This window comes from Mesoplodon bidens, assembly GCF_964165515.1.
Source record: "Mesoplodon bidens genome assembly, chromosome: 9".
Lineage (NCBI taxonomy): Eukaryota > Metazoa > Chordata > Mammalia > Artiodactyla > Ziphiidae > Mesoplodon > Mesoplodon bidens.
This window is the reverse complement of record NC_138166.1, coordinates 94,519,791-94,663,969: the sequence shown is the minus strand read 5'-3', so window position 1 is coordinate 94,663,969 and position 144,179 is coordinate 94,519,791. Positions and strand designations below refer to the sequence as shown.

Here is a 144,179-nt window from a genome sequence, read left to right as displayed (position 1 = left end):
TCAGTTGCAACCATGCTACTCATGAATAACAATACAGAACTCAATTGAGAAACTGAGAAAACTCAATTTCTTTCATTCCTTCCTCTTCTGCAGCCTGGGGTCCATCCCTTCTTTCTTGCTTTTTCTGGTTTCTTCTGGGGTGCTGACTGTCTCCCTGGGGAGGCACATGAGGACAAGGAGGGCCAAAACCAGAGACTCTCGGGACCCCAGCCTGGAGGCCCATATCAAAGCACTCAGGTCTCGTCTCTTTCTTCTGCCTGTATGTGGTGTCCTTCTGCGCTGCCTTCATCTCGGTGCCTTTGCTGATGCTGTGGCACAACAAGATCGGGGTCATGGTCTGTGCAGGGATACTGGCAGCCTGCCCCTCAGGGCACACAGTCATCCTGATCTCAGGCAATGCCAAGCTGAAGAGAGCTGTGGAGACCATTCTGCTCCGGGCTCAGAGCAGCCTAAAGGTAAGGGCGGACCGCAGGATGCCAGATCTATGTTGAGAGTGGACATGAAACGGGCTCTTCATAACTATGCCTCTGATTGTTCATAAAGCCTTCAGAAACCTATTCCAATTTCTTTTCTAAGGTATAACTCCAAGTCTCTCTACTTTACATCCATGATCCCACCCACAGTAGAATAAAATAATAAAGCTCTACGCATGGCCTAGGCAAGTAGAATGGCATTGGTTGTCTAGGTTTGTCTTGATAAAATGAACAAAATAGAGAAGTGAAGTACTCAGTGTAAATTCTTTGTATACTATAGCTTACTAGTGTTTGGTATGAGCCAAACCATGAGAAATCACCTCTTATGAAATGATATCTAAATCCCAAGATACCATGGTTGGTTTTTCACATGACTGCTATTTCTTTTTTTCTTTTTTTTTTTTTTTTTTGCGGTACGCAGGCCTCTCACTGTTGTGGCCTCTCCCATTGCAAAGCACAGGCTCCGGATGCGCAGGCTCAGTGGCCATGGCTCACGGGCCCAGCCGCTCCACGGCATGTGGGATCTTCCCGGACCGGGGCACGAACCCATGTCCCCTGCATCGGCAGGAGGACTCTCAACCACTGCGCCACCAGGGAAGCCCATGACTACTATTTCTTAACATGAGTGCTAGTGGGACTTCCCCGGTGGTCCAGTGGTTAAGACTCCGCGCTCCCAATGCAGGGGCCCTGGATTCGATCCCTGGTCAGGGAACTAGATCCCGCATGCCGCAACTAAGATCTGGCACAGCCAAATAAATAAATATTTTTTTAAAAAAATAGGTGCTAGCATATAATATTTAAACATATTCACTACTATGGCAATTATATTATCCTCCTCAACCTCCACAATATTCATGGAAACATAGATATGAAAAGACAAACTTGGAAGAACAATGATGTCATCACTTGAGCTTCAAGAGGTACTACATTAAAACGCCTACAGGAACCAGAGGATGGGTCATTTTGTCTGAAAATGCACTGATTCAGAGATGTACATTCACCTGCTTCAGAGTGGGAGAAAAAGAGAGGTAGATGCTTGCTCAGTGGGTGCCCTGGATGTCAGAGCCTGTGGGGGTGTCTCCTGGTTCTACTTCACTTGCTCACGAGGACAGTGCTTTCTTTGCCTGGTACCAAGCACCGGTCAGTCTAGTTGGGGAACCTGCCAAAATAGCCTCGCTAAAAGGCCTACTCGTGGAGACCGGCATTCTCTGCCTGCCTGCACAGGAATCTAGCCAGGAAGGCTTTCCTCAAATCACATCCTAAATGGCTCAACAGAGAGAAAGGTATACCAGACCTAGATCTTTATGGGCTTCAAAGCACAGCCCATGACCCCAGTGGCTCCTGGTTCTGCCGGCTGCGGGTGCTGCTGAGTACTGCTTCCTCCTCCCAGGACCTGTTCTTGATAACTCCCATCCCTCCTCTCTATGAGAATGGCTGAGGGCTCAGAGCAGTGAATTAATAGACATGTGCTAGTTTCCTATAGCTGTTTTTAAGATGCTTAATTTAGTTTACAGAAATTTGACATTATGTGCCTAGGTGTGAGTTTCTTTTTATAAAATCTGTCTGGAGTTTGCTGATTTTGTTCAGTCTGTAAGTTGATATTTTTCATTAGAGAAATTATGAGCCATATTTCTCCATATGACTCCTCTGGATAGTGCCCTCAAGAAACTTTTTTATCTCTTTGCTCTCTCAAACAACAAAAATTTTTTTCTCTTTTCTCTTTTTAAAATTTTTTAATGAAATATAGTTGATTTACAATGTTGTGTTAGTTTCAGTGTACAGTAAAGTGATTCAAAGTGATATATATATATAATTGAATATATATATTATATTCAATATATATATATTCTTTTTCAGATTATTTTCCCTTATAGGTTATTACAGAATATTGAGTAGGGTTCCCTGTGCTATACAGTAGATGCTTGCTGGTTATCTATTTTATATATATATAGTGTGTATATGTTAATCTCAAACTCCTAATTTAATAAGTGGAGTGTCAGACCTTTCCCAAAAGTAGTCTCACACACCCCTATGATCCTAGACCACCACTAAGCACCATGTCCAGAAGTGTGCTACTCTCTTCTCCTAGGAAAAAGGACCTGCAGGGCATACTCGCCATACTTAAAGTGTTCCTAATAAAAAATTTATCAATGTGTTTCTCCCTTGAACTTTATTATCCTCATGCATTTTGCAAGAAATACCTTGCAAAAGGTAGAGAAGGAGAGATGCAGAATAGCAGGGGAACTGCAATTGAATAAACTTAGAAATTTCAACGTTAAGATCTGAGGGTGATGCAAAGAATAATAAAACATGTTCTGTTTAGTGTAGAATCTTCCATTTACTTGGGGGAATACACACCATCATATAGGGAACATTTAAGTGGTGACAAGAGGCTGTATGTAATTCAGCGTCAAAATTTTTGGCATAAACAAAATGTGTGACCAGAGTTCAGATCACAATTTAAGTGAAATGACATAAACAAAGGGGTAGAAGTGAGAATAAGTGTAGTATATTCTGTACAGGTAGGTCAAGGTCAGATTGTAGAGCCAAGCTCAAGAGCTGAGGCTTCTTCATGTTAATGGTCATAACAAAACCTTAAATAGGGAAGAGACATGATCATAGCAGTGATTTTATAAAGTTTTGTCTGATAGTGTTTTCTAATATTGATTTGAAGGGGAGGAGGTGAAGGTTTTGGGCTATTTGCACTCCAACTGCAGTGACAGATTTGAGAGTAGGATGGGGGCAGTAGGAATGGAGAAACTGAAATAGATATAACAGAGCTTTCAAAAAACACCATCAACTAGTGTCTTGATATGGTGTTTGACAGAGAAGGAAGAATCAAGGAGGCTTTCAGTGTGTGAGTGTGTTGTAATATAATGACTAACAAAAATAAAGAAGTTGAAGAAGGAAGTTGGATTGAGTTTGTGGAAAATGGTAAATGTGGTTTGGAACTTATTGCAACTGGACTGACATCATGTCACCTAGTTGAAATACACCAGTAGAGCCTTGGAAATGAAGAACTAAAATTCAGATTTGAGGACAGAACTAGAAATAGACATATGGTCATCAGAAGAGCAGCTAGTCTGGAAAATATAGATTTTTAATTGGGTTATAAAGGTAGAGGGAAAATGTTGGCAAGGTTGGAGGCCATAAATTCCTGGCAGCAGTAATTGGGCAAGAAGTAATGAGAATCGTTGGAATAGGCCAGATGTGCGTGCACGTGCATGCGTGCTTGTGTGTGTGTGTGTGTGTGTGTGTGCCTTCCCAGCACCTTCTTTCTTCTGAGAACAACCACATCCACCTAGGGGTAACTGCTCCTCATGTCCCAGTTAGGATGTTTACCATGATCCTGCCTCTGACTAAATTTGCTGGGTCTTTTCTAGTCCCACCAATGTCTACCTTCGGGATTTTTCTAACTCGATCCAAGAAAAATTTCTAAGATATGAAATACAGCAGCTTTTCCTGGCTATGCTTCCTGCCATATTTCCTATCACAAGAGGAAACGAGCAGAGACAAGAGGTAGATATGGCAAGACCTAGTTTTATTTGGTTCTTGATGTTCCAGAGGTTCAGCTATATCCTTTGCCTGCTTTGGTTTCACTGTACAACCCTTTATTATATGCGATGAGCCAACACATACCACTTTTGCTTAAATTAGTTTGAATTGAATTTTTCACTTGCAACTAAAAGATTCATGATACAATGATAATACATAACCCATGAATGGAAGAGGGGGATGTGACTGGTGAGTAGTACAAAGAGTTTCAGTTATACTGTAATGTTTCATTTCTTGGATTAGGAGATGGGTGTTTATTATATTATTCTTTATCCTTTTTTGTACACCTGAAATATTACATGATATAGTTTTTAAAATACTGCATCAGAGACTTGACATTACATGTCGTCTAAGTACTTTGAATATGTTGTTGCTGGGGCATTTACATGGAGGCACACCACTGTATAATTAGATTCACTCTGTCCTACAAAAAGTCTGATTTGGGAAAATTTACTTAGCACTAAATAATCTAGTTCACTTTCTGTGCCAAAATTAGTTTTCAGAAATGAAACAGATGACATGAAATGAATTTCTGAGCCTATAAAAAATTAATTTTCGGGCTTCCCTGGTGGCGCAGTGGTTGGGAATCTGCCTGCTGGTGCAGGGGACACGGGGTCGAGCCCTGGTCTGGGAGGATCCCGCATGCCGCGGAGCGGCTGGGCCCGTGAGCCACAGGTACTGAGCCTGTGCGCCTGGAGCCTGTGCCCCTCAACAAGAGAGACCGCGATGGTGAGAGGCCTGCGCACCGTGATGAAGAGTGGCCCCCGCTTGCCACGGCTAGAGAGAGCCCTCGCACAGAAACGAGGACCCAAAACAGCAAAGATAAATTAATTAATTAATAAACTCCTACCCCCAACATCTTCTTTAAAAAAAAAAAAAATTAATTTTCAATATATGTTCTCCAATTTCAAAATTGTTGGGCAAATGTTCTATTCATATTTAGAAGAACCTATACTTTAAAAGAACTACTTTCCATTTATGAAGCAGAATGCAGTTAAATATGGCTCCCTGTTAACAGGATTCAAGGATAAAGTCTGTACTTTACATCTCAATGCACAATATTAACCTGAAATGGCAATCCACAAAAGAAGTTTTTAGTTCCAAATCAAAGACAGGTAACAATTAAACATTTCTAACTTTCAATTTGTATTTTTTCAATGAATTTAAAATATTGTCTCCAAAATCATACATTTGTGTTATGTGTTCAGTTGAGTAAAAATAAAAAGTTTCATATAGTTCTGGCAAGTGTTTGTCTTATGCTTGGTTAACTTCATTCAGTATATTCATTGTCAAGTACCTATAGGCATTTGAGTTTGTAAACCACTGGTTTATAAGCCACATTACTATAAAAACGTATAAAGGAAAGGTGTATTTCTTCACTCAGAAGGAGGGGGAAAGATCTCTGAGGTTTAACTTTGGCAGAATTACACACAATATCCATCACCAAATAAAATGATGAAATTTGTGGCTTAATGTACCTCCACTGAAGTTAATTCGCTGTTTACACCAGCCATCACCACAAAATCCGCAGGTCTTACCTTTATAATTGTGTATCTGGCCAATTCAAGAAGCCAAGGAATAGTGTTCCTCAAAAATGATTTCACAGAAATCATTAACACCGAAATTGCCACGTTTAAAAAACATTTTCTTGCAGTTTTGCTTTACAATTTCCAAAATCTTAAGGCCATCTGTTAGCAAAGACACTTCAAGTTTTCTTCTCACGAGTCCATTTTGATAAGTTATATTTGTGTAGTGATTTATCTAGTTTATCAAAGTTTAAAACTTTAGTGGCTTAAATTTACGGTACTTTCTTACCATCATATTTCATAGAATCTAAAATAGCATCAATTGTAAGATACATCCTTATTTTACACACTACAAAAGAAGAAAAATTCAAAGCTCAATTAAACAATGATTTCTTATCAGTAACTATGATATATCCTAAATCCAGAGATGTCATAATGAGAAAAAAAATGTGTTTCTCAGAGTCAGTGAAATATGGTATATTTTAAATCTCAGTGTATATGTTCCTTTGTTAATTTCTAATGTTGCTTAGTAGATGCATGGAGTACAACAGACTATCATGCAGTGAATCCTATTCACACAAAGCCCTGTTTTTTTCTGTAGTTCCAGACCTTTCAAGTGTGTCTGGTACACAGCTTTAATTACCACATCCATGAATATTTTAGCACAGTGGGTTTCTTGACGAATGATGCAGTGAGCAGGTTTCAGTTCTTTGCCATTGCAAAATGTTGCCACCGTGGTTTAAATTCAGTAATAAGTCTGACTTTAACACCTACCATCACAGAATTTCCCCCAGTCACGCTTACTAATTTGAACTTTCTATAGTAAAATATCAAAGCTTTTCTTAGTACACAGATATAGATCATTTCTTGAAGTTGTAGATATCATGGGTACCATTTTAATAAATGCATTGGTTGCATAACCTTTTCAATCAATACCACAAGTAAATATAGCTAGCTACTTGTAATTATTATTTATACCCTTGCTTTCATCTGCTGCAATTATAAAACACCACAGATTAATTCCTCTCCAGCAAGTGCTCAGGCAATATTCTAAGCGACAGTACTTCTGGCTATAATATATTCATGAATGTTTGATTCTGCTGAATTCATATAATTTCTCCTTCACTTCGCAGACAATCTTTAAGAAATTCATTGTCTGTAAAGGATTTTACGGCCACTTTTCCACAAAAGCATTTGGGAGACATTCTCTTTTCATTCAGACATTAATCATGGAACATCGAGTTCTTCCTTTCAGTTAATTGAGTTTTCATCATATGCCTTCTCTACAGAGCAGATGTTCTTCAATGTGTTTCGTAACTGTATTTAAGTTTTATTTTTTGGTGAAGACACATTTTGCACTTTCGATACATAAAATACTGTTTACTTTTTGCAGAGACAGATGTTCTCTCCCATTTTTCTGGAAGCGTATAGACCCTTCCTTCCACTTTTTGTTTCCCCTCTTTCAGGAGACTTGAAACAACTCTTGCTCTACTCCAGGAAAACAACATGGCCATGTAAACAGGATAATAGCTTGTACAGTAACTGGATTCCTCCCAGTGAGACGGTGAGACAGGAGGCAGCCGGAGCGAGCCCCAGCCCCTGCTCCAATAAACGACTGCCGGGAGGGAATGTGTTTTCAGCAGTGTCAGATCTTCTAGATACCTGGATAGCTACTGAAATCTCCAAAGCTTCGAAATGTTAATTCAAATTTCTTTCTGTTTAACAGATCAAACAGAATCTAGCTGCAATCTGTGGGCCACCAGTTTGTAACCTCTGCTACCAATTTGCAGCCTCTCCCTAATGGGATATGAGAGAGTATTTTTCTGTTTGAGCAGAAAAGAAATGAGGAACTGAGACAAAGAACCATGAGATAAACGCCTAAGAAGGTGCTATTTAGGCTGAATAACTCAGAATGTAATGTGGGACTATTATCTACTGGTGCACATAGCCCTGCAGAATCCTCCTGAAAGTTGCTGAGTTTCCAAACTAGAGAGAAGGGTAGACCCTTTCATCTTACTAAGCTTCCTATCCGTTAGGCCTATAGTCTGGAGACCACAAAGAGGCTCTGAGAGCTCCCAGTATGGAGAGAGTGGGGGCTGGGTGGAGGTCTAACAGCCACAGCCCATGAGCAATTACAAGTCAAACTCTGTATTGCACTTGACTTAGTTCCTAGATCACAATGGTTCTCCATCAGAACTTCAGATATCAATTTATGGTCTTCTGGGATTTAGAATTAAAAAAAAAAAATCTGAAGATTTTTTTTACCTCCTTCTTAGGTTTTTCTACCTAGAAGCCTCTGGAATGTATTTTACCTACTTTTTAAAATTAAAACAAATCACTAGAATTATGCAGGTTTGAATCTAATTTCATTGATTTTGCCTTTCAGCCTTTTCAATTACATTTTCTTCCACAATTTCTTTGGCTATTACTGCTGCTTATTAAGTTTTCGTGTTTTCTCTTCTGCAAACCACAGCATATGTAAATGACCTGCTAGATCTGACATCACATCTCTCTTTCTCTCTCCTCTAATCACATTTCTTTTTTCCTTTTTTCTATGAATTCTGAATTAATATTTTAGTAATATCTTCAAATATTCTCATTTTTTTCTGGAGTATCTAATCTGCTATTCAGACCTCTCCCCTCCACTGATTTTTTTAAATCAATAATTAAATCTTGAAGCATTTGTTTTTTAATTTCATTATATTAGGTCATATTCTTTTTATAAAATCAGTGTTCTCTAAACTCTGAATGAAAACATAAGTGAGATGTTTTCTAACATTTCCTATGACTTATAGTGACTTTATTTCACAGACAGGCATTGGATCTTTTTTTTTTCATAATGCTCATCTTATTTTAAGTTATTATATTCTCACACATCCATTGGTTTTTTTTGTTTTTGTTTTTGTTTTGCTATATATTAAACTTTGAAGTAGGAGGTTAGCGAGTCTTTTACCCCACATTTGAAGTTGTGATGGGACCTGATAGATGTTGGAAGCAGTAAATATTGTAAGATTTCATGAAGGAAGATGGGGGAAGTATTTTATTTTCTCTGGTTCTGTTTTGCCAGGCTACAGACAACCTGAGCGGAAAGTCTGATCACTGAACATAGTGTTTCTTCTGCCTGGTGCTGTGGCAGCTTGATAGAAATGAAGTCATGTCCTCCCTACCCAATTGAATGACTGTCCTCAGCAGAAGGACTTCTAATTTATTCAATGAGCCACTGCACAATGTGAAAGCCAAGTGTGAGCATCTCCCTCGGATCTCTGTGCTAGAACCTGACAGCCTTCCCACAGGCTCTACAGCATCCCTTCTCCAAGCTCCACAGCCACACCTCACCTCCAGGCCCTAACTCTTCAGATTAGGGTATATATCATAGAGTTCTCCTAGGGGGTCCTTCTAGTTATTCCCCAAGCAGGCTTATTCTGTGCATTCTGTGAATTCTGGATTGTCACCTTGTCTGAGTGGTAATGTACCTTAAAATAACACAGTAGTGGTGATATGTATGTGAATATAAATTAACTCTATCACAAACTAGGGAGCGGTTAGCTACCATCTGAAGTACTAGAGTCATAATTCATACTCCAGGGTGGTTATTTAAGATATGAAGCTTTCTAATCGGGAATTAATATCTTCAGAAATGGTCTAGCACTTAAAGTTTCCTTATTGAAAACTACAATAGCAAATGTGTTAATTAACATGAAGAATACAACACAAATTTTTAACTGATTAGGAATATTTTGTGGACCCTACAAATGCAGAAATTGCAAAAATCCAACAAACCTAGAAGCCTAATGTCATACTGTTCTAAGCAGTATGGATGAGCTGCAGTTACAGCAGTGATGAAGACAGACTCAGCCCTGCTTCCATGATTTCACAGAATCTAGGAGGGAAAGCAAACAAGTGCATTATCATGCACTTTCCCCTCAAGGATAAAATATGAGACCGTATCATGAGACCATAGATATGGGGCACCTAGAGCCAACTGGGGCAGGGAAGGAGAACTGGCAGGAAAATTTCCCTGAAAAAAGTAACATTTAACCAGAGACCCAAAGGATGAGTCAGAATTATCTAGTTAAAGAGAGTATACAGGAATATAGGACTTGCCTGGCAGTCTGGTGGTTGAGACTTCACCTTCCAATGCAGGGGGTGTAGGTTTGATCCCTGGTCAGAGAGCTAGGATCCCACATGCCTCACAGCCAAAAAACTAAAACATAAAACAGAAGCAGTATTGTAACAAATTCAATAAAGACTTAAAAAAAAATGGTCCCCATCAAAACAAAAACAAAAAAAGAGAGTATACAGGAATATATATGTGCTTGGGAAAGGGGAGGTGGTTCTATTAGTGCTTTGTACATACTACATGCTCAATAAATATGTGTCAGGTGAATAAGTGAAGACTTGAATCCAAAAGAGAGTATATAAAGAACCAAAAGTTTAATGTTGCCAGCAGACAGTGCTAGGGGGCTAGCAGATGTAGAGTCATAAGATGTACTGAAAAACCAGAACCTATATCCCAAGTGCCTAGCAGAGTCTCTGGCACATGGTAAGCACTCAACAACATCTGCTGAAAAACTGAACGTGCAAAGACACATAGACCATGTTAAGGAGCCCAAAACTTATCCTAAGAGCAATGGAAAGTTACTAAAATATTTCATCAAGGGAATGATATGATCAAGTCTGCATTTTAGAAAGATCATTCTGACTAAGAGTGGAAAACTGTTAAAGCCAGATTATGGCAGAGAGGTTTCTTTAGAGACTGTTGAGGAGGTCCAGGAGAGAGCAGATGGTGACTGGATACAGGGTAGCAGGGAGAAAGTGGAGGAGAAGACAGGTTTGATAAGCTCTGAGGAGACAGAATCATCATGACTTGGAGTTTTATTGAATGGGAAGGAGGAGAGAGAGAGAAGCCAAGGATAATACCCTCATTTCATGATTTGGGCAACTAAATAGATGGTCTTCCCATTCAGAGAGAGGGAACTCAAGAGGATGAACATGTTTTTAGCAGAGGATGGCAATTAATACACGCAGGGGCATGTCGACACTGCACGGTCTGTGGAGCATCTCAGTGAAAAGTGAAACTAGTCAGAAGACACACCGATCTGAAGCTCAGTAGAGATTGGGGCTCAGGTTAAGACTTGGGAATCATCTTCATGAACTTGGTGACTGAAATCATGAGACTAAGAGAAGAGGGAAAAGTACAGAATTTGAGGAATAGGCAGAGGAGAAGTAAATAAAGGAGAGGGCAGAGAGAAAGAAGGAAAACCAGGAGAATGTAGAATCATGGAGGCCAAGAAAAAGAGTATATAACATAGCATGATATGGGCCCCTGTTGCAAGATCAGGCGATATAAAGACCAAATGGCGTTCATTTAATCTACTGAGTAGAAGTCATTACTTGGGGATGTAGTTGTGGTGGAATTCAGACTGGAGGGAGTAAGGAGTAAATAGAAGATAGAGGAGGCAGTGAAAACTGACCATCCTTTCAGGAATTCTCACTTTGGGGATAAGAGGAAACATCAGGTCTCTTTCAATTTCTAGTTTTCTCATGAAATGTCTTGAAAGAATTCCTGTAATATATACATTTAAATGTATATATGCCTAATAATAAAGCTCAAGAGACAGCATTAGTCTTCCTGTGCTTGAGGTACAAAATAACAACTTTTTTGTAAATATTCATATTCATATCACTCCAAAACTCCGATCAATGAATCACAGGATGTCCGTTCTTCTTCTAGGTTTCCATTCTCAGACATCTTCCTGCAAGTATACACATAGCGGCTAATCAACCAAACAGGTCAATCACAGTTCCTACTGCCACAAATTCTCACCAGCCCACTGAGCTGGTGTTGTTGCTGCCATTGTCACCATAGGGAGGTGACTCTGAAAATAGGCAGTCCATCTGTTTGGTGCCGGACTCTGTCAGTTTCAACAGTGGATGCTGGAAGATGGCATAAGGAAAACTACATTGTCCCTATTTTTGCTCTTCCTTAGAAGAGTTCTTGACTATCCATTTCAATCCACACACACACAAGCTGTCTTCCCCACAACACACCCACAGTACACCTAGAAGCCTTGTTTAACCATATACTATGTGTCCCCTACAAATTTTTTCCAAGAACAACTGTGGGCGTGACCTTCAACTCCCTTAACTCTCTGGTGATTACAGTTTACAGCAGACTCCACTGTCTCAGTAAGATAATTATAACATTACATAATACACTTCCTAAAAACTTAGCGTTTTCATCTTAATATTACTTGAAGACTATCAAAGTCAAATCTCAGTTTTGCTATGTTTTTCATTTCTTAGAATTGTGGTAAATATACATAACATAAAATTTACCATCTTAACCATCTTTAAATGTACAATTCAGCAGTATTAACTACATTCGTGTTGCACAATCATCACTACCATCCATCTCCATGGCTCTATCCATTTCGTAAAACCGAAGATATTTTCAACATATATAACTGAAAAACAAGTAACATCTAGAGCATTTATAGAAGTCCTATGAAGCAATATTTTTAAAATTTAATAGACAAAATTTTCAAAAGACATAAAAGAGTTTTTCCCAAAAGAAACATTATTGTCAGAAGGAGAAGGAAGAGGAGGATGGGGGCAGAGGATGTTAATAATCACGACTAGTAAAGGTAATAAAATTAAAATGATAATAAGATATTTGACAGTTAATCAGCAAAAAAATTAAAAAGCTTGACAATACCCAGTGTTGGGAGAACTCATAAATTGCTGGAGGGTGTGTAAAAGTGAACATTTGCATGCTCTATGACCCAGCAATTCCACTCCTAATTATATGCTCTAGTTATATACCAAGAGGTGTACTTACAGATATAAAACGATATGTGAATATACCAATACACACACACACACACACACACACACACACACACATATATACAGAATATGTATCACATATATATATACAAGAATACTTTCTAAGGTATGTGGTACAAGTACATTTACAGTAACACTGTTCAAAATAGCAGAAAACTAGAAATAACTCAAATGTGTGTCAAGAAAAGAATGAACCAGTGTGAATTCATATTGAAATATAATACAGCAATGAAAAATAAAATACCATCATATCTAGCAGTTTTGGATGAATCTTAAAAACATTAAGAACAGGGCTTCCCTGGTGGCTCAGTGGTTGAGAGTCCGCCTGCCAATGCAGGTGACACGGGTCCGTGCCCCGGTCTGGGAAGATCCCACATGCCGCGGAGCGGCTGGGCCCGTGAGCCATGGCTGCTGAGCCTGCGCGTCCGGAGCCTGTGCTCCACAATGGGAGAGGCCACAACAGTGAGAGGCCCATGTACCACAAAAAAAAAAAAAAAAAAAAAAAACATTAAGAAAGATTTACAGGTCTATTTTTATATGTATGTAAGATATAATTTTATAACATAAAACTTTTTCCTTTCCGGACACGTTAAACATAAGAACGTGTAGTTAAGTTTTATCCAAGTAGCTGAGCTCCCCTTCACCGTCAAATCAGGATTTCCTGACCAGCACAAGTTTTTTAGAATTTCCACAAGGAGTGTTGAGCCCCAGCCTTGAAGCCTTAACAGAGTAGACTGCTCCCCATCACTTACGGTAAGAAGCAGTGTGCTTCCATTATCACCCGCTGAGGAGCAATCAAGAGTCCCCATATAGGACTGGTAACTGGATTTCAGGTATAATAAATAGAAAAGATGACTTAGGTCTTCAGTGTCTTCAATAACAAATGAAATAACACCTGAAACACAGAGAGAGGAGAATCAGGGATACAACCCAGCTGATTAATGGAAACTTGGTGTGGTTATGGAGATTTCAAGACACCAGTGTCCGATAATATCAATATTTACCACATTAATCACTTAGCCTACCACGTGGTACTAGAGTTCCATACTGTACAAACACTGTACTAAGCACTTTAGGTACTTTTAAAATGTTTTTTAATTTTCACAGGAAAAAAAAAGCCCTGGGGTGGATACATTTTATCTTATTTTACAGAGTAAAAGCTTAACATTAGGAGACTTACTTAAAGCCATACAACTAGTGAATGATGGTTGGTTCAAGGATTCCGATTCCAGTCTATTTGATCCTAAATCCCATGTATGTACTTCTCCTCTACATGACCTCCCTGCTTCCCCTCATCCTGTCTGCAGCTTTCCAGAATAGCTTAGCTCATTTCCAATCTCCCAAAGGCTCAAGGCTTCTTGGTTCTATCCATAGTCACAGCAATGCAGCCTTTCCTACAGCTCCCTGACTTTTCCTACTAGTGAATTGCAGAGATGCTCTGAGACTAGTCATCATGATTCCAACAGCAATAAATTCATTAATTAAATAAAAAATAAAAACTTTAATTCTGGCATGAAAACATAGGGAGAGATACTTTGTACTGATGGGCACTTAAATATAAAATAGTACTTATTCTCTGGAAATAGGTACCTGGATTCAAATTCTAGCTCTATCTTTACTAGTAGCATGAACTTGAACAAATTATGTAAATCTCTATATCTTAATTTCCTTATTTGTACACTGAAATCATAAATGAACTTTTCTCCTAAGGTGATTGTGAAGATTAAATGTGTTAATATATGTAAGTAGCTTGGAGGAATGTTTGGCATATAATGTGTCCAATAAATGTTATTTCTTACTAAGGCAGTTTCAAGAACATTTTTATGTTGATAAAGTGCAAAAAAGACATAGACAAAGCCTCTCCATGACCCACCAAATAACTAAACATCAGATATTGATGGATACCTCCCTTCTTTGCCTTACTGCTGTTTCTTTACCAATGATAGCTCTAGCCCTAATATAATCCTCCTACCTCCTAAATAAAACTTTTGAGGTACCCAATTAGGGTTGGGGGACCCCAATTAGGGTTAGGATGTCCCTCTTCTCAACTGCATCTAATTCTGAACTGACCCCATTTCTCTAACTCCATCTTCAGAATTATCCAGCACAAGCTCAAACCCTGTAAGACACCCCTTCCAGCTCCCCCTTAACTGGGACACTTCTGAGGTTCTCTGGAGTGTGTTCTCCCAGATGCATAAAGAAAAATAAATCTCACTTTAAAAAAATTACTGGTTGGGCTTTCCTGGTGGCGCAGTGGTTGAGGGTCCGCCTGCCGATGCAGGGGACACGGGTTCGTGCCCCGGTTCAGGAAGATCCCACATGCCATGGAGCGGCTGGGCCCGTGAGCCATGGCCGCTGAGCCTGCGCGTCTGGAGCCTGTGCTCCGCAACGGGAGAGGCCACAACAGTGGGAGGCCCGCGTACTGCAAAAAATAAATAAATAAATAAAATTACTGGTTAGTGGGTTCAACAAGTTAGATAAAATCTTGCTTTCTCCAGTTTAGGAAAGGACAGAGGAAAATATAAAACTATTATTTTTTTTTAAATCTATGTTCTAATTGGGGCTTCTCTTGCTATGTCAATTTATATTTCTGGGTCTATTGGTTTTTCATCTATACACATTACAGAGTAAAGGAACAATGACTTGTACAATATCCCCAGCATTTAGCACAATGTCTAGCACATAGTAGAAAATCAATACATATATATTATACAAATGGATTAATGAGAGATTAGAACTCACTTTGTGTGCAGGGGTCCACTGGAAGGCTATGAAATTAATGCAATGGTTTTATGGATTCATATGTGAAGCAAGCATCATCAGAAGACTAAAAGTTAATATTATGTATACATATACATGTACTTTTTTTCCAAATCTATATATGCATGCATTTATTTTTTTAATTTACTGAATACTTATATGTACCAGGAAATATTGATATATTGGATGTTAAATATAAAGGGGTATCCAAGAGAAAAGCAGACTTTGTCTTCATGAAATGAGGGAGGTAGACAATAAGCAAATTGTGATGACACAATAAAAAAACAAATTGTGATGAGACAGTAACAGTGTTTTATGAGAAAGAATAATAAGGGCAGTAAATGAAAAATCTAATTTACTTTGGTTGGCAAAGAAGTACTTGCTGGGAAAGTGACCATTAATCTGAGACATAAAAGATGAGAAAAAACAGCCATGGGAAGGTTAGGGTAAAGAGTTTCCCAAGAGAGGAAATGCATGTGCAAAGGCTTAAAAATGGGGAAGAACTAGGAGTGCTCAGGAATCTGAAAAGAACCAGTGAGACTGAAGCCTAGAGAGCAAGGAAAATATTGGCCTAAGGTGAGCCTGGAGAGGAGGCAGGGACCTCATCAAGCAGGGCTTCAAAGCCATAGTCAGGAATTTGTATTTTATTCTAAGCGTAATAGAAAATTTTGAAGAATTTCATGTATGGGAGTGATATGATCCTATTATATTTTTAAAACATCGCTTGCTTCCGATTAGACACAGGGTTAAAAAAGGCAAAAGTAGAAACAGGTTTATTGAAGTAGACCTAGCAAAAAGTGATGTGGCTTGTGTTAATGTGGCAGCAATGAAGATGGAGAAGGTCAGATAAGTAGATGGATATGAGACCTATTTCAAAAGTAGAGTGGACAGGAAATCCAGTTAAATACTATTTTGATAATAAAATACAAATTGCTTTAGCATGTATAGTTAATTCACCTTTTTGTTATTATATAAGTTTTTAATAACATCATAAAAAGACTCAAAATATTTTAAGACTAAAAGGGGTTCTCATGCTCAAAAAGGTTGAGAACCACTGGCATAGGTAGTGTTCTCATTCCTTCTTACTCTAAGCTCTTCCTGTACATAAATCTAAGTCTTATTTAACTCCCATAATCTATCCCTGATTCCAGACCATCTCTCACTAGCTTCTAAGTCTGCACTACCACTAGATCCAACTTATCTCTAGCAACAAGATATCCAGGGTCCCTTGAAGTCACTGGGACTTCCAAGGAAAGGTGAAGAACAGATCTTCTCCTAATTAAGACTGAGTTATGTACCTGGCTGAGCCCCCCAACTAAATATTGGTCATATACTCTAAATGTGTCCAGGTTTTTTTCCACCAAAGCCTTGATGCCCTGTGACCCAAGGTACTGTGTCACTCTTAACAGAGCTTTATAAAGTCACTGAGTCTAAGAACTCATTAGAAACTTATACGTTGACTCTTTTTCCCCCTCCATTTCTTATCAGACCCTGCCTGTTTTTACTTCCCTCTCTACCCAAGTTAGATTCCTTTATTTCTCATTTCAACTATGCTCTTATTCTTTGGAACTCCCTTGTCCTAACACCCTTGGGCCATACTTCAACTGGCCAAATCTTAACTCCATTTTAATGCAACTATATGCCTTCACTGTATCTGTAGCTTTAACTTTCTTAATTTCTCACAGAACACATTAACTACACTCTCCTCTTAGAAATAGACTCCCCTGACTTGTATAAAATCACATTTTTATTCCCTCCTGACCCTTAAGGTACTTCACTGGTCTCTCATCTTCTACCCTCCAAAATATGAAAGCTCAACTTCCAGTTGATCCAAGATGGAGTAGCCCCATTCCTCCCAGCTCCTCCCTTTTACAACTAAAAGAACCCTGCACAACAAGCACAACAAACAAACATGGACTCAAAGTTGAAAAGAAGGAAGTGTACTGCCTAGAAAACTGGAGACTTAAGGAACAACATGGCAGTAACTTCCCTGCGTTTACCTTTTATTTATATCTCCAAAGATCCAGGACAGGGCACAGGAGCAGCCCACAACCCAGAACCTCCAACCGACAAAGACAAAAAACAAACAAACAACAACAAAAAAAACCCAAAATGACCTCCAAGTAAAAACCTGCTGCTCCTAGTTACAGGAAAGGGAAATGGGTGGTCTAACAGGACGTCTTATGGACAATACCCACCCTACTCTAACCAAACAACAAAGGAAAAAATGCCCACACACCATGGCTTCACCAGGGCTGAGCAGGCAGCTCATCTTCTATCCCCAATCCCAGTGGAAGCAGGCTTCCTGTTAGACCACCTTTTTCCCTTTCCTGTAACTAGGAGGAGCAGGTGTTTACTAAAGGCTCTAATGGATAAAGGAGGCAGCATGCAATCACAGAAGGGGAAATATAAGCAGAGAATTGGAAATCTCAAGAAAGAACCAAAAAGAAATGTTAAAAATAAGAAACACTAACAGAAATATGCCTTTGATAGGTTTATTAGTAGACTGGACATAGCTGAGGAAAGAATCTTTGAGCTTCCACATGTATCAAAAGAAACTTCTAAAGCTGAAAAAAGAGAACAAAGACTGAAAAAGACAGAAGAGAATATCCCAAAACTGTGAGACAACTATAAAATGTGTAACATATGCATAACGAGAATACCAGAAGGAAAAGAGAGAAGGGAACAGAGGAATATTTGAAATAATAATAACTGAGAATTTCCTCCAAATAAATGACATATCAAATCACAGATCCAGGAAGCTCAGAGGACACCAAGCAGGATAAGTACCAAGAAACTACACTTAGACATATCACTTTCAAACTACAGAAAATCAAAGATAAAGAAACAATCCTGAAAGAAGCCAGAGGGAAAAAACACCTTACCTATGGAGGAACAACAAAAAAAAAGAATTACATCCAACTTCTCCTCAGAAGTCATGCAAACAAGAAGAAAGTGGAGAAAAATATTTGAAGTATTGAGAGAAAATAAACACCAACCTAGAATTCTGTACCCTGTGAAGTTATCCTTCAAAAGTGAAGGAGACATACTTTGTCGACAAACAAAAATTAAGGGAATTTGTTGCCAGTAGACCTACCTTGAAAGAAATGTTAAAATAAAATCTTTAAGAGAAGGAAAATAATATACAACACAAACTCAGATCTACATAAAGAAAGGAAGAGCATTAAAGGAGAAATAAGCAAAGATAAAAAACTTTTTTCCTATTTTTAATAGTAATTAATATCTATTATATCATAATAGATAACAGCTTGCTTAAAATAATAGTAGCAACTATGTATTCAATTATGTATGCTTACATATACACATATATATGTTAAATGACAGCAATGATATAAGGGACAGGAGGGAGGAAGTAGGATTACTTTGTTATTACAAGGTACCCCACACTACCTGTGAACTGGCATAATGTTATCTGAAAGTGGACTAGGATTAGTTGCAAATGTATATTGCAAGCTCTGGGGCAACCATATATAAACAGGAAAGTATAAAGAAGAGAAGTATAACTGATATGCTAAGAAAGGAGAGAAATTGGAATCATATAAAATGCTCAGTTAAAACCACGAAAGGCAGAAAAAGAGTGGAAGACAAAAACAAACATTCTTATTATTGTTAATAAGAAACAGTAACAAATATGGTAGATATTAATCCAACTATATCAATAATCACTTCTGAATGTCAATGGTCTAAATGCACCAATTAAAAGATGGAGATTGTCAGAGTGGATTAAAATATAAGACTCAACTATATGTTGTCTACAAGAAACCCACTTTAAATATAAAGATGCATATAGATTAAGATTAAATGGATGGATAAAGATATATCATACTAAGACTAATCAAAAGAAAGCAGGAATATCTATACTGATTTGAGACACAGCAGACTTCAAAGCAAGGAAAGTTACCAGCAATAAAGAGGGGCATTATATTATGATAAAGGTGTCAATTATCCAAGAAGACATAACCACCTCAATGTGCATCTGCCCAGTGAGAGAGCCTCAAATTATATGAGGTAAAAACTGATAGAACTGAATGGAGAAATAGTTGAATCCACTATCATAGCTGGAGACTTCAACACCCCTCTATCAGAAATGGATGGTTCCTCATCAACAGACAAATGGATAAAGAAGATGTGGTACATATATACAATGGAACATTACTCAGCCATAAAAAGGAACGAAATTGGGTCATTTGAGGAGACATGGATAGACCTCGAGACTGTCATACAGAGTGAAGTAAGTCAGAAAGAAAAAACAAATATCATATATTAACACATATATGTGGAATCTAGAAAAATGGTATAGATGAACCAGTTTGCAAGGCAGAAATAGAGACACAGATGTAGAGAACAAACATATGGACACCAAGGTGGGGGGTGGGATGAAATGGGAGGTTGGGATTGACATATATACACTGATATGTATAAAATAGATAACTAATGAGAACATGCTATATAGCACAGGGAACTCCACTTCGCCATACAGTAGAAACTAACACAACATTGTAAAAAAACTATACCCCAAATAAAAAAAAAAAGAAAGAAATGGATGGTTCCTGAAGGCAGAAAAGTAATCAGGACATAGTTGAACTCAACAGCACCTTCAATCAACTGGATATAGTAAAAAAATTACAGAATACTTTATGCAAAAACAGCAGAATATATATGTTTTTCAAGCTCACATGAAAAATTCATCAAGACAGACTACATTCTGTGTCATACAAGACACATAATAAATTTAAAAGAATAGGAAACATACAGTGTCTGCTCTCAGGCCACACTACAATTAAATTAGAAATCAATAACAGAAAGATAGCTAGAAAATCCCAAAATACATGGAGATTAAACAACTTACTTACAAATAACACACGGGTCACAGAAATCTCAAAAGGAATTTAAAAATATTTTAACTAAATTAAAATTAAAACACAATTTACCAAATTTGTGGATGCAGGAAAAACAGTGCTGAGAAGGAAATTTTTAGCATTGGAGGTATATATTAGAAAAGAAAAAAAAAGATCTAAAGTCAATAATATGTTTTCACCTTAGGAAGCTAGAAAAAGTGGAGCAAATTAAATCCAAAATAAGCAGAAGAAAAGATATTACAATATCATAATAATTAGAGCAGAAATCAAAGAAAATGAAAATAAGAAATAGAGAAAATCAACAAAACCAAAAACTGGTTCTTTGAAAAGATCAGAAAAATCAATAAGCCTTAGCCAATATAACCAAGAATAAAAGAGAGAGGACACAAATTACTAATATTAGAAGTGAAAGAGGAGATATCACTACCGACCCCATGGACAGTAAAAGGACCATAAAGGAATACTATAAACAACTCTATGCGTGCAAACATGAAAACCTAGATGAATTCTGTGAAAAACATAACCTGCCAAAACTCAAACAAGAAGAAATAGACAATCTAAATACACTTATATCTATTAGAGACACCGATTAAACAATAACCTTCCAAAACAGAAAACACTGGGCCCAGATGAGCTCACTTATGAATTCTACCAAACATTTAAGTAAGAAATTATACCAATTCTCTGCAAACTCTTTCAGAAGATAGAAGCAGAGAGAATATTTCCTAAATCATTCTATTAGGCCAGCATTATCCTAATACCAAAAACAAAGTCATTACAAGAAAACTACAAAAAAAATCCCTCATGATCATAGATGCAAAAATCCTCAACAAAATATTAGCAAATCAAATCCAACAATGTATAAAAAACATTATACATACACTAAGACCAAGTGGGATTTCTGCTAGGTATGCAAGACTGGTTCAACATTTGAAAATCAATTAGGAGCTTCTTCCTTATGTTTTCTTCTAGGAATCTCATGGTTTAAGTATTTAATTCATTCTGAGTTAATTTCTGTGAGTGGTGTAAGACAGTGTTCCCATTTCATATTTTGCATGTGGTTATCCAGTTTTCCCAGTACCATTTGTTGAAGAAACTATCCTTTCTTCATTGAGTGTCCTTGGCTCTCTTGTCAAGTGTCAACTGACTGTACATACGTGGGGTTATTTCCAGGCTCACTATTCTGTTTCACTGTTCTATGTTTCTATTTTTATACCAATACCACAATGTTTTAATTACTATAGTTTTGCAGTATAGTTTGAAATCAGGAAGTGTGATGCTTCTGGCTTTGTTCTCAGGATTGCTTTGGCTATTTGAGGTCTTTTGTGATTCCATACAAATTTTAGGATTTCTTTTCTATTTCTGTAAAAAAAAAAGTCATTGGAATTTTGATAGGGATTGCATTAAATCTATAGATGGCTTTGGGTAGTATGGAAATTTTAACAATATTCATTCTTCCAACCCATGAACATGGGATATCTCAATTTGTTTATGTCTCCTTTAATTTCTTTCTTCAAAGTCTTATAGTTTTCATTGTACAGATCTTTCACTTCCTTGGTTAAATTTATTCCTAAGTATTTTATTGTTTTTGATGCTATTGTAAATGGGATACCATAAAACTCCTTGAAGGAAACATAGAGAGGAAACTCCTTGACATGGGTCTTGGCAACGACTTTTCTGACATGACACTAACAGCACAAGCAACAAAAGCAAAAATCAACAAGTGAGGCTACATCAAACTAAAAAGCTTCTGTACAGCAAAAGAAACAATCAACAAAATGAACTTGTAACCTACAGAATGGGAGAAAATATTTGCAGACTATATAAAGGGATAAAGGGTTAATATTCAAAACATATAGAGGACTCATACAACTCAAAAACAACAACAACAACAACAAAAACAATTTAAAAATGAGCAGAGGAATTAAATAGACTTTTTTTTCCAAAGAAGACATCTAAATGGCCAACAGGTACATGAAAAGATACTCAACATCACTAATCACTGGGAAATGCAAATCAAAACCACAATGAGATATCATCTCACACCTGTTAGAATGTCTGTCATCAAGAAGATACAAAAATCCTTAACAAATATTAGAAAATTAAATCCAATTGCAAAGGAAGAAATATAATTGTCCCTTCCTGTAGGCGACATGATTGTCTACATAGAAAATCCCAAGGAATCTACAAAAAACTCCTAGAATACATGAGTTCAGCAAGGTCAGGGAATACAAAATCAACACATAAAAAATCAGTCTCACTTCTATATACTAACAATGAACATATGAAACCTAAAATTAAAAATGCAATATGATTTACAATCACTCCAAAGAAAATGAAATAATTAGGCATATAGCTAACAAAATATGTACAGAATCTTTATGCTGAAAAATTTTTAATGTTGAAGAAAGAAATCAGAGAACTAAATAAAAGGAATAACATGCTGTGTTCATGGACTGGAAAACTAAACATAGTAAAGGCAGCAATTGTCCCCAGACTGATGGATAGGTTTAATGAAATTCCTATCAAAATTCCAGCAAGGTCTATTAATTATGGAGAGAAGCTTATTGAACATTTATCAGACATTCAGATGAGGTTTTAAGCCCATAATAAAAGTTTTAGGACTTCCCTGGTGGCGCAGCAGTGCAGGAATCCACCTGCCAATGCAGGGGACACAGGTTCGAGCCCTGGTCCAGGAAGATCCCACATGCAGTGGAGCAACTAAGCCTGTGCGCCACATTACTGAGCCTGAGCTCTAGAGCCCACGAGCCACAGCTACTGAGCCCGCATGCCACAACTACTGAAGCCCACATGCCTAGAGCCTGTGCTCCGCAACAAGAGAAGCCACCACAATGAGAAGCCTGCGCACCACAACGAAGAGTAGCCCCCGCTCACCACTAAAGAAAGCCCGTGCACGGCAACAAAGACCCAACACAGCCAAAAATAAAAATTAAATTAAAAAAGAAGTTTTAGTTAGGTTCTACAAATGACTGAGCCTGTACAGAAAATGACTACTTCCCAAACTTTCCTGTTCCTAATCCATCTGCTCTCCCTCTCCAACAAAGCTCCACAGCCTCATCTCCTAGTAACGCCCCAATCAAGCATGAGATACCTTCAGTCACTCACCAGTTATCATCAGCAAGGTTAATAGGATACACTTCATGTTGATGCCTGAATCTTGTCCTGAGGATAAGGCTGTAGTGGAAACTAACAGGCACAAAGCAGGGATAGAAGGTATATCCTGCTTGGGGATTCTGAACAGCAGGAGAAAGTGCAGGCGAGAGAACTGGGGATGAGGATTCTACAAGTCTGTCATTTAGAGGCTTCTCCTTCCAGTATTGATCCTTGGTATAAACAAAATCCTTAGGAACAAAATCTGAGTAAAAGAATGGCAAGTTGAGCAACAGTAGAGAGGCACATGCATTCGTTCAAGTGAGACAGGATTATGGCCTGGGTTGGGGTGACAGCAGTGAGAGTGGAAAGATATGGATGGCTTTAAGAGACTTCGGGAAGTAGGATGGACTTTGGGATTGAGTGGTCAGAAAAAGAGAACATTTTGTAAAGTGGAAGGTAGAACTGTCTTCTAAAATAAGGAAAACAAGCAGAAGAATGAATTTGAAAGGCTGGACGAGTAAGGAGTTTAATTTTGACATGCTAAATTTCAGGAGCTGAGAGGAGACACAAACAATGGTTTCCAGGAGGCAGCTGTATATGTGAGACCAGAGCTCTGGGCTAGAGATACCAATGTGAAGCTCATCAACAGGCAGCAATCCCCAGTGCCAACGCCTCCAGAAAATCTGCTTTTCTGTTTAGTCCTCACATCCTCGAACAAGCCTCAAACTCCTTTCCTGGTCCAGAATCTTTCCAAAAGATCTAGGAAAACAACCTGAAAGGAAAGTATATCTCTTTCCCAAATTTTTACCTGTTTTAACTAATCCCACCCCCACCACAGAAAACCTTCCATAACTCCATCCTGTCTAGGAACCTCAAATATATTTCATAAACCAGCCCTACTCCCAATGTATCTCTGTGTTCATTGTGAGGTTCAAGAAAGTATGTGTCATGTTAATTTCTCATTCCACACTTCAGGGAATTTGTGTGAGGGACTGTATAGCTTTCCCAGATCCATGAATGCTGGTTAATGAGCTGAAGCCTGGAGGATGTGGTTGAAAAGTGGTGGGTATCCAGTAGTAAGATGTAGATTGTACTTGTAGTCTTTCCAGCCATGTGTGATTTGAGAAAATCATTTAAATTCTCTGTTTCGGGTCTGTCACCTACAGGTCAGGAAAAAAGAAAAAATGATACCAGCCCCAACCCTGTCTCGTCTTTCTAGGGTTGCTGTGACACTGGAGTGAGATTATGAGTTTAGGAAACTTTCAGGGTCTAGAATGATACAAAGCATAATTAATTTTACATCTCAGACTAACCTGATATAAAATCACCACTAACAATGTCTGTAAAGAACTTAGCTCAGTGCCTGGGATGCAGTAAGTGCTCAATGAATGTTAATTATTAGCATCCCTGCTCTTTGTGTTCCCAACTAGCCAGGGATGACGGTGGCAGTCTGTTACTGGCTGAGAAATCTTTTCATTAGGTAAAAAACACTTAGAGGTACTGCCTTCTGAATTGTCACCAACCGTTCAGTAGATCCTAGATCTAATGTAATCTAGAATGTAAGTCATTCTCCAACTGTCAAAATAACCGCTCAGTGAATGCTTTCCATGTCCACATTTCCATAGCTCAAAGCTGCTGATCAAACAACCAGACCAAGCTGGTGATGATGGCTGAGTGATGAAATAGTGACCACAGGGAAAGATGAAGTTAGTGTAATAAAGAAGGGAGGGGCTGAAGGAAAGTATAAGTAACTGCCAGGGACTTCAGAGCAAACCTGAGCACACTGTCTTCCTGAACTAAGGTGGAGAATCCTGTCTCCCACAGCCCTGGCCTGAAAAACTCCACGGGGAGATAAGTCCTAAGCCTGGAGCTCCCTTTCCCGCAGACGGTTTAACTACTTTTAGGCAGATGGGCTTTTAGGGGCAGCAAATAGAGGGACCTGGATCCAGAAGTCTAGGAACTAGGCTTCCTTGTCCTTCCCTAAGAGACCCCAATAGAGGCACAGTCCCCCACCTTCCCTGGAGCAGAAGGGCCTCCATCTGCCTATCTGGAGCCCTCTTCCTCCTTCCTGTTTATGCCCAGAGCTGCTTTTCAATCCCACTGCGTGCCCCCATGCCTAACCACACCCACTGACTCTCCTAGGTGTTCCTGAGGAAAATACTGAGCTGAGAGCTCCATTTTCTGCTGGAATTCCGCACCTCACAAGGAAAGATTTAGACGGCTATGAAATTTATCTTCTGTTTGAGTGTCCTTGCTGGTATGTATCCATGACTTTCTACTCTGTCCTATAAGGCACAGGTTAATAGAGGATGGAGTGAGGCAGAGGCAGGATGTGTGGAAGGTGCCAAAGAAGAGTCAAGAAAAACTGTCAGAAGCATAATTAGGGGTCTCCTCTCTCAGACTCCAAAGGCTCTCGGGACAGGCTGAGCCCCCAGTGCTAGGCTATGGGGTAGGTTATGGTGTACACCTGCCTCAGAGAATGCTCGACAGTGAGTGTTCCACCCTGGTTATTCCAAAATGTGGGCTTCATCACAGTGGGCAAGCCTAGTGTAGTCACAAAGACAGAGTACTCATTTTGACATCTGATATGCCCCCTTTTTCAAAAGCTTAGAGACTCAGAATGCAAGGAATGGAGAACGTGGGAGCAAAAGATCAAATGCTAGGGCCCTATGTCCTACACTTCCTGACTACCATGAAGTTCTTCTGATGGCAGAATTTGCTGGTGAGGCCTTTCCCACCACACCCTGACTTGCCTAGGTTGCATCACAAATTAGCTGTGTGAGCTTGGACAAGTTAATTAATCTATCTGTGCTTCAGTTTCTACAGTCAAAATGGGGATATTACTACCTACACTATAGAGTCATTGTGAAGATTAAATAAATCCGTGTAAAGCACTTAGAACAAGAGCTCAATGTCTCTTGTCCTTAATAATAGTCCACCCTTTTTTCCTTGGGGTTTCTAACTGTGTGACCTCACAGAGAAGGGTGTGGTGAGGTACAGGACTGGGCTTGGGGAGGATTAACATAAGAACCAAGGGCAGTTGAGACAAGAACAATATTTCTGATACTAGAATCAGCCTTCCTCCTCTTTATTCTCTAGTTTTTTTTAATAATATAATTCATTTATAAAAGCACTGCATGTTCATACTAGAAAAGTTGGAAATATTAAAAAGTAGAAACAATAAACATCATTCATAATCCCACCTCAGTCAACACATGCTAATGCATTGTCTGAATTTACTCCCAGGCTTTACTTATTTTTAATGGTTTATTTTTGTTTCTTTACTTGTTTATAGACAATTAGATTACTGGATTAAATGTACATTTTTATTTTTTAACTTAAAGGTTATCAATATTTCCTTTGCTGTTTAATATTCTTTACAAATGCAATTTTAATATATATGACGTTCCATTTGTTCATATACTTTTGTATTTCAATGTCCAACGTTACTGCATTGGACACTCATATTTCAACCATTTAGCTATTATAAATAGTGTTAAAATGAGCACATTTATTAATAATCTTTGTCTACATCTGATTATTTCTTTAGAATCAAGAATTCTTGGCTTTGGAAATATTAGGTCAAAGTTGACGAACCATTTACAATTCTTGATGCCCATTTCTAAATTGCTTTTCAAGAAAACAGAATAAATTCCCATTCCTATAAGCAGTAAATGAGAGTCTCTCTCATTGTACTTTCTTAGACTGAATATTACCAATATTAAACAAAAATGATTAGTATAAATATTAGATGAAACACTATGTCATTTTGATTTACATTTTTATTCGAAAAAAATGTCAAACATTTTCACATTTCCTGGCCAACTGATTACTTCTTTAAAATCATCCATATTTCTATTCAACTAGGAAGTTGTTGATTGTCTTATTCGTTCTAAGAACATCTTATATATGTTTCTCAGGGATATTTTTCCCCGCTCACTCATCTGTGCAGAAAGAAGACCATGCCCCCTATTTGGTATACCTCAAGTCTCACTTCAATCCCTGTGTGGGTGTCCTCATCAAAAGCAACTGGGTGCTGGCCCCTGCTCACTGCTACCTACCGTGAGTGCTGGGCATCCTTACCCACTACAACAGCTACTACTCATTCTGCGTCGGTGGTTCTCAAGTAGAGGCAGCTTCCCCTCCAGGGTATTTACATTTGGCAAAGGCAGACATCTTTGGCTGTCACAATGGGATGAGGGATGGGGGGAGGCTGTGCTAAGGGCGCCTACCCAGCGAACAGAGGCCAGGGCAGGGATGTGGCTAAACACCCTCCCGCGCACAGAGCAGCCCCACCGCAGGAGCAGTACCCAGCCCCAAACGTCAGCAGTGCTGCTCTTGAGGAGCCCCGTTCTACGTACTATGCCTCCTCAGTCTCCCGTTGGTTTTTCAAGTTTTTTACTGGCAATAGGAATGTGTTTTGTCAGTTAAGGGACCAGCAGGTAACTGATGGTACACTCAAATTTGATTAAGTTGAGGAGTTCATAAAAAGAACTAATGACAAAGATATGGTCTCGTTATAGGGAAAACACAGGGAATAGTTCAGTCCCCCCCGTGTTTAGCATTAGAAAGGTGCAGTTACTACCCCTAGACCTAAAGCGGCGGGGGAGAGAATGTTTACAAGGGGAGAGGGGGAAAGAGAGAGAGAGAGAGAGAGAGAGAGAGAGAGGAGAGAGAGAGAGAGCGCTGTGCGCAGGGACTGCCTGATAGGGGCTGTAACCACTGGTCAAGAGACAGCCAACAGCCACGCCCTGTGGCAACCTTACAGGAAGAAAGATGGGAGGATAAATACTCCAACCTCTCCCTTCTCCCTCCCCTTACTTTCTGGTGCTTCTTATTGGCCAAATACCAATCAAACGCTAGAGGACCAGAAAGCCCACTGACTTAATCCACATATATCGCCTTCCAAAGTACAGAGCAGGATGAAAGAGTTGTGAGTAGATCTGATGAAGCAAACAGGAGATACCCAACACTCAAGTCACCTCATTCTCTTACCTCCACCAGAATGGAAATGCCCAATCTGATAGGCTGGAGCTGGAAAGGAGGGAAAATAATATTTCTATGCCATGCATCCTTTTCTTCTCCACTACATTAAGGACACTACATGAAAACACAGTGGTTAAAGGCTCCACCACTCAACTGTGTGACATGGGTGAATACTCTTATGTGCCTCCGTTACTTCATCTGTAAAATGGGGATTCAAAATAGAATCCACCTCACAGATTTGTTGTGAGTGGTAAATGACGTAATCCAGAATCCAGATAAAGCCCTTGGCAAAGTATCTGGCACACTATAACATTCAACATCAGCTTAGATGATGATGACGATGATGATGATGATTACTTCCAACCCTTTATCCCTCCAGAAACCTGAGAGTGATGCTGGGAAATCTCAGGAACAGAATCAGAGATGGGACAGAGCAGATAACTGACCCTATCCAGATTGTCCGCTACTGGAACTACAGTCATAGTCCCCCCCAGGATGACCTCATGCTCATTAGGCTGGCTAAGCACGCCAACCTCAACCACAAAGTCCAGCCCATTCCCCTCGCCACCAGCACCGTCAAGCCAGGCACCGTCTGTACGCTTTCAGGCTTGGACTGGAGCCAAGACAACAGTGGTGAGTGCACCTCCCACAGAAAGTCAGGGTCGTCAGTTATCCCTGAAGAGGAGCACCCATGTCTGTATAGCTGAGAAGGGAGGAGAATGGATGGAGACCAAAGGGAGATATACTATACGAGTGGTCTGACAAAAAGAGACCCTCCCCGAAGTCCAAAGCTCCTCCCTTCCCAGGGTGACTAATGCTCCACTGCTTCTTCAGAGCTTTGGCAGAGGGGGCCACCAGGCCACCTGAGTCTGCACAGAGGCCACGCCATTCCTGATCGTCAGAGGTACAATTCACATTAAAGAGTCTGTGCTCCCCTCTCCCATACTGGCTCACTTAACATGTGGAGGACACTTGAGAACTTGAGTCAGGTCACCTCTTATGCCTCCAAGAACAGACACAGGGAAGAAAGAAAACTCTGCTTTTTAAAGGGACATAAAGGCTATTTCAAAATCCTCAAGGTTAACTCTCATAACCATGCACAAAATCATGTCTTCCCTTTGTCTCATTATTTTCTTCAGACATACACAAAACACCAGTTGAAATAGAAGGTGGTAATTGGAGCGCTAAATAACAATTGTGAAAAAAAACCAATTGTGAACAGGAAGGTTTCTTTTATCCCTGTCTTCCCTCAGGCAGACACCCTGATTTAAGGCAGAATCTGGAGGCCCCCATGATGTCTGATGCAGACTGCCAGAAAACTGAACAAGGAAAAAGCCACAGAAACTCCATATGTGTTAAATTTGTGAAAGTGTTCAGTCGAATTTTTGGGGTAATCTTTTCTCTCTATTCAAATTTCACTTACTTGTATTATATATGTCCAGTTAACTATTTAATCATGATATTTAAAAAGCTGAAAGCCCACAGCTTCAAAATTTTTTGAAAATTTGATAAGGCTGCAGCAAAGCCCCCCATTACCTTCAGTAAAGGGCCCTCCTTAGAGATGTCTGTATTCGTTAAAGGGCATCACGCAGTACCTAGAGTTAATAACACTTTGCTAGGTTTTTATTCTCATAGATGCAACTTTGAAACGGGCATTGCTTTTAAAAATTAATTCAAACTTTTCACAAATTGAAACTGGCTTCACCAGTTCAAACAAATGGAGTTTGACTCATTTTACATGTGAGTTCTAGAAAGGTTTTTCTCTGATTTTCTCAATGTCACACAAGACTAGTTACGACAAAGCTAGATAAATGACTCAAGCTTCCAGTCTCCCAACTCAGTGCTCTTTTCTTGATGCAGCATGCTACCTCTAGACAGCGTGCATCCACATTGCGGACGAGAGGGCTCCTATAGGGAGAAGATCTGACCATATCTGTCTCTCTCCCTCTCTCTGCATGATCCCTTGTAGGAGGTGGCCGTTGCTACCGTCATCTGCAAAGGCAAGCTACAGGGGATCGAGGTCGGACACTTCATGGGAGGGGATGTGGGCATCTACACCAATGTTCAGAAATATATCACCTGGATTGAGAACGTCACTAAAGACAAATAAGACCATACTACTCCCTCTGCATCCCAGTGGCTCTGCCATTGACAATACTAACCACAACTTTCCCCAAATTCAAAATAAAATGTCCAAATAGAAATATTTGGATGTATCACACCAGTATCCTATGTTTCCTTATTTGTGTCTCTGTCCATATCCCATAATGATCTGAAGAACCAAGAACAAAACATGAAATAAGCACTTTCTACACTGTACTGGGTTATATCCATTATCTCATTTAATGCTTATAACAAGCCTTTGAGGTTATCGTTTATTGCTACTTTACAAATAAGAAAATTGAGACTAATATAGGTTACTTAACATTATTATAGCTGGTAAATATCAGAACCTGAAATGGAACCCCAAAATGTCAGATTTTCATCCCTGTGCTCTTAGCCTCGAAATTACAGGCAAGTCCATAGCATCACAACAGATGCTGGCTTCTGTTTTCCTGCTACTTCTGTTAACATTCAAAGGGCTTGAAGCTCTCAATTGTGTCTCAGATCTTGGGTACTGAAATAAACTCTCCCCAAAATGCAGCAGGCTGAAAGGAGAGAGCTAGTGGATGGGTAGGAGGTTGAAAAGAAATGTCAGGACAGTGACAACAATCACAAATCAAGTCCAAAGGGAGGCCTGGCAGCTCCAGAGCAAGAATGAGGAAGTCATTTAGATCCAAGGAGAGCACAGTATCAGGGCAGCAGCAGAGCTTAAGAGGTAGAGATAGCTGAGAGGAGGTGAAAGAAGGGCAGAAATTGGGTTTGGCCTCAGACCATGGGATTAACAAGGTCAAGAAAGCAGGTACCAGTCCTCTGGTTGAGAACTTGGTAGAACATCTCACCAGGTATCCCAGATCTGGAAGTGATAGAGGAATTCAGGATACCCAAGAGATTTGGTCATATAGGACAAGGAAGGTTAAAGTAATCTCCCAGCAGATGAAGATTCAGGAAACAACCCCACACTATCCTTGAGTAATATTTTCTATTCCCAAGGTTTAAAATACAATCTATACTTTAATGATGTCTGTGTTAGGCAGAATAATGCCCCCCAAAAATGTCCACACCCTAATCTTCAGAACCCATGAATATGTTACTTTACATGGAAAATGCAGCTTTGCAGATGTGATTATGCTTATGGACGCTGAGATTATCCTGGATTATCTGGGTGGGACCAATGTAATCACACTGGCCCTTAAAAGTGGAAGAGGAAGGCCGAATATTTGGCCAGAGAGATGTGACAATAGAAGAGGCAGCAGAGATTCAAAGCATGAGATGGACCTACCCCCCACTGCAGGCTGTGAAGATGGAAAAAGGGAGCTACAAGGCAAGGAACGTGAGCAGTCTCTAGAAACTGGAAATGACTCTCAGCCACCAATTGGCAAAGAAATGGGAACCTTAGTCCTACAATCCTTGACAGCTTGATTTTAACCCAGTGAAATCTGTCAAATTTCTGACCTACTACTAGTACTGTAAGATAATAAATTTGTATTGATTTCAGGTAATACATTGTATTGATTTAAGGTGTTCGTGGTAATTTGTTACAGCAGCCATAGAAAACTAATACAACTTTTAAATCCACAGCCCCTAGAAGAACTGCTTTTTATAATGGGATTTAAAAACCTTCAATGGTTCCCGATTGCCCTGAGAATATCTACACTTATTAGAATGGCATCCAAGCCTCCTTGATACTTCCCACCAACCTCATCCCACTCCCAAAATAGAATTTCTAATACTGTCTTGCCACTTGGCATTGCTTCCTGACCCTGTGAAATATAAATCAGGTTAAAAAGAATGTCAGAGGAAAACATAAAAAAAGAAGCCCAATGCCCTCTTTCCTTTTAAGGTAGCAACCTGGTCAAGGCACAAACTTAACAAAGTTAGATCCATTCCAAAAAAAAATTCCTTGAGTTGAAGTCAAGTCTTCGAGTGTTGAATGCAAAGGCAACACTATTCCAGGCAAAGTATTTCCTCTACTCCCATTGCCTATGACTTAGGCATAAACAAATCATATCAATCACTCTTAGGAGATTGCAAACTGTGCGTGCTTTGTTCAAATGTGTGAAAACTCCCTTAAATGCTGCCCTGCGGCTGCTGTCTCCTCAAATGATGCAAAGAACCATTAGGCAATAGAAGCAACAAGAAAGATTAGGACTTGTTTAAATCAAAATTACTGCCAATATGACAAAAGATAACTCAAACAGCAGTGTACATCTGGATCACCATTCCAAATCATCTGTCCTATAGCCTCAGCCAGAGGATGACCAGAAGGAAGTCTGAGAAATGAAAATAAAATCCATAGTCCTACCTGTCAGAAAATTATCAATTCTGCAAAACAAGCAAGGACAAAACCACAACCCATCTGGAAAGAAAGGACCACAAAAGTTTCAGAATCCAGATGGAAAAAGAAACACTGAATGCACTCTGTGCTCCAAAGCCAATTAAAAGTGACCAATCCCTATTCACTGCCCATTTCCAAAAGCTCACCCAGTAAAGATCACCCAATTTATAACCATAAGAGCTAGCCCTTTAAAAACCCTCTGTAACTCCCCTTCTGTGGACATCACTGATGTTCTGTTCTTAATAAAGTATTCCCTAGCTGGAACGATTATTAATAAATAACTCTGCTCTTGACATAGGCTTTCCTGATGATTTTGTGCGGATTTTAACAGCTTGTATCTAAAGCAAAGGCTCCACTTATTCACTAGATCCCATCCCCTCTCTTCTAGTCAAGAAAATCACTCTGGTACTATTTCTCTTTTGGTCTCTCGATCTCTCAGTCTCTCTGTCTCTATCTCTGTCTCTCTCTCTGTCTCTCTCCCCCCCCCATCAGTCCCATAAACACAGAACCATGTTGTTCTATCTCCCATTAAAAAACTGTATTTAGATCTCATGTCCCCTGCCCCGGCTGCTATCCTCTCCTACAATTTACAGCAAAACTCCTTGAAGAGGCTGTCTATTTTCACTTTTTTTCACCAATTCCTCTCCATCCCAGTCTCTTGATCCAACTCAAATCTGGCTTTTGCACAGCACTCCCTCTAAAACTACTCTTTCTAAAGTCACCAATGACTTGTATATTTCTAAATCCACAGGTCAATTCTCAGCTCTTATTTTACTTGACATTATCAGCATCAACTGAAAATGTTACTCACTCCCTCTTCCTGGAAACATTTTCTTTACTTGGCCTCCAGGACATCATCTTTTTTCCATCTATCTCGCTGGCTACTTCTTTTCAGTCTCCTCTATTGATTCCACCACATTCCTCCAACCTCTTAACATCAGAGTTCCCCAAGTTTTAGTCTTGGCCCTCTTCTCTTATCCATATCATCCACTTCCTTAGTGATCTATGCTAGTCTTAAGATTTTAAATATGATGTATAATCTAACAGTTCCCAAATATATATCTCCAGTTTGGACTTTTCCCTTGATGTTCAGTCTCATGTATTTTACTCATATAGTCTACTTTGATATCTAATATATATCTCAAACTTAACATGTTCAAAACTGAACTCCAAGTCTTACCCACAAGTCAACCAGCCTCACCCACGATCTTCCCCATATGAACTGATGACAAGCTGATGACCCTGCAATTTACTCAGGCCAAAAATTTTGGAGTCACTTTTGATTCCTCTCATCTCTCATATCTTATATCTAATCTATAGGTAAATCCTGCCAGGTCTATCTTCAAAACATTTTGACAATCTTACCATGTCTCCCTGTCTCCACTGCAACCACCCTAGTAAACCTGGAGCAGTGCAATATCCCCCAACCCATTTTTTTTTTTACAACTTTATTGGAGTATACTTGCTTCACAATGGTGTGTTAGTTTCTGCTTTATAACAAAGTGAATCAGTTATACATATATATCTGTTCCCATATCCCTTCCCTCTTGCGTCTCCCTCCCTCCCACCCTCCCTATCCCACCCCTCCAGGCAGTCACAAAGCACGGAGCTGATCTCCCTGTGCTATGTGGCTGCTTCCCACTAGCTATCTATTTTACATTTAGTAGTGTATATATGTCCATGAGTAAAAGACCAAAGTAAGTATATAAGTGAGGGCCTTGGCAGAAAATAATTTGCATAAACTGGGTAATTCTAGAAGAGTTTTAAAAAGGGATTATTTACAAAATGATGGACAGAGTACAGGGAAGCCATAAACAGATAGTGCAGTACCTCAGGGCTAGGAACAGTGGGGCACCATACCATGATACCACTGAGAGAGAGAGAGAGAGAGAGAGAGAGAGAGAGAGAGAGAGAGAGAAAGACCTTTGTGGAGGAGACCTCCTGACCGTAGCTGAGATTTTTCAGTTGGGAGACCCTGAAGAGAGTGAGCTGAGAGAATACACTTCAAAACACAGATCAGCAGACTAACAAGGCATTCTGAGATCATCTTCCACTCCTTCATTATTCTTGACACTTTCTCCACAAGGACTTAGACATCATGGTCCAGGTCTTTGCATCATTCCCGCTTCTGACACTAATCTGCATGGCAATTGTGTTGATAAACATCCCGAGTACACTCGGACTGACATCAAGACAAATCAGAGATAATATCCATTTCTACCAATCAAAGTTCAGTAATCTGAAGAACACAGAAGGAAATCAGTAGAGTTGAGTGTACACAGCAGAGATCAGCAATATATATAAAATGGTAAGTGGTATGCAGCCTTCCAAGTCCCTTAAAGTCTTGACCTGGAGAATGCACAATGGCCAGTAATAAGTCTAAGTGAGCATCTTATCAGGATCCTAAAGGCCCACCCTCAAACTATAGATGCATAAATACATTCTGTATGTGGCTAACATGGATGATTTTCCATTTCCATTGCCTCCACCGTGGTCCAAGCTACCATGATCTCTCATACGAACTGCTCAATGGCCTCCTAACCCATTTCTCTACTTCTAATCTTTTCTCCTGTAATACATTCTCCATACAGCCACAAGAATGATCCTGTTAAAGTGTAAATTAGATCTTCCACTCCACTACTTAAAACATTTCACTGGCTTCCCAGTGCAACTGCACAAAATATAAACTCCTCATAGTATACTGTATACTGAGAATCTCTTCTAAATATCCTTCTGCATGCAACAGAATTCAAGATAAATTTTATAATATCACATGGTCTAAGTTAAGGAATAGGCTTTATTGGATAAGAGAAAACTTCTATATCCACAACAGAAATGAAAGCATCGTTCCTCCTCATCCTCCTATGACTACACAGAGGGACCTGGGCACTGTTAGGGTAGCAGTATACATCTGTATGCCCATGGAGATACCTCATCCTCTCTATTGGTCTCACTTCTTGTAACAAAAGTGTGAAAGCAACTTTGTCAGTAGGAAAATAAACAGTCTGCCTAATCCCAGAAAATCTGGATTTGGGAAGCCAGCTATTACAGGAGCTGTCTAGGAAGGCCAGCTGACCAACACCTGGGGACCTTAGATGTTCTAGTTCCCAGTGTTAGAAGGAGAGTCATCAATTCTGTGGGAATTGAGCTTATGTGAAACACATAAGTGCTTCACAGAAGTGAAAGAAAGATAAACAGGTTATCTTTTCCCAGATAACCTGTTGTCCAGGCAACCTAGTTTGAACTCCTAGGGTTATTTTTGGATGACTCTCATCTTTGCAGTATAAATTTCCTATAAGAAGAGTGTTCAAATTTCCCAGTTTGTCCGGGACAATTATGGTTAGGTGCCTGTTGCTCCGAGTAATTTGTTAATAATGCACCCTTTTGGTGTTTTACTCACTGAATACCATCTGGCCCTAAGCTCAGTCCTTGGAACACAGTAGAACCTCAATAAACATATATGGAATAAATAAATTTTCCAAAAGTTTCATTTTTGCTTTTAGCTCAAGTTTTAGATTCATTTTCTAATATTGTTGGATTTCAGGAAAAATAATGGAAAATAAATGAACTAGAAATTAAATCTTATTTCTGTACTGCCAATCATTCATCTACCATTTCTTGAGCATCTACTATGTGACAGGAAGTGTACCAGGTACAGGAAATCATGGACTAGAAAGCAAGAGAGACATATCTACAAAAAAATTACATAACGATGTGACCAATGCTTTAAGAGATAGATACAAAATATACATGTTTGCACAGAGAAGGGACCAAATTCTGCCTGGAATAGTCACAGGATTGAAAGAGGAGATAACATTTGAGATATGTTTTTTAAAATAAATGGGAGTTCACCTGGCAGGCAAGGTAAAGAAATGGGAATCCCATGCACTACCGAAATAGATGATGATTTATCCACCAACACATACCCACAGACTATCCAAGCAAGAAAATAATAAACATACATAATACTTAATTACATGCTATGCACTGTTTTAAGGTAGCTAGAGTAAGTCACTTAATTTTCAACACATGAGGTGAGTTCTATTATTGTCCCCATTTTTAAGGAGGAGGAAACTAAGGCTCAGAGATTCTCATAGAGCTAGTAATCAGTACAGCAAGGATTCTGACCCAGGCACTCTGGCTTCAGAATCCATTGCCTTAACTAAAGACCTCAAAGATCACCTATTGATGACACCTCAATAAATACAAGAAAAAATGGGGCCTTAAGCAGTAATGTTATGTCAGAGACAAGATCTTAGATCCCCTCTTTTTAGATCACACTGCATCATCTGCTCTGGTTCTTACTGATCCCTATAAACTCTCAAACCATGGGCTGCACCTCAAACCAACAGGTGTTTTATTGAGAACCCTCTGTGTCCCATTCTCTTCCTTTAACATTACTCCTCATTTATCTGTATAACACATTTTATCAATTAGGGATCTGCCACTATGGCAAAATGGAAAAAATCCCAGAAGATAGTAACCTAGAATACTTGCATCCTTCCCATAGAAATGCTTTAAGCTAATGATGTGACATTAGGCAAGTGTCTTGATCTTTCTGATCCTCAGGTTGGAAATAAATAAAATTAGGAGGTACCAGATAGTCAATATGAATGAATGGTTTAAGGACCTGGGTTCTGGAATCAGGCCTGGATTTGAATCTGAGTGCCACTGCTCATTAGCTATGTGACCTTAGGCAAGCTAATCTTCCTAACCTTAAATTTGCTCATCTGTGAAATAGGCATAATAATAATAGTACCTATTTCACAGAATTGTTACAGTGATTAAATAAGATAGTGACTATAAAAATGTAAAATGCAGGAGTGTTTTTGAAACATTAGCTATTAATAGGGTCACTCTCCAACACATTACCCATACTTAGGATATTTTTATGAAAACTGCTATTCTTTTAATGTAATATTTAATACATATAAAAATACATGTAACATATAGGTAAATTATAAAGCAAACAAAATAAGCACCCATAATCCCACCACCCAACTTAAGTAAAACATCACCAGTGGTACCATGGCACATGTGTGCTTCTTCTTTGTCCTACCCCTTGTTCCTTCCCTCAGCTTCCTATGGTAACTCATCTTGAATTCTGTATTTACCATTCCTTTTTGAATAGTTCTATCATATAGGTATCTATCCATTAAAATATTGTATACTTGATTTTAACCTTTATAAAAATAACATGCTATAACAAATATCCTCTGCAACCAGAGCAACATGTTTATAAAAGCTATTCCTGTTACAGGATAACTGTAATTCATTTACCCAGCTGTATGATAATCTACTGTGTGAGCATTTATTTATCCATTCTCTGTGGATGAACCTTGGGGTTGTTTGCAGTTTTGTACTATTACGTACATTATTGCTATGAACACCTTTGGACCTGTTTCTTGGGCCACATGGGTAAGAGTTTCCTATAGAGTGTACCTTAAAGGTTGAATAACTAGGTGAAATTTCAACAATATCAAAATGATTTCTCAGACAAGTTAATCTCCCTCAAAAAGAGGTGCCAATTTACAGTCCCCCCACTAGCTTCCATTGGTCTACAACATCCTCCTTCACACTTTGTTCCTTCAAATGTGTTGAAATTCGCTAGCATGGAGGTCTCGAAAGTTCATTGCAGTTTCTGGTTTTCATTTCCTGGATTAATGAGGTTGACCACTTTTTCATATATTAATGGATTATATTTCCTTCTCTGTGAAATGCCTCTGTCTTTGACTATTTTTGTACTAAGCTGTCATTTTCTTATTGCTCCATAGGTTTTCATATATTCTAGATCATATTCTTTTTGCTTTGTAGGTCTTTATATGTTCCAGATTGTATTTCAGTTATATTATTTCAAATATCTTCTCTGCCAGTTTGTGACTTGTCATTTTGCTTTCTTTATGGTGATTTTTGGTTTAAAAAAATGTTATTTTTAACAGTTAAATTTATCACTCTTTTCTACATTCAAGTTTTTGTTTAAAAAAAAAAAAACTCCACACTCCCAAATTATAAAGCCATTGTCCTATATTTTCTTCCCCCCAAATTTTTTTTCTAAAGAAGGGGGAAAGTTCCCCCATAATTTCTACCTCCTATTTTTTATTTATTTAGGCCACCCCACATGACTTGCAGGATCCTAGTTCCCTGACCAGGGAGGAATCAAACCCAGGCCCCCAGCAGTGGAAACACCGAGTCCTAACCACTGGACTGCCAGGGAATTCCCCTCTTCCAAAATTTTTGTTTTTCCTTTTACTTTTTTTTTTTTTTAACGGTACGCGGGCCTCTCACTGTTGTGGCCTCTCCCATTGTGGAGCACAGGCTCCGTACGCGCAGGCCCAGCGGCCATGGCTCACAGGCCCAGCCGCTCGGCGGCATGTGGGATCTTCCCGGACCGGGGCCCGAACCCGTGTCCCCTGCATCGGCAGGCGGACTCTCAACCACTGCGCCACGAGGGAAGCCCTCCTTTTACTCTTCAAATAACCAAGAATTGACTTTTGCATAAGATGTAAGGTAGAGATCCAATTTCACTTTTTTCTATTGATTTATGGATGACAAATTTTCCTAGCATAATTTATTGAATAACCTATACTTTACCCAGTGATCTAGAATGCCACTTTCGTCATATATACTTTCCATATATGCATGGTCTGTTTGTGGGTTCTCTATTCTACACCACTGTTCTATGCTTATTCCTGCATCCATAGTATACTTAAATTATCACTGTAACGTTACTTTCAAAAAAGAAAACTGTCTTGCCAACTGGCAGAGCAAGCCCCCCATCTCACTCTTCCTCTTCAGGAACATGCTGCCTGGTCTTGGATCTTTGCTCAACAATACATCTTTAGAATCAACTTGTCCAGTTGCCCCAAAACACTTCTGGGAATTTTTGATCTATAAACATCAACTTGGGGAAGGTTGACATCTTTACATTGTGATGCTTCCAATAAATAAAAATGGCGTACCAATGTGTTTAAGTCTTCTTTTAATGTATTTCAGTAAGTTTTATGTCCTCCATAGGAACCACACACCTGGAGACATCTTTCATCTTCTGATGCTCTTGTATACGGCATCTTTTTAAAACTACATTTTCGCTGCTGTTGTTTGCGATTGACTTTGGTATACTGATCTTATTTCCAGCAACACTTAATTACTTATCCATAGATTCTTTTGTATCTTCTATGTAATCACAGCCTTGTAACTTTCTTCCTTTTCTGTCTTAAAACTTTTTCTTTCCCTTCCTAACTGTGCCCTGATACAACAGATTAGTTCCTCCAAAGAGATACCAGAGTGCTCTCATTCTCTCTCTGCCAACACTCACAAATAAGAGGTCATGCGAGCACACAGTGAGATGGTGGTCACCTATAAGCCAGGAACACAGGCCTCACAAGAAACCATGCTGGTACCCTGACCTTGGGACTTCCAACCTCCAGAATAGTGAGAAAACAAATGCCTGTTGTTTACATCTCCTAGCCTATGGTATTTTGTTACAGCAGCCCCAACTAAGACAGCCAATGATGCAAATAAAAACTATGTTATACTTAGGATCCAGTTATTTTCCTGTGGGAAATCTCCTCACTCCAGATTATCTAGTCTGCTATACTGCCAGGAGAAGCGTAAGGGCAGGGCAGTACTTCTGTTCTTAAGTGTTCCTTTATTTAACAGGGGGCTGTTAACTAAGGGTCCTCATTAGGGACTTCAAGCAAAATTAAACAATATTTATTTGATGAGAGTGTGCTCATATTCATGCTTTTTAAGGCTAATTGCTAAGGTTTTGTGTGTCTTTGTTCCAATCCCCTCCTCAAATTTAGAATGAGACATAAGTTAAAAGCCTCAAGGATTGTGGGAGCAGAGGTGAGATTTTACTTCTACTTACAGTGGAAGTCGTACAAGAGAAAGGCAAGAGTAACGAGTTGATCATGTATATGGAGATAAAGGTAAGAATGTGTAAATTCGTAAGGATTAGGTTTAACTGCAAAGCACAAATCAGTGGCTTAAACAAGGTAGAGATTTATTTGTGTCTCCAAAAGAAGTCCAGAAGTAGACTGTCCAGGTCTGGTATGGTGGTCCCATGGTCATCACAGATCCCCATTTCTTCTGTCTTCCATCCTGAAGATAGTATCATGCTCCAAGACCACAAGTGGAGATTCAGCCAGAGTCCACATTTCAGACAAGAAAAAGCCAAATGAGGGTTTAGAGAAGCACATAGGATGAGCCTCCCAACAGAGTTAGTTCACTGAAGGAACTTCCCTGGAAACACCATCAAATAACTTCTGCTTATAGCCCCTTAGCAATCCTTAACTGCAAAGGAGAATAGAAATACAATATTTTAGCTGTTCACACTGTCATCCCCAATAAAATATGGATTCTGTAAATGCAGAAGGAGTAATAGATATTGGGTATCATATTAACAACGTTTTGTTGGTTTTTTTTAATGACATTTCTCATTTTCTGTATTTTACGATGCTTTGACATCTTGGGGCCTGGCAGACCCTGGGAGGGACTTTCCCCACTCCACCCCCAAATGATAGCTGATTCCTAGAAATAGTAAAGGACTTGCCCACGAGCACGCCTTTGATATGCACACCAAGCAACCCTGAGTTCATACCCCTCATTAGCCTTTCATCAGGCTCCTGAAGTCCAGGACACTATTCCTCTGCCTGAAATCACCCCAGGGCAAGGTACCTGACAACCAGGGACTACCCCTATTACCCACTGCCTGCTGAAATGTATTCAAACTGTCCAATCCTAAACTTGCTCAGCTCTCCTATCCTGTCTCACCCATTCTTTCCCCATGAAAACAACAATAAAAGCTCTGACCCATGCTTTCCCCTCGGTCCTTCTGCCTCCTGACCTACGCTGGTACCTCTCCGTGTGGTCCTGGCATGGTGTGCTGCAAGCCCTCCTCTTGAGAACTGTAAGTAATAAACTCTTCGTTCAAAGGCAGTTGTCTCTGTGACTGTCATCATACCATTCCTGATTAGAACAAATCCCATGTACATCGTAAAACAGGTAGGCAACTGGAAATCCTTCCCACAATATGGTTTTCCACAACAGGAAGCTGGAATCCTGGCATCATCTGAAAGTTATCCCACAAAAATCTGCTTACAATGTGTCTGGCAGAAGAAAACTAAAGTCACTCTTGCCTCAGTATCTCTTCTGAGCGGCAGACTCGTTAACTAACCTTCACCCTCCCAAATATAAGCTAGAAAGTCTACAGTTAAACTGTTTTCAAAACTAAACTCATTATCTTCACTCCTCAAACCTGCTGCCACATCCACGTTCCTTAGTCTCTAATAAAATGTCACCATCTACACAGCTGCCCAAGCAGATGTTTCAAAATTATCTTCTGGAGTCCCACGAAGTGGCCTCTGGGATGCTTTCAGGCACCCAGGTAGACCCACGCAGTCCACCGGGGGGGGTCACTAGAGGCCACAGAGCTCTAAATTGCGGCCGGACAGCGTGACCGGGAGTAAGTGTAACACACACCGGATGCCAAGACTGAGGACGGATGGGAAGGGAGTGTATGATATTCCCTTGATGACTTTTTATATTGACATGTTGGAATATTTTGTATACGCTGGGTTAAGTAAAAGTATTAAAATTTAGAAAAAAAAATTATCTTCTGATGGCCTTTTCTCTTACCACCAACACCTGTTCTATCACCACTAGATCCTGGACAGGAGCTATGCGTTCTCGGTTATCTCCCAACCCAGAGCCCAGCACAGGATGCGGCACATAGTTGGTACGCGACGAATGAGTCAGTGTGAATCCTAAACATCCCTCGTGTCACCTCTCATCCCTACTTTACTAACCTTTCCAGGCTTATTCAGTGGCTTCCTAACTACCGCCAGGCTTTGCTCCTTCAAACCCTTCAACTGTCTTCAGAGTTCTTTCTAAAGCACAGTTCTGATGAGACGTCCCTGTTTTAAAACCTTCTATGGATCCCCATTGCCAAAGTTCTCTGCAAGCTTTCAACGCCCTTTACGATCTAGCCTCGAGCACCTTTCGTGTTTTATCTTTGAATGCTTCGTATACTTTTAAGTTTCTGGACCTTCGTTCGTGCTGTTCCCTCTGCTGAAAACTAACCTAACTATTCTCTTCTGGGGCCCACAGGACTCTGTTTCTACCGTGACTAGAGTGTCCCTCCCACCGTATCACACTTGTCTACACAACTCCGGCTTTTACCTCCCCCATCCAACCTCCACCACCCCACACTGCGAGTCCCTTCAGTGCAGGAGTCCTGTTATATTCACCGCTACATCCACGCTGTACGGCTGCATGGCATATAGCAGGTGCCCACATCGCCTCTGAGTGTAAAAAAGATGCCCAGGTTAATTGTAAACAGCCATAGAAGATTAACAACAAACCAAAGAAAAAAAATGACCAAAGTGGAATATGTGCTCAGTAATCCACGGACATTAATAACTCAACAAAAAAAGGTCAAGTACAATAAACTGAAATTAAAATGCTCTCCTAAGTATCTCCTGAGACTTGGTGAGATGGGCATGGTGACTGAGAGATATACCTTGTTTAAAATCACTGCAACAACAGTAATAATAGCCAGCATGTATTGAGCACTTGATTCAGTTACTATGTGCTAAGTAAGTTACATGTATTACTTACTATGTTCTTCACAGTAGGCCTATAAAAGTACGACTACTATTATCCCTGTTTTATTCACAGGAAAACAAAACAACAAAAATCAAAGGCATGGAGTGTTAACTCACCAGAGTTCACCCAGCTGCTCTGAGTAAAGCAAAAATTCAACTGCAGGCTTTCTGACTGCACAGCCTTAAGTGAACTATTATGACAGACCACCTTTGTCTCAAATGACTGGTACAGTAGAAAAACTAAAAAATGTCAAGATGTACACTTATTTGGACAAATAGGACCCTAAGGTCCAAAGCACGGCAGAGAGCTAATGGATGAAGGGTAAAGAGAGAAAAAGAAAAATTTCAATATTGTGGATGCATGATTCTGACAGCCAAAAAAGCTACACATCATCCTATCACAGACTGTGGGACTAGCACAGGGGCCAAGAATAGTAGTTTTGAGAGGGGACTTCAATGCTGTTGGTGCCTGCCAAAAGTCTCACTCTCTGAAAAGTGAACCTGACAAATTCTTGAACAATCTTCCTGACAATTTCAATGCTCAGTAGGAAGGAAACCATTGTAGGAAACAATAAAAGGAGCAGACACTCTGAACTTATTTTAACCAGTAAAGAGACACTGCTTGATAAAAAGGAAGCAAGAGGAATATGTAAAGATAACCTGGTAGAGAAATGAAGCGTGACTTATCTTCCTGTGGGATCATCGGACTGAAAATGACAAAGAATAAAGAGGCAGAGGTATTTCTCCCTCACTCGTAATTCTCCCCCCCAACCAAAACCTAGTATGTACTGAACTCCTGGTGTGATCCAGATGCACCTTGCATAGGGCGCTGGTCACAAGTCAGCAGTGGGGTTCTGGTTATGCAGGGCCAATGCAAGCGGGAAGGCAGCAGGAAGGAGACCATAAGGCAGAAAGCAAAATGCAAACTTCATGTACCCAAGTTCAAACCCCAGGTGTGCCTCTTATAGGCTGTGTGACTTTGACATGTCTCTTAACCTCTCCATTTCAAGTTTCCTCACCTATAAAACGGAGATAATACTACCTTCTTCTCAGGGTAATAGTTAAATGAGACAATGATAAACACTTAACTCAGGGCCTTGTGTGCAGGTGGTAAGCACACAATAAATGTCAACCATTAATATGATTATTGTTACCTTGTTAGATATTTCTCTGTAGCGCATTAACCTTGGGATTATTTCTCATTTTCTGCAATGATCTGCTTGCTGTTACTCCCACCAAATCTTCAGGGCACATAATGCAAACCCTGACAGCAAAATAAGTAAAGTGACCCTGCCCTCATTTTCATGTTGATGTTTCAGGGCAATCCAACTGAACAACACACATTTACAAAGCCCTAAAATGTCACTGTGCTCGGCTGAGCTGGACAAGGGCAAAGGGGTAGTCTGAGCAAAAGACAACACTGCCTTCGAGAATTACACGGTATCTTTTGGGAACAATGAGAAACTACCACTAATTTCCCCTAAATAAGCTGCAAAGGTTAGACTGAAACGCAGTTGGCAATGACAAGTAATCCCCAAAACAGCCATAGAAACATGTCTTTGGTGTTTTCAGATGTCTTTGGACTGATCAATCATCCAGAGATTTTTAAGAAATGGATGACTCTCTGAGAACTGCACCTCGCAGCAAACAGTGGATCTTATCTGGGCTGGTCTTTAAAGTCAGCCATCCTGGGTTGTGTATGTTTATTAAGAGAATACAAAAAAAAAAGAAGAAAAAAAAAAAGAAATGAAGTGTTTAAGCATGAGATGTTACGATACAGATAATGGGGAAAAATGCATGAAAGAATATCTAGTTCACCTCTAGCACATGAAGTGGTACTAGCTTAACGTGAATGAGGAGAGCAAGCCTGGCTTGGAAATAATGGAAAGATTTTTTTCCCCAAAAAATGTAAAGAGCTTTATTTACTTCTTCTTATGAAGGTAATACATACCCAATGCTAAAAAAAAAAAAAAATTACAAAATTGTAAAAAATAAGGAAAATCATACATAATCTTCTCAGAGATCATCAGAGCATTTTGATTTTTCTCCTTCCAGACTCTTCTAAGTATATATTTATATCAATTACTTTTTTTCAAATATGGGAATAACACCACACATGCTGTTTGATACTTTTTCTCCCACACTTCCATGTATCATACTCATCTTTCTACCTAACCCTGAATCCCAAAATAAAAGTCACAGGGCAGTTTTCTGCAGGTACATCCCCTGACACTGTAAGAACATGAAAAAAGGAAATGCAGGACACAAAACTTGGACTAGAAGACCCCTACAGTCTGTTACTGCTATCAGATTCCACAGGTCTACTCTGAGACTAGGCTGGGAACTGTAGAAAGTTTCTCAGGAGACGGGGCTGCCTGCGGGGGGAGGGCAGACTTTATGCTCCCACAGCCTGCGTGGTTGTGGATCCCGGGTCTGCAGTATCACACGCACGCTGAGGCCTCCGCACTGAACACCTGACTCTGAAAGCCCTGCTGCCCAGCCTCAGAGCCTCTCAAGCAATCTCCAGTGGGAGTCTGCAGAAGAGCCCCTCGGCTCACAGGGATCCTGGAGGACACACTCTTCTTCTGCCCTTGCACCCTGGACTCAGAATCGCTTGGGGTTGGTAATTAAGCAGTTTGGTTCAACATGTCACTTTCCCAAAGCACAGATTCATCACTCAGTTTAAACAGGAATACTAATCCGCATTAACTTCTCACAACTTTGAAGGAGCATAAAAGTACCTTTGCTGAGGAAAAAAATTAAAAGTTGCCCAAAAGACAAATTTTATCTACTTTACAATTTTGCCTAAGGAATGTGGCGTAAAGGAGTGAGGACTACATCACCAGACAGTTTTAATGTGGGAACTCAAGAGAGCAGACTTAATATGCTGACTAATGGTCCCAGCTACAGGAAAAAAAGAAAAAGATGGTTGAAAAAAATAATTAAAATTTAAAAATAAATAAAGATAGCTGATATGAGGAAACAGTAATTAATTTTCTACTGTCCCTGGGAGAAAGAAAGGATAAAGCTAAGGAACTCCATTTTTCCTTAACCAAACTGTGAGTACAAAATGCTGCTGATGTGTGCAGAAAATACCTTAAAACAAAAAGTCAAGGGTCCATAAAATAACGTGTGAATTCTGAACCTGTCAAAGTCCAGCAGGGTCTAAGCTACAGTTAGCACCACACTCTCTCAGGCAGTGGGGAGAGGACATGTTAAAGTAAAAGATGCATTAAAAAACTGAGTTTGTTTTATGTAATCTTTACTAGTAAATTACTAGTACTCTGTCAGAATCTTATAATAACTGTGCATACACAATTGTACACAGTATGTACATCAAGACACCATGTAGAAAAATAAGAGGAAAATGTCATACCTGAGGCGCTAACCTAGAGAGGCAGGGACTACCCTGAGAGCTCTGTATGAGACTAAAAGGACAGAGGATGGGGTTTAGAAAGATAGAAAATAGTGAAACCAGAGCCCATGTCATCACCTGGAGATGGACTAATCATCCCTAGTTATACTTTAGGTCTTTACTGCTAGTAAACTCTGTCTCACAAATGCTACTAGTGAAATTGTCCAAAAATGTAAGACGTGAATAATGTAGGTTCATCTTGAAGCTATTTAAATTAGAGATTAACCACTGTTCAGCAAGCCCCTACAATTTAGGCTAAAGCTTAATAGCCCGTTGGGATCATTCATGTGTCAACGTTTATTGCCTATTCTGTGCCAAGCAATGGTTAACACGCAGGTACATAAAGAAGATACAGTTCTTGCCTTCTAGTCTATAAACCAAACAGATAAGGAAATCAGTATTTACAACCATGGGATAAACGTATGACGTACAGCAATGCTCAATAAACACTGAGTGGCTAAATCAATACTATAATAGAAGTGTGCACAGAAAAGGGGGGGGGGGCCTTCCGAAAGGACAGTTATCCCTCTGCCATAACACGGATGAACCTAACAGTTCACTATTTTGTATACTTATACACAGAAACCATCTCTTAAAGAATAAACAACTAGTGAATACCATAACATACAGGAGCTACAAGGTTCATGACACAAAAAGGGGAAGGAGGACAGCAGTCAGGGAAAATATTATCACTCATTTTACATAGAGTATTTTAATTCTTGTCCTCAGAAACTATAAAGACTATCAAGATTTGGAAACGAGACTGTACCAAACAATGGCCAAAGAAGCATCGTCCATTCTATGCCTTGTCTTTCGTCTGGTCACTCAGAAATATAATGTTATCTGTAAAGAAGCCAAAGCATAAATGTTATTTTCAGAACGCTTTCTCCATCTCGTTTAATCATTCCCCTCTACCACATACATATTTTAGTGCTATTCACTGAAAAGACTTTAGACAAATTCTCAAAATATTATGTTCTTGCTATATTGCTTGCTATGTCCTTGAGAGGTATATACAATAGTTATAATGGAGCTAAAAGCTGGGCTTCAACCGTTTATCGACAACTCAGACCTTGTGAGAAAAGGTGGGATACTTCTCATCTTCCCTGAAGATAGCTAAGGTCTTCTCAGTAATAACTTTCTACAAAAGAGCTAGTCACAAATTCTGATGCTTGCAGTGCTCAGACAGATGCCATTAAACCAGGGAGCACGTCCTCACAGAGAAAAGGATCCCGGCATGACAGTCCACAGGCTGGAGGGTTGGAGAAGGACAGGGTTCAACAAACGGCCCCATCGCACAGATTTATTTATGTTTTTTAAGTCTGAACACTTATATAGAACACATTTTATTTTTAAATTTTAAAACAGAATGAGTTTTATATATTCACTCTTGAGAAAATTTTTACTAATCAGTATTTCAGATAGAACATTTTTATCCAAAAACATCAGACATTGCTCTTAAAATATTGTGCAGAAAGAGTTAGTTTAGGACAAGCAAAGGAAAAGAAGTAGTATCTCCCGTATAACACCGAAAGATCTACATTCTTAAAACTTCAGAATTATTCAAAAATGGTTGTTATATAGTAATTGAATATTTGTTGATGACTAGTCTTCTAAACTAGAATGTTTTGGAACAGAATGGTTACTATTTTAGAAGAGATTATCAGAATTGACATCACTGTGTAAAAAAGACAAGCGTGCCACCTGCTGGTGGTGGTTATTTTTAAGCTACATTGATCCAAAGGAGAAAAAAATATGGCCTATAAAACAGATAAGCCAAATTAAAACTCTATTCCCTTCCATTCTAATGTCACTAAAGACCTGTTCAATTTTACTGTTAGCCATAAACCTATATCAACTGCTTAATCATTCATGCTAGTGAATACTGGTGACAAGGAAAAAAAAAAGGCAGATAATTTGAAATGCTTCTATTTGGCCTGGTTTATAACAATTCGCACAATCCAAAATTTGCCCTCACAACAGGCTTACAGTGGAATATGAAAGTGTTAAATGCTTCATAAATACATGATCAATAGATTTTAAACTGTCAATTATTTTATTAGAAAGCTTGGTCTTCCACTGCTGAAATCACAGGGGTAGTTCTATACCATATACAGGTCTAGAAAAAACTTTTTGAATAGGTAGATGTGTCTGGAGGCTTGACCCAAGGAGGAACAGGGCAGGCAGGAAGTAATTTACTGTCAAAACACTCAAGAATTATGAAAGCAAACCGGTCAGAAAAAGACCTCATCTAAGTTATCAAGGTCAGTATACTTTCAAAGAAACCAGTAAGAAAATATACGATTATTATTTACAACAAATTATAATTTATCCATATGGCACAGTAGTTAAGACAAATTCTGGAGCAAGTGACAAGAGAAAGATAAGAGGAAAATCTGTCAATTAGGAGACTTAAGTTGTCAGACTTTTTGCCTCCAGAATTGTGAGAAAATTCATTTCTGTTGTTTAAAAAAAGAAAATAAGAGACACTTAAGATACATATAAACCATGTAATATGATGTATGGACTGGTATTTATGAAGCAGTCAGAGAAATTTCAATACTATGACATCTGGTAAAAAAAATTTAACAACAATTTCTTAATATTAGGTGTGATAATAGCACTATAGTTATGTTTTAAAAAGGAATCTGTATCTTTCAGAGATACCTACTGAAATATTTACAGATGATATAATGTCTGAGATTCCCTCAGAATAATACAGGTGGGAGAAAAGGGGGCTGGGGCACAGATGAAATAATATTGGCCATCTATTGATAATTGTTAAAGCTGCATTATGGGAGTTTTTGTTTCTTACTGTTCTCTCTCCTTTTGTGTATGTTTGACATTTTCCATAATAAAAAAATTAATTTTTAAATGATATCTAATTTGGGCATACCTCAGAAGTTCATAAATATTGATACTACTATAATAAAAGTTCTTTTATTCCCATCTACTTATTTATCAAAACAAGGTTTCTCAGTTTTTATATCGATAAAAAACAAGAGAACAGAATGAATACTTAACTATTTTAGCAATTTATCCAAAAGGCAAAAAATGCATCATCTATGTCATTAAGATACACTTTCAATAAAATTTTAGTTTGTATACATATATACTGAAGTTGTTTTGGTCAGTTATGTTCTAAAAACAACTGTAATGATAACCTGAAAGGAGAAACCTAACATACAGAGCTCTACTGTTGCAGAATTTTTTTTAATATTTTAAAATTTCTATTTATGCATGTACTTTTGTTACAGCTAATTGAATGAATGACAAAAGAGTCTTGACTATACAATATATTAAGGTACACTTCTGAGGAGAAAATGAAATTGAAAAACAAGTTCATAGAAAAGGGAATAATGTAACATTTCCAAATGTTGAGTTTGTATCTTTTTTAATGATGATGGATATCAAATTACTATAATATTTAGATCCATTAATACCTTTAAGAGAAACATAATTTTATATTAAAAAAGTTTAATGTCAACTTAAACATGTCCAAAGGGGTATATTATTTTCAAAATTCTTGTAGAATTTTCAGAAAAGTTTGAAAACTCTGCTCTAGAGGATATCTTCTTAACCTCCCAAAGCTTCATGTGTCCATCTTTTCTATGTAGTTCTGTATTTTGTTTAATGAGAACAAAAGGAATTTAAAACAAAATCATCATGTTAAGTACCAAACAGGTTCTGAACAAATCTGCACAAATGTCTAATGCCACTCACTTCAGTATAACTCTGTCTCGACACATGCTTTTTCCTGTTTAGGCCACGTCCTTCAAAGACACTAAAGGTTTCCTAAGTCCAAATAATAAGTACTGGCATAGACAGTTCAACTGATAAGTTACTTGTGAACTAAAACTGTGAGTACAGAGATAATTTTCTAAAGGAAGAGATAAATGTAGAAACCTGGAGCAAGCCCACAAACCTCACTTGGAATTCTCCTGGTGAAGTGCCTTACAATCTCATTGGCATCAGTACTAACAGCCTCAGGTAAAGTTACAACATAGCCAAGCTTTCAAAAAAGGAAAGGAGAAAAAAAAAAAAAAAGAATAGCTATTATCACAAGAGCCTTACCAGCTATAATTGTTGTTGCTTGTCGTCTCACATTATTTTTATCCATATATTCACCATAGTCTACCTTCCCTTCCACATAAATTCGAGACCTGATATAAATAAAATTTACAGTTTTTAGTCTGGAGATTCTAATGTACTTTACAGGAGAGAGTCAGGTCAGAGAGGTTAGGTATACATTAAGGATGAAACAGATAATCATACAGAACCTCATTTTTGCTACCACTTCTCAAAATTCAGAATTAAGAGTACTAAAACAGAGAGTTCCCTTGTGGCCTAGTGGATTCCTAAGGAATGCTAGCTCTAGGATTTCAGGCTTTCACTGCCAGGGCCCAGGTTCAATCCCTGGTCAGGGAACTGAGATCCCACAAGCCACGTGGTGCAGCCAAAAAGAAAAAGTAGTGAAAACAGAATGTGCACAGACTTGCCACACTTAGGAAAAAGGACAATGTTTTCATCCTTGAGCTAACTGTGGTCCTTATGGAAGTTTAAAAAAAAAAAAAAAAAGCTGTTCAAAATTTTAAGCCAAAATTAAAAAAAAAAAAGCAACCTTAAGACCATGAAGAGCAAACCTAGTGGCATCCTTTAAATCTCTATGGTTAATTTCCAATGTGTTATTTTCTGTCACTGCTGATTTTGGATTCTCTAACAGATTTGCTGATTTTTTCATTTATTTTTTAGTTAGTTCCTTTCTATATTAAGGTTCATACACTTACTCTCAAAAAACTTAGATTATTAAAATGCAAAATTTTCAGTTTTAGTATTTCACTCAGAGTTAATTACTAAGACTATACTGCACTCTCTAGAAGGCTGAACTAGAAGACAACTGTAACTCTGATTTCAAAGAGTAGAAAATGGCCATAATGACACCAATTTTCAGAGTCTAACACCACCAAAAATGTACAATACAGAAAACAGACAAGACTGGTAAAATGACTGGGTGCCAAAGGGAACAGTCACACAGATTCATCAATCAGTAGGTGAAACTGCATATAGACATTTTCCTTGAAATTTCCTGTGTTTATATGTGTATATATGCACATATCATACATACATGACAATGGAGGTACATATAAAGAAAAGGTATGCACTTATTTTAAAAAATAGAAATTTTAGTTACTGCTGAAATTATTTTACACGAAATGTTTTATTTCTATAAAACAAGTACATTTCTAAACATACTATGACTACAACTGCTGTTAAACACATCCTTTTGTCCTTCTGTGGGTTTGGAAAATATACTTTTTATACATAATCAATCCAAGCATTCCAAAAGGGAACTACGAAGCTTACATAAAATTATCAAATATGAAATAACTGCTGTGAATATTACCATAATACCTGTGTCAGGCTTCCGACATTCCAGACCCTCTGTTAGGCCATCGTGTGATGCCAAGAGGGAAGACACCTGCCTTCAGGATCCCTGGCCGTGGAGGCACTTGCTCACATGGTACTCGGTACCCTGTGCCTTCTCTCTTACCTCATCAGCTCCACTTAAGTACACATCCTCTTTGCCCTAAATTATAAGTTCTTAAAAGGCTAAACCATGTTAAAACCTTTAAATTAGTCACATATGGCAATGCGCTATGTTTATAGCATTAAGCATTGCATGAATACCTCTTGGGTTAACACAGAGTAATTAGTGGTACTACATAAATAAAGGAGCTACGCAGTCCATGAGAACACGTTACCAGTTTCTTAAACCAGCGGTCCCCAACCTTTCTGGCACCAGGAACCGGTTTCGTGGAGACAATTTTTCCCTGGACGGGGGTGGAGGGAGTGGAGGGGGTGGGCGGGTGGCTTGGGTGGCAAAGCGGGCCATGGGCAGGGGCAGCTGAAGCTTCGCTGCTCGCCCACCGCTCACCTCCCGCTGTGCAGGCCGGGGCCTAACAGGCTGTGGACCGGGACCGGTCCGTCGCCCGGAGGTTGGGGACCCCTGTTTTAAACCATTCAATCTGTAAGATCCTTCTTTCCTCAACTTACCCCTTTTTCACATACTGATATGCCACATCTCTCAGGCCTGGTCGGAATACTGAAATTCTGTGCCACGTCGTCTTTTGACTGACATCACCTAAATCACAAGAATAAGGAATGTGGTTACAAATGCAAGACAAGTGCCAAAGGACGACGTGTCCCAGCAAAACCAATGCCACAATTTCTAAAAGAGCAGAACAGAATTAGAGAAGGTCCTTTCTAAAAGTATCTAATTAGATAATTCACAATAAATAATGTCTACTTACTGCTGATAAAATTAAGAGCCCGGGCTTTTGTACTCACCCATTTGGTGTGTTTCATTTTCCCCTGATCGCCACATCTCATTTGTTGCTAGAGAAAATATTGTGACTGGGTTTTTTCCTTCTACCTGTCTCATGACAGGGTCCTGACCTACTCGACCAAGTAACTGCACACGATTCAGAGCTGAAAGGCAATGTGTAGATAAAACGAGACTGAGAGAAATGTCCAGGGAGGAACAGCTACAAACAGTACTCCAACTTCAGTCTTGGCATTAAGCAAAACCCAAGTTCTAGAAGGTCTGAAAATAAGTTGAAGGGGCAAATAGACAGAGGTTGGGAGGGAAAAAGAGGATTGGCAAGAAAGGAGAAAATATTCAGAGGAAGTAGCCCCACAAAACAAACGTTAAGCTCTTTATCTAAATTCTTCTTCTAAATATCTAAAAAAACTTCTAAAAACTTCTTTAAACTGTCTGTAGAGTAAAAAGAACAAATCTGAATATCTTCATAAATACAAGGGACTATTTCTGTGAAACAACAGCTTTCACAAACATTCACTACTTCAGCCAAATAACACATACCCTTGGAAGACTTAGATAACCAAATAGGACTCAAGGAAATTCTCTGGCAGGAAAGTGACAACAAGAGTGAGTAAAAACTGACTGGTAAAGGAAGAAGGGCCCAGTTTACAGGAGCCCTGCGGCCTGGTGGGGCAAGGCCAAGATCTGAGAGGCAAATATGAGTCAAGAGTGTGATGACTAACAGATTATAACCCAACGAACACACCTCTTGTGCAACACTGAGAATATTAGCATACTGCTATAAATAACACACTTTAAACTTGGAAATCAGCTACTACTTACATCTTTCGAGAACCAAACTGCCAGCTATTTCAGACTCATGTCTTACAAACTGATGAAGGACCTAAAGTGGAACAAATGAGTAAAACAGCTTTAATCCAGGGGGAAAGGCAAATACAAACAGAAGACCCATTCACACGTGGTCACCATCTAGTCAGTAGCTCCTATGGCATACATCCACACAAGACAAGAGGTGTGCCCAGCACACGGAGCCAGAAGGACCATGCAAACACTTCAGGGCAGCCTACTGCAGAAGCCCACAGGTACACAGGAGGTGTTACCCAGTATACCCAAGAGAGCTCATCTACAGTCCTCTCCCGCTTCTTTCGGGGCAATCTTCCTGATTACGGTGCCTCTGTGTTTGCACACAAAAGGTAAATAAATACATGTTGGAAAAAGTCATGCTTTCGACAGACCAAAGAAAAAAGTCTAAGGTAAACAAACATGATTCTTTGATAAAGTGCAAAGATATGCCTGCCCAAATGGGTCTGTCAGACAAAGGGAATCACTGCCATGTAACAGCAGCACTCAATGATAACGACAGCTATCATTACTGAGTACCCGCTAACTGCTTTACCTCATCAATTATTCCTCAGACTAAATCTATAAACTATGCAAAATTACCACCACTTTATCGATGAGAAAAATGAAGTTCAAAGAGACAGAGTAACTTGCCCAAAATCCTACAGGAAGTAAGTGGCAAGTCACGCCGAGATCCCAGGGCCGTCTGACCCCAAGGCTGCCGCTTTTCCCCGTGCCCTCTGCTGCCTGTTTAAGGACGTTCTGTGTAAGGGCTACTGCCCAGATATGAGGACACATCACTGGGAGCATCACTGGGTTCAGAGAGCTAAGCATTACACCAGAGAAACATGTGTCAAGTGGTGGCACTGTTAATAAGCGACCAATTAAAACAATACCCACTCCAGGGGTGGTACTTCTGGCCATGGAATCCTAGCGCTATGTTTGGGAGCAGAGAGTGGGCAAGAAAATAAAAATGTGAGTTACAACCTATTAAAGATCAAACTGCTAACTGCTACCTGGGTCATGATTCCAGAAAGGTGCTAATCTGAGGGCTCAGATGAGCCAGAGATCCTAAGTTTCACGGGAACAACAGTTTGCCTCATTGGGGGCACACAAAAATCAAGACCTACTGGAGGAGCAGAAATGGGGAAAGAATTAATTTAACTGGGATACTTTTTAAAATTAAACATTTAACTCTTTTATACACAGCTTTAAAGATACCGTAATATTGTAAAATCGTGTATTAAGACAGGAATAACTTTTCCATGCTTCACATTTCAACACATGAAAAAGTATACGTTTCAAAAGTACGTATAAGTTAGTACGGATCCAAGAATATAGGGCCAACTCTACAGCAGAGCGGGGGAAATGTGAACAGGTTTCACGGAGGAATTGCTTCTTCCTTATCTTCACAAGATGAGTGAGAGAGGTGTTCTAAAGGAGAATCTATAGCACTTGGTGCCCAGATGAGCTTAAGCGAGCAAAAAGGGGTCTAGGCTGGCTCAAGGCTGGCGAGGCTGACTGAGGAGATCAGGGGAGGAGTCTGACTGGGTGACATGGGAAGCAATCCTGGACCTGGAAAACGTGTGGTGATGCTGAGACTTCCCCTGCTCTCCTCAGCACAAGGAAGCAGGGCGGGGTGGGGAGGCAGGCTGACAACACATGAGGCACATGGTCAGAAAAGGAACCACCTGTCTTATTAAAAAAAAAAAAGCTGGAACAACGGTTCTCATAGTCTGCAGATCAACAACGACCTTCAATGCTCTCTAACTGATCTACGTGCAAGTAGCACATGTTTTTAAAAGTAATTATTCCCATTATACATGTGAACACACTAGAAAAGTTTCGTTTTGCTTTAGTGAACATTATTTACCCAAGTAAAATCTGTCCCCAGCCCTCATGTCAGATAAGTACACCAAGGTGTGTGGGCTCAAAGGACTTTTGCTTCTGCAGGCAAAAGCCTAAAGCAAATTTGATCACTATGGCTTATAGGAACACATCCCAACACTAATACGAAGAAGTGATTACCTGCACTACAGGTCTTCGAAACATGGCTTCTATTTCCTTTTCTTACAATCTAACCTTTAACCTTTTCCTGAAGAAAAAAGAGATCAATTAGGTCCAACAGCAAGAACATGAATTCACTGAGTCCTAAGTGCCTAACTGCATCCACGACTTTTACGCAACCCACCTTTCGACCGTATCGCATCAACAGCCCTACACAGGGGACGGGAAGGACTCCCTCCTGCTCCCAGAAAGCCCCTCTCGCACCTTCATGCCTCTTATCCCCCTTAACTTCCTCTTCCTCCAACCCACACCAAAAAATCCTGATTCTATCCCCACTTCCGTTCCACTGTCTTCTCAAATTTTATTAAAATGCAAGTTCCCTTCGGGCAGGGACTTCTGTCGGACTTTTTCACTGTTACACCCAATACCCCTAAAACAGTTCCTAAGACATAGTAAGGGCTCAATAAATATTAAAATGTTAGCACGGGGCTTCAATCTGAAACGTGTGGCCATAAAAACTACCGCCTCCAGCCCCGTCACCAAAGACCAAGGAGATCCCTGGGCTTCGCCGCCTCACAACCGAGATGTGCGGCCGCCCCTTCTCCAAGATGACGCTCCCAACCAACAACGTAAAGGAACTGAGAGGGGCGACGAAACCACGGAGTCCTCTGCGCGAGGGAGGAGACAAGGTCCACACACCGACACAGTACCGCCTCCAGGACCCACGAAGAGCCTTCCGCCCCTTCTCCCTCCCTCACCTGACGCTCAGGTTCCGACAGCTTCCAGGCAGGAACTCATTTCCGGTTGCTGCTGGGACGCAAGACTCGCGAGAAGAAGGAGAAAACGGAAATCCCTCTGCGTGCGCCGTAGAAATGAGGCCGGCCGGCGCCGCGGGAAACACGCCCCCTTAACGCGGTAGTCCCGAGAGCTTCCTTCTGGGCGGGAGCGAATGAGTCAACGCCGCCAAGTGGTTCAGTTAACCTATTTGCAAGCTTCCAGCGAAATGAAATTACTATTTGAAGAGGTTCCCGGCCCGGCCCGGGGCTCGGCAAGGTGGACGAAACAAAGGATAGCTGTGCCTCTGGAAAAAACTAGAAAGGTTCAGGCCTCCAAAAGCAAGAAGAAAAAAACAAAACAACAACAACAAAAACAAACAAAAAACGGAGAAAGTAGTAGAGAAAGAGCCGAAAGCGCAAAATTTAAGGGTCACCAAAAAAATGGGAATCAAAATAAGTAGTAATGCAATGTTTTCAAAAGTCAGAATTAAGGCAAAAAATTCATGAATAAAATATGAAAATTTTTATTAAATACAGTATTTGAGCCAGATAGGATCCTAAGGCACCAGGAAAAACGTTTTTATGTATTTTAAAAAAACTTTCCAAGAACATTAAAGTACTTGAAGAAATATTGAACATCTGAAAATTAGGTGTATTAAAACTAACAACGTTGCTTTAAGTTTAAATATTTTGCTTTTATCAAAGAGATATTTTTACCTTCTTGGCTTTAATGGAAGTAAACTGATTGATAGTATTTTCAAAATCTACTTCTTCGCTTACTTTATTTCCAATTGCAAGAGTTGCTGTGCCTGATCATGTTTCCTGAGGAAGTGGCATTAACTTCAGCTTACTGATCTTGCCTTTATTTAGAATTCTGATATTTTGTTCATTGTGGATTTTTCTTTAATTTTAATATCTTAAAAATATTGCATTAAAGTAGCATTAATCTTGAATGCTGGGTTTCTTGGCCCCACTTAAATTTTGTCTCATTCCCCCTAATCCTGGCTTTGGTAAGGAAGAGGGGAATGGAGGCCCATAGACTGCAGAATACAGGCCAGAGGGAGCCTCCCCAGGCCTGTCCATCACCTGGTCCTGGCACTGTCCAGCTTCTAGAAAAGGTACCCTCCACATCGTTCTAATAAGCAAATCTCCTCCTCAGAACCCTACTTAAAACCTTTCAATGGCCCATTCTTGCCCTAAAAGGAAAAAACACGAACTACTTCATGTGATTTCCAACACATACCCTAACCCACTCTTAAGAGTATGATTTACTAGTTGGTATATTTCTTGACGCTTACCTCTGTTTTACTTCCACCTTCAAGATGTTTAGTCCTGGAAACATACCATGTTATGCTGCCTTCAGGCCCTGCACAGGCATTAATCATCCCACACTCCACTGTGTTACTACTGTAACATACCCTCTGATGATTTCCTATTTAAAAATCCTATTTCCACTTGAGCTGTGGAGTCAAGTGAAAAACCAAATTCACCCTTTCCTTCAAAGCCAGTTTCCCCCTTCTAAGTTCCTTGTTTGTTTTAATAGCACCAAGATTCTCCCAGACTTGAACTTTGGAATCATCTTTGACACTTCTCACAGATCACCTACATCTGTTCATCCATATCCAATCACTTGGCCCTAAAAGTTCTGTCTTCACTAGGCCACAGATCTCTCCCTCTTTCTTTCTGTTCACAAACACTTTGGGGTAAGGAGTGTGGAAAGGTTTGTTTAAAAAAAAGAAAAGCAGGGCTTCCCTGGTGGCGCAGTGGTTGAGAGTCCGCCTGCCTATGCAGGGGACACGGGTTCGCGCCCCAGTCCGGGAAGATCCCACATGCCGCAGAGCGGCTAGGCCCGTGAGCCATGGCCACTGAGCCTGCGCGTCCAGAGCCTGTGCTCTGCAACGGGAGAGGCCACAACAGTGAGAGGCCCGTGTACCGCAAAAAAAAAAAAAAAAAGCAGAAAGCACCATGCAAATTGAAAATAGACACATCTCTGGCAAACTTTTATAACCTTATGAATAACATCTCAGTGGAGAATCTGGGCTAATCTGAATTCTCTCTCAGACAGGAGTTACCAATACACCTTCTCCTTAGACTGTTGGCTGGAGAAAGTTGCAAGTGCTGTTTTCTTTGACAAAGAAAAACATATTAAGATGTATAATGTCATGGAAGAACAGAGTTAAAACATTTTCTTCTGTCATCAAATAGATCCTCCTTCACAATATGACAAATACTTCAGCGTTGCTTTACTCTGTCTTCAGCATCAGAAATGTCCTTTCCACATACTTCCAAAATTCTCTACTCAAATCGTCTTTCCTTTGTTCTCCCAGTTCACTCTCTTTACACACTCAGTCTATCTTGTATTAGAATTTAAATGCCCATGAAGGTGCCTCCTCTTCCCCATTGATTGTGAGCTCTTAGAGAATAAGGACCTTGTTGTGAATATCCAGTTGGCAATTATGCTTTAAACAAGAACAGGCCACAGGCCAGAACAGAGAAATAGAACCTAGAAGGATACTTAAATAGGCCTGAAGTTAGAAAATTAAAAAAAAAAAAGAATCTAGAAGAGTAGCTGAAATGTATTTTTTAATTAAACATACCACTTTTACAAGAATCTACAATTTGCATTTTGGTGAGGAATTCCTGAAACCTCTTCATAGTGTGCATATACCTGCACACACTCTAACATAATCATAAACTTTCTGTAGTTCATCTATGGGCCCAGAAAGTACCTTCCCAATGCTGAGAAGTGGTGAAAGCATCGTGGCTCTAATCAGTTACAATTACCCCTGGCAACAGTGGAATAATTCAGGGCTTTCATCCTTTACAAATCTAGCTGAGAAAGAGACATGTCTATTATATGTGCCCAAGTCCACAAAGTTATCTTTGGCCTTGCCTTTCTTTTTTCCTTATGATAACAGATCAATTTTAATTCTAGCACCTGCAGCTATACAAGGGTGTGCATTATAAACTTCATGGAACTGTTGTACACATTCAATAAAGTGACAACTGTGCAATACCACTTAGTATCTCAAAATCAGGAACATACATTGGAGTTGTTTAAACACAATCCACAGAACTAAAAACAAAATCAGAAGTCATCCCCAGTTATACTGTCGATTAAAAGTTTTATCACTTACTACTTGATATAACAGTCAATATCTAGTAGGGGATATCGGAAATGATTTCAGATTCTCATCCTGTTGTACTCTGTTGGGAAGGTTTCTTGAGTAGCTATGTGACTGGCCAAAGGTGGGTACAACTAGGACCAGAACAGCATGTAAGGTTCTACCAGTTTCTGTACTTTTTTCCTTTGTCAGTGAAAAGTGAACAGTAAGAATTAAATACTCATCTTTACATATACACAAGGTATGCTGTGAAACCATATTTGCTAAAAATATGGAACCGCTTCACAAATTTGCGTGTCATCCTGGCGCAGGGGCCATGCTAATCTCTGTACCGCTCCAATCTTAGTATATGTGCTGCCAAAGCGAGCACTGGCCTTGCCTTTTTTCTCCCCTAAATTAAAAAAAGTCTCAGCTATAGGCATCAAGTGGTAGAGACCAGGGTTGGCAATGCTTTCTCACAGATAGGAAGCTTTGGACAATTTCAGTGCTGTAGAAGAAGATTTTTTAGGTATTTTAATCAAGTTTTCACTTTGCTTTTAAATCAGTTTTTCCTCAAGCCTCATAACTATTGGAAAATTACAGCACTTATTACTTAAACTGATTACTGTCATGTTTTACATTGATTCAAAAGCAATTTTAGCAATACTCCATAGTTACTATGGCTATTTTTTTGTTAAAATGGTTTTTGAATTTTATTTTATTTATTTTTTATAAGCAGGTTCTTATTAGTTATCCATTTTATACACATCAGTGTATACATGTCAATCCCAATCTCCCAATTCATCCCACCACCACCACCATCCCCACCATTTTCCCCCCTTGGTGTCCATGTTTGTTCTCTACACCTCTGTCTATTTCTGCCCTGCAAACCAGTTCATCTGTACCATTTTTCTAGGTTCCACATATATGCGTTCATATACAATATTTGTTTTTCTCTTTCTGACTTACTTCACTCTGTATGACAGTCTCTAGATCCATCTACGTCCCTGCAAATGACCCAATTTCGTTCCTTTTTGTGGCTGAGTAATATTCCATTGTATATATGTGCCACACCTTCTTTATCTATTCATCTGTCGATGGGCATCTAGGTTGCTTCCATGACCTGGCTATTGTAAATAGTGCTGCAATGAACATTGGGGTGCATGTGTCTTTTTGAAATATGCTTTTTTCTGGGTATATGCCCAGTAGTGGGATTGCAGGATCATATGGCAGCTCTATTTTTAGTTTTTTAAGGAACCTCCATACTCTTCTCCATAGTGGCTATATCAATTTCCATTCCCACCAACAGTGCAAGAGAGTTCCCTTTTCTCCACACCCTCTCCAGCATTTGTTGTTTGTAGATTTTCTGATGATGCCCATTCTAACTGGTGTGAGGTGATACCTCATTGTAGTTTTGATTTGCATTTTGTTAAATGCTTTTTAAAAACTCAACCTGACAGTTTTTATGCAATTCAAGATTGACAGTATGGTTCATACAGAGATTTTTAAGATACCTAACTGTTCAGGCTGAAATGTTGACATTTATCTTTCAGTGTTCATCTTTCTACAGTTTTAGATGAATAGCTTCTATAAATTGGTAGATATGTTAGAGCTTAGTAAAGCACAGTAGTATTTCTTTATAAGATTTCTTTAACTCAAGATTGTCTGTTGGCACCTTAACGTCAGTGTTCATGTTTAAGAAACAGAACTTCATGACTGAGGGTGGAGTTTCTCACAGAGGCCAGGGGTCAACTTTCAACTGAAATGGAAGGGATTAAATCCCGAACCCATTGAGGATCCAGTCCCTCTCACACTCAGTGTCTGTGCAGCTGCCTGCTCTTTTGGTGACTTCCTGCTACTGTGGAGTCCAGCAGAGAGAAATGGAGAGAAACCAACAGTCTGGCATCGGGTCCATTCAGGTGCTAGAACAATCTTTGGGAACGTGGTAGAGAAGGGGTCGTAGACCCTAATAGTAGTTGTCAATGCCTGAGAAGAAAAGTGTAACCACAGAATTCTGGGCTATACATTGCATACTTTTAATAATATACCTGCTTATAAATCGTAAAATGTGGTTGACCTTGCAGCACTGTACCACAAGGGACATGGCTGGTGTCAGGGAGGCAAGAGATAAATTAACTCAGTTTTAAAACCTGAATAATCAACTATACTCCAATATTTAAAAAAAAAATAAAATAAAAAAATACATAAGAGTACAGGGGAAAACAACTGAATAAAGACTCATTCTTTTTTTTTTTTTTTTTTTTTTTTTTTTGTGGTACGCGGGCCTCTCACCGTTGTGGCCTCTCCCACTGCAGAGCACAGGCTCTGGACGCACAGGCCCAGCGGCCATGGCTCACGGGCCCAGCCGCTCCGCGGCATGTGGGGTCCTCCCGGACCAGGGCACGAACCCGTGTCCCCTGCATCAGCAGGCAGACTCCCAACCACTGCGCCACCAGGGAAGCCCGAGTTATTGAATTTTAAAAACTTCTTAATTTGCCTTTAAAAATTAAGGGAAAAGAAGAAAACAAGGCGGCCAAAAAGCCTACAAGCCATGAAGAGGCTAACATCATCAATATGACACAACCAGGAGTTCTCAAATGCCTTTATGACCAACATTATTTTCTATCATAGCTTGGCCATTATTAGCTTTTAGGGCCGTGAAGCTGGGCCTTAAAGTCAAGACCTGTTAGTACCAGCCTATTGAATTCTCTCTCCTATCTACTCATGGTTTCCAACATAAATTTCTTATTCTTTGTTAGTTACATATTTATAAAGACGAGTGCTTTACTCATATTTGGCTTTGGACAAGATAAAAACCTTTATTTACAAACATTCTATTCCTTTAAAAATATATATACAGAGTAAAGGATTTGGATAAAATAAGTTAAATCACAGGAAGCAAAGCCAACTTCTGTTAAAATCAAGGAGAAATTGGTGACAACCAGAGAATCAAAACCAGTTATAACAGTTACAAGAGGCTCAAAGCAAATAGATTGAGGAACAACAAACCACATCAAATTTCCCTTGAACCCTCTACCCAGTGGTTTTGTTCTACAAGTTAATAGCCAGCTCAGAAATCTGAAGTTATGTAGAGTCTTATTTCTACCCACCTCATATGGTGGTGAAGTCATTTACTTAATAAATACAACATCAGAGAAAGGGGTTGGCTCCATTCAGAGAATGCAGTAAGAAAACTACTTGCTCAAAGTGGCTGAAAATTCCTTGAGGCATAAAATCATCTAACCTGGGAAGTGTTGTTGAAATCCAGGCACACTTGCTTGTAAGCTGTTACCTCAACTCAAAACAAAATTGAATTCCTTTCTGTTTGCCCGGAGAGTCCCTGGGATCCTTGATAGGTAGGTAGGCAGCCTCACAGTCCACAGGCTGCACAAAGGGCTGCTTTCAGTTCAGAAGTCCATGCTTTTCCATTGTGCATCAACAGATCTAAGAAGTGAATGAACTGTTGACCGGTGGTGTTAGGAATGTAGCAAGAGAGAAGAGAAATGGCTACCAATGATAATACCTACGACCATCGCTGCTAGGAAGTCTTGATAGCTGTAGGATCTTGGCTGAAAACGCTAAATTAGGAGTGGCTTCTGAAATCTTTGGGCACCCAAGTCTGTCAGTTTCTCCCTTTACAAGAGAAAGGTTGACACAGTCGGTATCTATTTTGGGGATAAAAGGTGAGCTGGTGTGAAAGGAGTTCTTACGGGGAAGACTGTCCCCAGGTGAAGCTTGAAGACTTGGCACTCTTTCCTCCCACCGGGCGTTTGGTGCTTCTTGATCCCGTGGGGGTCCCAGAGACCCCAGGGACACTGTGGCATTCCTTGGGGGACTGGGCCTGCTGGGCTTCTTTCAGTTCTCTGGAATGAAAGAGGAAAAATGTACGCTACTTAGTTCTAAATTAGAGATAATATTTATGATCAAAACTGATATAGATGTGGCATGGACATACATACACTACCAAATGTAAAATAGATGGCTAGTGGGAAGCAGCCGCATAGCACAGGGAGATCAGCTCGGTGCTTTGTGACCACCTAGAGGGGTGGGATAGGGAGGGTGGGAGGGAGATGCAAGAGGGAAGAGATATGGGGATATATGTATATGTATAGCTGGTTCACTTTGTTATAAAGCAGAAACTAACATACTATTGTAAAACAATTATACTCCAATAAAGATGTTTTTAAAAAATTAAATTAAAAATTTTCTAAAAAGTGAAAAAAACTGATATAGATTTTTCTTTTTATTTCAGTATTTATAGAAACAAGCCTGAACTATACACGGAATAGAAAATTAGCTCCTGTGATTATCTTAAAAAATGGCTACCTCACACGTGCCTCAACACACAGCAGGCTTGGCTTACTGAATTCTACTGATTGGAGCATAAATGGTCTTTAAACTTAAAGAAAAATAAGAGAACAACTCTAGAGGCTATATACAAAAGCTCCGAAGCGCAGCCCATGGGTCAAATCTGGCCTGCCACCTGTTTCTGTAAATAAAGTCTTACTGGAACTCAGCCATTCCCATTCATTTGTATATGGTCTATGGCCACCTTCACATCACCCCAGTAGAGCTGAGTCGTTGCAGCTAAGATTATATGGCCCACAGAGGGTGAAATACTATCTCGTTCTTACAGGAAAGTATGCCAACCCCTGGTCTAGACAATTTCAAAAAGCAAAAAAATATTGAGTTGCTTATTAGGAAGGATTACCTGACTAAAGGCTCAGTTAGAGCTTCCACAGCTCATTGCCAAGAAATCATTTGGGGGACTTTTCAAACTAATCATTTTAAGATGGGTTGTGCATCCAAAAGAAACTGGACCTCTAAGTTTATTCTAGACAAGGACCATTTTTCATCTGCTTTTATATTTTCAACAGTTCACAGTATGTAATAATTACTTTAAAATGCCTTCAGAACCGTGCTCAAACATCGCTTCCTGGCCTTTATAATACCAAGCCCACCCTATCTAATTAATTACTTTGTTAAATGAAGGAATAGATTAATAACTAAATGCCTGCATGAATACAAGCTTACATGCATAAGTAATAGGACTGCTTCCTTTGGCTTGGAAAAATACTTCTTTCTCTAAACATTTGCCAAGACAGAATATGTGCCTGCCCCCAAGATTTAATGGATTTCTAATAGATATCTTCCCTCTTTAACTATGGTTATCTTATATCGGGTGATCATCCACCAGTTACTTTAAAACTCTGGTCACTCAGAATCCTGCTAATTTTTCTTTACCAGTTGTATTTCCTTGTATTCATTTGCATTGACTGGAATTTTCTCTCTCAAGCCATCTAGTCATGGAGCATCCAGCCCCTTGTTACAAAGAGCCCCATGCTACTAGCCTCTTTGTGGGCAGGGGCCCCTGTGTCATACTGTTGGATTCCACTTGAATCCATAGAGAAGACACATCAGACCAGTCATGTCACTGTGAGTAGTACATAAATAAATTCTTTCTCAACTCCAGCGTCCAAAATCTACCTTTCCAGTGTGGCTGTCTTGAACTTTTCCAAGTTCAACTGCTGCTGAAGCTCTTCTGTTTTCCCCAGAGAGGGACAGAGAACTCGACTTTTGGCCAGAGCTGCTGCAGAAGGTCTCTCTGCTGGATCGGGGTGGATCATGTTCTGATGAGGTAGGACCAAAAAGGAGGAAATAGAACCTTCACTGTTGGGAAAATTCTCCCCACCCAAGCCAACTCCAACCCAGGTTCTGCTGGTGGATTTTGTGAAACTCGTTTCTCCTTTGTACAAAGGGAATAAATAAATGAAAACTTAGCTCCACCTGGGACAGGAATATCATCCTTATCTGGTAGCATCAGTCATCCATACCTTTGAGTTGTCCTTAAGTATCATATTTTAGAGCTGGATGGATGATGAACCAGCTTAATTGCCTTAATTTTAAGCAGGAAGAAACTGAGGTCCTGAGATAAAAAGTGGCTTGTCTAAGTTATTGACAGGACCAAGACTAAAACTTGGGTTACCCAACTCCTAGTTCAGCTCACTTTCTACCATAACGTGCTCATTTTTCACTTAAAATTAATTAAGGATATCCCACCATGACAGTATTCCTACAGCATTTATCTTCAGGTAGAGGATGTGTATAGCCTAAAATGACTGGAATACAGTAGAAAATACCTAATATATGGAAATTAGTAGTGTCGAATAATGAAGAAAACACTGACCTTTGCAGTTGGGGAGCAACGTTCAGAGCCAGCTCCACCACTTATTATGTAGCCTTGAGCAAGTCACGTACCTTTGCTGAAACTCAGTCTCCCTTTCCTATATTTAGGATAGTGATATTCACCTTCTGGACTATTGTGAGAATTAAATGAATTAACATATGCGTATTACCTAGCACAGGGACAGCATTGAGGTACTCAGAATCAACTAAATCTAAGAGCAATTTACACACAGAAATAGGTGATTAGACTATGAACCGAAGACCACTGTGAGGAAAGGTTTGTCTTCTTTCAAGGAAGCAGAAGTGAGGAAGGACAAGTTTGGAACTAAATTTGAAGTGTTCAGGTAAACTGTGAAACTCAAATTTAATCTCCAAGAGAGTAGATATTTCTAAGACTATTTTAGGGATTCTAACCATTCCGGTTCCTTAAGCCATGAAGTAAATCTTACATATACATTGCTTTTCTAGTATAATTCTAGTTTCTTGACAGTGTAGGTATTTTTGTACCTCTCTTTGTTTCAACATAATACCTTCCTTTCCTTGTCCCTTCACATACTCAGGTATCATTAAGGACAAGGAACACATAGATTCCTAAATTAACATTATGCCTTTCTTCTGCTCAAATAACTAGTGGGATTGTCAGTTATCCATTAATAAAGTAACTTATATTTCCTCTATACACACAAAATTCAATTTTTTGAGTAATATCACTGTTACCATTGACTGTAGTTAAAACCCTGAAATAGGAGCCTAAGAGCAGGTTTGATTTTGGAATTAATCAATTATCGAAAGTGAAATACAAGTCAAGGAACTGCTCTGAGTCTTGGTTTCCTCATCTGCCCACCTCGCAGGGTTATTAGGAAAGGTAAATGAAAAATACACTAGGATTTTTAAACTACAACAAAAGGTTTTCATGATATGCTCTAAGTTTCCTAGAGAACCTTTCAGTCTGTCCTGTTTTTTCTGGGCTTCCTAGTCCTGCTTCCTTTCCCTTCTGTCGATGGCACCACCATTTCCCTTTTCTCATCTATTTGCCATTACATTTTTTAAAAAACAGACATTTCTGTCCTCTCTTCATTTCATTAGAGACGCCACCTTGAGTAGTTGGTGAAATCCTTTGGAGAGCTCCTGAGGAACGTCTGGAAGGTTCCCCTCACGGATGTGATGCCACGCCGCACCATTGGTAGGTAATGACTCTGCTCCCGCGGCCACTGCAATGGTCAATCCCAAGGCAAATATGTCTGCTTTAGGAAGGTGCTGATAATTCTTCAAAACAGAAGACAGGAAGTTCGCCAGTTAGTTCGCCAAGTGAAGTGAGTCTAGACTAAAACACAACTGGTAAGAGAGATTCATTTGAATGCACATGAACTTAAACAGACGCAGTGGGCAAGGTTATAGCTGCTGTGGTTAGTGGTCTATCTCTAGGGAAGACGGGACACAGCACAAATCCACTTGATTAGCACTGCCCTGCCCCAAAGAGTCTGAGGCAGAATCTCAGCGCCATTTTGCTCTCTCAGGCTCAAAGAGGCTTGAAGCATAGATTGACTGATCACAGATAGGAAAGACTCCTCTTTTTCCCCCCTGATTATTATCCTGTAGAAAGTTATACCCTTTTCCTAGGCCAGACTCACAGACATCTTAGAAGGTGAGCAATAAGTGAAGGTCATTCCAATGACCAAAGCTGGAAGTGCTATCAAAAGGATAGTAGCATGATAAAGATGGGTTCGACCAATAATGGCTTCCTTCCTACCAGGAAATCCATAAATTTAAGAATTCTAAGAAGTATTAGAAACAGTAAAGGACCTTCACAAAAAATAGTGAAAATTTTGATTAATCCATGCTTGAGCCAGCTTTCCCCACGCTTTTTTTTGCAAAAGTTTCTCTCCTATCTTTGGTCTCCATTCTGGATAGAAAAAGGATAATATAAATTTAAATTATAAATATATACTTTTCATTTCTTGCACTGTCAACGTTCATTTGAGACTCAAAATGTTCAATGGATTATAAAATACCCTCCATTTCCCTAATCTATACCTCTTGCAAAATCTCATTAGCCAGGAAGCGACTATCTCCCTCTTCCACTTTGGGCTTGATTATTGATGTCACATGACCCAAGTCACCTAAAAAAAAGAAAAAAAGAAATAGAGTTCTTTAAAAGCACGTCTTTCTTAAAACTGGAATAAATGGAGTAGAATCGTCCGCATAAATTTTATAGGATCATAGTATACCAATCAGTTTACAAGACAGACTCACCAATTTTATACATCACATTGGCAGAGAGAAACCAATCAGCTTCATTTTCAATCTCTTCTGGGACTACTGGAGAGTCACTTTGCATCTTATGACATATGAAGATGTTACCTGAAAAAATACAGAGTTGTCGTTAAGTAATGAATCCTAAACTTTTTCACCCGAGATTCTTTTCTGTAAATAACATTTCAGTCACCCTCCTTTTCTGTGTGCATGTAACAAGGCTACCAAGGTTTCTGTTCTTCCATGGAATCTCTCACACTACTTCTGAACAGCTGAGTGATTGATAATACCTACTTCAGTGAAACTTAAACCTCAAACAAACTCCATCCTCTGAAGAGGCTGGTGGCTTCAAAACAAAGAAATAATCAAAACCACAAAATAGTAACCACATTTCCTCGCATTTCACATTAATGAGTGCCTAAACCATCCATTGCTGCTCACTTCGGTCAGGGCTGAGTTAGGAAGAGAAGAGCATCAGCTGTAGAAAGTCAAGATGCAGCCAATATACTGTCACTTATCTATGAGGTAAATTAAACAGTTATTTTCATACTTTTGCTTCACTATCTGGGAGTCTTTCCTCTCTGTCCTCTAGGCCCAGGGGGGAAATGGCTAAAGCTCTTTAACTGAAATTTGGGCAGGGAAGGGGGAAAGGGGAACTGATGAAAGGGATTCTGCCAGCAAACAGCATCTTTGACACTTGATAGACACGCAGGCACAGATTCTGACAACAGTGGGGAAAGAACTAAATACCGCCGGAGGAGAGCTGTACTGACTAGGTTTGATGTCCAGGTGTGCCATGCCAGAGTTGTGGATGTACTTAAGCCCAAGGGAAATCTGTAGAAGGATGTCTTTGAGTTTGCACTCTTGGAAATGATTGCCAGACTTTGCGTTTTCAGATATAGCAGCTTGCAAGCTCCCACCTGGGAAAGAAAAACAGAGAGTAGCCCCGCAAAATGAGAGAAAAGGTATGAATCTTATAAACGAAAGCATAGTACGTATCAATAAATTCCTCATGAGTGAACGCAGTTCAGCAAGTATAAACTGCTTCAGTGTGAGTTTGAAACATAAGATCTGCTCCCTGTCTATACCATAGACATATTGGAAAGAGGAATTAAGGGCCTTTAAAGAGGAAAAGAAAATGCCATATCCTAGGTATTCAATATGTGGCCCTATTGCTTTGAGTATGCCCCAACTAACATTTTAAAAGTTTTACCTAGTTATTAACCAGAAGGCCAGTCATCCCTAGTCATGTAGCTACTATGATGTTGATGAATAATTCCATGTTGGTATCAAGCTAGGAATTATAGGCCATTAGTAATTTTAATGTAATTGGCTTCAAGTTTCATTCCATTAAAATATATATCATGAAATAAGAACATGTAATGATTGCTGATCCAAGGAAAATATAAAACCTCCATATACACCTAAACCCTATTTGAGCCACCGTGTTTGTATATCAACTCTTTATCATTGTTATCAATAAAAAGATAAGGCCCCGGCTCATCTGACTACCTGATCTTAGATGCCCCTATCCTAAGGTATTAGAATGCTTCTGAACCCTTTGTTTCATTGATTAGCATTTGTTGGCAGCCTCTTCAGTCAAATTAGAGACTCCTGGGACCCCCCTGTCAGAAAGCCCACAGCTCTACACTCCAAGTATGTATCAGAACAGGAGGATCTGAGATGGTAACTGTACTTTTAAGGAAATCGATATTTTAAAGTATCTATGTAAAACTGAATTTAAAGCTTGAGCTGCCAGGTGAAAGTAAGTTCAGAAAGGAGAATTCAGCCCCTTTCAGAAACACAAAAAGGGCTAAAGTAAAGGTTATTTTTTTTCCCCTGGGAGTCTTCTTAGGAAAGAATTTATGGACTGTTAAAGACATTAATTAGAAAGGAAGATTAAGTAAAGAAACAGTGCGTTGTGCTTGTTAAACATGCAGTCACCTCAATACCAAGTTTGCGGATAAGGTTATGAGCTGCGACAAAGCCCCCGGGTCCCCACTAGCCCGGGTGTTCCTTTAGGACAGGGCCCACAGCTCTTTCATCTTCACTGTGCCAAGGTCTGGCATGTAATAAGTATTTTCTGAACTGAATGTCTATTCTGGCAACAGAGGGAAAAGAAAGGCTGAGTCAAGGACCCTATGAAAGGTATGGAAAGAAAGAAGCATCCTAGGTAACTTAGGATCCACTTAATATGTTCCTTTAGATTATAAGCAGAGGTATTTCTCATCCCCTGAAGAGCTGCAGATACTTAGTAAGGGTAACTAGACCAGTGCTAGCAGCACTTTTAGTTACTCAGGATCTCTACAGGTAATATTAAAGATAGCCAAGAGGTAATTAGAAGAGTAGAGGTTACTGGAAAGTAATCATTTCTACGACTGTATTAGAATATCCTTATTTTGCTACAGCTAAAGCTGATTGTCCACACACTCTTATAGAAGAGCATAGTTAACTGTTCTTTACTAAATAGTATTAACAAGGAAGCGTGTGTTTATAGACATAGCAATACTGAATGACTGTAAACTTAAGTCCTCCTAATCTCACCCAGCTGCGCTGGAGCCTTAGCTCTGTAACCCAAGGCTCCCCCCTGGAGTTGGCTCCTGCCAGCGTGGTGCCCTAGGAGGAAACAGCCAGCTCCTGGCAGCTCTTTTCAAACCACCTTTGTGAGAGGAGTTGCTGAATTCCTTCCTTTAGATAAAATAAAGAGACTCGCCCTACTTGGCAGGAAAAAAAAAAAAAAAAAAAAACTTAAGAAAAATATATCCATGTTTTCCTGTCTGCTCGTGAGGCCTAACTGATACCGAAACAAATAAATAGCAAATGCCTTCCAACAATGAAATGCAAAAAGCAGACCAACAATTCAACAGGATAGTGTGTTCATACATTTGTAGTCTCACAATCTTGATTTTAAGTTGCTACCAACAACACCAAGCATATTTTCCTGCTGGTAGAGTTGTTCCTTATTTGGTGGAAAAGTATAACCAGTATTCATGGTGTCCCACAGAAGACCTACCAGAAAACCTTCAGATTTCTGAGGCTGGCCCAGAGGTGGCTTGTAGGGGATCTTGGCTAGGGTGGCAGAGAAGGAGGGAACTGTTGATTAGTTCAGGGTTCAGGAGGGACAGGAGGGGAAATCAGATGACTGTTAGCCTCTAATAGTTAAAATCTAAGTTATCAAAATCATCTAACTTATAATCAGAGTTAAAACCATAAGCGTACATGTTCCAGCCGGACTGCTATGAGAGGCTAGGGGTGAGGGGTAAGGGTGGGCATGGGGAAACAGGGCATAAGGATGAAGAGGTGAGAAAGAGGGAGAGGATGCAGTGGGGAGGGAGTGGAAGGAATGAGGCACTGACTACTCTGTTACTTCACACATACTTTGGGCTTATTATCCTCTACTTAGAGCCATCAGGCAAAGTCTCAACATGGATTATCCTTAGCTACAAACAAGGTATAAGGACATGCTTTATTTTCCATGATCAGTTCACGTATGAAAGGTTCAATGTATGTGAATTACATTTTGCTAAATCACAGTCCCATTTTAATTGGCAAGTGTTGAGTGAAGTTGGTGAGCCTCCATGATGAACAAACAATGATTCCCCATAATCTATCCCATCTAGTCAACTCACTGCCTGGCTTTCACAACCCACTGCAGTCTTCCCACCCTTTACCTTGCTGATCTTATTTCCTCCTGTAGGGTCACCTCAGGCCTGTTAGTCTCCTTACCATTTGCTAGGCCAGACCGGTTCCCAGCACGGTGCTCTTAGCCTGCCTGCTGTTCCCCTAACTGGGTGGTCTTCCTTCTCCTTGCCTAAACGCTAGTAATCCTTCTGCAAGGTCTCATTCAAGTCTTACCTCCTTTATGAGATTTTCTGCGGATATGCTAATGACAAGTATTATCAAGTTCTTACTCTGTATTGGGACTTGATATTGTGCTAGCATTTGACATATATTGTTGTTAATTTTCAAACTACTCCCTTAAGTAAACATTACTGTCTCTTTACTCATTGAGATTAAATAACATCCCAGTGATGCTACAACTACTAGGGGACAGAACTGGATTTTTTTTTTTTTTTTTTTTTTTTTTTTTTGCGGTACGCGGACCTCTCACTGTTGTGGCCCCTCCCGTTGCGGAGCACAGGCTCCGGACGCGCAGGCTCAGCGGCCATGGCTCACGGGCCCAGGCGCTCCGCGGCATGTGGGATCTTCCCGGACCGGGGCACGAATCCGTGTCCCCTGCATCGGCAGGCGGACTCCCAACCACTGCGCCACCAGGGAAGCCCCAGAGCTGGATTCTGAACCCAGGTCTGCCTGACTTTAAAGCCCAGGCCCATCCCACCACACGGCGTCTTGCTCACATTCATCCGCTCTGAATGCTTTGTATCCACAGTTGTACCATATGGCTTTGCATCAGATTGTCTCTTTTGTATTCATTTTAACAGAGCAGATGGAATAAAGCTCCTTGAAGATAAGGACTTACTTACCTTATCTCACACTACAGTATTTCTCACCCTAGAGCTTAATACAGTGTCGAGCCTATAGAAGGTATTCAAATGTTGAAAAGAATTAGAAGGTGATTTGTAATAGATCACTTCATCTTATTCTTTTTGAAAATTTGAAACTTTTACATTGCCCCAGTTAAAATTTACATTGCCTGCAGGTTAAAATTAGTTGTGTTTCACTTTATTAATTTTTTAATTTAATATTCTCTTTGTTAGTAGCTGAATGTCATGGAAATAAAATCAATCTTCTTTATAGAGAGAGGGAAGAGAGAAAAAGAATAGGGAATCTCAGGTTATGATAAGAGGAAATTAAGAAGAGAAGATGATACGAAAGTCTCAACCTCTCAATCACAAATATAAGGAAAGGGTCCATTTTTTAATCCCAAAGAAACTATTAGAAAAAGGGATTTGGGGTGAGCTTATTAAGAAAAAAAAAACTCATGAAGTTCACAGGTAAGGCTATGAGAAAATCAGGCTATAAGGAAACAATAAGGGAAATGCCAAATCATTATTTTATAGGATATGTCTTCTATACCATTTTCTATGTTTTTAGCAACTCGTAATGTTATTTACTTGCCTACTTATAAAATCAATCGTGTATACGGTGATGAAGCTTTATCACTGATCACTGTCCTCAAAAGCCAGGCTGGACGTACATACTCAGGGCTATCCAGTGGTCATTAAACTTAGCCAAAGACAGACTGTACTATTCAAGAAGCTCAGGGTGGGTGTATATGTTGGGGGGGATGCCGTTATCCAATATTACTGTGGCTAAAATATGGATGCATCCCCAAATGATGGCAAGCTTCTATTCAACTGGCAGCACTTGTCTACTTTACCACTGAACATTTTGATGAAAATGGATTTCCGAGAATAACAATACACAGCTACTGTTATGTCACCCCTTAATCATAGATTAGAAATATTAATCATGGATTAGAAATATGTTAATCCAAAGGACCACTCTTATAATTTAAGTAGCCCAGGAAAAAAAAAAGGGTTTACTGGTTACGGCGTATATGTGGTCCTGCAGGACCTAGGAGAACATATCTGAAGTCGCTAACTTTCAGTCCCAGCACCCCACCCCCTGCCCTTACTCTTCTGAGAATACTTAAAGCTCAAAGGTAAGGAGCAGCAAGAAACATGAACAATCCCCAAACACAGGACTCCACTTCAAAGTTAATCCAAATTTGGCTATATAAGTTTACCACCCCTTCCCCCCAATCACAGGGACTATGGCTTGCATCGTTTAGAATAGCTAGCAAATGGTCAAAGGATGATTTACCATTCAAACCACCAGGGTGAAAGTTTCCTCTTTAAGTATTAAAGTGTGAAGGATATGATAGCTTCTGTGTATTAGCTGTGCGTCAGCTTTGGAAGAAACACAAGCCCGAAACTCCTTTCCGGCTCAACTCATTTTCTCCAGCTCTCTGTTTCCAAACGAAACAGTAGTACAGACTTTGAGGTATGACTCTAATATACCCGCCGTGAACTACAAGGAGGAGGCAAGGATGTTTTTCCGAGGACTTAAAAGTCCATCGCCCTCTCCGGAGATATTAGACCACGTACTTACCATTGCAGTATTCATTCTGGATGATCATGTGGTCATCTTCTGCCCAAGCAGAGTAGTAACGTACCACATGGGGGTGGTGCCCAAGCACCGCATGAGCATAAACTTCACGCATAGCCAAATTCCTAAGAGACGGAAAAGCACTGAGAAAACTGCATCAAGATAATAGACAGACAAAGGTTTTGAAAAGACAAGCTAGGAGGCATTATTAACAATGGCAGGACATTTACTGAGTGCTCACTGCTTGCTTACTATTTTATCACATTCAATGTTTGTAACGTCTCAGTATGACATAGTGGCAAGGATTAAGGCCTTAGAAAGTTAAGTGACTGACCCAAAGTCAAGCTGGTGATAGTAGATCTAACACCAGAACCTTGGTTGTCCTGGACCAAAGCCCATGGTGTTTTCACTGAACATGACATAGGTAGACAGGAATCCTAGGGGGTTATTACCTCAGCAGCAGACCTGCTTTAATTCTTTTTTTTAAATAAACAAACTTATTTATATATTTTTTATTTATTTATGGCTGTGTTGAGTCTTCATTGCTGTGCACGGGCTTTCTTTAGTTGTGGTGAGCGGGGGCTACACTTTGTTGCAGTGTGCGGGCTTCTCACTGTCGTGGCTTCTCTTGTTGCGGAGCACACGCTCTAGGCGCACAAGCTTCAGTAGCTGTGGCACGTGAGCTCAGTAGTTATGGCTTGTGGGCTCTAGAGCTCAGGCTCAGTAGTTGTGGTGCACGGGTTTAGTTGCTCCGCGGCATGTGGGATCTTCCTAGGCCAGGGCTCGAACCCGTGTCCCTGCATTGGCAGGCAGATTCTTAACCACTGCGCCACCAGGGAAGCCCAGACCTGCTTTGATTCTTATTTTCACTGTATCACAATCTAAAAACCCTGATGGGCTTAAGAAGAAATGGACTTGGTTGTGGATATTGTGATGGGCCCTCTACCTTCCCTATGAAGGCTAAACAATCATTATAGTCAATATTAAACTCAGCCAGTATGATGTAGTCACAGGGACAGTCTTGGGGGCAGATATTCATTACGCAATAGGAAATCCAATACAAAACAAGCAAAATATAGTACTTGATCAATTTCATTATTCAAATGAAGAATTCCAAAGACTGATGTCAGATTCAGCATTTTAGTATTATATTCCCCAGAGTTCATAAAGAGCAATGGCTGAATCTGAAAATATTCGTTTTCCTTGTGGAAAGGAAGAACTTTTGAACATTTAGTTCTGGGAATGAAACTTAAATTTTTGTTAGGTTTTCCTTGCCTACAAGGAAGGAAACTTTGAAACTTGACTATTGAATTTATTATTAATGCAAAGTAGAGATAACCAGTGAGTTAATAATAACTTGGTAATATTTCTGATGAACTAAACAGGCACCAGAAGGTTATTCCATAAATCTATTCATTTAAAAAAAACAGTAAGACCAGTAGTAAAAGCCACAAGAACTACAAAAAACAAAAAAAAAAACCACAACATGATCCTAAATGCTCATGGTATGTTTCAGGAAATAACTTATCTCTGATCTTGAAAATTCAGAAAGGTTATGAATGTGAGACAACTTTCAGTGGGGTGGGGGGGTGATTAAAAAAAAGTAGCTAATGACATCAGTGCCCTGATTCAAAATGCTTTGACAAATCCAAGTGTGTATTTCTAGTACATTTTAAAGGTACTCACTCATCTGATGATCCTACCAAAGGTTTCGTGGAGCGTTTTATTGCATAAACACATCCATCCAGCCTCTTAATGCACTTGTAGACCGTACCAAATTCCCCAACCCCGATTTTTTCCACCTCCAAGAATTCTTTTTCATAGCGGGAAGCCATGTTGGTTTCTCGTAGAACACATCTCTGAAATATTTCAGTAAAAAAAATAATTATCCCTAACATATTGTGAGAATAAAATTAAGGCATATTATTCCTAAATTTCTCTAAGTTTTCAAAAAGACTTTTGAGGCAAATGCATCAATATTCTTGGTAGCAAACGCCTCTGCAACCCTGCCACAATTGCTGACTACCTTCTCTGTGTCCTTTATAACCTGTCATACAACTCTGTACTGACATTTCTCTTTGCTATATTATTACATCTTTTTCTATATTATTTCCTCTGTCTGGCCATACTCTTCTTCCCTCTATGTGCCTAGAGAGGACACCTCACTCACAGCCAGAGCTACTGTCCTTAGCTGAAGGAGTGGGTGGGCTCTTGGAGGAGGATGTTAAACAGAGAGAACACCTCTCTTTGACTCTTGTTTACTTGTCTCACACTCTGGCTGCTGATGTTTCATCTCACGTTGAATAAACATACTGTGTTCCGTTTGCTTCCCAAAAGATCTTAGTCTGGAGAACAAAATTGTCCAATTGATTATTTCAGAATGTGTGCTCAGATGTAGCAACCACTCCTGCTACTGGCCAACTAGCGACATCACTCCTTGCTCTGCTAGTAAATAACTCGAGCAAGTCACTGAACTCCTTTATCAGTTTTCTCATTTGTAAGATGAGGATCACAGCAACTATGCCTCAGGGTCCTGTCAAATATCACATGACAGTTATATATGTTACAAATAGATGATAGATAGATAGATAGATAGATAATTCTCAGTCAATGGTGGCTATGATGGCAAAAATATCCAGAGATTTATATGGATCTCAATCCAAGCTGATTCGTCTCTGTGAACTAATCTTTTCCCAATATCCTCCTTAGCAAGAATTTTTGCCATCCAACTTTAAGTGTTTAAAATATCTTGAGTCTTACTAGCTCTTCATTTCCAACATGCAGTCCCAGCCAAAGATCTATACTTTCCCTTGCCCTTAGCCAGTCTCAAGCTCTGTTTCCTCTAAGTCTGGATTTGCGACAGCTACCAGCCCTCTCTCCATCTCCTCTAATAGGAAGATTGTTTTTGCAAAATGATGCTGTAGAATCAGACAAACCTAATTGTTTCCCATGAGAAACACACACCTTTTTTTTTTTTTACTATTTTATTTATTTATTTTTAAAACATCTTTATTGGAGTATAACTGTTTTACAACGGTGTGTTAGTTTCTGCTTTATAACAAAGTGAATCAGTTAGGAACCCACACTTCTGATCAGAGGCCTGAAGGCGCTGGTCGTGCTTACCTGCTACCTTACCATCCTTATCTCAGACACCAAGTACCACCTTATCATCCATATCACTCCCTCCTCCTCCCCCTCCCCAACCCTCCCCCCTCCCATTTACATGCACTGAGCATTATAATATCATGAAGCCATGCCTATGTTCAAGCATCTTAATGGCAATTTAATATTCCATTGACTTTAAACTATAATTTACTTGGCCATTCTTCTATTATTGGACATTCAGTACTCCCCCCCCCCTTTTTTTCCCGCTATTACAGTTAAGGCTGCAACAAACATCTCTGGTGGCAATATTTACAGTATGATTTTCTTAGTTTATATTATCAAATGAGGGCTACTAGATCAACATTATAAAAATCAATGGATACTGACACATTTAAGAGCTAAATTTTACGTATAGACCTCTGGCTTTATGCCCTTTTTCTCTGTTTTGTCTTATTCATTTTTGGACCTTAAATATCTTGATTTTCCCTTCACTTCTTCTGGAGTATAGAATTTTCCCCCAGGTCAAAGACAGTAGCAGTAGCCTTTAAGAATACTCCAAGGTAATGGTTCAGCAATATATTTGTTAGACACCGTCTGGTAAAGTAACAACTCGCTAAGAATATAGGCCCTGATGAGAGCCCAGATAAATTTAGCTGCAAAACATATTTACTACAAGGTGTGTGGAGGGTTGGAGAGGAGAGAAGGGAGAAAGGAGGGAGGGAGGGAGAAAGAAGGAGGCATTAGGATGAAATGACTGTGTCACGACAGCCTGGACCAAAGAACTGTGCTCACCTTGGCAGGCAGACCTTGTTCTACTTTGCCTTCTCCTGGACCAGCTTCCTCACTTGGAAAAAAAAAAAAAAAGTGAGATCAGAGTACGATTAGCACTTATTGAGCCTAGCACTATGCTAGGTTTGGGCGCTCTACAAGTAAATAAGACAATTACTTCCCCTCTTCAATCTATATCTGGGCACAGGGATAAACAGAAATTTTCAATACAAGAACTTAGGACAGGATAAAAACAAGATATCAAGGGATACCATAGACAGCACCCAGTTAATTATTTGAAGAGTAAAAGCCTTTCCCAAAAAAGAGGACATGTAAGCTAAGATTCCAAGAATGAGTAGGAACCAGCTAAAAGAAAAGAACAGGGTTTTAGGCAAATGGAACAAGGTATGCTGAGATGCGGATCAAGAGAGTGCACAGAACATTCCTGAAACTCTAAGGGCTCTTCACCACCAGTATACATTTCACCCGCCTCCCTTAGAGCCCGGCCTGTCTTAGGTTCACAAGCCAACTGTAAGTATAGCAGAATGTGCTCTAATCCTGGCTAAGATATTTTCAATTACTTTTCATTAAGCTAAGTCTCTGACGGACACCCTCTTTGGCATGAGCAGATGCATCCTGGATCTTTAAGCAAAATTTCAGTTTCTAGATCAGCCAGCTAGGTTCTTTTTCTGGACAAGTACAGGGTAGAAGTGGCAAGTGGAGGACATTACACTCGTGCAAATTAGGTGACGCAGGACACTTGTGACTTGCATTTAATACTACATTCTAATACTTTATAAAATAACAATGCCACGGTGAAAAAGAGGGGAAAATACCCTCTCAGAATCACTAAGTTATTGTACTAAAATGTCATCACTTTCAGGGCCAGGAATTCAAATCAGCAGTCTTTTCCTGCTAGCTTCAGTGAGAGGTGAAGCCATTCACTCTGAAGGTTTACAAAGAATCCTAAAGAGCTAAAAGCAGTGGAATAGTCAGTAGCAAGAATAGACCAGTGTGCTTGTGCTGAAGTCCTGTTTACTTAAGATCCAGGAAATAGTATTGAGAAAAACCTATTCTGGCTACAAGGCTGATTAATATGTAGTCATGGATTCCAAAAGAACACAGCATATTAACTGTTCCACAGGCTTTTAGATTGTTAGCTGTGCATTTATTTTGCTGAGTACATCTAAGCATAAATGACTGGCCTGTTGTAGAGGTGCTTCCATTCTATAAAAAAGCAGCATGGAGGATACAGTAGAGAAATGTCCCTGAGTAATCTGCACTCTCCTTATTTAGGTGATTTCTACCATTCAGTGGCCTTTGTGGAATAGTGCAGCTGGCTTTCCATTTATTAGCACCTCCAAAAGCAGTACTCTCTTTTCTCTTCAGCCAGCCTTCCATCACCTGCAGAGAAGTTCAAATCCTTGCTCTATGGCTCTCACCACCAGTCACACCACTAGACTCAAAACAGCAATACACTCTCTGGAACGGGAACTACACCTTCCCCAACTGCTGGATTCGTAGTAACCAGAGGGGAGCCCTTGAGTGCAGTTCCATAGCCCATTCAACTTCCTAATATAAGACAGATCTACTGCTTACTCTGCCCTGTTCTTTCAAAGAGAAGGCATTTTACGGTACACTTCAGAATGGAAAGGTGTTACGATCTCTGTGACAAAGAAGGTTAAAGCCAGCACTGACATTTAGAAAGGAGGGAATATATATAAACATGATGTCGACTCATTCAGACAGACTTCTTGTTTATTCCTAATCTTTTTTTTTTTTTTTTTCAGGACGCGGGCCTCATCACTGTTGTGGCCTCTCCCGTTGCAGAGCACAGGCTCCGGATGCGCAGGCTCAGCGGCCATGGCTCATGGGCCCAGCCGCTCCACGGCATGTGGGATCTTCCCGGACCGGGGCACGAACCCGTGTCCCCTGCATTGGCAGGCGGACTCTCAACCACTGCACCACCAGGGAAGCCCTAATCCTAATCTTTAACACTCCCCCTTCCACTTGGCAATAGTAAGGTCAGTTCTCAAAAGTCATAGCAACAGGACACTTACAGGTCGCCTCGGGTTTTCCGCTTGCCGTTGGATTTAAGGAATTGTTTCCTATAGGACTCCGGAGTGAAGGGATTAATATTGATCAGAGCCAGTGAGGTCATCGCATCGGTGAAGGGACCAGGTGTGAGCTTCAGATGCTTAGAGCTTCGGGAGGGGAGCTTCCCTGTTGAAGAGATCCCCGGCTGGCTCACCTGGCCCTGAATGAGGATGATAAAAGACAAATCAGAATGGAGGTAATTTTTAAAAAATGGTTCTGTATCCGTTAGTTAATTAATATTTCAACCAAAGAAAGTTATGGCTGAAAGGGACCTTAGAGGGTATCTGGTTCACTGCAAACACTGTAACTGGTTCTCTTATGAAAAATACAGATTCCCAGTCTACCTCTAGATATTTTGATTCCTGGGATCAGCACAGCAATCTGTGCTTTTGTTAAGCTCCACCCTCTTCCCCTGGGCGATTCTGATAGTCAGCTATGAGACCACCAATTCTAGTCCTACCTCCAGCTTTTCAAAGATGACCTTTCAGCTTAAACAAATGAAAATGACTCTAGAAGACCTGGTGCTTATGTTCTCAGACTGTATAGTTAATTTCCCCTCAATTATTCATCCCAATATTTGTTTGGTACCTACTAAGTAGCAGGTGCTGGGTTAGGTGCTGAAGGGTCCAGAGGTGAATTCTGGCTCTTAAGGAATGCACAGTCTGTTAATCAGCAGTTCATTGATGTTTCAGAAATAATCACTTTGTAAGGGAAAGATTTCCTAGACTATCTAAACATGGAAAAAGAAGTTTCCAAGTCCACTAAAAATGTAGCACAAATTGAGAAAAGTTCCAGGAAGTGGGGTAAGGAGACTGAAAAGTAATACTCTAAGCCCTTAAGATGCAAGGCTTTGCAGTGGCTACAACTAGCATACCAGTCAATAGGAAAATGTGCAGGGCTTACCACTCCAAGTGGGGTACAGTAAGAGAACATCGGCCTAAAACCTAACCAGAACTAAATCAAACGACATAGGGGAGAAATCAAAGACAAAGAATTGTGATGAGACGGCAGAATGCTATTATGACCTAAGTGCCAGGGGCCAGAGGAATAGCTGGTAATAGACCCTCAAGAGGACAGTAGTAGACACAGGGGCCATGATGTAACCTCACAGTGTAATCATTGCACTGTGAGGCCCTTTGGAAAAGAATTCTATTTTGATATTCTCTGCACATGACGTTTGAGTGTAGAAGCAGAAGCTAGATTACAATATGATTCAGTATATAAAAATGTAATTAAAGAATGTGAGGCTACAAAGAATGGATATTAAACTTACTAATGAATACTCATTATTAGATTAATGATAGAAACAGAAATAAATACTCATTAACTGACTGATCGAAGCAGAAATGAAGGAAGCTATAGAGTACACATAGTAGCCTAACATTTTTTTAAGTGAAGAAAAATCGACACAGTCAAGAGTTTTGCCAAGGGTTTTACATATGTCTTAGAGTTCAGAGGGTCAACAGCCCTGGGGATATTATCAGACAAAGCCATCAATGACAAACAATTTTCCCATAAGTTTATTGCAAGGGTTGAGTATTGGTTCAAAAGAAATAAACTTATACTATATGACATTTCTCAGTTGTCGATGTGATTCAGGAAATGAATTTAGAATTATAGTAAATCATTTTCTGAAACAATTTTTTTTGTGATGCTGATTGTCATATGGAAAATAAAATGCATCTGTCACATATGAAACAGTGGGGCATCCACACCTGGGACGCTGCACATAGTTCCAGTTGCTACCGTTCAAGGACAACAAAAAGGCCTAGAAACTTTTCAGATGAAAGTAAGGAAAAGTATTCCTATCAAGGAAGACTATGAGAATTCCTAGTCTGGAAATATGAGAGCTGATAGATTTTGTGAACTCCACTTACAATATAGCAAATATATTATGTTAATATGGACTTTATTGCCAAAATGATAGAATTACGAGTAATCCTTTTGAAATCTAAAAGAACACAGCTTGCAACAAGATTTATGAAAGTGAGTTCTGCCTAGAAGTAAAGTAGACTGAAAATTTCTGGAAAGATGACCAGGTTGAGAGTATAAACGTGTTGCAGAGAGTGTAGCTATATAAGTAACAGCTCTTACTACAGATGATTAAGAGAAAGGAAATTTGGGGAATAGCTCCTTGACTTCTGAAGATGGTGAGAGGAGAAGGAGGCAACCTCCCACTAAGACACAACACCACAGGGACTGGGAAAGACTTTAAAGGCCCAGTTGGTATAATTAGTTCCCTGATGCTTGAATCCCTGGTACAGTGTTTTTCTACCAAGTGGTCATCAAATAGCGTTGAATGCATTTAGCCCCAGGGACCTTACTGCCTCCTAAGGAAGCTCTTCTATCTCTAGATAATTCTGCTAGGAAGTCCTTATGGGGACCTGAAGTCGTTTCCCATGATTTCTGGTCCTATCCCTCGGGCAAGGCTGAACTAAGCCAATCCTCCTTTCCTCTGCATCCCTATCTTTAGCACAACATTATGAATTATCATCCCCCTGGCCTCTCTCCTCTGACCTTGATCCAAACTATATTTTTCGTAAAGTGTGTACTTTCCCAGTTGCATTTCAAGTTTCCCCCCCAAATGTTGTTTTCTTTCTGTCCCTCAAATCTTGGCATTTCTAGGGTCCCTAGCTTGGACCCCTCCTCTTCTTACTCTGGCACACAGACTGTGTAAACTTATACACACCCATGGCTTCAACAACTTCCTAAATGCTGATGATATCCAAATATAGATCTCCAACTTAGGTGGTTTTCCTGCATTGCAGAACCACTTATCCAACGATTTACACCACATCTCTTTCTCCAAACCTGTACATCCTCTAAGGTGACCTACCTTGATTCAAGGTACCATCGACTCTGTCAAACAAGCAGGAAGCCTCACAACACCCTAGGTCCCTGCTTTTCCCTCAACCCCTCCATCAAGTCAGTTAGCAATTCCTAAGCATCTCTCAACTTATCACTGTCCACCACTATCCAAGTTCAGGCCCTTCTTTTTTCTCACTAGATCTATTATGAATACTGCCCTGCCCCCAGGGTCTCTCCCACTCCATTCCATCCCTCACATGAAGGTCATGATTTTTCAAAACTGCCTCTGACCAAAACCATTTAATGGCTCTCTCAACACTTTCAGGATAAAATCTCAGTGTAGCTGCTACCTACCTACTCTGGGCTCACTGCCAGACCCCTGCCACTCTGAATAACAAGCGGTTTTCCAGGTGTAGCGGGATCTTTCCCCTCCATAGCTTGGTAGATGCTTTTCCCTCAGCCTCGAGCTCTCACTCCCTTCTTTTCCTGGCAAACTGCGACTCATCCTGTAAGACGGCTCTCAAACATTACTTTCTCTGGAAAGGTGTCCTGGATATCTCAAAACTTAATTCCCCACTATTTCTCATCACACTCTACAAGTCCTCTAGCATACCTGATCTGAACTTTACTTACCGTTGTTGTTTACCTTTATGCATACTTTTTGAGGTAGTGAAGGGTTTGCCAGCAGAAGGTCTACTAGCATAACAAGGTGTTCAGTTAAGTTTTCAATGAGTGGATGAAATACACATACTGTGCGTGTCCCCTTGCCTGCTTACTCTTGCTCTGAACTACGTGCTCCTAGCCCACTCTCCCCATAATTTCCATGTATTAAAACCATACCAACTTTCATTGTCCTGCATATGCTTCCTTCACCTTCATTTCTTTCCTGACTACCCACTGAGAAGCGGTCCACCCAGAGAACTCCGACCACTCTTGAATCACCTATCACATAGTATCTGTAGGCACATCTTCCCTGCCAGAGACTGCCTCATGCTCCCAGCCCACAGTGGGTTCTCAGAAAATTAATGGTTAATTGATTGGTTATTGGGACCACTGAAAAACCCACAGACAGACGCATGAGCCTATTAAAGTAGTTTGTCTACCATTCAAACAAGAAGCTTAGTATTTGCTGGTAGTTGTGGTACCCATACTCAGCAGGTACAAAAGAGACCTGCTGGCAGTGACTGTGCTGCCAGAAGCACAGATGTAATAACATGATGATTTAAGCACCTCAAGCTGAGCCAGCAGGAAGCAGAGCTGATTCCAGGCCTAAAGCTCACACACCACGGCACCAGTCTATTAGAGGTAACCCTGCCCCAGTCCTGGCTTTAATAACATGAATGATATAATAGGAGATCAATCACAGCAGGGATAAAGGAATCGGCTTACTTGGGACCTTTACCTATTTGCCATCCTCAGCTTATAAAGGAGTATCAACAAGTTACCTCCTTGTTCACATATAAGAGCCTGTACCTCACTAGACCAAGGAAGGGAGAGGACTTCTTTCTGGAAAGAGCAGCAGCAAAGAGATAAAAAATATGTTAAATAGTGAATGTGAACATCCTTATATTAGGAAATATTAGTAAATAATCACAGAAAAATAGAGCCAGTTGGCATAATGGCAAGAAAAGTAGACCAAGCCCCAAAGATCATGTTTCTCAGTCCTTTCTCTGCCGTTGGCTGAGCTACAGGCCACTTTCTCTCCTGAGACCTTGGTTTTCTCATAGGTAGAGTACCGGTCAGGCTGTAGATCTCAATAATTTTTCCAGTTCCAATATTCTTTCACTAGGAACTTTTTCCCCACCCAAGATTTATCTGTGGCCTACACCAATGGTTTTAAGAAAACAGCTAGGGGGCTTCCCTGGTGGCGCAGTGGTTGAGAGTCCGCCTGCCGATGCAGGGCACGCGGGTTCGTGCCCCGGTCCGGGAAGATCCCACATGCCGCGGAGCAGCTGGGCCCGTGAGCCATGGCCGCTGAGCCTGCGTGTCCGGAGCCTGTGCTCCGCAACGGAAGAGACCACAGCAGTGAGAGGCCCGCGTACGGCAAAAAAAAAAAAAAAAAAAAAAAGACAGCTGGCAAGACACTTAATTCTGTTTCCTGGTAACTTTAAACTCTTCTTCATTTTCACCAGGAAATACGTAACTGAAGATAGATAGATACAGCCTGTGAAACAGATCTGTCACACATACATAGGACTGGGCCCTCGTTCTCCGTCCGCCGAACTGAAGGAACACAGACCTCAGCGGCCCGGCTCCCTCCTCCCCAACGATGGACTTACTTTGGGAGTGAAGGGGCCCTCGCAGCGTGGCGGCTTGCCCTTGTCTGGCGGGGCTGGGGTTTCAGGACGTGTGAGAGAGTGTGACACTGGCGTTCTCAGACCCTGACCTGGACTCGCTTGGTCTTTTTCCTGAAATGTGTTGAGGTCACGTACTTTACTAAGGGGAGTTCTGAGAGGCGTAAGCTGTGCCTCCTGAGCAAGTCCTGAATCCTGAACTGCAGACTTCTCTGGGGTTTGGCTCTGGGCCTCCTCGCTCTCTGGTGCTTCCTTCTGCTCTTCATTCTCGTGCTCTTCCTCACAAGAGGAAAAGTTTAATTTCTGCTTCAGTTCTTTGTCCTCAGCGTTGTCACCCATCTCAGCCAAAGAGCTTTACAACCTAGCCAAGAAGGCCTCTCAGCAGAAAACACTACAGAGCTGCAGAAATGAGGAGAAAAGAAAGTAACCTGGCAAGTTCCCTAACTCCAGCCCAGCTTTCCTTCTACCAACTAACAGCTACATGGAGACACACCACTGGTTTACTCACTTAAGTACCACGTATCTGTGTGATCTCAGCTTCTCCTTATTTCCATTCTGATTAAAGAAACCTCCAGTAACTCGTTGAGCAATTAAATCCAATTATGTATAGAGCTCTTCTGGATATCCCACAGTCTCCCTGCACCCATGTGCAACAAACTACTAGGGAAACAGGTGGATTCTTTAATTTAGCATGGCTTTAAAAATACATATTCGCCAACTGGGAACAAGCTCATTATTGGAAAGAAATTATTTTCACTCTTTTCCACCTACCATTTAGAAATATCACCCTCTCCCCCAGTTCCCACCTACCCAGTGGCTAGCAGCAGTTCCTTAGAATTCAGTATCAACTGGATATCATAATGATCCTTAAACAGCCGCTAACATATCTTGGCTGGAGTTCATCGCCCTAATAGAGACACACCTGAGATCGCTGCCAGACACACCCGTCCTAATTCAGGCACCTCCACACCCTCCGCCCACCCCCAGGTATTAGCAGTTAAAGCTTTTAGGGAGCCGGACACACTTTCACACTGAAAAAAGAAAGGTAGAAAGATCAGCAAACAGAGAAGCAGATATATGTATCACTTGAAAATGACAATTACTTGGGCCCCAGATGCCTTATTTTGTAAAATATGTTTTCTTACTGTTTAGATATCTTTAACATACATTATTCAATTTCTTTCTCAGAGAGGCCCCTATGGATAGGGGGGGAAAAAAAGCTCTTTGAAGAAAAAAAAGGCCACCAATATCACTTTGTAGGAGAAACCATGTGAAAGGCACTACATGAAAAAGGAAAATGATGTACATGAGCCCCTGGTGCCCTCAGGGGAGACTCTGGAGGGCCTGGACATGAGGAATTATTTACACAACAAATGTGGACCCAAAGAGAGATGCTGAGGATGAGTTTGGTCTTGACTGAAACAAATCCAATGTCCCTTCTCTTGATAGTCTTTGGTTACCCATTGCCTGTCACCCATCTTCCATCTTCTCTCTCTTCACCAATCCCTCCACCCCTTTTTTCTCACTCCTTTCCCGTTTCCCACCTGAACTCACGAGAATGTTAATCCAAGTGAAGGTAACTGGGGTGGGGGTGATTGTGGAAGTGTTTCTGCAGCTAAACGCCTTCTCATGCCCCAGCTTCTTGTAGGTGTGCACACCACCCAATCCTTCCTTTGTCCTTCCCCAGTCCCTCTGGCCACACAAACTTTCCAAATCACTCAACAGGGTACCTCACTGCTCACCTTTGTCAGAGACTCGGCATCCCACAGGGGCCAAGGAAAATAGAGTCATCCACAGGGAGGGGAGGCTGGTAAAGAAATTCCTATTAACTGAGATTCTGGGCTTCCGAGTGAGTCTCTTGTTTGCAAACCAGCAGGCCATGTGATATAATTCCTTCACTACAACCTTGGTGCTGATCAGTTTTCCCCTCTCAAGACTGTGGCTAGTCACCTCTCCAGGCCAGCTAGAGGCTGGCTCTGCTCTCAGGCAGGATGGGACCAACCTGAAACCCTCTGACTGTATCACGGGCCTGCAGCCAGGGCACAGGGGCTGGTGTATTGGGTGTTACCCAGTAGGCCAGGTTGGTTTTTATCATCACCCCTGCCTTTCCTCTCTGCCTTGCTAGAATTCTCAATTACCTTTACTTATGACTGCACTGTTTGCCTAGGGAGGCAACTATGCCATCGTGATGACCAACAGATGATTGTGGCTAAGGCTTCAGAATAAGAAAGGTATAATAACAAGTACAAAAAGAATATTCCCAATTTGGAAAATAGAACAATGAGAATTGGGCAGTTGCCGACCTTGATGGCCCAAGGGAATCCCTGGAGGTGCACATCTGGCCTCTTGCCTGCAGCCCCACTATTTCTGGTGTCATGCTTACTCTTTTCTGTGTCCTTAGCCCCTTCACATTATGAAAGATCCCGTCTTTGCTCCAGTGCATGTTAATACCACAGGCATCCATCCCAGGCACAAAGCTTAGCATCATAGTTGAGATGAGGTGTCAAAAGGGGAACCCAAATAACCTGTGACAATAAGAGGAAAAGGAGGGAGGATTTTTCCCTTAATGTGGAACACATGCGGGTGTTCCATAAACTTTTTTTTTTTTTTTCGGTACGCGGGCCTCTCACTGTTGTGGCCTCTCCCGCTGCGGAGCACAGGCTCCAGACACGCAGGCTTAGTGGCCATGGCTCATGGGCCCAGCCGCTCCGCGGCATGTGGGATCTTCCCGGACCGGGGCATGAACCCGTGTCCCCTGCATCGGCAGGCGGACTCTCAACCCCTGCGCCGCCAGGGAAGCCCCATAAACTATTTTTGAATGGACTTGGGAAAGTAAAATTAATGTATCTCATTTTGTTTAAAATACTCAGTATTTGAATTTTTTGAAGGTGGAATGTTGTTCATATTGATATAGGGATTTCTGCACAGCAGGAAGATAATGTTCCCAGGAGTAAGAGGTACAAGGAGGAAGTCAGCTTTGCATCTTAGGACTGGGTTCCCCAAACCGTGTGCTTGGGGGAAACTCTCCTTCTGCAGACGCTGCTGAGTGATGAGAAAGCTCCTAGACTCAGAGCTCCGCTCTGACCAAACCTCAGTTCTGAGGCCTCTGAGACACTGATGGGAAGCACAGAAGCAGGAAAATCCAGCTAATTCAAATCGGATTCACAAGAGGTAGAAGCTTGTATTCACCTTCGAGGTAGACCGTTCCTTTGCAAAAGTAAAGCTAAGGCCGTGGGAGATGAGATATTTGAGGGTCTGTTGCTCCGAGGAGGGACGTACTAGCCTGATTGTCTCCTCAGTTAGGAGGGAGAAATGTAAAAAATGCCTGGACGAGCCAAAGTGAAGCTCTACCATACTATTTATTGAAGACTGAATTAAGACTGATTCATTCCAGACTCTGAAAAAATACCGATGCTGGATTATGATGTATTTGATGGGACTGCCCCACTGGGAACCACTGGGAGGTCTGGTTTCCCAGATAAGAATTGGACACTTTTACTGCCAGGCTTAATGGGAAGCTGGCAGATTCCAGGACAGGAAGTGAAGACTTGAAGCCAGCTTAAGCTGAAAGCAGCTCTCTGGGCTTTGGATGGTTGGGCCTAGAATCTGAAGACCAGAGACACACTTGAGGGAACTCCAAGATGGTGGAGGAGAGAAGTTGACCTTTATCCCCAGAATGTGCCCTGTAGAGGCAACAGTGCAGCCTCAGTGTTCTCAGACAAGGGCCCATGGACCTCATCAACATACGGAGGAATCATCTCCAGCTCACTGAGGAAACGGGACGAGTAGGCAGTGATATCTCTCAGGTCCCTCCTACTTCAAGCCCATCATCTTCCTTGTCCTCATCTTGCTCAGTCTCTCATCACAGCCGGAAGTGTTTCTCAACCCCGCAGGGCAATGTTTGCAAAACCTTAGAAAAAAGCAGAACATGTCATCACCGACGTGTATTGTTCAGCTCCCTGGACAGATCCATCAGCCACAGTGATGGTGGGCACGTGCTGGGCCTGGACCCGTCCCATCAAGGGTCTCAGGTGCTCCTGACTCCTAGCAGCTCTCTTCCCGTGACAAGGGTGGTCAGCAAAGCCAGGAACCGTGAAGGAGACCTTCTCTTGATCTCCTTCCCACACCAGGAGAGAGTGCACAGAAGCAGCGGCTGCCAGTCGCCATCAGTCTAGTGATAATTACAACAATCATAAACAATATTCACTAGCGGTACTTATATTTGGCCACCACATTTCTTCTTTGGAAGTCCTTGTACATCTATGTCTAATGAGTAGCATTCCCAGCAGAACAGAATTCCAAGGAAAGACTGTGGGCCAGGTAAGATAAAGCCTGGAAGTCATCTCAAAGCTTATGAGTCTATCATGAATACTTTTCTTCTTGTTGTTTTGCTTTTTCTTGTGGAAATGTTCAAACACACCAAAAGTAGAGGAAATATAGTATAATGAGTCCTGATGTACCAAAAACCTAGCTTCAAAAATTGGGGGCAGTTTTACAGTCTTGTTTTGTTTACGTCTGCAAATTTCTTGGGGGTGGGTGCTGGAGTATTTCAGAGCAGATCACTGATAACATGTCCTTTCACCCATGAATACTTTCGTGTTGTTAGTAAAACTCCTTAATCTAGTTATTTGAAATCTACTATATAACTATGTAATGAGTAATCAGATTCTAATGAATTGCTTCTCTTGCCAGAGTTTTCCATTTGCTAGAACTAGAGGATAGTCATCAAAATAGCTGTTATAGGGCTTCCCTGGTGGCGCAGTGCCTGAGAGTCCGCCTGCTGATGCAGGGGACGTGGGTTCGTGCCCCGGTCCGGGAAGATCCCACATGTGGCGGGGCGGCTGGGCCCGTGAGCCATGGCCGCTGAGCCTGCGCGTCCGGAGCCTATGCTCTGCAACGGGAGAGGCCACAACAGTGAGAGAGAGGCCCGCGTACTGCAATAAAAAAAATAAAATAGCTGTTATAATAGAGATATACTACTTGTCCACTCACAAGACAGTATTCTTCTTAGAACAGGTACAGAGTTCTAACCTCATATCCCAATAATTTAGAGATGGTTGATATACTGCCCATACTTTAAGGAGCAGATAGTTTAAAATGATATAGGTTCATTAGTCTGATCTTTTCTCTATGGGCCACAGTTAGGAGAATTTAAGTGGCACTTGACCATTCCCAGGTTCTCTAAAATTAGAGCAGGTAGTAGTTGCCTATGTGACTGAGTCCAAAGCCAGCCCTGCAGCCACAGAGGCGAGATCTCTGTCTCCTCTGTCTCTTTCTCTCTCTCACACACACAACATACACAACACTTGCGCGCACGCACACGCACACACACACACACGCACACACACACTCACTGCTTTGTTGTTTTTGGGTTTTTTTTTGCAGTACGCGGGCCTCTCACTGTTGTGGCCTCTTCCGTTGCAGAGCACAGGCTCCGGACGCGCAGGCTCAGCGGCCATGGCTCACGGGCCCGGCCGCTCCGCAGCATGTGGGATCTTCCCGGACTGGGGCACGAACCCGTGTCCCCTGCATCGGCAGGCAGACTCTCAACCACTGTGCCACTAGGGAAGCCCCTCACACTCACTGCTTTAATGGGAAGAAATTAGTAGGGATGGAAAAGACGTTCTCAGAGCTGGACCTACTGTACCTCAATCTTGACTCATTCCCTTTCTCTGCTCTGAGGGGTGGGACTCAAGAAGTCCCAAGGAATTTGTCAAACATTCTCAGTCATTTCTTCACACTTCTGACCCAATTACAAGATCCCCACACTAAAGTTTTGCATTCATAAAACTAAGAAAGGCAAGGTTTTAATGATATTTTGAAGTGTGATTAGGAATGAAAGCTCTTCCACAGAAGGTGACCAGCAGAAACTCTAAAGACAGAAACTTAAAATATTAGTCTCTCAGAAGAGAGTGTGGGTATGGGCGATTGGAGGAGAAGGAGATTGCTACTCATTATACGTCCTGCATGCAATTTGATTACTTGATCTTTGCCATGTCTATATATGCCAAATATATATATATATATATATATTTTATATATATATATATATATATATATATATATATATATATATATATATTTAAACCTGTCCAGAGTGTGCTTGAATCACTTTGCTCACTCCTCTTCATCTCCTGACCTCTGAACTCTGGAGGTCCCTGAGCCCAGTCCCCCAAACTTTTCTCTGTTTACACTCACTTCCTTGGAACATCATCCAGCCCATAGCTTTAAACCCGATCTGTAAGCTGGTGACCTTTGAATTGATATCTGCATCACATACCTCTCTGTTGAACTTCAGACTTGCAGCTACCAAATCAAATCTCCCTCTGGTTGTCTAACAGGCATCTCAATCTCAACACGCCCGAAAACAAACTCCTGATCTTTCCTACCAAACCTATTCCTCCTGCAATTTTTTCATTTCCCAGTAAATGGAAACATACCAAAAATCTGCGAGTGATTGTTGACTACTCTCTTTCCCTGCAGCTGTGCATCCAATCTATGAGAAATTCTTTCAGTTCTCTCAGCCTCCTACTACTGGCATCCCCTGCTTTCCCCCGGCCCCTCTCCACCCAGCAGCCAAAGGGATCCTCCTAAAATGATCCTGCACTCAGATCCTCCAGGGACTCCCATGGCACTCAGAATATGGAGCCCGCCCCTCTACTAGGCCCCCAGGGCCATAGGATCCACCCAACAACCTGTCTGATTCCTGCTACCCGCTCTCTGCTCTAGTCTCCTCGCTGTTCCTCCAGACGCCAAAACCTTTCCCATGTGTCTCACTCACCCCATCGCTTCCTTCAGTTGTCTGCTCACAGGTCATTTATCAGAGAGGTCTTCCGCATCAACCCCATCACCCATTCTCTGGTCCCTCACCCTGTTTCACATTTCTTCACAGCACTTACCACTACATCATATATTATATATGCAATGGTTCATTTAAAAAATTGTCTCCCTCATCCCAGCCCCAATAGAATCTAAATTCCATGAGGATAGGGACTTAACTCTTGCTTGATGCTGTTTTTCCATTACCTGGAGTAAGGCTTGGCACACAGTAGGTGCTGTGAATCAAGGCACACACTATGTGTTCTATGTACCCTCATGATGGACACTACCGCAGAATGGATACCTTTTACGAGGTTTCAGATGTTTAATTTCCAACTCCATTGCAAATTTCAGAGGCCTAAAAGGGAGGGATGTGTGGATTTTAAATAACTTAGTAATTTTGAATATATATTCTATTCTATTAATCCCTACACCATTTATGGCTCAACCGGAACTCAGCGTCTGTAGTATGTGATTTACTGTGCTTTCAACTTGGATCCTGCCAACAAGTGCCCAAAGCGCAGATGATTCAGTGCAGATGGGGCTGACGTTATAGTTGTGTGGCTAATGTATAAAGTAAATGTGTCTCCTCCATTCGCATTCTAAATTTCACCCCGTTACACCTCAGCTTGTCCCACAGTCTGGACTCCTGTCTGGACCACTGGTATTTGCCCTGGTCCACTAATTATGCAGACTGATCATGGAGGCAGAACAACCTATTCCTCACATGGATGGAAGACTACCTGGCCAAATAAAATGGCTTAGTTATATAAAGGTGTTGACCCTCCTCCAGTAAATATGTACAGATGACCCTTGAACAGTGCAAGGGTTGGGCTCGACCTTCGGCATGGTCAAAAATCCGCATGTAACTTACAGTGGGCCCTCTGTATCTGAGACTCCCCTGCATCCGTGGGTCCCCATCTGTGCTTTCAACTAACCATGGATGGTGTAGCACTGTAGTGTCTACTACTGACAACCCACGCGTAAGTGGACTCGCGCCCTTCAAACCTGTGTTGCTTAGGGGTCAACTGTAATTCTCATGCAGTTTCAAATGAACAAAGATCACATTTTTTTGAAACTGGCTAAAATGATTTTAAGTTTCACATGGAAAAATCATTGTCAAAGAAATAGCTGAAGGTTTTTTTAAAAGAGTAAACAGAGAAGACTACCTCTCCTAGAAATAGAACTTTAAATTGTATGTAGAATAGGCAGGTCAGTGGTGAAGAATATATAGCTTAGTAAATATCAGTAATATTAAAAATTTTAGGGTCTCACGTCCTATCACATATCAATATAAACAATGAAGAGATGAAGAGATCAAATGTGGAAAATCAATCATAAATAACTAGAAGAAAATAAAAGTGAAGGTTGATCAAATTTCTGGGAGGGGAACAACTTTATAAATGTCAAAGCAACGTGAGACATCACAAAAAGAATTGATAAGCTTGATGACGTAAAATTTAGAACTTCTATATTTCATAAAGCAATTAAGCAGCATTGAAACCATACAGTAAATTGCAAGTAATATTAACAAAAATGATGCCAGACAAAAGATGATTCTTACTGCATAAAGAACTCATGCAAATTGATAACAATTCTTCAGACAGTGTCTTCAGGCAGTGCTCTGAAGAGGAACCACAAATCACCAACATATATTTCGAAACTATGATTAGATTCAGTCACAAAACGTTAACTTAAAACAAAATGCCATGGTCATCTGACAATTGGCCAAAAAAAAAAAAAAGATTTTAAATGGCACCATCTAATTGGGACAAGAGGGCAATGAAACTGATGCCCTTGTACACTTGGGAATCAACAACTTGGCAGTACAGTCAAAACATGGATACACCTTAATCCAGTACTGCCGCCTCTGGCAATCTGTCATGTCAGCAGCCTGAATAGCTGACTGTACTTGCCCTGCCTGTCACCCCTCATTCTAGATTTCATTTTTTGCCTGATAGCTGCCTCCCCTGCTGGGCTATAAGCTTGATGCGAAGGGATGTCTGTTTTCTTCACAGCTGGACTGGGCATAGAATAGGAACCTAGTGTTAGTTCAGAGTGAAATTTAGGCACAACAAAAAAGGGAAGAGCTTGATTGTCTAACAATGAGAATGGTTAAGTAAATAAATTTTCAAAGACACATACAAGAGAAGGAATTAAAATGATGCATATAAAACTTTCTAATAGAATGGCGAATTGTTCACAGTCTGATATTAAGGGGAGAAAAGAATACAAAATTGATATACAGTATGATTTCAACATGTAAACACAGAAAAGAAAAACAACTAAATCTATCATTTATTTTAAGATATACCATTATTATACCATTATTTTTACATGCCACTAGGAATAAAAAATGCCCATGATGGGGAGTCTAATATGATACCCCCTACACAACTTTGCCAAGTAAACCTCCCACGCAGAGAGGGCCAGGCAAGGAAGACGGCTTGTCTCAACTTTGTCATCGGGTGCAGAGAAGAAAAAAATCTCATCTAGGAATTAAAAGGCAGGGCTCGCACTAGCTTGTATTTTGAATTCACACTACCAGCGTGGCCCAAAGAACCTCCAGAAGAGAATTTAACTCCGAGTAGTCTCTGGTTGGTGGTGCCTCCAGATGGCTGACAAAAGCAAACACAAATCTCCCTTGTGAGACCCGGACCTCAGTGGGGCTGGCAGCAGTTATAAGTTGCCATAGCAATCCTAACAAGTGAGAAATTTTGCATCCTAGAACTGATGAGATAGGATCAGCAAAACCTTCGCAGGGGCCAATTCAGCACTGAGATGATAGATCAAAAATACTTTTATATAATGTACTTTATGTACATTGTATTTTTTTTTTTAATAAGTTTATTTATTTATTTATTTATTTATTTGGCTGCATTGGGTCTTCATTGCTGTGCGTGGGCTTTTTCTAGCTGAAGTGAGCGGGGGCTACTCTTCGTTGAGGTGCGGGGGCTTCTCTTGTTGCGGAGCACGGGCTCTAGGCTTGCGGGCTTCAGTAGTTGTGGCATGTGGACTCAGTAGTTGTGGCTTGCAGACTCTAGAGCACAGGCTCAGTAGTTGTGGCGCATGGGCTTACTTGCGCCGAGGCATGTGGGATCTTCCCGGACCAGGGCTCGAACCCGTGTCCCCTGCATTGGCAGGCAGATTCTTAACCACTGCGCCACCATGGAAGTCCCCGTACATTGTATTTTTATTGTAGAGATATTTATATAGTGTGGATATATTTTATATGGTTTACATAATGTAGATATATTATTTGTAAAAGTGAAATAATTTTATTTTAAAATTTAGACATATGGGATTCTAGGGGAACTCATTAAAAAATTTAACATTACCCGAGGGTCTCTGAATGTGACCAACCTTCATTTCTTGCTGCCTTTAACACTAGTTTCCCACCAGATCTATTCTAATAGCTAAGTTCAATTAATTCCCTTCCTATCATCTCATGAGATTTAGTAGACACAGAGATGATGAACCTGATGGTCAGGTACAGGGCCTCTCTCAGTCTGTGAATGTATGTCAAGCAGAGTGTCATCAGTGTCATTAACATTTTTGAACACCCACTATGTGCAAGATACTAGGGAAGCCTGGCAGGAGAGGGCCAGCTGTGCAGAGGTTTAAGTCTCTACTTTCATTCATTTGCTTAGTTGACAAATATTTGTTGAGCACCTGTTATGCAAGGCACTAGGGTCTGAAGATTGACCTGATGGCTGGTGAGCTAGAACACATGCTTAAATGAAGATTGGAAAAGGCGCTAGGTTTAGGGTTTGGACATTTGGGTCTTCTGTTTATACAGAAAATTGATTGGGATGGAGATTATGAGTTTATTTCTTCATATATATATATATACAGCTTGAGGGTATTAAACTAGGGAATTCGGGGCTGGGGGGAGGCTCACACAAAAGATCAGGAAAAGGAAGTCCCTTGGGAAAAAAGGAAAGTCAGACTAAAGCTGATGGCTTTGTTAATGGATTAAGGATTTTTTAAGAGTTCCCCATTTTATATTTAGAAGTAACATTTTGAATGCCTCACCCCTTGGGGTAAATCTGGTGGTTAAGTAATCAGGGGAGGTGGGAAAAAGAAATAGAAATAGCCACTAAAATAATGAGAAAGAATGAAGTGAGGAGAGAGACCTGTTCAGACACCCAATTCCTCCAAGGTTCAGGACGGCCTGGGGTTTGCCTGCCCTTAGAAGGACACTAGGCGTTACCCGGGGGGTGTTGATGAAGAGTGGTATCTGTGTACCAGACACGCAATGATAAGATGATTTAACCCCCCTTCCCAAGGAGATCATCAATGACTGCCCAAGGCTGCTGCTTCCAGACAAAAATCTATGACACAACAATAAATGAATCTATGCAGCATTTTACCCTGAAGAATGCAGACGGCTTTCATCTCGGCTATATTTATCAACATCTCCCCCACCCCCCAAGGGCAAGTAAGTGACCGTCGTCCACCATTCTCTGTAGAGACGAAGTCACTGAAACGGATGGGGAGCCCCACGCAGGGTCCAGGAAGGCCAGGGCCAGGCACTATCCAGCTCATTCAAGGGCACACCTACTGGGTGATACACACACAACTACTCCAGGCCGGACACCAAAGCCCATAGCTTCAGCGGATCAGGCCACGTCCCAAGCGCAAACAACGCGGGCAGCCGGGGCTCCCCGCTTCTGCTTCACTCCCAGCACGGCGGGAGCTCTGAACACACATCCAGGGTTATGTAACACCTATCTGTCACGGTCCATATGGCCAGGGGACTTTCAAAATCATGCTGGCGTATAACAGTTCACGGTGGTACAGTCATCCCACGGAATCCTAGGTGAGAAGGCACAGGTAGACAGATCCAAGTGGCTGCGCGTCCATGTCACCGCACTTTTCCTATCCCCGGGCGCGCAGATGGATCCGTGAAGTCTCAAACCAGGCACGCAGTTCAGCGAAGCCCGTAGGGAGAACGCCTTCTCGGGCAGGATCGGAACTCCGCCGAGCTGGGTGGGAGGGCGGCGGGCGCGGCGCGGGGCGGGGCGGCACGGGGAGGGGCGGGGCGGCCGGGGCAGGTGCGGGCCTGGGGCGGCGGCGGCGCGGCGTGAGCGCGGAGGCCCGGCCGGCCGGCCGCCCGCCCTCCGGCGAGAGGAGTTCCCGCAGCCCGCCCCTGCGCCCGCCCCTCGCCGCCCGCGGCTCCTCCTCGCCGCCGCGCCGCGCCTCGCCTCACCTCGCCATGGTGGAGCGGGGAGACGCGGCGCCGCTGCTGCGTTGGGCCGAGGGCCCCGCCGTCTCCCCGCCGCTGGCCCCGGACCCGCAGGCTGGAGTCCGGGGCTGGGGCGGCGGCGGGGGCGGCCGGGCGGCCGCGGAGCCGCCGAGGAGGCGGGAGCCCGAGGAGCTGGGTCCCTCCCAGGTGCTGCTGCAGCCCGGGCGTCTGGAGCTGGGCGACGTGGAGGAGGACCAGGTGGTGGCCGTGTTCGTGGTCACCTTCGACCCCCGCTCAGGTGAGAGCCGCTCCGACACCGCGGTCGGGGAGAGGGTCGCCGCCCACTGGGCTTAGGGGGCGGCGGGGGAGGGGCTCGCTGCGCGCGCACCCGCACACGTGCAACCCCCTCCGCGCCGACCGGGCTACCCTGGGCGAGCCCGGCGCCCCCGGGAGGTCGGGGCGTGGGGCTTTGTTCCCTGCGCCCCTGACCCCCTCTCGGTTGCGTCCCGCTGCCTCTCAGCGGATCCCCAGCCCGCGCCCCCGTCCCCACAGTCGTGTTTGCGCTTCTCCGGTGACAGAGGATCTCGTTTGTGGCCATAGGCACGCTGGCTTTTGTTTTCATTTCGGGCTCGGTTAAAACGTTTCTCCTGAGAAGGGGAGGAACGCCCCCCAGGTGAATTCCGTCCGAAACTGATCGTCCTCAGCTTTCATGGTCTCTGCTTCCCGCCCTTGCTCCCTATCCCTCCGTGCACGGTAACTTTGTGAGCGGCCAAGTTCACTCTCTCTGACGGTATTATTTTGAGGAATTGATGCCTGGAGCATTAAGGGGTGGCACTGAGGCATTAAGCTGGAGACCGATGAAAAGAGAAGCCTCCTCAGGTAGGCTTTACCCTGACCATCCAGTAAGGAAGTGTGCATTTTACTGGTGAGAGAATTCACGGGGTTCAAAAGTGAATGAGTAAATACCTCCCTCCGAGAGCCTTAGGTAGTCGGGGAAGGACCCTGCTCTCAGGATTGGAGGGATGAGAGCTGTAGTCTTGGTTCTAGGGTTTAAGAACGCCCAGGTGTGTCTTTCTATCCTAACTCCACGGAGGTTGCTGGAATGGGGAGTGTTTATTAGGGGAAAAAAAAACAGAACAGTTTCTTTCTGGAGTTTCCTTCGTGGTCTGGCAAGGGTGAGGTGTGGAAGCCATTCTGAAAAACTTGATACTGTGCGCTGGAGTGGGAGGAAAAAGGGTGAGGGTCTTGGGATGGCAGAAGATACAATCCAGGGAGGATTATAAACCAGCAAGACCCAAGAAGAAGTAGGAACAGCTGTGGGGAGACTAGGCCTTTCTGACTCCTGTCTGTTCCTTGGCCCCATCCCAGTGGGTTTGAAACATTTTTGACTGTGACCCACCATATGAAATTCATTTTACATACCAGTCAGTGTGCTCACATACGTACATACGTAACTGAAACAGAAGTTTCATGAAATGGTATTAACCCCTTTTACATGTAGTGCATACTGGCATTTTCTATTTTTCTTTTTCTTTTTTTTTTAATACTCATCACATAGGCTGGTTGACTCGTGTATGGTTGGGACTCCCAGACAGAAAAACTGTTCTTTTTTTGACCAGAGTAACCTTTATTGCTAGACAAAAACAGATACTACTTTGTAACTAATAATATTCCTTATGCCCTACCCCATGACCTACATACAGTAAATAGATGTGAGCATGAGATTCATTCTGGAAAGTGTTTAAGGGTAACTAGAAGAAATGGAGAGAAAGTGCTAACAGGTTCTGATTTAGCAGTGGTCGCTCTGGCGGTAGAGCCTAGAGAGGGGAAGAGGAGAAGAAAAAAAAAAAAATCCTACACTAACCACAGATGGAGTTAATTACATTGAAAAGCACCACAGAATTGGAACCCTCCCCCTGCCTTGTCAATCACAGCTGGTGAGCATGATTTTGTGGGTATGTGTATATGGAGTCTTTGTGTGTACGTGTGATGTGCACACACACGCACAAGTATGTATTTGTAATGGTTTTCAGATTAAGGTTAGTGTGGAAAGAAGGGATTTGACTGACACTTGGACACTTGCCTTGTGCAGGCGTTTTACTATAATGGTTTTTCTTTTTTTTTAATTTTTATTAATTTTTATTTATTTTTGGCTGCGTTGGGTTTTCGTTGCTGCACACAGGCTTTATCTAGTTGCGGCGAGTGGGGGCTACTCTTCGATGCGGTGCGCGGGCTTCTCATTGTGTTGGCCTCTCTTTATTGCAGAGCATGGGCCCTAGGCATGAGGGCCTCAGTATTGTGGCATGCGGGCTCAGCAGTTGTAGCTCGCAGGCTCTAGAGCGCAGGCTCAGCAGTTGTGGCGCACAGGCCCAGTTGCTCCGTGGCATGTGGGATCTTCCTGGACCGGGGCTCAAACCCGTGTCCCCTGCATTGGCAGGCGGATTCCCAACCACTGCGCCACCAGAGAAGTCCCCTATAATGGTTTTCCATCTAATTCTCATCACCATAGTAATTTGATGATCGTTTATAACCAAGGATGATTAAGTAACTTGGAAATATTAAATAGCCAATAAATACTTGACTCCGAGTCTGGTTGTCTTTCTAGAATATAACACTGCCTGAACCTCTGGCCCCTAACTTTTTATCCTACTGGGTGCAGAGAGGGGAGAGGCTGAGAAGGAGTGGGGGAGGGGAGAGAGTGTGTTTTTAACTTTGGTTGATGGTTTTATTTTGGGTTTTTTTTGGAAAGTTGCTGTTCCCTGCCCATAACTCTCTTGTCATCTTCTCAGTCCTAACTGGCACTTCACTTCCTGTAAAAAATTGTGATCGTACCTATAGCAAGTAAAAATTATATGGTGCAGTATAATTCTAAGAGTAGAAGATGGAATGAATGAATGCTACTGGGGTTCCCAGGGCTGCAAAGGTCGACACTAGGACAGGGGCCTCAGAGAGCCCGTGGAGTGTCCCTTGGGTGAAGGTTGAGGAAATCGCGGTCTGGAGAGGGGAGATGGAGGCCCTTGGATGCCCAGTGAGCAGGAGACGTCGCTGGGGCCAGACTTACGTCTCCCAGTTTTAATAGTTCAGTGTCTTCCTCATTCTGCTACAGAGGCAGGTCTGCTATGTGTTATTATTATTATTATTATTATTATTTTTTTTTTTTTGGCGGTACGCGGGCGTCTCAGTGCTGCGGCCTCTCCCATTGCGGAGCGCAGGCTCCGGACGCGCAGGCTCAGCGGCCATGGCTCACGGGCCCAGCTGCTCCGCGACATGTGGGATCTTCCTGGGCCGGGGCACGAACCCGCGTCCCCTGCATCGGCAGGCGGACTCTCAACCACTGCGCCACCAGGGAAGCCCTGTGTTATTATTTAATCTTGGTCCACCAAGGCTTTTGCCTTCCTTAGCCCATGATACCCAAAGTAGTAAAGTGAATACTGGCTTCTTTACCCAAATCAGAACATATCACAGAAGTTCTTCCATGGGAGAAACTGTCTAGCGTTTCTGCGCCTGCCTGTCTGCTCCCCATGTCTCTCCCAGCTGTGGCCTCAGTGTCCTTCCCCAGGAGTTCCTCCCTTCTCCCCAAACCTCCCCAGTCACCTGCTGCCCAGGCCATGGGTATTTCATTCATCTTCCCACCTGGTATAGGGAACTGTTGGCACATGTGCCTGCGAGAGTACAAGAGGGGATGGAGGAGGAGAGAATCCACAGCCGTGGGTCATCTGTCCGGGTGTGTGTGGTCTGGGTGCTGAGAGAGGTGTGAAGGAGGGGTGGATCCTGGTTACGCGCACATTCACACGCTCCTGGGCAGGGATGTGCTCAGTGATGCTCAGACCGGTGAATGGGAATAAGAGTAATTCTCCTATATTTTTGGATGCTAATTTTGGGTTGGGCATCTGTAGAAAGAATCAGAGAAGAGGCTGGGGCCATAAAGAATGTTATTTTCATCGGAGTCACGGTTTGAAAATTATGGTTGTTGGATCTGCCGATGTTGTGAGGTCTGTAGGGGCTTCAGGGTCAAGTGACGCAGAGGCTCGCTCTCTCACACACACTCTCCTTCCCCGTCTCTCTCTCTCACTCACTCCCTGACACACTCAGTCTTATCTGGAGCAGGGAGTCCCTGGGATGGTGGTGGTGCCGGCCATGTGGGCTACAAAGCTGCTATTGAAACCAGGCCCAGATGCCGACGATGGGAGCCAAGTGGGAGAGGTTGGCAGCCAGAATACTGGTTTTTCATTGTGTCCAACCCATTATTTAGAGCTTTGGGTTTTAATTTTGATTCTCTTCTTTGGGTGTCTAGTAAAATTTTCGTTCTTTTGTCTGCTTAATTAAGGGAAAAGTTACTGTCACGCTTGGAAATCAGCCTGCTCCCCCATCCCCTCTATGAAGGTGACATAGCTGGCTCGCCATGTGACTGAGGGCTTGTGTGTGGGCCTGGGGTAGGTAGAGCTCTGGATCTACAGTGTATGACACCTGTGAATCAGCCTCACTGGACTGTTTCTTTATAAGAGATTCACTTTCAACAGCTGCATTTTCCCCAGAGTTATTTTGTGAGTGTCTGGGGGAAATTCCTATGCTGTGCGTGTTTGTGTTGGGATGGCTGAGAGGAGGAAAACCTGCTGAGGTTTGTAAGATGTCTCTTTTTCCTTTGTTCTTCCTGATTAGGGATGAATTACCTGTGCCTCCCTCAACCTCTAGCCAGTGCCTAAATTACATCTAAGCCCCTATTTAATTTAGTGCATCAAAATGCTCCTGTGTTCATGTTAAATGAACGTAGTATTTAAAATCACTCACATACACTAATTTTAACCCCCATACATTCTGCGTATAGTCAGCAGAATACAAGCATTTTCTTTTAAACAATGGCGATGTGGAGGCACAGGGAGACAGGGCCAGGTGTAGCATCTGAGGCATAACTTGGAGGGCTGCCCAGGTCATCTGACTCATGCAAATAATAAATGGCTCCAGCCACTGGTGGGAAAGTGACAAAGCAGAATGAGAATGGAAAATTTGGAGCGCCATTTTGAGTCTCAAAGAGCAGTCCTACGAATGGCCAGCTCAAAGAGGCCAAGAGAAGGCCGGTTCTGATAGCCTAGGCAAAGAGGCCAAGAGAAGGCCGGTTCGAATGATTAACTCTGCTGCGTCCTTTCTCCGTAGTTTCTATCAGATGTCAGTGGAATACAGCTGTGGTGAATTTCATTAATTCCCACATTGGCAAACTCTTTCTCAGGCTCTTGGTGATTCACCTGCTTGCGGTTTTCAGGGAGAAGTCAGTTGGTGACCATCTGCAGGGACTTCTGTTTCTCCTCATGAAAGTGGATGGAAACTAGAGTAGGAGTGGGAATCAAAACAACCGCCACTTACTGAGTGCCCACCGTGGACCAGGAACTAGCTAATCCTTTCAACAGTCTTCTCTGTAATGACGAGAAAAACAGGCACAGGGCAGTTAAGTCATGTTAAGTCACAGAGCAGAGAGGGGCAGAATTCCTATGCTTCTTCCCACATCACACCACACCACTGCCTGGTGCAAAATGATATGGGGCCCGTGAAATGGAAAGTTTCTTCCATGTAAAATTAATGCATTGGAATTCAGCCATGGATTGGCATATGGCTGACTTGAAATCACCAGGATTAATTTCTTCCTGCCTCAGGTTTCTTTATACTGACTCTTTCTTCCTTTGCTTTGGATATACTCTCATCCTAGGCGGTGGTAAGACAATTCAAAACTATTTCAGACCCAGAGTTGAGTGATGTGGGTTGTCGACTTTTCTGGCATTAGAGTCTGAACCATATAAGCTTCTGAGGTTTCTTCCATCTCTGGGATTTGGGGGCCTCCTGCAGAAGTGGGGACCACAAGCACACCTGGATTCTTGCCTTTATTCAGGGCTTGTGTGTATGCCGATGGGCAGAGCTGATGGAAAAAGTAAAAATCAACGCACATGTTGGAGAGGGGAGAACTGGTACAGAGCTCCACTGTTGAGGTCAGAGGAGCCGTAACAGGACCTTGAGCTGAGGCAGCCACTGCTTATGAAATCAAGGGCTCAGGAGGAAATTCTTGATTGGGAACCGCCCAACTCGGAGGGAGAAAAGGAGGAAGGGAAGCCACGTATTTCCCATTAGACAGATTATTTCGGTTCAAGATCATTGCTTTCTCCATTTTGAATATTCTGAGATCAGCTTTCTTAACAGGCAGCAGCAGTAGCAGCTAATATCTATTCTCCCTGGAGAAATGGTGGTTGATGAAATCCAAATATGCTTGGGGGTGTGGTCATTTCACATTTCAACAGAAATAGAAGGCAGAGGCAGCCCTGTATGTAGATAGGACAGAGTAAATCACACCTAGCGTAGGAGCTTGTGAAACATCAGCTCTGGGAGGCCCTGGCACACAGGGCTGCGAGGTTCAGACCATCTCTGCATCTACAGCCAGGCTCGGCATTGCCCTGTGGCTTCCCTGGGTACCTGAGCCGACAACTCAGTAATTTGTTAGCCCAAGTTCCTTTGCCTGAGCCCAGAATCTGGCACTGGGCTGCCAAGTTATGTTCCACCAATATTTACTGAATGACTGGCTGAATGTACACAAAGCAGATTGCCACGTTTGTTCCTTGTGCGGTCATGTCCATCCCTCCTAGAGGCTAGGCACGGCCTCTGGGTACCTGTGATGGGCCCAAGGTGAGGGGGGACATGGAGATGGAAAGAGAGCAAGTCAGGAAATAAGGCACTTGTCAGTGTTGACTCCTCTCTTTGATTGCCTACCCCTGGGATGAGCCCTTCTGTTCAATCTTTCCAGGCCCCAGCTCCCTGGCTGGGTTCCTAAAGTGTAGTGAGGAAATTTGGAAAACCAAATGGCTTTGAGTGTGAAGGCGGAGCCTGAGGTAGGTAGCATTCTGTGTGAGGTTTTTCTGGCCCTAAATGGCTCACGACAAGGATTGTTATTTCTGCCAAATCACTTTTCCTTTAAGCCTCTTACAAGTTTATATATAAACGGGTTTCTAATTTTTGAGACTGGTGTACTATTTCTGTTAAAGGATGACCTTTAGCCATCATGCTGTTTCATCCTCTTAAATATAACACATTGTCTCAATTATTTTTTGCTTTTGCAAAGTCCTTTATGCTTAGCTTATGGTTTTTTGCATCTCTATTATTTCAGTTCTGTTTCTTAATTCATATGTTGAAATTTTTTAATTTAATTTTTTTATATTGGGGTATAGTTGATTTACAGTGTTGTTAGTTTCAAGTGTACAGCAAAGTGATTCTGTTAGACATATATCCATTACTTTTCAGATTCTTTTCCCATATAGGTTATTACAGAATGTTGAGTAGAGTTCCCTGTGCTGTACAGTAGGTCCTTGGTGATTGTCTATTTTATATATAGTAGTAATCCCATACTCCTGATTTATCCCTCCCCCCACCACCTTCCCCCTCTGGTACCATAAATTTGTTTTCAAAGCTTGTGAATCTGTTTCTGTTTTGTAGATAAGTTCATTTGTGTCATATTTTAGATTCTGCATATAAGTGATATCATATGGTATGTGTCTTTCCCTTTTTGACTTAATTCACTTAGTATGATAATCTCTAGGTCCATCCATGTTGCTGCAAATGGCATTATTTCATTCTTTTTTATGACTGAATAATATTCCACTGCATGTATTGATATGTACCACATCTTCTATATCCATTCATCTGTCAGTGGACATTTAGGTTGCTTCCACGTCTTGGCTATTGTAAATAGAGCTGCAGTGAACATTGGGGTGCATGTATCTTTTTGAATTATGGTTTCCTCCAGATATATGCCCAGGAGTGGGATTGCTGGATCATATGGTAGTGCTTTAAGGAACCTCCAGATGGTTCTCCATAGTGGTTGTACCAATTTACCTTCCCACCAACAGTGTAGGAGGGTTGCCTTTTCTCCACACCCTGTCCAGCATTTATTGTTTGTAGACTTTTTGATGTTGGCCATTCTGACCGGTGTGAGGTGATACCTCATTGCAGATTTGATTTGCATTTCTCTAATGATTAGCGATGTTGAGCATCTTTTCATGTGCCTATTGCCATCTGTATGTCTTCTTTGGAGAAATGCCTATTAAGATCTTCTGCCCACTTTTTGATTGGGCTGTTTGCTTTTTTGATATTGAACTGCATGAGCTGTTTGTACATTTTGGAGATTAATCCCTTGTCAGTCACTTTGTTTGCAAATATATTTTCCCATTCTGCGGATTGTCTTTTCATTTGGTTTATGGTTTCCTTTGCTGTGAAAAAGCTTTTAAGTTTCATTAGGTCCCATTTGTTTATTTTTGTTTTTATTTTCATTAGGAGCTGGATCCAAAAAGATATTGCTGCAGTTTATGTCAAAGAGTATTCTGCCTATGTTTTCCTCTAAGAGTTTTATAGTATCTGGTCTTACATTTAGGTACTTAATCCGTTTTGAGTTTATTTTTGTGTATGATGTTAGAGAATGTTCTAATTTCATTCTTTTACATGTAGCTGTCCAGTTTTCCCAGCACCACTTATTGAAGAGACTGTTTTTTCTCCACTGTATATTCTTGCCTCCTTTGTCCTAAATTAATTGACCATAGGTGCGTGGGTTTATTTCTGGGCTTTCTATCCTGTTCCATTGACCTGTATTTCTGTTTTGTGCCAGTACCATACTGTTTTGATTAGTGTAGCTTTGTAGTATAGTTTGAAGTTAGGGCACCTGATTCCTTCAGCTCTGTTTTCTTTCTCAAGATTGCTTTGGCTATTTGGTGTCTTTTATATTTCCATACAAATTGAAAATTCTTTTGTTCTAGTTCTGTGAAAAATGCCATTGGTAATTTGATAGGGATTGCATTGAATCTGTAGATTGCCTTGGTTAGTATAGGCATTTTGACAATATTGAGTCTTCCAATCCAGGAACATGGTATATCTTTGCATCTGTTCGTGTCATCTTTGATTTCTTTCATCAGCATCTCATAGTTTTCAGAGTACAGGTCTTTTGCCTCCTTAGATAGGTTTATTCTTAGGTATTTTATTTTTTTGATGCAATGGTAAGTGGGATTGTTTCCTTAATTTCTCTTTCTGATTTTTCGTTGTTAGTGTATAGAAATGCAAGAGATTTCTGTGTATTAATTTTGTATCCTGCAACCTTACCAAATTCATTGATGAGCTCTAGTAGTTTTCTGGTAGCATCTTTAGGATTTTCTATGTATAGTATCATATCATCTGCAAACAGTGACAGTTTTACTTCTTTTCCAGTTTGGATTCCTTTTATTTCTTCTTCTTCTGTGTTTGCCATGGCTAGGATTTCCAAAACTATGTTGAATAAAAGTGGTGAGAGTGGACATCCTTATCTTGTTCCTGATCTTAGAGGAAATGCTTTCGGCTTTTCACTGTTGAGTATGATGTTAGCTGTGGGTTCATCATATATGGCCTTTGTTATGTTGAGGTAGGTTCCCTCTGTGCCTACTTTCTGCAGAGTTTTTATCATAAATGGGTGTTGAATTTTGTCAAAAGCTTTTCCTGCATCTATTGAGATGATCATATAGTTTTTATTCTTCCAATTTGTTAACAGGGTGTATCCACTGATTGATTTGCAGATACTGAAAAATCTTTGCACCCCCGGGAAAAATCCCACTTGATCATGGTGTATGATCCTTTCAATGTATTGTTGGATTCAGTTTGCTAGTAGTTTGTTGAGGATTTTTGCGTTTATGTTCATCAGTGATGTTGGCCTGTAATTTTCTTTTTTTGTGATATCGTTGTCTTCTTCTGGTACCAGGGTGATGGTGGCCCCATAGAATGAGTTTAGGAGTGTTCCTTCCTCTGCAGTTTTTTGGAAGAGTTTCAGAAAGATAGGTGTTAACTCTTCTCTAAATGTCTGATAGAAGAATTCACCTGTGAAGCCATCTGGTCTTGGACTTTTGTTTGTTGGCATTTTTAAAATCACAGTTTCAATTTCAGTACTTGGTGATTGGTCTGTTCATATTTTCTGTTTCTTCCTGGTTTGGTCTTGGAAGGCTGTACCTTTCTAAGAATTTGTTTATTTCTTCTAGATTGTCCATTTTATTGGCATATAGTTGCTTGTAGTAGTCTCTTTTGAGTGTATTTCTGTGGTGTCAGGTGTAACTTCTTTTTCATTTCTAATTTTATTGATTTGAGCCCCTTCCCTTTTTTTCTTGATGAGTCTGGCTAAAGGTTTATCAATTTTGTTTATCTTTTCAAAGAACCAGCTCTTAGGTTCATTGATCTTTTCTATTTTTTTCTTTGTCTCTGTTTCATTTATTTCTGCTCTGATCTTTATGATTTTTTTCCTTCTACTAACTTTGGGTTTTGTTTGTTCTTCTTTCTCTAGTTGCTTTAGGTGCAAGTTTAGGTTGTTTGAGATTTTTCTTGTTTCCTGAGGTAAGATTGCATTGCTGTAAACATCCCTCTTAGAACTGCTTTTGCTGCCTCCCATAGGTTTTATATCTTCATGCTTTCATTTTCATTTGTCCCTAGGTATTTTTAAATTTCCTCTTTGATTTCTTCATTGATCCATTGGTTTGTTGTAGCATATTGTTTAGCCTCCATGTGTTTGTGTTTTTGCAATTTTTTCTTGTAGTTGATTTCTAATCTCATAGCATTGTGGTTGGAAGAGATGCTTGGTATGATTTCAGTTTTCTTTAATTTACTGAGGTTTGCTTTGTGGCCCAGTATCTAATCTGTCCTGGAGAATGTTTCATGTGCACTTAGGAAGAATGTGTATTCTGCTGCTTTTGTATGGAATGTCCTATACATATAAATTAAGTCCATCTGGTCTAATGTGTCATTTAAGGCCTGTGTTTCCTTATTGATTTTCTGTCTGGGTGATCTGTCCATTGATGTAAGTGGAGTGTTAAAGTCCCCCACTATTATTGTTTTACTGTCAGTTTCTCCTTGTATGGCTGTTAGCATTCGCCTTAATATATAAGGAGCTCCTATGTTGGGTGCATATATATTTATGATTGTTATGTCTTCTCCTTGGATTGATCCCTTGATCATTATGTAGTGTCCTTCTTTGTCTCTTGTAACAATCTTTATTTTAAAGTCTACTTTGTCTGATAAAAGTATTGCTATTCCAGCTTTCTTTTGGTTTCCATTTGCATGGAATACATTTTTCCATCCCCTCACTTTCAGTCTGTATGTGTCCCTAGATCTGAAGTGGGTCTCTTGTAGACAGCATATATACAGGTCTTGTTTTTGTATCCACTCAGCCAATCAGAGTCTTTTGGTTGGAGCATCTAATCTATTTACTTTAAAGGTGATTATTGATATGTATGTTCTTATTGCTGTTTTGTTAATTGTTTATTTGGCTGTGTTGGGTCTTAGTTGCGGCATGTGGGATCTTCGTTGTGGCATGTGGGATCTTTTGCGGCATGTGGGTTCTTTGTTGCAGCACGCGGGCTTCTCTCTAGTTGTGGTGTGCAGGCTCAGTAGCAGCGCGCAGGCTCTCTAGTTGTGGCATGCGGGCTCCAGAGTGTGCAGGTCAGTAGTTGTGGCGCGCGGGCTCCAGAGTGCATGGGCTCAGTAGTCGCAGCACATGAGCTCTCTAGTTGTGGCGCACAGGCTCTAGAGTGCATGGGCTTAGTTGCCCTGTGGCATGAGGGATCTTAGTTCTCCTACCAGGGATCGAACCCACATCTCCTGCATTGGAAGGTGGATTCTTAACCACTGGCCCACCAGGGAAGTCCTGCCATTTTGTTAATTGTTTAGGATTTGTTTTTGTAGGTCTTTTTTTCTTCCCTTCCTCTTGTGATCTCTTCTCTTGTGATTTGATGACTATCGTTAGAGTTGTTTTTGGATTGATTTTTCTTTTTTGTGTGTGTATATATTGTAGATTTTTGGTTTGTGGTTACCATGAGGTTTTGATATAGCAGTCTATATATATATATGAAAATATACATATATAAATATATATATATACACACACACATATATACATATATATATCCAAGATTGTTTTAAGTCTCTGGTCTCTTAATTTCAAATGCATTTCGAATATCCTGCATTTGTACTCACCTCTTTGCACAGTTGCTGGTTTTGATACCATATTTGTGGATAATTTCTTATCTTTACTGTATGTTTGCCTTTACCATTTGTAATTTTCTTTTTTCTTATTTCATGAGCTTTCCCATTTGTAATTTTCTTATTTCTAGTTGTGGCCTTTTCTTTTCTGCCTAGAGAAGTTCGTTGAGCATTTTTTGTAAAGCTGATTTGGTGGTGCTGAATTCTCTAAGCTTCTGCTTGTCTGTAAAGCTTTTGATTTCTCTGTCGAATCTGAACAAGAGCCTTGCTGGGTAGAGTATACTTGGTTGTAGGTTTTTCCTTTTCACACTTTAAGTATATCAGGGCACTCCCTTCCAGCCTGCAGTTTCTAATGAAAAATCAGCTGATAATCGTATGGGGGTTCCCTTTCTCTTTGTCTTTAATTTTTGTCCATTTGATTAATATGTGTCTTGGCATCTTCCTCCTTGGCCTTATCCTGTATGGGATGCTCTGCGCTTCCTGGACTTCAGTGTTTCCTTTCCCATGTTAGGGAAGTTTTCGGCTATTATCTCTTCAAATATTTTCTCAGACCCTTTCTTTCTGTCTTCTTCTGGGACCCCTATAATGCAAATGTTGGTGTGACGAACATTGTCCTAGAGGTCTCTTAGATTGTCCTCATTTCTTTTCATTCTTTTTTCTTTATTCTGTTCCACGGCAGTGGTTTCCACCATTCTTTCTTCCAGCTCACTTATTCATTCTTCTGCCTCATTTATTCTGCTATTGATTCTGTCTAGTGTATTTCTCATTTCAGTTATTGTATTGTTCATCTCTGTTTGTTTGTTCTTTAAATCTTTTAGCTCTTTGTTAAACATTTCTTGTATCTTCTTGGTCTGTGCCTCCATTCTTCTTCCAAGATCTTGGATCATCTCTGAATTCTTTTTCAGGCAGATTGCCTATCTCCACTTCACTTAGTTGTTCTTCTGGGGTTTTATCTTGTTCCTTCATCTGAAACATATTCCTCTGCCATCTCATTTTGTCTAACTTTCTGTGTTTGTAGTCTCCGTTTCTTAGGCTGCAGGTTTGTAGTTCCTCTTGCTTCTGGTGTCTACTCCTGTTAGGTGAGGTTGGTTCAGGGGCTTGTGCAGGCTTCCTGGTGGTTCAGGGGCTTGTGCAGGCTTCCTGGTGGGAGGCACTGGTGCCTGCCCACTGGTGAATGGAGCTGGGTCTTGTCTCTCTGGTGGGCAGGGCTCTGTTAAGGCGTGTGTTTAGGGGTGGCTGTGCACTCAGGATGACTTTAGGCAACCTGTCTGCTGTTGGGTGGGGCCAGGTCTTGGTACCAAAATGGCGACTTCTGGGAGAGCTGATGCCAATGAATATTCCCTGGGCCCTCTTCCACCAGTGTCCTTGCACCCACAGTGAGCCACAGCCTACCCCTGCATCCCCAGGAGATCCTCCACGACCCACAGGTAGGTCTTGCCCAGGCTCCTGTGGAGTCACTGCTTTGCCCTGGGTCCCAGTGCACATGAAACCTTGTGTGCACGCTCCAAGAGTGGAGTCTCTGTTTCCCCTAGTCCTGTTTAGCTCCTGCACTCAAGCCCTGCTGGCCTTCAAAGCCAAATGCTCTGGGAGCTCCTCCTCCCAATGCCAGACCCCCAGGCTGGGGAACCTGACATGGGGCTCAGAAGTCTCACTCCTGTGGGAGAACCTCTGCGATACAATTATTTTCCAATTTGTGGGTCACCCACCTGCTGGGTATTTGACTATATCCTGAAAACACCCCTCTTACTGTCTCGTTGTGGCTTCTTTGTCTTTGGATGTAGAATACATTTTTGGTAGTTTCCAGTCTTCTCTGTTGATGGTTGTTCAGCAGTTAGTTGTGATTTTGGTGTTTTCGTGAGAGGAGGTAAGCTCAAGTCCTTCTATTCTGCCATCTTGTCTCCCTCTCATATGTTGAAAATTTTTAAACCTCAGAAAAGTTGAAAGAATAGTACAGTGAAAATCTATACATCCCTGACTTAGATATATGTGTCACTCCGTGTTTGTTGACGTTTTGCCATATTTGCTTTATCTAAAGTCAGTTCCACAATAATGTGAAATACGCTTTCCTAAAAACCACTGTGCTAAGCAAATCATGCAGTAAAAATCACAGGGCTTATGGGGAAGATGGGGTGAGGGGCACAACACTCAAAAACTTTGTCAGTGACACATTAAAGAAAGATAGGTGGGCTTCCCTGGTGGCACAGTGGTTGAGAGTCCACCTGCCAATGCAGGGGACATGGGTTTGTGCCCCGGTCTGGGAGAGGCCGCAACAGTGAGGCCCGCGTACCGCAAAAAAAAAAAAAAAAAAAATGGAACATAATAAAAGCGGTAGGACGGTTGTACATACGTTAAATAAGAAATGCATCAATCAATACTCAAAATACGGCACTCTACCTTAAAAAAGACCTGCAGTTTGCATACGAAGGTGGGTGTTGGAAGGGTTGAGCTTGTGAATTATAATGAAGCAGACGAAGAGGGCTTTGTGAAATTGGATGGAAAGTTGTAACACTAGAGGAGATAAGTGTGGCTCAGAACACACATGGTCAACCGAAGTAGCAGGCAGATGTTTGAGTGTTGTGTGGGGATGCGTTTTGTGTAGTGCTACAGCTGGGTGCAGTTTTCTGTGTTCACATTTTGAACCTTGAGATCAAAACCACATATCAGCAAACATGAAATTCCCTATGAATTGTTAACATATCGATTGCTTTGGAACAAATTCGGCCAGCATTAAAGCAGAGCTGAGGATGTATAAATATACTTTTTTTTTCTGAACTATTTGAAAGTAACTTTCAGACATCATGACATTGCATTTCTAAATACTTCAGTTTAAATCTCCTAAGAATAAGGCCATTTTCCTACATAACCACAATATCATTACTATCCCTAGGATAATTAACCTAGGTTAATTAATTTATTACCTTTCTTAATAAATTTTATTTTTAACAATTTTAGGTTTACAGGAAAACTGAGCAGAAAGTACAGAGTTTCCGTATACCCTCTTCCCCTACCTGCCTGCCCGCCCCCCCCATTACCTCTATTATTGACATCTTGCATTAGCGTGGTTATTTGTTGTAATTGATGAACCAGTATTTATACATTATTGTTATCTGAAGTTCATAGTTTACATAAGGGTTCACTCTTTGTGCTGTACATTCTCTGGGTTTTGAAACATGCACGATGTTAGGTATCCACCATAACAGGATCTTACAGAATAGTTTTACTGCCCTAAAAATCCTCTGTTCTCTGCTTGTTCATCCCTGCTTACCCCCTGATCTTTTTTACTATCTATAGTTTTTCCTTTCCAAAATGTCACATAGTTGGGAGTTTGCAGAATATAGCTTTTTTAGACTGGCTTCTTTCACTTAGCAATATGCATTTAAGTTTCCTCCATGATTTTTCGCGGCTTGGTGGCTCATTTCTTTTTATTGCTGAATAGTATTTTGTTATATGGATATCCCACAGTTTTTTTTATCCATTCACCTTTTTGAAGGACATCTTGGTTGCTTCCAGTTTTTGGCAATTATATTAACAAAGCTGCTATAAACATTAACATGCAGGCTTTTGTGTGGGCCTAGGTTTTCAACTCATTGGATAAATATACAAAGGAGCATGATTGCTGGATCATGTGACAAGAATGTGTTTAGTTTTGTAAGCAGCTGCCAAACTGTCTTCCAACGTGGCTGTACCATTTTGCACTCCCACCAGCAGTGGATGAAGTTTCCTGTTGCTCCACATCCTCATCAGCATTTGGTGTTTTCAGCGTTTTGGATTTTGACCATTCTAATAGGTGTGTAGTAGGATCTCGTTGTTTTAATTGGCAATTCCTTGATGATATGTGATATTGAGCATGTTTTCATATGCACATTTACCATCTGCATTTCTTCTTTGGTGAGTTATCTGTTCAGATCTTTTGTGCATTTTTTAAATTGAGTTGTTTTCTTAATGTTGAGTTTTAAGAGTTCTTATTTTGGATATAAGCCTTTATCGGATATGTTTTTGCGAATATTTTGCCCCATCATTAGCTTGTCTTTTTATTCTCTTAATGGTGTCTTTCACAGGTAAGAAGTTTTTAATTTTAATGAAGTATAACTTACCAATTTTTTCTTCATGGATGATTCTTTTGGTGTTGTATCTAAAAACTCATTGCTAAACTCAGTCACCTAGATTTTCTCCTATGTTATCTTCTAGAAGTTTTATAATTTTGCATTTTACATTTAGGTATACTATTCATATTGAGTTAATTTTTGTGCAAAGTGTAAGGTCTATGTCTAGATTCATTTTTTTCCGTATGGATATCCAGTTGTTCTAACACCACTTGTTGAACTATCTTTTTTCCCATTGTATTACCTTAGCTCCTTTGGCAAAGATCAGTTGACTGTATTTGCGTGGGTCTATTTCTGGGCTCTCTAGTCTGTTCCATTGATCTATTTGTCTAATCTTGTGCCAGTACCCTACTGTCTTGATTACTATAGCTTTATAGTGAGTCTTAGAATCAGGCAGTGTTAGTTCTCTTCAGTATTGTATTGGCTAATTTCAGCCTTTTGCCTTTCCATGTAAACTTTAGAATTAACTTGCCAATATTCACAAATAGCTTATTGGGATTTTCATTGAGATTGCATTGAATCCATAGCATTAGCAAATGTGAAATTTCCTATGTGCACATTGTTCTTAATATATCAATTGTGTTGGCACAAATTCAACAAGCATTGTACTAGAATTGACTAAATACAGATAAAAACTTTTTTCCTCAGCCATTTGAAAGTAAATGCAGGGCTTCCCTGGTGGTGCAGTGGTTAAGGACCCGCCTGCCAATGCAGGGGACACGGGTTCGAGCCCTGGTCTGGGAAGATCCCACATGCCGCGGAGCAACTAAGCCCATGCACCACAACTACTGACCTGCGCTCTAGAGCCCGCGTGCCACAACTACTGAAGCCTGTGCTCCTAGAGCCCATGCTCCGCAACAAGAGAAGCCACCACAATGAGAAGCCCGCGCACCACAACGAAGAGTAGCCCCCGCTCACCGTAACTAGAGAAAGCCTGCGCACAGCAACAAAGACCCAGTGCAACCCAAAATAAAAAATAGTAAATAAAATAAATTAATTTTAAAAGAAAGAAAGGAAATGCAGACGTGACTTCACTCCTAAATACTTGAGTATAAACCTCCTAAGAAAAAGGACATTTTTCTACATAACCACAATATCATTACTACTAGCTTTTTAAAAACATGCATGTCCTCTATAAAGCTGGGTTTTTGCTTTGTTTTTGTTTTTAATGTCCATCCTGTCTTGTGCTAAGCACTGTGCTATGTTGGGATGTAAAGATAAACAAGCAGAGTTCCTGCCTTTAAGAATTCCAGTGTCCTGGGGAGACAGACGTCTAAGACAGTAATTGTATTAAGCTGGGATGAGGGCCATAGTAGCTTTATCTACTTTCCTTTCATTCAAGGAGTGTGTCAGCAGAAATGTTCTCCCTGTGGGATAAAGGACTGTTCCCAGAGTGGTGTTCTGGAGTCCATGCTCCATGCTGTGATTCACCAGCCTGACCCTGATGGACCTTTCTTCCCGACCTAGAGGGGCTTGCATCCATCTAGAAGTGAAGGATGTAACTAACAGGGTGTCATTCACTTCGTCTGATTCTTTCAGTTCCAATACAATGAGGATTGGCCGGGCACAGAGGAATAAGAAAGAAGCTTTGAGCACCAGGCTGAGGAATTGGGGGCTTTATTCTTCAGATCAGCTGTATTAAGTAAGAAGATGTATGTTTGGCTATGAATACCAGAGACCCAAATTAGCAGTGACTTAATCAAGATAAGGGTTTAGTTTTCACTTAACAGTCAGGAGCTAGCCGGTCCAGGGCTGGAATGCCAGTTCATACCCATGGGGTCATCCAAGGACCTAGACTCAAGTTGGCTCTCGGTCCATCATCCCCTCCTTGATATGTGGGCTGGTGCCCTCACCTGTATGATTCAAGATGGCTTGTCACCACATCCATATGCCAGGCAGCAGAATGGAAGAAGGGACTATATACTCCTTCCCTTTAAGGCACATTTTGGAAAGCCACACCTCCCTTCTGCCTATATCCCACTGGCCAGAATTACTTGTGTAGCCATACCTATTTGCAAGAAGGCACAGAGAAACATAATCATCATTTGGAAGGCCATATGCCAGGCTAAGAATAGGAGGTCCTATTCCCTATAAGAAAGGAGGAGTGGTATGTACTAAGGGTCAACTTGCAGCCCCTAATATACTGGTATTTCTTTAAAAAAAAAAAAAAAGCCTTCTCTAAAGTTTGGCCCTTAAGGTGCTCCTTAAAAATAGGTCTATTGGCCAAATAATTTTGGAAACATTTAGCATGGTATTGATCTCACAGAGATTCGTAATGTAGAGAAACATTAAAGGCTCTGAGAAGTTCTGCAGTAAAGGAACATGTTTGTCTTTGTTTAACCTAAACAAAGATTGTTTGGCCAAAATCCCCCCCCCCCTTTTTTTTTTTTTTTTTTTTACAAATTTTGTGTTTTGCAGAAGCCCTAGTCACCTAAGCTTTGGGAAACACTGCTTTGGGAATTATTAAAGTTTCCTTAGTTTGCAGTGAGGCAAACATTTTTACAGCCGTTCCACTCCTAGGGATGTAGTCCACAGAAATGTGTGTATATTGTGTCAGTCAAAGTCAAGGTTTAATCAAAGAAGCAGAACCACTGGGAGATAAATAAAGGGATTTATTGCAGGGATTTGATCTTGTGTGATTGTGGGGGCTGGTTAGAAAGTCTGTGTAAAGCTGTTGCCTCGTGTCTGATGGTGGAGCTTGAAGTCTCTTGAGCGGACAGTTAGGAAGAAGAGAGTAAAGTTAAGAAGAAGGAGAACAAGCTGGAGCTCACGAGGGTGGGTGGGAACCCAGGTCAGTGTGTCACTGCCTCCTGTTCTAATGATGTGGTGCCCTGACCTGATGAAGCTGATGCTCTTCATTATGGAACTAAGCACACGCCTGGGGTGGGAGTCAGAGAAGCTGACAGAGGATCTGGGGGAGGTGGATCCGTCGGCAGCAGGCCTGGCAGCCACCCCCAAGTGTGATGAGCCTGCAAGACAAGCAGCAACGCCCATGAGTTACCTGATGCCCTCACACTGGCCTTCCGACGTAAACACAACGTGGCTACCACTTCACTTCGCCTCCCCAGTCTCAAACGGAAATGGGAATTCTGAGAAATGTGAATCAGCCCAGCTGGGTCATGCGTTACAAAGCTACCGCACGTGTAGTCACCAGATGACAAGTATGGAATTGTTCACAGCAGTGCTCTTTGTGATCGCTTCAAATAAGAAGTAAGCTAGGGCTTCCCTGGTGGCGCAGTGGTTGAGAGTCTGCCTGCCGATGCAGGGGACACGGGTTCGTGTCCCGGTCCGGGAAGATCCCACATGCTGCAGAGCCGCTGGGCCTGTGGGCCATGGCCGCTGAGCCTGTGCGTGCGGAGCCTGTGCTCCGCAACGGGAGAGGCCACAGCAGTGAGAGACCCGCGTACCGCAAAAAAAAAAAAAAAAAAAAAGGAAGTAAGCTAAATGTGCATCAACAGTTAAATAGGTAAGTAAGCTGTGTTACATGCATAGGACGGAAGTAGTAAATGAAGAAATTATTGCTACATGCATCAACATGGACGAATCTTGCAAAAAAAAATTGAGCCAAAGAAGACAGACGCAAAAGAATACAAACTATGATTGCATTTATATAAATTTCAAAAACAGCAAAGCTAATTTATCATGTTCGGAGTCAGGATAATCGTTAGCCTTGAGCGAGGGGTAATGACTCGCACGGGGCAGAAGAGTGGCTTCTGTTTTGCTGCTCATGTCCTGCTGCTTGATCCGGGCTCTGCTCACACAGGTGTGTTCATGCTGGGAAAACTCACTGTGCTGCGGAGCTATGATCTGTGCACTTTTCTAAACTTACCCCTCAGCACAAAGTTTAGGTACATTAAAGTTTTAACAAGTCATTGAGTAGTCATGGACAGGCTGGGTCAGAGGAAAGGAGCTAAGAGCAAGTTGAACCCTGCATGGAGTGGCATGGGGGCGGGGAACAAGGCGGCAGATACTAGAAGAAGCAGGTAAATGAGAGGACAGTCTGCCAGAGGATCCATTGCAGGCTGTCCCCTCTCCTAGGCTGGCCATCTGTTGCCATCATGAAGGGTTCGGACCGTGTGCACAGGAGGCTCATCAGCTGAAGCACCCACGTGGCACAGATCATGATCGTGTAGATTTGGGGTGAGGGTCAGCACCTTTGTAAGCTTCCTGGGTGTCCTGATGCACAACACAGGGTGAAAGCCACTGGACCGAGGAGACCGTAGACAAGGATGCTAGTGGAAAGACAGGAATGTGGGGGAAGTCGGTGTGCGAAACCTTACCTTTCTCCGCACATTCGCCCCTCATTCAGCGTGCAGCATGCTTTTTCTTGTCTTTAACCCTGACAGGTACAACATTGTTCTAGCCTTTCTGTTGTGTGAAATCTTAATTCCTTTTTCCATGCTTTCTCTTTTAGCCCATTGATTAGTTGTTTGAGTTTATGAGTCCTCTTTTGAAAATAAACTACTTGAAAGTGCCTTAGGCTGCTGAATATAGGATAGGCTGATCCCCTGTGATGTCCACCCCATTCGGAGACTGGGTTGTCCAAGTAGACTTGATATGCGGTACCTCTGATGCCCCGAACAATTATCTGAAGGCATTGTTGTCTGGGATTATTAATGGTATTTCTAATGCCTGGGAAATTAGGGTTTGAGGTGTTGATGAGAAGTTTGTTCTAAAGTGAAATCTTACAAGTATCTTAGTATTTTTATTTGGAAAATTTTTGAATATGCAAGGAAACAGTAGGGCATATTCTGTAGCATTCTCTCAAGCCTCTAGGAAACACTGCTCTTGTGAACTTCTCTGATTCCCTCAATCTGATGGCTGCTTGTGATTGCTACGTTCTAAAATCCCATGTTATCCTCTGTCATAGAATTTACCACACACCACCACCCTCAGCCTCCAGAACTGTAATCACTGGTCTCCTTGTTTATCTCCGTATCTGTCCCTGGAATCTAGTCTGTTTGAGGTCAGGGACTGTGTCTTATTTGACTTTGTAGCTCCAGCATCTAGCTCAGTAGAAACTCAGTAATTAGGGATAAGTGAATGAGCCCTTAAATTCTGCAGGCAAAGAACTGGTGTCTGGACCTTGGGAAAGAGCCTCATTTTGAGGAGAGAAGAGAAGGAGTTAGGGAAGGAAGCTGAGCTACATTTGATCAGAGAAGAAGGAAAAGAACCAAAATAGTGTTCTATCACAGGAGTCAAGGGGAAAAGGGGAGACATTTTTTTTTTAATTCATTTGTTTTATTTATGGCTGTGTTGGGTCTTCGTTTCTGTGCGAGGGCTTTCTCTAGTTGCGGCGAGCGGGGGCCACTCTTCATCACGGTGCGCGGGCCTCTCACTATCGCGGCCTCTCTTGTTGCAGAGCACAGGCTCCAGACGCACAGGCTCAGTAGTTGTGGCGCACGGGCCCAGCCGCTCCACGGCATGTGGGATCTTCCCGGACCGGGGCTCGAAGCCGTGTCCCCTGCATTGGCAGGCAGACTCTCAACCACTGCGCCACCAGGGAAGCCCAGGGGAGACATTTTTGAGGAATTATCAAACGCCACAAAGAGATCAATGAAAATGGGAATTAAAAAGAGTTTGGGGGTTTGTCAGTCATTAGTGGCCATAAAAAGGCAAGATGGAAGCAGGATCTCGAGGGGTTAAGGAGAGAGTACGAGATGAGGAAATGGGGGTAGAGGGTCAAAACATGCACTTAGAAGTGAGGCTGCAAAAGGAAGGAGATTTGGAGGTGGCCAAGCAGAATGGGAGAACCAAAGCCAGCAGCCTCGCTAGGAAGAGCTGTGTTCATTTGAAGGCAGAGATCGGAGGTGCCTTCAACACCCATCCCCTGGCCCTCGGGATGACTCAGGGACTCTGCTGGCACGTAGGTGATGGAGGGATGCGCCACCTGAGCACCTGGTGGTCAAGTCAGTAGTACATTTACTCCGAAGCCATGTGCACTTAGCCCTGCGCTAAGCCCTTTGAATGATTTTGTCTCTTTTAAACTTGTATCCTCCCTTCTTCCCCACAGGAAACATGGTGGAATGGTGCTTACCTCAAGACATTGACCTTGAAGGCGTGGAGTTCAAGTCTATGGCCAGTGGGTCCCACAAAATTCAGTCTGATTTCATGTAAGTACTGCTGGTTGCAAGTCTTCTCTGTACCATTTCCTCTCACTCTGTGCTTTCCCCCAGAGAATAAGGGCTCTCATCGGGGCATTTTCAGGAAGTGTGTGTAAATGCCCTGAAAATATATACTGGTTTGTGTTTTTATGTCAGTTTTCTAGCAAGAAGTTCCCAAGCTCTCATTAGGTTCTCGATGAGTTTCATGATCCCAAAATGTTAAGAACTCCTGCCATAGAGGTTCTCTCTCCTTTCCTAAGAAATGATTTGGCCTTGCTTGAGGTTAGGCTTTAATAAAGGAATAGAGTTTCGGTTGCATTGGGGTTAACTTAAGACATGTATGTGCTAAAACCTGAAATTCCAGCTTTAAGTAAGGCCAGTTTGTAGTCCTGTGTAATTAAGATTCTTGTGAGGAGGAAATTGAGAGAATGTCAGGGTGATGGAGTAGCTTTCATCTTCTCATTGGGCTGAAACCATGACAGACATAAGTGCGAGAAACGGGAAGGAAACAAAGTGACAGCTCTGGTCAAATGTTCTATTTAAAAGATCAGAGACTCAGGAAGCGAGGAGAGAATCAACACAGTTTATGCTAATAAAGCAGAGGTGCCCCCATCAGGTCAGTTTCTATGCAGGAGGAGAAAGGCTGTATCCATGGTCGTGGGGGACTGAGCAGCAGGCTTTGCAGAGATCAAGTCCTGGCTCCAGCGGGATGACCCTTGGCGAGTTCCACAGTTTCTTTGAGCCTTGGTTGTCCCATCTGTGAGGTTGAGGGGCTTGGGCTGATAGTCCCGCTGTGATACTAAAAAAGGATTTTCTCAGGCTGAGTTTTCTCATGTAGAGCCCTGAACGCAGTTATGTCTTTTGTTCGCGACTGCATCTCAAAGGCAAAACACAAAGTAAAATGAAATTTCTCTCTGATTTCGAGCCACGCTACACATTGGGTCTATTTTAGCTATTTCCGAAAGGGGCCCTTCTTTGGCCTGGCCTGCTTCGCCAACATGCCTGTGGAAAGCGAGCTGGAGCGTGGCGCCCGGATGAAATCCGTGGGCATCCTCTCTCCATCCTACACCCTGCTGTACCGGTACATGCACTTCCTGGAGAACCAAGTTCGGTATGTGGCTTGCACACGGGGTGGGGTGCAGGGAGGGCCGTGGCAGCAGGACTCTGCCAGCTGGTGTGCTGTGACGAGCCCTCAGGGGTAAAGGCTGTCCGTCAGAACAGCAGGGTCCTCACCAAGGACATCCATGGCTGTGTCTCCCACCTCGGGTGGTGGTCTTCGTGTTTCAACCAGCGGCCTGCATAAAGGATTCTTCATCCTCGAATGAAAGCTGGGGTAGATTTTGCTTTCAGCTTATGTTAATATTGTCATCAATTTTGTTGAATTAATTTGTGGACATTGACGTGATCTCTGCTTACCTTAAACCACAATAATTATCTCCTTGCCCCAGGCAAATAGACTCTCAAATTTTTTTTTTTTTTTTTTGCGGTACGCGGGCCTCTCACTGATGTGGCCTCTCCCATTGCGGAGCACAGGCTCCGGACGCGCAGGCTCAGCGGCCATGGCTCACGGGCCCAGCCGCTCCGTGGCACGTGGGGTCCTCCCGGACTGGGGCACAAACCCGTGTCCCCTGCATTGACAGGCGGACTCTCAACCAATGTGCCACCAGGGAAGCCCTCAACTTTTTTTTAATCCTAATCATTTATTATCGGAGGTAATTATTATCATTGGGGGTAATAGGAAGGGAATTTTTAACAGAAGCTCCAAAACTATTAATTACTTCATTTTTTTTTCATCATGTGAGTAACCTAATTTTATTTCAGATTTTGAAGGGAAGATCTACCCCTGAGCCCTGAAGCACTGTTAAAATTTTAGCACATTTGCCTCTCTTCTGGTATGCATGTGTGTGTACTTTATTTATTTATTTTTAAATATTTATTTATTTATTTATTTGGTTGTGTCAGGTCTTAGTTGTGGCAGGCGGGCTCCTTAGTTGTGGCATGTGAACTCTTAGTTGCGGCATGCATGTGGGATCTAGTTCCCTGGCCTGGGTCGAACCTGGGCCCCCTGCATTGGGAGTATGGAGTCTTATCCACTGCGCCACCAGGGAAGTCCCATGTGTGTGTACTTTAAAACAATATATACATACTTGGCACCATACGACATACATACTTTTATATCATATGCGTTTAAAAGTTATTGTTATTTTAATTTTTGATATAATCTGTCTTAATCATCTTTGAAAGAATATGAAATTGTGGGAAAAAAATGTTTATTATTGAAAAATTCATGTGAACGTACAAATGAATTTTAACAATTCTTCCAAATACTAACACCCAGTGAGATATCCATTGTCAGTATTCAGCGAATGCCATTATAAAATAGACATAATTTTACAAAAATAGGATTAATATTTTATGAAGATTTAATTTTATCAAATAGACTAGTTTCAAATATATTTAATTTATTTGTAAATATCAGAGAAAAAGTAAGTGAAACTGAAGGAATTGTCAAACTTTAATTTTTTTTCACATTAAGATATGTTATTTCTTGGAATGTTCCTCCAGAGTTAAGAAAAAAAGACTGCAAAACATGAAGATACAGTGTCATTCTTATTGAGAAATAACATATATATAATAAAGTGCACAAATCTTTGTATAGGTGTCATTGGTGCTTTTAGGTTGTGTTTTAGTTGTAGACAGTCAGGTATCTTATACTTCTTCCCAGAACCCCTCCCCGACTTTACTTCTCAACTTTCATATACTGTGAGATTTATTACATTTAGTTCTGTAATCACAATTCCCATGATTCTTAAGTCTCAGTTATATGTTTACGACCACATCCAGGGCTTAACTGTGTCTTGCTACGTTCCAGAGCCCGTGATTTATTTCTTGGTTGGTTAGATTTTGCCATCAAGCATCTTTTGTTTCTTTTTTTTTTTTTGTGAAAGGATCATGGGTGCTGCCTTCTCTGAAATCTTACATACTTGATAGTATTGGTCTTTTACCTTTACTCTTGGCTGGATATAAGATCCTTAAATCTTTTCTTTCTTCCTCTCAGGATACTATAAATATTGCATAGCAATATTCTGATATTGGTTGTTTCAGAGAAGTCTCTTTTGTCTAGATCCCTATAGATTCTTTATCTGTGATGTTTCTGAACAGTTTTTTTCTGGGATAGTTTGTCCCTTTTTATCTATAGATATGACATTTATTTTTAATTTCAGGAACCTTTTTTTCTACAATAAAATACTTAACTTTTCCTCTGCATTTTCCCTTCTTCAGGAACATGAGTTATGTGTATGTTTTCTCCCCATTGTCCTCCATATTTTTCATTTTGATGATTTTTTTTTTTTTTTTTTTTTTTTTTTGCGGTACGCGGACCTCTCACTGTTGTGGCCTCTCCCGTTGCGGAGCACAGGCTCCGGACGTGCAGGCTCAGCGGCCATGGCTCACGGGCCCAGCCGCTCTGTGGCATGTGGGATCCTCCCGGACCGGGGCACGAACCTGTGTCCCCTGCATTGGCAGGCGGACTCTCAGCCACTGCACCACCAGGGAAGCCCTTGATGATTGTTTTAATAGCTCTGTAGTGCTAGAGCTGTCCCATTAGTCTATTACTCGATTGTTCCCTATGGTTAAGCAGTTAACATGCTTCTGAGTGTTTTAACTGCTCCTCTACATTGTGGAGCTGTGATACATGTTTTTCTGTATTTGAAATATTTCCTCAGTTTTGTGTCTCAGAAGTAACATTGAATTTTAAAAAAAAACATTTTTATTGGGATCTTGACACTTTAAAAAAATTATTACTGCTTTTGAAAAATTAATTTCCCAAGGAGGCAATACATTCTCGTGGTTCAAAAGCCAAAAATTGTAAGGAGGTATTCTATTAGAGTCCTGGCTAAATGGTGATAACGGAGGCCCCAAAATACACTGACTCAAATGAAGATTCTTCCCCATGTAACGTTCTAGAAGTAGGAGGGTGGTCAGGGTGAGCAGCCTGCTGTCTCCACAATTCAGGGCCCACGCTGCTTCTCTTATTATTCTACCATATCCTAAGAGTGATTTTGTGTTGTAAGGTGTTCTTCTCACCTGTTTGAAGCTGCTCACCACTACTCTGTCTGCATTGCAGCTCGTAGGGAGGAATGAAGGACCCGGAAGTTGCATACATCACTTCTCATATCCCATTGTCAAGTCCTCAATCACAAAGACACACCTGACAGCAAAGGACACTGGGAAAGGTAGTCTCTAGTTGGGTGACTTTATGACCAGTTAAAATTCGGGGGCTCCTGTTGCAAACAGGAAGCAGAGAAGAATGGATTTGGAGGAAATTTTAGCAGCCTCTGCTTCAGTTTGCCCCCCTGGCGACCTAGGTATCCGTGTGTACTCTTCTTCCCAGACATAAAGGACATTCCTCCCACCCTGAGACATCGTAGAGTCTCATCTGGTTAATGTTTCTAGTCTAAAATCCAGGGTTTCTGTGTGATTTGAGGCAATCAGGACATGGTTCTCTTATCCTGGAAGGCTAGGAAAGAACAGACACGTCCTCCATTCCCACTTCCCAAATGCAATATAGAAGTAGAGAAGGAACCACAATACAAGCTCCCATTTGAAAAAGAAGAAAGAGAAATAATATGAGCGGTCGTTAGTCCATAATAATAATGAAATTCTGCTGAGCAGGGATGGCAGAGACCCCTTGTCCTCACAGAGCAGTATGCTCCTGGCTACACCATGGTTCTGCTCACTAGAATCCCCTTGTCCATATTCCTCCATGGCTCCTGGCTTTGCCTTCTGGGGGTTCTTTATCCATTTTGTGCCATAACCACTTTTGAAGCAGGCATTGGTGAACATTGGAGAAAGCTGCATGGCTTTGGAACATGTTTCCTGCTGGTGTGGATTTGGGGGTCTAGTGATTTCTTTAAGGGTTGAGAAGTCAGTGGCTTATATAGGCCAAGAACATGACAATACAGAGGGGATCCGGCGATTTCAGGGTGGTATGGCCGTAGACAAGAATGTGACAATACAGATCCCTCAAAAACTGAATAGGCTTCTTGGTCTGTTTGCTTCCACTCAATTCCATATAAAAATATCCACTGCCAAAGAGCTCCTCTGGGTCTTAGTTTTTAAGTCAGTAGATGGTGGCCTAGTTACTGATCACTGTTCTTGGCCTATCTATCTTTCCCTGGTTTTAATGGCAACTACCTTGAGACTGTAGCCTAAATCTGGGCTTTATAAATGGGCAGACTCCCGTGTCTGGGAGAGTTTCTTAGAGGCTTTGAGAGAAATTCTTATCTCCTGCATTTTTTTTGCTTTTTTTTTTAACATCTTTATTGGAGTATAATTACTTCACAATGTTGTGTTAGTTTCTGCTGTATAACAAAGTGAATCAGCTATATGTATACATATATCCCCATGTCTCCTCCCTCTTGCATCTCCCTCCCACCCTCCCTATCCCACCCCTCTAGGTGGACACAAAGCACCGAGCTGATCTCCATGTGCTATCGGCTGCTTCCCACTAGCTGTCTATTTTACATTTGGTAGTGTATATATGTCCATGCCACTCTCTCACTTCGTCCCAGCCTACCCTTCCCCCTCCCCGTGTCCTCAAGTCCATTCTCTACATCTACGTCTTTATTCCTGTCCTGCCACTAGGTTCTTCAGAACCTGTTTTTTTTTTTAGATTCCATACATATGTGTTAGCATATGGTATTTGTTTTTCTCTTTCTGACCTCACTCTGTATGAGACTCTAGGTCCATCCACCTCACTACAAATAACTCAATTTCGTTTCTTTTTATGGCTGAGTAATATTCCATTGTATATATGTGCCACATCTTCTTTATCCATTCATCTATCTGTCCGTGGACACTTAGGTTGCTTCCATGTCCTGGCTATTGTAAATAGTGCTGCAATGAACATTGTGGTACATGACTCTTTTTGAATTATGGTTTTCTCAGGGTATATGCCCAGTAGTGGGATTGCTGGATCTTTTAAGGAACCTCCATACTGTTCTCCATAGTGGCTGTATCAATTTACATTCCCACCAACAGTGCAAGAGGGTTCCCTTTTCTCCATACACTCTCCAGCATTTATTGTTTGTAGATTTTTTGATGATGGCCATTCTGACTGGTGTGAGATGATACCTCATTGTAGTTTTGATTTGCATTTCTCTAATGATTAGTGATGTTGAGCATCTTTTCATGTGTTTGTTGGCCATCTGTATATCTTCTTTGGAGAAATGTCTATTTAGGTCTTCTGCCCATTTTTGGATTGGGGTGTTTGTTTTTTTGATATTGAGCTACATGAGCTGCTTGTAAATTTTGGAGATTAATCCTTTGTCAGTTGCTTCATTTGCAAATATTTTCTCCCATTCTGAGGGTTGTCTTTTTGTCTTGTTTATAGTTTCCTTTGCTGTGCAAAAGCTTTTAAGTTTCGTTAGGTCCCATTTGTCTATTTTTGGTTTTATTTCCATTTCTCTAGGTTATCTCCTGCTTTTTGGGTACAGAGGGATTGGTTTTTTCAGTGCCGTGGGGTCCCAAATATTTCAAGTCTCAATTAATTTACATTGCAGAACTCAGAATGTCCACCCTTACGCTGTATATCCCACCATTTCTGCTTGCAAACTGACCAAATCTTGCTTATTTTCATCTTGCTGTTGTAGTAGTAAGATGAAAACTACTAAAAACTAAAAACATCAAGGAGCTATCAGTCCTCTGTTTCTCACTGCTTCCCTTAAAGTTACAAGTTCAGATGATACAAGGCCTGTCTTCCAGGTTATTGAAGTTCTAGCAAAGTTTTTTTTTTTTTTTTTTTAAGCGATCTTGCCTTTCTAGCTAATAAGCCAATGCTACCATGTGGTTTTTGATACTGTGGTAAATCATTCCTAAATATCATTTTCTGCTTTAGCTCAAATCCAGGCTAAGTTGCTCTAACAAAGAAACCCAAAATACAGTGACTCAAACAAGGTAGAAGTACAGCTTTTCTAGCATGGCAATCCCAGGGGAAGGGAAGTAGTCCAGTGTGGTAGAAGGCTTTGTTCCCCTGGGTCATTTCTGGGACCCAAGTCTTTCTGTTTCGTATCCTGCCACCTGCTAGAGTATTGTCCTAACCCACATGGTAAAAGTTGATTCACCATTACTAGGTCTTACAGGAAGGGGAAACCCACAGGAATCCCAGAAATTGAGCACATCACTTCTGCCCACGTTTCATTGACTTATTCTTAGTTCCTAGCCACACCTAGCAGCAAGACAGTCTAGGAAATGGAGTCCTTAACTGGGTGGCCATGTGACCAGCTAAATTTTGGAAGCTTCTGTTACTAAGGGAAGAAGAGAGTGGCAGTCTCAACCACTGGCGTAAAGTGAAGTCTTCACCCAGTTCCCATCTCCATCCAATAATCCCAGTAATCGCTGCTGATTTCCCATGTATCTTTCCAAAGTTCGTGTATGGGTATATACAAATACAAATGTATATTCTTATTTTCCCTCTTTTCATACAAAAGATGGCATGTTATACATGTTGTTTGCACCTTGCCTTTTTCATTCAACAATATATCTGGGAGATCTTCTCATATTAGTACATGGAGAGCTTCTTCATTGTTTCTCACAGTTGTATTATGTGCCCTGTGTAAAAGAACCATGCTTGCTTTATCAAGTCACTTACTGATAGACATTTGGTTGTTTCCAGTCTTCTGCTGTTATGAGGCTTCACTGAATACCTATGAGCAAGTATAATTTCACACATGAGTAGTATATGTGTACATTAAATTTCTAGAAATGAAATTGGTGATTCAAAGAACGTATGTGTTTGTAAGTTTAATAGATATTGTCAAATTGCTTTACATAGAGATTGTACCATTTTACATGCCCAGCAGTAATGCAAGAGAATGCTGTTTCCTCACAGCATTGCCCACACAAAAATACAACCTGTGGATTTTTGGCATTCTGATTGGTAAAACATGGTACATGAGCATAATTTTTTTTTTTTTTTTTTTTGCGGTACGCAGGCCTCTCACTGTTGTGGCCTCTCCTGTTGCGGAGCAAGGCTCCGGACGCGCAGGCTCAGCGGCCATGGCTCACGGGCCCAGCTGCTCCGCGGTATGTGGGATCTTCCCGGACCAGGGAAGCCCGAGTATAATTTTAATTTGCATTTTTCTTAGGAGTGAGGATGAGCATCTTCATACATGTTTGAGTCATTTATATTTCCTCTTCTGTGAACTGTTCCGAGCCTTTGCTACATTATTTTTTGATCATTAGTTTTTTCTTATTAATTTCTAAGAGTTCTTTGTGTAATATGGAGATTTGTTCTTTGTGATATTTTTTCCACTTTGTCGTTTGTCTTTTAACATTACTTTTTGTCATGCAGATGTTTTTCTTCCTTGAGTTCGATAATATTCCTATGGCTTCTAGATTTTGAGTCATAGCTAGAATGGTTTTGCAGTTTGGTGATTAAAGAGGGCTCAGGGTAACATGAGAGAAGGACTTGCATGAGAAGGTATGAGGAAAAGAAAGAAGTGTAGTGATGTAAGCTCAGGTCTAGGCAGGGGTGATACTTGACTGCAGAAATGACTTTTTTTTTCTTTTTGCTGTACACGGGCCTCTCACTGTTGTGGCCTCTCCCGTTGCGGGGCACAGGCTCTGGATGCGCAGGCTCAGTGGCCATGGCTCACGGGCCCAGCTGCTCCGCAGCATGTGGGATCTTCCCAGACTGGGGCACGAACCCGTGTCCCCTGCATCGGCAGGCGGACTCTCAACAACTGCGCCACCAGGGAAGCCCAGCAATGACTTTTATATAAATTAACTAGACTTGATTTTTGAAAACACTGAATCCATGTTTTATATTTATTCTTACTATGATATCCTAACATTATTTGTTAATATTTCATCCATAACTCTTGGCTTTGATATCTCCCTAGTTAGAGAGTCTTTTCTATGACTATTTCTTATTAATCAGAAGATATTGGAGAACTACTATATAATTTTAAAGGATTAATTTTAAACCACATTTTTGACCTTGCTTAGATCATGATTCAAACAACCTACTGTAAAATAACATTTCAGGGACAGTTGTACGTATAATTTGAAAGTGGACTGGACATTAGTTTGGATTAAGGCACATTATTTTGTTAGGCAAGATAATGCCGTGGTGGTTATGTTATTTTTTAAATAGACTTTATTAGTTAGAGATGTATGCTGACATATTTATGGGTAAAATGTTATAAGGGATTTGCTTTACAACATTTCAGGGGAAAGAGTGGTGGGTGGGCGGGCGGATAGGGTATAGATGTAACCATATTGATAAAATATTGTTGAAACTAAGTGGTGGATAATGGGGTCTATTATTCCTTTCTTTCTACTTTTTGTTTATGTTTGAAATTTTCCATATTGAAAAGTTTAAAAAGACTAAATATAAAATTAACATAGAGTTATTTCAGGAAACTGAAAAATGGACAAAGGTTAACGGGAGAAAAAGAACATTGGGCTTCCCTGGTGGTGCAGTTGTTGAGAGTCCGCCTGCCAATGCAGGGGACATGGGTTCATGCCCTGGTCCAGGAAGATCCCACATGCCACGGAGCGGCTGGGCCCGTGAGCCATGGCCGCTGAGCCTGCGCGTCCGGAGCCTGTGCTCCACAACGGGAGAGGCCACAACAGTGAGAGGCCTGCGTACCGCAAAAAAAAAAAAAAAAACAAACACGTAATCCCGCTAGCCAGACATATCTGCTGTTAACATTTATATCCTTCTGGTCTTTTTACCATGTATAAATGTGTACATACACATTAATTTAAAAAAAAAAGAATGTTGAGGTCATTCAGTATGTAAATTTTCTAACTGAAAGGTGTGTTAACCTTTCAATGATCATGAATAATCATAGTCCTCATCGTCATTTTGGTGGTTCCATAACATCTCAGTATATAGACGAATTACAGTTTATTCAGTTGTTTCACTGTTATTGGGCTTTTAGGCCGTTTCTTATTTTTCACCACCGTGAACATGAGTATCCTTACGGGTAAATGATTGTTCATATCCATATACAGATCTTTAGGCCTCGTTCCTAGAAATGGAATCATTGGGTTGCAGGGTACATACAGGGTACAGTTGGATACAAATTTCAAGTGACCCTTTAGAAAGGTGGTACCATGTCGTACCTGCACCAGCAGCAGGTGGGAATGCCTGTTGTTCTGTACTTGCAAGGCCAGAAGACAGACTGGTACAGAGCAGTAATGAGTACACAGGAGTGATGAAGTGTGATTGCTGAACAGAGGCACCTCTGATACTTACATTGGGTGCATTATTGCCTGGTGTGGTGGGGAAGGGAGGGGTAGTTGCAGTGGGCATCAGCATGGACACATAGCTTACGTTGTATCAGTGGAGGGGCTGTGGGCTTATGTAGCACCCCAGTGTCTCTGGTCCTTCAGGGGAATCCTTGATCTGGCCCAGAGCCCGTGGCTTCAGGTCAGTAGCGCATATTGTGCCGGTTACTCTCTCATTTTTACGTCGTCATGTCTCTTGGGCAGTTTCCATAGATACTTGGGCTGTGTTCCTTAATCCATGTATCTGTGTAGGTAAGATCACCAGGAAGGCCTCCTCCTGAATCATCTTTGAAGCCCAGCCTATCTTCCAACACTCTCAGCCTTGTTTCAGTACCTTTGGGTTTATCTTGGTGTTACACTTCGATGATCAGTCTTGTTTATTGCAAAATCTATGTAGTGTTTAAACTTGGAGGCTTTCCTAAAACGGTTGTTTAACATTCATGCGGGAACTATTATACTTGTGTCTGTGTTCGCGTTCTGTATTCCGTGTGGTTGCCTTGTCCTGTCCCCTCAGCCTGTGGTATAGGCTGTCAGAGCCCAGGATCCTGAAGCTAGCTTTTTGTGTAAGAGACCCTAACTTAATAGTGAGCTTTTCTTTAGAATCTTGGTTCCAGTATCGAGTTTAATGTAGTCAAACAGGTAAGACAGTTAATTCAGAGGCAAATCAACAAGGAACCTAGAAAATAGTAGCCAAAACATAGTATTAGAAATACAATAAAATGCTTCCCACGGTTCTTTTTAAGGAAATTAGGTCCTAATGAAAACACCTTTGAACTTAATTGTCTGTTATTTTGTAGTAATCAAGCTTTTATCCCTTTGACACATCCCTGAAGGGTGTCTGAAGTCGGCCATCAGAATCGTCAGACACAGCTTAGCCCCCATGGATTTCCCATCTAGCGTGTGAGCATTTGTAAGAGTGAAAGAAATGAAAGAAATGATTATAAGCACACATACCCCCAAGGTCATTTGTTATTACATCACACGACTGCCTCCTTTTGCAAAGCTTAAAACAAAATGTATAGGAGCCCCCAAATTAAAGAGCTATCACTCAGAGGAGAGTTTATTTTTGTGATCTTTTTTTTTGGGTGTACTTGATGATTTTTTTTCCTTTTTAAAAATGTAAATTTGGGACTTCCCTGGTGGCGCAGTGGTTAAGAATCCGCCTGCCAATGCAGGGGACACGGGTTCAAGCCCTGGTCTGGGAAGATCCCACATGCCGCGGAGCAACTAAGCCCCTGCGCCACAACTACTGAACCTGTGCTCTAGAGCCCGTGAGCCACATCTACTGAGCCCGTGCGCCACAGCTGCTGAAGCCTGCGTGCCTAGAGCCCGTGCTCCCCAACAAGAGAAGCTACCGCAATGAGAAGCCCGCGCACTGCAAGGAAGAGTAGCCCCTGCTCAACACAACTAGAGAAAGCTTGTGCGTAGCAACAAAGACCCAGTGCAGCCAAAAATAAATTAATTTTTTTTTTAAATGTAAATTTGCCCGAAGTTCTCTTCTAGGGCTTGGCCTGAATCTTCCCCGTTTACGCACTGTTTCCGAACCCTCCCTGTGCACCTGGCTAGCCTCCGCCCCATGTGCTAGGGAGGAAGGAACTTAGTGTTCTGTGAGGGGCTGAGATGTATGAGGCCCATTTTCTGCTTAACTCCATTTACACCTCAAAATGATATCGCGGTGTTACTGGTTATCTGTGTTTTTAAGGAGGGGAAAAAAAGCAGATTTTGAAAAGTTCAGTAGCTTGACCGAGATCTCACAGGGAAGAAGTGGCAGCTGTAGCCTTGACATGAGGAGCTGTACGTCCCTCTGGAGCAGAGATGTTTGGGGAGCAGCTGGGTACCGGTTGGATTGTGCGAATCTTGAATCTGAGTTTGTGTCAGCGTTTGGAGGAAGCCGGCAATGACAGGTTGGGGGCATCACTGCCTTTCAGCCATCACTGTACCAGGGCCAACCGTAATTGGCGATGCCTCCCCTTGCTCAGTAAAGCTATATTTTGATTCTTTTTCAGTGTAAGAGAATGGAAATTATAGGGTTCTAAAGAAATTTAAATGGACTAAAAAGGTTTTAGTGCCTTTTATTTCTCCCTATATTAGTTTCCTAATGCTGCTCTAACAAAGTACCAAAAACTAGGTGACTGAGAACAACAGAAATGTATTATCTTACAGTTCTGGAGGCTAGAAGTCTAAAATCAAGGTGTCAACAGGCTTGGTTTCTCCCCAGGGCTCCAAGAGAGAATCTATTCATTGCCTCTCTCCTATCTTCTGCAGTCTTTGCTCTTCCTTGGCTTGTAGATGCATCACTCTGATCTCTGCCTTCATTTTCACATGGTGTTCTTGTGTGTGTGTGTGTGTGTATGTGTGTGTGTGTGCGTCCACATTTCCCCTTTTCATAAAGACACCAGTGGTACTGGATTATGGCCTCATTTAAAATTCAACCCATTGTGCTGTCAGTAATCATAGTGCCAATATGGTACCCACGGTCCTCCTGTGCTTGACCTGAAGACAGGATTGGATTCTCCATTGTCCAGATGCTCCAGGGCCTCGATGTTGCTTTCTTGATTTTGGGGTCAGTTGACAGAACTACCCACAGCCAAGTCTCTGCCACCCGAGCAGGCTAGGTTGGGGAATAAAAGAGATTCTGAGCTTTTTATTACTTTATTACTTGGTGCAAAAATTATAAGCCCTTTGTGACATCCAATAATTGTTTTCCGTTATTTGAGACATTGAGGGGTACTCTTCGTCTTATTCTTTTGTATCAGCAAAGCAAGAACACGACCGTGCTTTCTAAACAAAGAGCAGCTTTCAAGCAGGGAATTTGTGGTCTTCCAGGTTACCCCTTCTCTGGGAAGCATCATTTGCTCGAGAACAATAGACGTTAGTTACAGTCTGTTAATTCCTCCTCTTTCCCAGGAGGAGGAGGTTGCTTCCACAGCACTGTTGGGGACTTTCAGAGCCTGTGTTAGAGTTTTTCATAAGGAGCTTCTGTAACACCAAAGGAGGCGTTCTAGGCGACCTCAAGAAGGGGGTCTTTTAGTTTATCCAGGCCTTTGCCCTCCCCACCCCCACCAAAGTATTACTTCCCTTGGGGCCAGGGAGTGAGTGGCAGGTCTGTGGGAAGAGCCATTCTCACTGTGTATGTGTGTCGTGCAGACACCAGCTGGAGACACCGGGACATTACTCTCATCTGGCTGCATTCTACGAGGACAAGAAGGGGGTGCTCCACGCCAGTCCGGGGAGAGGTGGCAGCCTGCCCCCTGTCTACTGGCTGCCTTCCATCCACCGCTACATGTACCCCGAGATGAAGGTAGGTCAGCCAAACTCTCACACAGCCCCGGACTTAGGTCTGGGGACAGCAGTTGTTGATTATTGTATTAATGAATAAGGAAATTGTGTCTTGGGCTGATGCCCAAAGTCTGCTTTTGATAGAATAGGATTGTAACCTAAGCATTTGATTCTTTTAAAACATAAGGCAAGTTATCTTAGACTAATATGCTTTCTAATACTTCTGTAATCATGGTGCAAAGCCGTATTGATAGGCCAGTTGTGGTGGACTCCTGATTCTAGTGATTGCTTCAGGTAGTTTAAAGGCAGACATTTGAACTAAAGGTGAAGAGTTTGAGCAGTTAAGGTATTTCTTAGTTACAGTAGTTTCAGTATTCCTTTATTGTGTATTTTTTTTCTGAAGTACTTTGTAAATACTAGAATATGTTTATTTACCATTAACGAAACACCCAGCCAAGTGTTAGGCGTTGGGAGGGTACAAAGATCACCCCTCCTCCTCCTTTTTCCCCCATCCCCCCTCCTCCATCCTGCACTTCCTCCTTCCCATCTCCCATCCCCTACAGGTGGTCACAAGATACTTCAGTGGAAATTTCCGGCTCCCTGGTAGAGAAATTATACCACGAGTTCTAGAGAACTCTGGGAAGGCATCTTGCAAGAGGAGTTGGTCCTTGAAGTATTTGGCTGGGGGAATGTGAGGGAAGCTAATTTCAGACTGAGGGAAGGCATGAGCAACAGTGGGGACCATGGTCCATCACTTTGTCAGCACCTTCTGTGAGTTAGACATTCTGCTGGCTATTTATCAGTACCTGTTGCAGCACTCTTTAAAGTGGATTTTTTTTTTAAATCCATATTTTACAGATAAACCAGTTGAGGTTTATAAAGGTTCAGTGACTTGGTTAAGGCCTTATAGCTAGTAGGAGATAGAGCCAGGATGTAAACACAGGCCTGATGCCAAGGCCAGTGCTCACTCCTTATCCCACTCCACTGCTTTTGTGAGGTCGTGGGCGTGAGAAAGCACAGGGCAAGTTCGTGGGATGTGAGCAGAATAGTTTGACTGGGATTGAATTTCAATGTCAGCTGGCCAGGAGAGAAAGGATTGGAAAAATAGGTTGGAATCAGATTGTAGAGAATCTTAAATACTAGACCATGGAATTTGAACCTGAATAAGTACCAGTTAGGGTCTTGTTAGGAAAACACAAACTATGTCAGATATTTCAAACTAATTCAATACAGGGAATTGGTAATACAGGAATTGGAAAACCAAAGGCACAGAAAGGTAACAAGATAACCTAAACACTAGACATACAGACAGTGGCTACCACCCTATATTAGTTATCTGTTGCTGCATCACAAATTGCCCCCAAAGTAATGGTTTAAAACAGTACATATTTGTTTCTGTGAGTCAGGGATCCAGGCATGGCTTAGCTGGGTCTTCTGCTTCATGGTCTCTCATGAGATTGCAGTCAAGGTTGGGGTCTTATCTGAAGGCTTGACTGGGGAAATATCCACTTCTGAGCTCACGTGGTTGTTGGGAGGATTGAGTTCCTTGAGGGCTGTTGGACTGAGCGCCCTGCAGACTATTTGTTGCCCCCAGTGGGTCTCTCCGCAACATGATGGCTTGCTTCATCAAAGCCAACAAGTGAAAAAGACTGTTGGCGAGATGGAAGTCATAATCCTTTGTACCTAACTGTGGAAGTCACAGCCCTGCAATGTTGCCATATTCTCGTGGTTAAAAGCAAGTTCCTCAAGAGGAAGAGGGGGTTGCATAAGGCCATAAACACCAGTAGGTGGGGACGTCCCTGGGGGTTTGGAGGCTGCCTGCCACGTGCTCCCAGGGCTGGAGTAACAAAGAGGGAAAAGTGACGTTATCAGAACCACAGGAGCTGGAGGAGGGGCCCTGCACAGCTGGCGCTCAGACCGCTGGCACTGTGCATCTGCCACATGTTAAGAAATTTTAAGTATATAGTTTGGTGAATTTTTTACAATGTGAGCACATACATAAAGAAAATTTTTAAATCAGCTTATAAAGTAGAGGTCAGATTTAAGACTGTTACAGAGGAAAAAAAAAAAAACCTGGAAAGTGAGAGGAAGGCAGGATCGCAGTCTCTCTGAGAGGCCCAACAGTGGCTGGTAAATGTTCCCCCAGGGAAATGGGAAAGTGGGAGACAGGAATGTGGGAAGTGAGCCGCAGGAGCAGATACATTTCCTAGGGGGCTACAGGTGAAAGGTGAGGGACGAAGCATGAACCCCGAGGGGCCTGCCAGCAATGGTGAAGGAACAGGGAGAGGAGAGCGTACCTGGCATGAACGGGCAGAGGGAAGACAGGTGGGAACTGGGCAAGTCAAGAGAAGCAGCTACAAGGCCACGAGAAGGGAAACGGATTGGAGCGAAAGCAGGAGAAATGTCGGTGGCGCTGTGCTGCTGGGCCGGAGAAGGGTCGAGGCGCAGACTGCGGGGCCACCTCTCTCCGAAGTGAGGAGGGTCCCTCGCCGGGCCCAGGAGGGACTGCTTCTCATACCTGCAGGCCTCCGCACGCCCTCCTGCAGTCCCTCGCCGCCCCCCCACCGCCGCCCCCCATCGCGGCTCGCTTCAGCCTGGCCTTTAAGGGCTTGTGCACCCGCCTCTGCTGCCAGCCTGTACACTGTGCCAGGGCAGGGCCTGGCCTTCTGTTCATTGTGGGAGCCAGACTGCTTAGCTCAGGGCACAAAGTGAGCACGTGGGAAATGCTTCTTGCCAGAAGGCACACGTGTCCATGAATGAACGAATAAATAAGTACAGGCAGAATTGAGGGCTGCTGGTTTCCTCTAGGAAACCTGCCAGGCCTTCGTGCAGGAGAAGCACACGTTTAGGGCGTGAAGATGAGCAGAGTGGGCGCTGAGAAGAACCGGAGGGGCTTTGGCTCTGTTCTGCCTGGTTGGCGGGCGGAGGCCGGCGGGGGCCGAGGTGGAAGAGTCGGGAGAAGGGAGGGAAGCAGAGGACGCGCGGATTTCGCGAGAGGGTGCGGCTGGCCGCAGGGAGCGGCCGTGGTCTCGCGCCGCCCCTCCTCCCGGAGAGCTGGGACGTGGTGGCAAAGGAGTGGCAGAGGGCAGGCGGGGCCCCTCAGGGGACAGCCCTTCCGCAGGCACGGGGCGATGCCTTGGGTAGGGAAGTCCTCTCCTGGGTGGTCCGGAGGGGAGGGGCTGGCGGAGCGCTGCGGCCACCCCGGGGCTCGGGTGGCGGGTGCCCCAGAGGGTTGCCAGGTGTCACGCCCAGCACGCAGCCTTGGCGCCGGTGGCACCTGCCTCCAGAAGCGCTCTCACCTGCATCCCGAACGGGTGAAGAGCCATGTCACTTCTGATGCTTTAGCCTGAAAGGGACCTTCCAAAAGGCTCACGAAGCACCTGGCTTGAAGCCTCATGTCTCGTCGGCGACAGTTGGGGCTGCTGCATGTGGCTTTTCCCACGTGCTAAGGGCCCCACACGGGTTTTCTCACGTGGTCCTTCTAGCCAGATGACGGATGTGCCAGTGGTCTCCCTATTTCACGGATGAGGACAGGGAGCCCGGAATGTTGGCTGGCTTCCCCGAGGCTTCCCTGTGAGCAGAGGGCAGAGCGGGACTGGCCCCCAGCTTTCCCCGGGTCAGAGCTCGAGCTCTCGACCCCGGGATGTGCCTTGGCGGCAGGGTCCCGGGAGGCGACCCTCAGGGTTGAGGGTCCTCGCATCCAGCTCCGAGAGGAGGTGGGGGTGGGCTTAGGTGCAGGGGCTTGTGTCAGGGAGCCCCGGGGGGGTAGCCTGTCACCCGTGCCCACACGTCACCTCGCACGGGAGCCGGGCCCCTGTACACGTGGGGTCTCACCCGGGACTGTCAGCGCATGCTTTTCTCCCTTCCGGTGCTCGGTCGTGTTGGGAGCTGAACGTTCTCACTGAGGCATCCGTCGGACGTCCCTGGGGGTTTGGAGGTTGCCGTCAGTGAGGCGTCCGTAACTGAAGTTACGTCCAGTTTTGCTTCCTCTGCTCTGCGTCCCCCGGGTAAAGTCGTTTAATGATCCCTAAACTTACACTTTGGTGTATCAGGGGAGTTGTTGAATGATGGACCTCTAGCTTAAAGATAAGACTTTCAAAGTGAAAAATACCATTTTACATGGAAGTAACCGTCCCTTATTGAATCTGTTTGGTGGTACCTTGGTTTTTTTGTTGTCGTTGTTGGCAGGGGAAGGGGTGGTCAGCACACACCTGTTTTGAATATTTTTTGCAATATTTCTAACAAGCTATTCCCCTCCCACCCCCTTTTAATTTTTTCAGATCACACACCCAGCTGGCTGCATGTCTCAGTTTATTAAGTTCTTTGGGGAACAGATCCTCGTCCTTTGGAAATTTGCCTTACTTCGAAAGCGCATTTTGATATTTTCTCCCCCTCCTGTGGGCGTCGTATGCTACAGAGGTAACTAGAAGCCAAAGTCAGGGACTCTTCCCAAGTTCTCTGCAACAGAAACTGCCCCAGTCTTTCCAGTGTTGGCCAAGGCCAGAAGGGATTGAGCCATATCAGGGCCTCAGGGGTTTTAAGCCTGGGAGTGACACGGTTGGATTAGTGTTGTAGAATGTGGACTCTGGCGGTACGGAAGCCGGATCGGGTCACACATCAGTAGTCTGGTGAGGGAGAAGGGTCTGGATTAAAGCAGAGAGGATGGATGCTTGATATGTTTAAGAGAGAAACCTGACAAAGTCTGGCGTCTGGGTTGTAAGGTTCTGATGTGTGTGAGGTAACGGAGGAAGAATCTAGGATGCTGAGGACGGTGAGGCCACCAGGCAGGGGTCCGAGGAGGAGCAGGTGGGGGGCAGTGTGACAGAGTTACCTTGGACGTGACAAGCGTGTGCTGCTCTGAGGCCTTCTCGAACGGTGCTCTAGGCACTGCTACAGTTGGGTCAGGACCTTGGGGGACAGGCTGGGCCAGAGAGACAGACCTGGGGGTGGCACAGAGGCCGAGCTGATAGCCGGGGGGTGGGTGCCATCATTCGGGGAGAATGTGAGTGAGGAGGGATGTGCCGGCGTGTAAGATGCAGGCCTGGGAGGTGAGCAGTGAAGGCGGAAGGCAGAGGGGGTATTGGCGTGCAGTCAGAAGAGGGGAGGGGACCAGGAGGTGCGGGGGTCGTGGTGGGTAAGGGTTCTGAGAAGGGAGAGGGTCACCAGCGCCAAATGCTAAGCAGGGCCTCGTGAGACGAAGACTGAAACATGTCCGTTGGGTTTGAGCACCTTGGTGGAGCAGACAGCTCCGAGAAGGTGGCCGGCAGGCTGGGAGGGAGGGGCTCGAGGGGCCCAGGCGGCCTCACCTCCGCTGTCCCCTCAGTGTACTGCTGCTGCTGCCTGGCCAACGTCTCCCTGCCTGGCATCGGGGGCACCATTCCCGAGTCCAAGCCTTTCTTCTACGTGAACGTGGCCGACATCGAGAGCCTGGAGGTAGAGGTGTCCTACGTGGCCTGTGAGTACGGGGCCCGCCCCATCCTGCCCGCACATCCCTGGCGGGGTCGCCCGGGGCCCTGCTTCCCAGCAGTGTCGGGCTGGTTCCCTGTAGGGCCGTCCTCCGGGGTCCTGCCGCCTGAAGCCCAGCTCCCGCAGGCACCACCGAGAAGATTTTTGAGGAGAAGCGGGAGCTGTACGACGTCTACGTGGACAACCAGAACGTGAAGACGCACCACGACCACCTGCAGCCGCTGCTGAAGATCAACAGTGCCGACCGGGAGAAGTACCGGCAGCTCAACGAGCAGAGGTAGATCAGAGCCCGGGGCTGCCGTGCTGCCCTTGTCGGGACGGTGGGGGGGGGGGGGTCCCGTCAAGCCCGTCTGCCGCCCCTTCCCTCTGGGCACATCTCTGCCTCTCTGCCGGAAGCCGGGGTTGAGGAAGCTCCCAGCATATACCGATGGGCAGCGGGCATGTGTGGGGTGACTCCTTTCTGGCGGCCTCTGGAATCTGTGAGGCCCGAGGAAGCGTGTTGGTATCAGTGGCGAAATAAATGGCCTCACCACCTCATCCCTATTTTATGGCAGTTAGGAAAGGTGGTCACGTGAGTGGGATTACACACAGGCAGAGCCAGCCCTGGCCTCCAAGCCCCGTTTATCTTGGCTGCTCTCCCTGCCTTTGGATGGGGGCCAGGGTGCGTGTGTCGCTCTGGATCAGCCTCCTTCCTGAGAGGCGGTAGCCCGTGCAGATGCCTGGCCGGTGACCTAGCCCATTGCTGGGGTCCTTGTAGCTGCGCCAGAGGCTGACGGTCGTCTCCTCCCCGACAGGCAGATGCTGTTGTATTCCCAGGAGGTAGAAGAGGATTATAACCCTTGTGAAGAGGACCTCTTTGTGCTGTAAGTCGGCCCAGGCGGTGGTCGGGGGCCTCCCCGTGGGTCCTTTAGCACTAAGGGCTTTAGCCTGGATCCCTCCCGTGTTACCTGCTGCAGCCCAAGGATACCCTTTATTGCCACCGAGGGCACTTAGAGCTGGGCTATACACAGAGTCAACCTGAGCCCCAAAATGCTGTTAGGGGGGACCCAGGAAAGTCAAAGCAGCAGGGGAAGGTTATTAAGAGAAAATGGGAGTCCCCGCAGTTGTCTTCCTGCTGGGCATTTACATCCAGATGTCTGCTGCATAGGAGCTCTGTGTGTCCCTCAGGATGCAGGGACTTCTCACTGCATTGCTTCCTTTGAATAGAGCAGTTCCTTGTACTGAGTATTATGGGATAATCAGAAACTTAACTCTTGAATCGAAGGACACTTCTTTCCTTCCGAGCTGTTGGTGGTCAGGGTGGGAGCCATGGCCTTTATACCTCAGAGCATTGATCTCATTCATAAGCAGCTGTGTGAAACAGTGCTCAGTGATAAGAACAGAACTGTAATTGAACCAGAAACAATTTTCCCAGCTTCCGGCTTGGTCTTCCTACCCCGCCTCCCGGGATGGGGGTGGTGAATAGCACTTGCAGTTAGAACTGTTTCTGGCTTTGATATTGGCTTTGATAATTCAACAAAGGTGCAGTACTTTGACTCTAATAAAGTGTACTTTCTAATGCATACATGCTGTTTAGCTGTAAAAGTATCTGGGAACTGAGCAGAGAACCAGAAGTCTCATCAAGGCTTGACACAGTCTATTGAATCTGAAATTCTAGAGCGCCCAGAGCTGCTTTGGGCACTAGGCACCTTGCTCTATGGAACACAGCTGAAAAGTCTAGACAGTTAATGCCTTTTCTGACTACAGTTCATATATTCATACAGTACTGTAAGTTCGTGACATTCAAATCATGCTCTGTGCATAATTAAAACAAAAAAAGTAATCGAAAGAACACAGCTGCGCACAGATGGTGGTGAGCTGTGGCGATAGCGGTACCTCCAGGCTGACTCCACTTCCGCCTTCACTGCCCGCTCCAGCGGGGCTGGCTTCAGGTTGCCCCGTGCCTGCCCCAGCCCCCCTGAGCTCCACCTTTTCTGTGTGGGTGCCTCAGGGCCTGGAGAGCCCATTCAGAGCCCTTCTCTGCCTCTAGGAAGGCTCACCTCCTGCTACGGGCTCTAAGTACCCATCCAGGGCTTTGAAGGTGAATTTCACTTTCTCACATTAAGTCTTGACCTCAGAACTGCGTTACCAGTTTTTTTTGGTTTTGTTTTCTGTCCTTCTCTTCCCTTTATGACTAAGCAGAAAGAGAGGAACAGAGTTTATGGGGGCCTCTCCCTACAGCTGTGTTTAAACCCCTAGTGACCTCCCTCTCAACAGGAAAATAAATTTTTGGCAGTCAGGCCATCAGTTGCTTAGAGATTTTGCTCATCGTACCATGGTTAAAGCCAGTTCTTTGCTGACCTTAGTGGCGCTTGAATAACCGTTTAACTTTTATCCTGTTTTCTTCTTTAAAAGTATATCAAGCAAAGCAGTGTAGTTTTGGTTCCCCATGTGTGGCTTACTTGGTGAGCTTTCGTGTCTTTTCTGCCCTCCCTTTCCCACGTCTTGTCTTGTGAACGCAGGTTTTTCCTAGAGCAAAACAATCGGATATTTCAGACTTTGCTGGAGGTGTCCGCCAGTCAAGACAAAACTCTGACAGCTGAGCATGCCCGGGGCATGGGTCTAGACCCCCAAGGAGACCGGAGCTTTCTTATGGACCTGCTGGAGGCCTACGGCATCGATGTCATGTTGGTCATTGACAACCCCTGTTGCCCATAGGAAGGATGAGTTCACCCAGGCCCCAGATGGCCTGATTTTTCATTAAGTTGACACAAAGGAATACTGTTTATACTTCCAACAAATGTAACTTTTGCAGCGCCTTCCCTCCCTTCCTCCCAAGAGGTAAGATGAGAGCACCTTGGTCTTGTAGGTCGTTGAAAGCTACCGCCTTCAGAGCTGCCGCCGGTTTGGTCTTAGGAGTTATCAAAGCAGATTCTCTCATTGCCTTGTTGAGGGACTTGAGGAGATGGGGCGAAGACCGCGTATCACCAGGCGCGGGCCAAGCTCTGGAGACGTGGGGCTGGACTGTTGAGAAAGTCTGTCTGGTCTTTGTCGCTTGACATATCAAGAATAAGACAACTGTCTGTCCAGTGTGGCGTTGGATGTCCACCTGCCTGAAGCAGAAGCTAGACCAGGTGGCTTTTCAAGGTTATTTTCATCAGTTCTGGGAGTCTAGTCTTGGGATCAAATCCCTTTTCTTGTTCATTAGAGTAAATCTGTGTTTTCTCTGTTCACGTAGGTAAGAGACTTCAAAGAGGGACAAAGGATATTTCTGTCACCAAGTGTGAGCTTCTCTAAGGACAGATGACAGGGAGAGGTTGCTTCTCAGTCACCTGAGAACTAAAATTGTAGAATGAAGCCTTGAAAGCTTTCTCTGAGTAAGTTAATGGTGGCCACTCCACGTAATAGTCCGTTTTCTCTGAATCCCCTCCTCTTGGGATGGGCTGGCAGATTCCTTCGGGCTGATGTTAACAGGAGTGTGTACCAGTTTGGAGCTCTCGTAAACAGACTTCTCTTTAGCAGAGACGACATTTGTCGAGCTGAGTAATTGGGACCAGAGATGTGCAGGTTTTGTTAGAGAGCAAACGTGGCAGTCCCTCCACCCAGGAAAGTAGTTGAGTGGATGATGAGCTCCTCCGCTTTGCTCTGCAGCGTTCTGACCTGGGACAGCTCCTGTCGGCCCTGCCTGTTCTCTTTGGCTGGGGCGTTCAGTGGATGGCAGCTTAGGTGAGAAGCTAGCTCCTGGCATAGCGTTTAGGTCTTTTTGTTGGTGACAAATAACTTCTTGTCCTTCACCGTTCCTGCCTGGCTCTGTTATTGGAACAGCCATCAGTTATATCCATGTCTGGGACCAAGTTCCAGCCAGGCAAATGGACACAGCAGAGAGAAATAACTTCCAAATAGATGGATCCCATGTCTTATCTCAAGACTAGCTTTATAGGGCTTATTGCTTTATTTAAAAATATTTTCACTGTAGCTCCTTGACATGAAATTCAAGACTAAAGAAATTCACATGTGGAAATGCAAACAGACATTGATTAATCAAGGTAGCATCTTTTATGTAAGTATATAAATAAGTTTGGGCATTGAATTGTAAACTGTACATTTTTCTCCCATGTGGGTTTAGCCTTCGTTTCAGTAATACATATGTTTACAAAAGAAAAAAAGAATCTGTGTTTAGAAGCTGAAGCTTCACTGCCTTTTTCCTGGAAGAGTGACTGTCTCCTCTTGCCCCTGGAGAAGAAGTGGCCTTTCTAACTTGGGTCAAGTTAGGGTTACTTTTATACTTTTAGTGGTATCCAAAGGTTCAAGGCTTTCTAAGTTGGGGGTGGGTGGTCAGAAGTAGGGGCGGGCGTAAAAGGGAAGGTCAGATTCTCGTGGAGGACACAGGCAGACCCTCCTTCTGTGCAGCTGGGGAATTTGTGGGGAGAACACACTCTTTTTAAGCACTTCTGCTCCGGAGGCCTTCTGCGTGTGAACGCTTTTGTTTTTGTGGTATTGTAACTCCAAGCTCAGACGTGCTGATGTAAAGGTAGTAGGATGCAGATGAGATGCCTGTATTTCCCTCTGAATGGTGGGCCCAGGCTTCTGTGCTCCTTCTAGCTCCCTGCCGTCCTAGGCAGCTGTCCATCTGGCATCTGTGTCCCCCCGATGCTCACGCAGAGGTCTGGGCCGGGGGTGGTCCTGGGAGGGGGGCACCCATGAGGCAGTGCCATTCTGAGGTCATACGCACCCTGGGCTCGGCTGACCTTGAAGAGGAAACCCAAGAATTGGTTCTTCCCTGCATTGCCAGCTTCGGGGGGTGGGGTGGGGTGGGGTGGGGGGCAGGAGTCTAGTGCAGCGCCCTCTGCTGGGCTGGCCAGCGCGCTGTTGCTCTGTGGTTACCCTCGTCTCTGCCTGTCGTCCCCCAAGAATGCAGATGTGGAGCCTTTTCCTTCCGAGGTCAGAGGTCACCGTTTGAAGGCTCCCGCCTTCTCCCTGATCTCTCAGGTGAGCAGCACCCACAGCGTCACTTGCTGCCAGGTCTCTGAAAGGGGAATTCGTGGGTGAGGTACCAGGCAGGACTCCCTGCACAGGGACGGCAGAAGCTAGAAGCCACACAGACCTGCTTTTGTGTCACTGTGGAAATATTTTCTGAGAAACCCCCTGCTTTTGTTTGGAAGCTTCGGAGAATGTCCCTCCTTCCTGTCCTCCACAGGGACAGGGCTTACTGTTATTACTGTGGCCTTCTGGAGCAGGTTGGGAGCCTCGGGTACACTGACTGATGGTGGCCTCCTGTCCCTCTAGACTCTTGGACCACCTTCCCCCTCCCCACGGCCCCCCCTGCACCAGCTGGCCTGGTCCTGCTGGGGAACTTTAAGCCTGATCTAACGCCAAGCTGTGAGCCACGTCCTAACTTGGAAACACTGCTGACCTGAGACACGGGGGCTGCCAGGTCATCCCTGAGTCAAGTTAGAAGAAACTCTTGGTGGCGAGAGTCCTTGTGGGACCTAGAATCCAGGCTTGGGGTTTGTTGATGTCTGTAAGGTACGACAGAGTCCTGGTAAAATGGATTTTTCACTTGTGCAGGCTGGGCAGATGGTACCATTCAGCCTTTGGGACAATGTCCAGTTGTCCTGTGGATTAGGGCTCTTCAGGAGTCAGAAATGGTAGGACTTACCTTTCACCAGACCAA

At 42.2% G+C, this 144,179-nt stretch overlaps 4 protein-coding genes, 1 long non-coding RNA gene and 1 pseudogene across 8 annotated transcripts in view; 3 read left to right on the top strand and 3 right to left on the bottom strand.

Annotated features, from left to right (window-relative positions):
- The window catches only part of LOC308622782 (taste receptor type 2 member 38-like), a 1,223-nt pseudogene extending 732 nt beyond the window's left edge, over nucleotides 1–491 (top strand). Inside the window, exon 2 of the transcript in view lies at nucleotides 1–491. This exon is cut by the window's left edge and continues 403 nt beyond it. The product of the transcript in view is annotated as a taste receptor type 2 member 38-like (transcript).
- Nucleotides 1–14,861, bottom strand: part of LOC308622490 — a 19,967-nt gene extending 5,106 nt beyond the window's left edge. The window contains exons 1-3 of the long non-coding RNA XR_014016644.1: nucleotides 14,619–14,861; nucleotides 13,156–13,298; nucleotides 9,659–9,758 (exon numbers count right to left, since the gene is read on the bottom strand). This is a non-coding gene — a long non-coding RNA (uncharacterized lncRNA). The remainder of the gene's footprint in view (nucleotides 1–9,658; nucleotides 9,759–13,155; nucleotides 13,299–14,618) is intronic.
- Nucleotides 14,862–25,380: 10,519 nt separating this feature from the next.
- On the top strand, nucleotides 25,381–30,253 carry PRSS37 (serine protease 37; the record flags this gene model as incomplete). Its single annotated transcript, XM_081244097.1, has 5 exons — nucleotides 25,381–25,414; nucleotides 27,078–27,219; nucleotides 28,523–28,780; nucleotides 29,401–29,533; nucleotides 30,113–30,253. 5 exons carry the CDS (start codon nucleotides 25,381–25,383, stop codon nucleotides 30,251–30,253), a joined length of 708 nt encoding a protein of 235 aa, XP_081100223.1.
- A 16,632-nt stretch (nucleotides 30,254–46,885) lies between these two features.
- SSBP1 (single stranded DNA binding protein 1) lies at nucleotides 46,886–56,639 on the bottom strand. Of its 2 annotated transcripts, none has more exons than XM_081243868.1 (7): nucleotides 56,552–56,639; nucleotides 55,815–55,881; nucleotides 53,769–53,829; nucleotides 52,952–53,092; nucleotides 52,658–52,745; nucleotides 50,678–50,766; nucleotides 46,886–47,446 (listed from the first exon to the last, which is right to left on the bottom strand). In XM_081243868.1, exons 2-7 carry the CDS (start codon nucleotides 55,836–55,838, stop codon nucleotides 47,403–47,405), a joined length of 447 nt encoding a protein of 148 aa, XP_081099994.1. In that variant the 5' UTR covers nucleotides 55,839–55,881; nucleotides 56,552–56,639; the 3' UTR covers nucleotides 46,886–47,402. The 2 variants fall into 2 exon arrangements, with proteins under 2 accessions (XP_081099994.1, XP_081099995.1); XM_081243869.1 differs by lacking the exon at nucleotides 56,552–56,639 and adding an exon at nucleotides 56,493–56,537.
- A 6,740-nt stretch (nucleotides 56,640–63,379) lies between these two features.
- WEE2 (WEE2 oocyte meiosis inhibiting kinase) lies at nucleotides 63,380–85,595 on the bottom strand (the record flags this gene model as incomplete). Its single annotated transcript, XM_081243677.1, has 11 exons — nucleotides 63,380–63,536; nucleotides 65,161–65,303; nucleotides 66,955–67,125; nucleotides 67,894–67,979; nucleotides 68,113–68,220; nucleotides 68,886–69,032; nucleotides 74,188–74,309; nucleotides 75,871–76,043; nucleotides 78,082–78,133; nucleotides 80,118–80,314; nucleotides 85,242–85,595. The coding sequence occupies 11 exons, from the start codon at nucleotides 85,593–85,595 to the stop codon at nucleotides 63,380–63,382; spliced, it is 1,710 nt and encodes a 569-aa protein (XP_081099803.1).
- An 11,698-nt stretch (nucleotides 85,596–97,293) lies between these two features.
- Nucleotides 97,294–143,246, top strand: DENND11 (DENN domain containing 11; the record flags this gene model as incomplete). 2 transcript variants are annotated; one of them, XM_081244034.1, is made up of 9 exons in its annotated part: nucleotides 97,294–97,561; nucleotides 119,392–119,491; nucleotides 120,435–120,593; nucleotides 132,929–133,082; nucleotides 137,341–137,479; nucleotides 138,384–138,515; nucleotides 138,653–138,803; nucleotides 139,321–139,389; nucleotides 141,028–143,246. In XM_081244034.1, 9 exons carry the CDS (start codon nucleotides 97,294–97,296, stop codon nucleotides 141,221–141,223), a joined length of 1,368 nt encoding a protein of 455 aa, XP_081100160.1. In that variant the 3' UTR covers nucleotides 141,224–143,246. The 2 variants fall into 2 exon arrangements, with proteins under 2 accessions (XP_081100160.1, XP_081100161.1); XM_081244035.1 differs by lacking the exon at nucleotides 120,435–120,593.
- Nucleotides 143,247–144,179: the final 933 nt, after the last annotated feature.

Excerpts from the sequence above, each read along its gene's own strand:
- SSBP1 (XM_081243868.1), bottom strand. The coding sequence starts at position 55,838 with ATGTTTCGAAGACCTGTAGTGCAG. Across the intron at positions 53,093-53,768 it reads CAGTTTGGTTCTCGAAAGAT|CTCTGAATCGTGTGCAGTTA; the intron begins GTAAGTAGTAGC and ends ATTGCCTTTCAG. Across the intron at positions 52,746-52,951 it reads AAATGAAACACACCAAATGG|GTGATGTCAGTCAAAAGACG; the intron begins GTGAGTACAAAA and ends CTTGTGATTTAG.